This window comes from Cinclus cinclus, chromosome 2 (assembly GCF_963662255.1).
Source record: "Cinclus cinclus chromosome 2, bCinCin1.1, whole genome shotgun sequence".
In the NCBI taxonomy this organism is placed as follows: Eukaryota; Metazoa; Chordata; class Aves; order Passeriformes; family Cinclidae; genus Cinclus; species Cinclus cinclus.
In genome coordinates this window covers 39843684-39987126 of record NC_085047.1, presented here as the reverse complement: position 1 = coordinate 39987126, position 143443 = coordinate 39843684, and the positions used below count along the sequence as shown (strand labels likewise).

The following is a 143443-nucleotide window of genomic DNA, read 5'->3' as shown; positions in this document are numbered from 1 at the left end:
TATAAGCAGGAAATGCACAAAATACTGCCATTTAAAATGTGTGACATGGTCATTTCATCCCCTTGGATTCATCACTTGAACATCAATGCTTATAGTACAGAAAAGCCAAACCACAGTAGGAGCATTCTTCAGTGCCACATTTGTATGGCCAAAGGCTGTGCTTTAGATGGGGAAACAGTTTGGACAGACACTCAGTTGTGTCCATCAAGGCTGGAAATATGGGGAATATGTAAACTTCTTGAAGAAAAGGCTTAGTCAAAGTTTGTCTTTACAAACCATGTGTTTTGGGAGCCAAAACTGCACAGCAGGCCTGAGCACAGCCCACCTTCAAGTCACTGGTGGGGGCACAGCAAGAAGAGAAACAACATTTGAGTTCCACAGACTGGGACCAGAGCAAGACCTGGAGCATTTCCTCCATTTCCAGCCCATGTGTCAGTGGGTTTTATGTGTCCATCTGTTCCTATACTGCACAACATAGACGTCAGGGTTCATTTCCCAAAGCGTCTGTGACAGTGCCTGCTTCCTTACCTTGGTATCCAGATTAACAACAGAATGAATTCACCAAAAGCTTCAACATAATGTATTTTGTAATCCAATGTCTATATGTATCAAAAATATTCCTATGATGCAGTGAAACTTAATTTCTTAAGAACTGTTTGATATTTCATGTAAGCAGACCTCAAATAAGTTCTGTAAATGGAAAGGTGACCTTGAAAAGAAACCCAGAAGTCAAATGCTTGTGCCTGCAGAGTAACACGTGGTCTATTTATGCCCCACATCTCAGGGCACTAGTGGGACCTTTGCCCCTGGACATCAGAATGTGTATTTAAATGTCATCATTCCTGATGCTCTGCTACCCTAGGCACACAAAGTCCTCAGCTGTCCTAATTTAGAGAACAGATTATTCCTCATTTTAAATGTAAACCCAAATGTTTTCCTCTCGCTAATGAGAGGGGAAGTGAGAGATGTGGAACAAGACTTTATTAGTAGCCTTGAGATTCCAGTGAGATTTCAGAAAATCATTTTTACAGTATGAAGTTATTCACTTCACTGGGCAGAGAAGCCAGTCAGGCAGCTCCCGGCTTGGCTCCCTGTGGCTGCTCTATCTCCCTGCTCATAGGCATGGAGTGCTCACGGGCCAACCAGACCCTGTGAAAAAAGTATTTGAGAAAGTAAATGGTGATTTCTTATCTGCACCAGTGCTTCTTCTTTTTATTTTTTCCCTGTACGCAATGCTGCTATGGAATTACTTTCCCTATCACTGGCGGCCCATCCAGGATCACGTTCTGTATGTTCGGCCAGGGGCTCAATTTCACAATGAAAACTGTATTTTTTTGGACATGATATATATAGTTGGTGGAAGGAAAGCCAGCTTTTACTATTTTTGGATTAAACATGCCTAAAAGCTCTTTAAAACTCGGCTGAGGAGCCGGCATGACACCTTCAGGATTCCTCTTTCCACCAGCAATTGTTGGACGCTCTCTGAGGCTGCTGCTTCTTCATTCCTGAGCCCTTCCTTACCCCACCTAGGCTAGGCTGTGGTGGATCAGTCACCTGCACTGCCTGTGTCTGCCTCTGGAACAGCCCTGCCTTCCCCATCCACCTGCCCCCATCGGGCTCAAAGCAGAGCTGGCAGCAAAGCACCACCCTGTTGTGGTTCCTGCTGCAATGTCCTGATGAGATGCTGTGCAGACATGTCTACTGATCTGCCTGCTGAGATGAAAAAGTGGGATGCCTGCAGTGATACCTGCAGTGCCACTGGGGGGGGTGCCTGGTGGAGGGTCAGCTCTGATGCACATTGAGGCACCATGATGGGATGCCTTCTACATTTAGCCATCTTTCAAGACAAGTGAGACCAAGTGTCTAAATATTTGTAATTTTTTTTCCTTCACCACAGTGCGTAGAGTGTGTGCTTTGTGTAGATATGCAAAGGCATTTAAATTTTTGTGTTTACAGGCTCCATCTTGTTCTGGAAGGACCAGTCCCAAATGGCCCAGGCTCTACAGCCATGCACCCAGCCAACCCTACCCAGGGCTCCTAGTTTCCCCTGAACACGGGCAGAGAAAGAGGAGAAACTAGCTTAGATTCTCCCCTGCAGCTACCAGTGATGCTCTTCACAGTCAGCAGCCCTTCACAGGGATGCTAACAGCAGGTTCAGAGAACAGGCACATTCCACAGTTTTTCAGCAACTGCAGGCTTTCTGGGAAGGCTTTGCAGTGCCTGGCAATGTCCCCCTTTCCCATGCTCACTGCCAGCCTGGACAGAGCAGCCTGTCCCATAGCCCAGATGATTCACCACAATCACTGGGGTATTGGACACCTGAAAGGAGCTTCAGCACTGGTAGCACTGCTTGTGCCCACAGAACCTGTGCTGCAGGAGGTGGAGGAGCATTTTGTGCATAAGAGCATGAAATGCCTCAGGTGCAGAGGCTGCACTTGCAGTGGAGGGTCATAGTGTCACACACAGAGTGCCTCTGTCCCTGCTGCTGGCTCTGCATTAACCTCTGTGGCAGCCCTCTTGTTTATTTTCTAGGAAAGTCTTTCTTCTCCAGGATACCTCATTTTCTGATTTTGAATGTTATGCAATACCCAAACTCACACTTCCTCTATTCATGATTTCACAATATATTACCTGTTACAATTCCTATTTAATACAATTTCTCGGCCATTAAGGTTATTATTACACTTCACTCTAAAATTGTACTGGCAGCATTGCAGAAACTGCTGTGGGAAACTGTGGAATCAGATTTATATGGATCACTTAAAGATAAATTCTGCAGTTGTATTTTGCTCTTCCAGAAGGAACATGTACTAGGAATTACCTTTAAAACCTATGTCTGTGTGTGTGAAATTGTTGTATATGCAATTCATTCTATTTTTAAAGAGCTGTGATATCCTAAAGCAATAAGAAAAAAGTTAATATGGATTGTTATGCAACCTTTGCAATGCAACTAATGACTCTGTCAGCAAGTTCCATACTGGAATTTTAATTTATACCTGGAGTTTTAAAAATATGAGAATTTTTGTAAAACAGTATAGGCAAGGCAAGTTTTATTCGATGAAGAAATGCTAAAAATAGTCATGTGCAGCTTCATTTGGTTCAGGTTTATGGTCTGGTTTTGAATTCAATATTTTCTCGGAACGAGTGATGGCAAATACCCTCTGAGCTACGCATTCCCCTTTAGCTTGGCTCTCTGCACTGGGCCATATGCAGATGCCAAACATCTGCTCTGTGGGGTGTAAATGTGTCCTTGGCATTCAGGGTGCATGCAAAGAACCAAGGCATGGATTTGTCCCAGACCATGGCTGTGACAATTTGGGTCTTGAAACAGAAAACAAAGACCTCATACCCAGGCTCTTACGTATATGTATTTTCTAATTACAAGTGAATTTAAGCTCAGGTTTATCTCACATGCACTTGAAGCAGCCAAGTCCTAGGATTCTCTCCTGGCCTAGGATCCCTGTGGAACTACTGCATGTGCTTATCATCACCGAAGATGGGCTCAGCCCTTGTAAGGTCTGGTTTCCTCCCAGAAGCTTCCTGGCTTTCTTCACCGTCTAGCAGTGTAGCCTAAAGAAACCATACATTTTCATTGTGAATGCAGCATTTTGTTGGGCATGGAAGAAGAAAGACATCCCATGATATAAAACTAGGCAGTGTCTCTCTACATCCGATTTCCTTAGAGAAGAAAGAAACGGTAAGAGTTTAAAATTTTTGTTTATATGTTTTTTTAGAAAAAAACCCCAAACTCTCAAAGAGCAGGTAAGTGTTGAACCTGCTCAGGCTCCTAGGGTGTGAAAAAAACCTCAAGAAACCCCATGCATCCTGTGGTGATGTTTAGCAGTGGAGGAACTTCAACACCTATGGCCATCTCTGGCTGATTTTTCTGTCAGAATAAAGAATAGAATGGGTATATAAGGTATGTGAGTTTATCCACTGTTACTTATGCTGTTTAAGACATTCTCATCATTGAAGATGATGTCATGCTCTCAGTTTATCAGAAGCCCTGGGTGGCCTGGGGTGTCTGATTCCCAGTTAGGGCTGTATTTCTGCATCCCACAACTTCTAGATGAGTCATTTCTCGTGATTCTGTTTATCCATCCATGCTTCTCAATACCCATTCACACCTCAGCTGGCAGCACTCTGACAACTGTTAGCTGACTGTATTCATGCAATCACAGAACCACAGAATACTCTGAGCTGAAAGGGACCCACAAGGATCATCAAGTCCAACTCTGAAGTGAATGGGCCATACAGGGATTTAACCCACAACCTCGGCATTATTAGCACCATGCTCTGACCAAAGTAACAAGGATTTACAACCACTCAGTCACTGTCAAAGGTATTAGCACAGGCAGTTTAATATAAATCTGTGAAAGCTGAACAGAGTTTAGTGGCAAGATGCACTGTATTACTGTATTACTGTATTACTTACTGTCCGGGTGAAGCACACAAAGAATAATCAGTTCAAAATCAATCTAGAATGATCTACACAGGAATGCATTCTAGTAGTTGATGCAGGCCATGGTGTAGCAGTAATTTCTTCACCAATGTAAGATTCATTCCAAGGGGTTAGGCAGTTAACAGCTGGATTGTAAGAATTGGTGGATTCCAGAGGACCATCACACTAGGCAGATTAAAATGTACATACACTTTTCTTAAACAAACAAACAAAAAACCTCTTGAAAAATCATGCCTAGGGCTGAAAAGACCAGTGTTACCATGAGGAATTATACTCATTGTACTGCTGTTTCTCAGCATATGTTCTTATAATCAAACCATTACTTCATCCTTTTTTCTCATAAAAATGCTGGACAGTCAATTACTTAACATTGAAATGTCTTTAAAACTCTTGATGAAAACTACTCTAGAGTGGAGTACATCTTGAGTGCTGGATAAATATGCTGAGGACAAAGGATATGTATTTTCTGTTGTGAGCTCACATTATTTGAAATAAAGGTTAAGCCTCTGACTGTCAATTACTTGCAACACCGTCATGCTCACATGTGGCTTTCATCAAAAGTGCTTCACATTTTGTGAATTACAGAGAGATGAGTAATGAAATGCTGCATTTTAGTGAATCATTGTCTGTATCTGACAGTTGCAAAAAGCGAAGTATGACTGTCCATATGACCAAGACATGGGAACAAAGTGTAATTTAAGCTGCTTCTTGATGATGGAAGTATTTGCACTCTTACAACAACTCTAAGTATTTTGCTGAATACTTGTCCAAATGACGAAATAGATCATGTGGAAAGCTGTTTCGTGTCAGGTTCTTGAATGCAGCTCTGTGTGCCTTCCCTGGGCTTTACTAGACCAGGGAATGAGGCCAGCACTGCTGCTCAGGTTCATCCATTCAACTACCACAGCTTGCATCAGGAAGAGCAAGGGACTCACCTGAATGCACTTTCCTTTAAGGTGGATCATATCTGTCAAATAGATGTATTTGATTTAAATACAGCAGAGGACTGATCATAATCCATGGCAAAGCCTTTTCCAAAAATCAGAAATCTTAATAAAAATATTTATTAGTGATTATTATTGACCTCTCTCCTGAATCCATCTAACTTTGACTTCAGTCCACTGGATTTTGCTGTGATTTTATCTGATACACTGGAAACTCCACAATCTAATTTGCTCCTCAAATAAACAGTTACAGGGATCAAAGCTGACACTCAATCCTCACTTCATTAAGTTAAGTAGATGAGCTCATTAAGAGCCTCACAACAAAGGCACTTTTCCCAATACTTCATTAAATCTGTGACTCACTCCTAAACTGTCCCAGTGTTAGATGACACCACAACACTGCCAAATGAGAAGGTGCATTAGCTCATCTACTGGATATTTTCCTGCACATGTATATGCCTGCCCACATCTCCCTTGGTAGCACTGGGCTTTTCCATAATATAAGAGAAAAATCCAGGCTAAAAGGGACCTTGGGAGGTCAGCTCCAAGATCTGTCTCAGGTGCTCAGTGCTTCACTCAGGTCTTGACAGCCTCCAAGGAGGGAAGCTGCAGAGCCTTCCTGGGTGGTGGGATGGGTGTCCTCATAGAGACCTTTAAGGATTTCTCCTTATGCCCATCCAAACCTCTCATATTTTAGCTTTTGCCCATTGTCTCTCGTCCTTTTGCCTTGCACCTCCATGCCAAGCCTGATTTGGGCTTCTCTATGCCCTCCCTGCAGGCTCTGGAGGTGCCCTTGGCTCCCAAAACCACATGCTTTCAGGCAGGACCAATGCCCCAGGCTGTATAATCAGGCTGACCAGATGAGTCACTACCTTCTGCTATTCTGCAAAGATTTGGCTGTGGCTGGAGGTAATTTTGGCATCTGCAGGTTATGCTCCCTTTTCTTTTGCCCATTTCCTGAAGTTTGGGTCACCTGCAAGTGTTATAGTACGGGTTTTGCCATCTTGCAGTTCAGTAATGATATGATCTGTCTGGTGCAGTCCAAGGAGAAATTAAACCTCAGACTTCCCTAATAAGGAAGGCAGACACAGCAATAATAGCAGCAGTGTTAGCAAAACTTTACCTCACAGTGCTGGAATTAGGGTGGGTGACCAAGCCCATTACCCAGCCTCCTGCTCTGGTGGGATCTTTACTAGCATCCATCATTAGGAGTGATGTGAACTGTGAAATAACATATCTAAATTTGGAACTACTTAGTGATAAACTGATTTTGATGAGCTGCTAATGCGTTGTTACATTTTCTACATTATAATTTTTATAATGCATCATGCCACTTCCTGCACCTTATACAATCCATGAGTGCTGATAGAGGATCCAAAAGAAATAATTTGGTTTATGTCTGTAACTGAGGCAGGAATCTTGCCAGTAGTGGAATTGGCCCCTGACATCCCCATGCACAGAAGTCAAACCAAATAAGCAGATTCAATAATGAGGCAATACTCGTAGTGAGAGGTCACTTCAAATCAAAGTGTGTGACCCAATTATACTGGTGGTTGGACTTCTGCAGTGTTAACAAGTCTTTTTGAAATAATTAATATGGGGGAGGAAAACAGTAAAGAAAGACAATTTTCCTGCTAATGTGTTAACAACATAGGGGCAAACTTTTCCTATTACTAATAAACTGATAAAATGTAAAACATTGTCTAAATAATTGACTAATTGTATAACTAAACCACCTGATTACTTTTGAAGATCAAGAAACATTTTGATGTGGGCTTAATCCACCCTTAAATGACCAATTAGAAAAGGTGATAGAGTTAACTTCTGATCTATTGGTGAACAGAAAGAGCTAATTAGTAATAATTAATCATTTACAGTATTCTCTTGTGTCAGCTACTTCACATAGTCTGGCTGAAAGACCCCATACACACAGATGCCTGTGTGTTTATTATTTATTATAATTAAATCTTGATGTAAATTTCACAGAACCCATGGAGACATGGGTCCCCTCCCCAGGAGACATGGAGGTGGTGATGCAGGTCTCAGCTTCACACACCTCCCCATGGCAAGGTTTTCCCACTGTTTTAAACACATAGAGTTATTCTCATGAAATCAGAAGAATTTATCAATTCTGACTGATCTGGTTACCCCAAAAATTTCTCTTTCATACAAGTTGACAGCTGGAAAGTATGATACATGTAGCAGAGCTGAAGATATCTGCCCAAATGGACTTTGCTGAATAAACAGGTGACAGCTCCAGACCAAATCCTGTTAGGATCAAACAAGATGGAAGTACTGGAGGGGAGACCTCTGCAGTGGGAATGCTTCCAGAACATTTCCAGGGAGAAAATGCAGCATGCTCACTCTTACCCTTTTCTGGGGGGTGGAAATAAAGAAATGTAATGCATTAGAGGTGCAGCAGGATAGAGTGTCCCTCTAGCTGCTGACCCTGCACCTACTGAACTTCCATCCCTCTCCCTCCTCAGCCTCTTCACATCTATCCTAAAAAACAAAGAAATTACTGCCCTGTGCACAAATATGCTGTATACAGCTTTCTTAACAGCTACTTTAAAACCAGTCACAGCCCAGCCATGGGAGCAAACCTCCAGAGCAGGTTACAGGGCAGCACATAGCCCCTCTCCCTTGCAGTCATGCTGGTACCAGTATCCAAAATAACTGCTCTAAGTTTTCTGATCTCTGCACTGTCAACACTCTCTTCCCTCTCTGACTCTCCTCCCCAAGGGCCAGAAATCAGGCTGCATTTTCTTCAAGTGCAAAACATGCGGGTGTCTGAGTAAACAAAAGGCAGTAGCCCCAGCTGTGCCTCAGATTTAAGTGTTGCTGCCTTGCCCCAGGAATGCCACCCTGAGCTCAGGCACTTATAATCTGAACAAAACCATGTGCAGGAAACACATCCAGCTGTCCTCAAACTTTGCAAATACCAGTCTGTTGCTCATCTTCCAAGATGACGACCAATCACCAGTGTGCTACCACATATACCAAATATAATTCTCAGAAAACCTGTTTTGTGGTTGGGTTGTTTGGGGGTTTTCTTGTAAAATCTGGATTTCTGGGGTAACCAGTTCAATTGCTTCCAAAATGAGTCTATAACAGATGCTTACTAATACCTTCATGCTGTAGCATGCTCATCAGCAGCTTCTTCAGGTGGCAGCAGACACTTTGGGCCCTGTAACCCTGGAAAATGACTGCCTGCAGGCATGCATGCCTTGTTCAAACATGTATGTGACAAAATGAGCTCAGAGGAGAGAGCACCTCTGCTATAAGTACAGGCTGGAAGAGCCGGGGTTGTTCACTCTGGAGAAGATAATGCTCTGATGAGACATTACAGCATCTCCCAGTACCTTAAGGGATCTTACAGAAGAGCTGGAGAGGGACTTTTTGCAAGGATATGAAGTGATAGGACAAGGCAGAATGGCTTTAAACTGACAGTGTATGTTTAGATTAGACAATAGAAAGAATTTCTTTACTGTGAGGGCAGTGAGGCACCAGCACAGGCTCCCCAGAGAAGTGGTGGATGCCCCATTCCTAGAAGTCTACAAGGCCAGGCTGGGGGGGGATTTGAGTAATCTGGTCCAGTGGAAGGTGTCCCTCCCCATTGTAGGGGGGACTAGATGGTCTTTAACCTATCCATACCACTTGGTGATTCTGTGGTCCAAAGCAGTTACCCCAGGCAAGCCCAGCTCTAGCAGGAGCTTAACCTGTGAAACGTGCTGGGTAATGAACACCAGCAAAGCAGAGAGGTGCCAGCACAGCACCAACTGGTGCCACTCATTTGCCTCCCCACACTTCCACAATCAGCACAGTTTGTCTTCACAAACCAGCTCCTCCAGCAGCAGACTGTGCATTCCCGAGAGCTCCTGCACTCTGATAAAGAGGCAATCCAGTGTCATTCCTTACAGAGCAGCAGCTCAAGCAGCCCTTGCAGCCAAGGAACTTCTATTCATGGAAGCATACACCATGGATACAAACTGTAACACTTAATACCAATCCCCTACATTAAATCAAAGACCATCTTTATTTTTCGATGTGACTGAGACAAGGACATAGCTGTTCTTTCTCCAGTAGAAGGTTTTTCTCCCTGTGTTTTGAAAGCCCAGATGTGTTATTGTAAAGGATACTGGATGGGCAGTTCCAGACTGTAGAGACACACAGAAATAGACTATTTAAAGTGAAAGTTAGGTTTGTGAACTTACTCTCTGCTCTTCTGAGATTTGTCATCAGTGAGAGCTTGTTCACTCAAAATTGGCACACAGTCTGCAACATCAGACAATCCTCTGTTTCTGCAGAAGCATTTTATTTGATATAAAAGACAAGAACTTAAGGGCACACTAACATAATTGAGAAACAGCTATCAAATAAGCACGCTTTAGTTTTCAAAATATCTGATTGTATTTCACACAACTACTTGAGAAAAGCAACCAAGAATTGGCTGATTAGATTGGGTGGCAGCTGCCAGCATGATGTGACCCTTCCAAAGACCCACTTAGGACATTGCCTGTTCTATCAGCTGGTCCCTTCAGAGTGCAGATGGAGCAGCAGCAGGGAGATGAGAACCACAGTGCTCTAACCCCATCTAGGGGACTGAGCCACAGCTCAGCTCCTGTAGAAGCACATGCAGCTGCCAGCCCAGGACTAGCTGAGAAGGGCACTGCCTTTGAATAAAAAAGCACTGTTCCAGCCTCAGACCCCCACTTTCCCTGCCTTTTCCACATAATTTTTTTGTCACACAGCTCTTAAACCCTATTATACCTGCACTACATCACTCTCTTTTTGTTTTCAGTTTTCATTTAATTTTGCCACGTGTTGTGCTATTCTACTCTTCATTTTCCCTGCTTGTTGCCTCCAATAAGTACTGATTATATATAAACCTAAGTATGTGCTTTACAAAATCAAATACTCTAAGAGAGATTAGACTGCTTAAACACGATTGAAACAAATGTTATTTTAAAAAAGCCAGTAACCCCTGAATTTGCCACAATAAGAAAAAGCCAAATCAAATGTGACTTTGAAAATGAAACATTCAGTTTCTGTTCACATCAAGATTAGCACTGAGGAATACAGTGCATGTCCCTCTTCTTTCTGCTCATCCTAGACTTTACTGACTGCTTTTTCAGGAAAAGTCCTCAGTTTTAGATGCATGGGGACTGTGGGTCTCACTTTGTCTGAAAAAAAGGGTAGAATTATAGAATTTGTGTTGGAAGGGGCACTAAGGTCCAGCAAGTGTAATATTTAAAAGCACAAAGCAAGTAAGTAATTTTTTTTTCTCTTGCCATACACACATGCAAAATTGCATGCCTATTTATCTACCTCATCAGTGTTAAAGCTTCTAGGTTTTGTGACAACACCACCAGGTGCTCCTGCTTTCCTATGAAATTCTGTCAGGATGTAAAGCCAAGCAATTAGCAGGTACTCTGAAACTAGGTTTTAGTCCGTCATTATTTAGTATTGATACAATTGTGGCCTCCTTGGCCAACCTTACACTATAGAGGCTTGTTCTGCTTTCCTTTCAGTTCCACTACAGAAGTCAGTTTTAAATGAAAAAAATTGTTTTAAGACATTGTTGGTAGAACTAAATATCTTAGTTCTTATTGGTTCATTGGTAACAGTAACTTCCCTGGCGAAATGCAAGAAAATTTAAGAAGCCTGAAGTGAGAATAAAAAAGTTACCTTTCCACTATCAATATGTACTACCTTATGGAAATTATGAAGTCAGCAAAAGTAAGGGAAAAAATAATTGACTTTAAACCCACTATTAAATATAGACACTGAGCTAACATTCAGGGGTCTTCTGAAGGACTATGGAAGTAAGACTCAGAATCAAGAACCAACTGCACTGAAAGCAAACCCAAAGAGCCCTGCAAATCTCTGTCACAGAAAGCAGATACCTGTAAAACACTGATTTTCAACACTGTTAGAATATAACAGAGAAATGGGGCTGAACTGAAGAGCTCAGCACAGAACCCAAATTCCCACTGACAGGCATCATAACTAGAGCACGGATCTTTCGTAGCTTCCAGCATAATGGGTTTGCTGCAGCAGAGCAGTATTTTCCCAGTAAAAATACCACTTTGCATTTCAGCATCATCCCAGGGCAAATCTCTCACGTAGCAGCAGATTACATCCTCCAGTGCCCCTCAGGAAGCACAATGCCATAATCCCTTCAGCAGGGATTAGGAGAGGGGCCACACCATCCAAACAGCTCCTGCTGGAAAGTCAGCAACACAACACAGCCTGCCCAGCTCCCTTCCATGATCCCATTGCACCCCACTGTGATTCACAGCGGTATCTCCCTGCAAAGACCTAACCCAAAATGTCCTTCATGTAACTGCTGATTGGAGCAATGGGCCCTGCACTTTCCCTCTGCACCGTATCAGTGTGAAGAAAACCAACCACAGTCCTTCTAAAGATTGCCATATAATTTGAGCGGACTTAAAACCCATTATAAGAGACAAGCAAAAGGATGTTCATAGTGAACAGAACACAGCAAACATCTGTTTTTAAGGAGCAAAGAGGCTGCTAATGAGGTAACATATCAGGGTGCCTGATGAACTTGGGAGGTGCTTGGTGTTTGCCAGGGAGAGGTGGGTAGCACGCAGGGAATCAATCACCTTGATGCTGTGTGTCTGAGGAATCCTGGTATTTCATTCTGACTCTGAACAATGCTAGCAGACAGCCAAGATGACAAGCAGCTGTGAATGAATATTAAAAAAATTAAATTAAATTTGTATTTAATACCTGTATTTTAAAAAAGACAAATAATATTTGCACAAAAAAAGAAAGAAAGAAAGAAAGAAAGAAAGAAAGAAAGAAAGAAAGAAAGAAAGAAAGAAAGAAAGAAAGAAAGAAAGAAAGAAAGAAAAGCTTTCTCTGCTACTTTTTAAGCAGGATTTTGCCCTCACTGGACTTAATAAAACCTTGAGCCAAAAAAAAATTGCAGATGGTCCATACTACTCTCTTGTCAGGAAGGAGTTGAACCACGGAAAGAAAATTGGGTTGTCAAAAACCAGACACCTCAAAACACTCTCTTGGCAAAAGGAAACTCCTACGCATGTTCTGAGCAATCTCTCAGAGGTAATGACTACCTATAACCAGAGATGAGAACTTTGCACAAGAGTGCTCTTGTGTTTTCAAGAGCTGATTGAGTCACTTACAAGTCACTGACAGCAAAAAGTGCAAGGTTACCTATTTCCAGTGCTCAGCCACTATCCAAACCCCATCCCACAAATGCAGGGAAGGGCAATAAAAAAGTCTTTATTCTATCTGGTTTATGACCTCTGCCATCTGAGACTGTCTTCCTGGTATTTATTGCTCAATCCTGAACCTTACAGTGAGCCTTCCTCCCCCTGTCTGCCATTGGGAGAGACTCCTCCCCCCTGCAACATGGAAGAAGTACAGGGGAAAATGGAAATATGGAGAAAAACCTAAAATTACTGTTTTTAATGGGTCCAGTGGGATTGATGAAGTTTAGACACAGCTAGCATTGCTGTCTTCTGTTTCCCCTGGGTTTGCAAAATGAATAGCAAATCTGAAGTTTTGTTACAGTTAATTGTTTTTTATTTGCCTTAGCAGAGTACTCAGCACTGGAATGCAAAATTAATCTTACTAAACTTGTCCCAGTCAGTTTAATGACTAGTGTGGCATTAAAATACATTCATTCTTTTTTCAAAAATGCAAAAGACAAATTACTTTGCAAAACACTACATAGTTTTATGGAATAATAAACAATAATTTTTTTTATAAACAAAGGTAAATTATTTTACAAAACAGAAAGTATTTCATTTTTACACACATTGAAATTAATTAATTTATGGTACTCATTGCCTAAAGCTCATAAATACCAACATCTTTGGTCAGAAAATACTATGTTTCAGCAATCTGGTTAGATATTTTAAAACAGCATTATTATCTCTACTGTGACAATATAGGAAAAAAGGCAGAGAATGAGAGAGAGAACAAAAGAGATGCTCCCTGCCCTAATGAGCTTCTAAAGTTCTTTGCCATTCATTTGCTTAGGCAAAGCAGGGCAGCTGGTTGCACGTTCCCATTCCAGAGCCAGGTTTGATGCTCCCCTGTGGCCAGACCTGGTGGACTCTCTTTTCTCAGGCTGCAGGACCCGAGCAGTCACTGGTTCAGCATGTCTGTCAACCCATCTGTGAAAACACAAACAGCAGCTGGCCACATCTGTGCTGTGCCATGCCCACTGCACCACCCCAGAACACTGCTCCTCCAAGCCCTCCAAGCAACTCCAGCCTTACAGCACAGAGGTCTAAAACAAGCCAGAAGAAGAGAGCTTGAAAAACACTGTGTCTTCTGCAGGGGGTGGAAAGGCTTGTTGCTGGCAAGGAGATGGGCAGGGAGAGCCATGGTAGTGACACACCACCCACTGCACACAAGAGATGCCAAAGCACCCACCCCAGCAAGCCATGACTCTGGAGATATTTGTGGGGTTTACTTCATTGTCTGCACTTGTTTCATAACCTCCAGATTGAATTTTATTATATAAAATCAATTAATTCTGTGTTTAATTTTGGCGTAAGAGATCTGACGTCTGGTTTACAAACAGACTTCTCTATCCAAGCTGTGAAACTAAAGTAAGGAAGGGTAAACAAAAAATGGTTGCAAAAGACATCTGCATCTGAGGTGGTCATTTAAGACTCCTTTTATAGTCACTGGGCAGAAGCAGTCCATGATTCATCTCATCCTAAATATAACTGGCTAGAGAGGCATGGATAAATGATGTTAAAAGATGAGAAATAACCATTCCTCATATACATTTTTGATGCAGCACAGAAAAAACACAGCATACATTGTGAATTCAGAATAGTAATGTTTTCCAAGAGTTTCAAGAACAACAAGAGTTCCCTAAATTAATACAAGGGTTTTTTAATTTTTATTTTTATTTTCTTTTTTCTTTCTTTTTTTTTTTCCGGTTAGAGGAATGTAGAGTGGACATCAGTGTGAAAAGATAGAATTAATTAGGACTGTCATTTCTATGTATTTACACCATCCTAATTTGTGTTGCTCTTGCTTTATGTATCTCGATCTGGCTTCTGCTGTAACAGGGAGAAGTGGGGGAGCAGAGCTGGCTCTGCTGTCTCCTTCTGCCAGTACACATGAGCATGGATTCCAGCTCCCACCCAGACTCCCACACTCCAGTTAGAGATATGGGACACTAAAGAAGCAATGAACAAGGAAACCATCAAACCCCAGCTTAACCTTGCTCTTCACTGAAAACTACAATGCTCCAAAAGCAAGACAGTGTGAAAGCAGCATCATGACAGAGGCAAAGCAGATGTTCAATACACAAGGTTTCAGCTCAACCAGCAAGCTCCAAGAGGAGAAATCAATAGCAAGAGGAAAGAGGTTACAAACTCCTGTCCTGCCTGTCCTAAGCTGCATGCAGACATTAATTACTACTTGCAGGATGCCAACCTGCTGCACTCTGCCCCCTGCACTTGCAAAAGCCTGTTGAACCCAATGCCCTTATCCAGTCCTACCTACTCCTTGTACCCAGGAGAACACATGCTTCTCTATGAGAGGCAATTTCAGCACCCTGCTACCTCCAACCTGGTGACTCTCCCTCTACAGAGTACTATAGATACACCTGTAGGCACACAGGACACCAGGCTGGATCACAGGAATTTGTAGCATCATTGTGCTGCAGGATACCCCAGATCCCATACTCTGTACTGATGGCATGCAGATTAGGAGACGGAGTTTGAGCTGTTTTCCACTGAACCTGAAATACCTGAAATCTGAGATCTCTGAGGCATCTTGGAAGAGTTATGGCAGAGAACATGCTCTTGTAGCAGCTCTGGCAGGGGCTAGTGGAGTGGATTTTGCAATCTGATATTGGAAGTCAGTTCCTCACCTCTCAAAACCAAAATTACTCAAATCTTGTAATATCCAGAGCCTGCTGTCATGCTTGTCTCAGTTGCTGGGCTTTTAAGGACAGCTGAACAAGCTGAGCTACTTAATGAAATGCTGCTGTAATTAAGAATTTTTTTCTTATTTTAGGTTTCAGGAAGTCTGTTTGTTTTCCTGTTTGATAAATGCAATCTTTATGTTGTTAACAGAGGTCAAACAGAGGCAGTCCTAGAGGAATCCTTCATTCTTCTTATTACTCTTAATGCACACAGGTAGCAGAGGGCTTCAAAGCACAAGAAGTACAAAGCTTGTCCTGGTTTCATCTGGGATAGAATTAATTTTCTTCCTAGTAGCTGGTTTTGGATTTAGGATGAGAATGTTGAGAATAATGCTGATAACACACTGACATTTTATTTGTTGCTAAGTACTGATTACCCTATGTCAAGGACTTTCCAGCTGCTCTCTCTGCCCTGCTAGTGGGAGGAGGCTGCGGGTGTGCAAGAAAATGGGAGGAGATAGAGACAGGACTGCTGAGCCCAACTGGCCAAAGGGACATTCCATACCATACAGCATCATGCTGAATAATAAAACTGGGGAATTTGGCCAGGAGAGACAAATCTCTGCTCAAGGACTGGCTGGGCATAATTCAGTGAGTGATGAGCAACTGCAGCGTGCATCACTTGTTTTTCATATCATATATTAATATTGATATTGATATTGATATTGATATTGATATTGATATTGATATTGATATTGATATTGATATTGATATTGATATTGATATTAATATTAATATTAATGTTTTCCCTATCTCATTACACTATCTTTATCTCAACCCACCAGTTTCACCTTTTTTCCAAATGGCTGGGAGGTATTTAGCTACCTGCTCACGAAAATCATTGCACAGCTACGCTGCTAGAAAGCTGATAAGCAAGTGAAGTGCATTTATCAATGGACCCAGCAGAGAGAAGCCATATCTTTTGAGTTTTAACAGAGACCATTCTTTTTGCAAGAGCATGCACAGTCCAGCTGTCCTCACTGGTGACACTGGGACAGTGAGAAAACAAACAAAGGAAATGGATATTTCCGAGGATTTCTCCATGGACACACATTCTATTTAAACACACACGAAGTTAACTTCATGTATGGTTGTCTCCATTTAGCACTGTAATTATACCAAAATGTTCCTTGCTAGATAAACGACAATGAAGAGGCCCCAGGTGATAAACCTTTTGATCTCATTCTCTTTTCCTAAGGAAAACAGGTTGCCAGTTAACAGTGATCTGATTATTTGTTTCTTGTCTGATCAAGGAAGGGCAGTGGAACAAAGGATTCAGTGTTCCAGTGAGTCCTGGCTCTGGGTGAGAGCTGCCTTGGCAATGCCTCGGCAAGGACTGAGACAGTTTAACTATTTTCTGGAAAGGAACCAGAAGCAAGAGTGACAATTATATCCATGTACCCGACTGATGGGAATCAGCTGCCTCTTGTAATATAAGTACAGAACAAAACAGAAGCACTGTGGTAGCCCGACCTGCTCCTGGAGAAGAAGGAGTTCTCTTGTGTACCTGGGCATTTTTTTTCAACCAGGCCTTTTTCTATGTAGGCTTTGTCTCAGTTATCTCTGCTTATCTTACTTTAGGACTGGATCACAGCAACAGAAGGCTACAAAATTTCTCTCAGGCCATGGTATGAAAACCTGCTCAACTGAGATCCAGGGTGGCCTCCAAACTTTTCCCAAGGTGCCCCCATGGACCTGAATTTCACTTCTAGAATTTAATTACAGCTGTGTCTTTCACAGCTCTGTCCTAGGACACACTTCAAATCTCAGATAAAATCCAATACACTAATTTTTACTCAAAAGATCCCAGATGGTCTTTGGGACCTGGTGGGTTACCAAAGAGCCTGTGAGTCTTTTTGCTCAATGCAGTCTTATTTAAAATTGGCAGCAGCTTTTGAACTAGAAGTCCACCTTTGCTGTAAAAGGGCATTGCCTGCAGTGAGCTCCATTAGCTGGTATATGTATTACCCTTCAGGGCACTTTTATCTCCAAAGCTGGGCTGAGGATCAAGGAAAATTGTTCTTTACTTAGTAGATCATTTTTCTTCCGTTCACTTTAGCCCATTGTTTTGAGGTTCTGCACTGGATACCACACATGTAAGAGCAAACAAATTTTATATTAGCCTTTGAAGAGAATAGGGAACACCACCTTCAAAGATGAGGAAAATCAACTCATTTTACCCAAAATATGTAGAGTTGGTGCCTGCCACCCCCTCTGTTTTTGTTTGCTCCAAGAGGAAATGGCCCTTTGTTCTGATAGAGCACCTCCTCTTCCCCATGGCCCCCAAGATTGTACACACTTTGCTGTGTGCAGACACAAACACAGCCCCCATTGCCAGTGTGTGTCCTCAGGGGGGAAATGAAATGTAGCACATGATGGGTAGAGCATCAGGGTATTGAAAACCATGGTGTGTCTCCTGAAAATAAAAACACAAGATGTGACCATCTGACACATCTTCTTTCTATTAAAGAGGTGTATAGAAGTGGTGAAGAATAAAAAGCTCTCTTTTGCTCTGGGGCTATGGGCTTCTCCGGAACCTTGAAATGCAACCCATGAGGTCATGCTCACTGCAAACAAAGGCACACAATGCACTGTTGTTTCTTGCAGACCCAGTTCTCTTTGTGATGTAGGGTGTGAGATTGCAAAGATCAAAGAGATGCAAAACACCAGGGATATATAAACATATTACTATACTAATGCAATGCAAACAGTGAACATGGAACTAAGAGTTTTACCTTATTTCACTTTATTCTGCTTTCAGAATAAACATCACATCAGCATGGTCATTCTGGTTGGTGTTGGAGCAGTCCTTTTGTTGTGTCTCCTGTGATAATTTCTGTGGCCCTGTAGGCAAATGCAGCACTAGCATGTAGGGTGAAACACCGAGAAAGCCACTGGAGAGATTTCCCTTGTGCTTTGGTGGGACATGGGTGAACGTTTTTAACTGAACCAGGTCAAACTTTCAGGGAAGTGTTGACATGAAGGAGACATTCCCATCTCCATCATGTTTACAATGTTGCTCTCAAAGACAGTGTGCAGAGGATGGGGATGGGAGCGAGGTTACTCTGCATTCTCAGAGCAAAAGGACAACTCCTACTAGAGCCTAAGGTCAGCAAAGATGAAAGTAACTTATCCCATAAAGGTCACAGACCCAGGCTGTTTTAATACAGCAGCCTTCTCCTCTTATGGACTGCCATGCACTCCTTTAGTCTCTAGCATCAGCTCCTTCATACCACTGTGGTAGCTTTTTTGTTTATAGATCTCAAAGGACTTTATTAATGGAGGAAAACACCTCACAGTCCTTCTAGGAAATAAGTATAATATTAGCTGCATTTACCAAGAGAGGTGTTCTTTGCATACTGCAATCAAAGTGAGGGGGAAATGAAAACAAGGAATGTTTTGGGCAGGTCCTGTCTTACTCCACTGAGGTGTTCCTAGGGCAAAGAATCAGGCTGTCCCAAACATACCAGCATCCCACCACCATTAATTACTACCATCCCTGAGCTCAGGTAAGAACAGATCATGAGCTACATCTACCTATTTTGAGCACTGTTTTGTGTGAAGGACAGCTGTAAACACACACATGGACCTGAGATATTAGGCTGAATGGAGCCTCTCACTTCCACAACTCACACACTGGGTCACTGACTGAAGGAGGAGGTAAATGCTGGGGAATGTATCATCCTAGAAACCATCACTGTTATCTCCAAGGAAGTCAGGCTAAAATGACTTCCAATTAATTAGGAATATGCAAGACTTCTGTAAAGGATGAAATCTACTTGTGCCTCCTAGACTACCTCTTAGAGAAGACATTGAAAGACATATCTAGAATGCTGTCCTAAGAGCAAAGATCAGGAAAGATTCCATGTCCAGTCACAGGACTTAGGACCCCTCAGATACCTCTCTCTTGTTTTATATCAGACTTTATGGAGGCTGAAACAGATAAAAATTTGTGACATTTTCCACTAAAGTCAGACCTTCCTTTAGCTTAATTATAATGCTGATTTTTCATCATATAAACCAAGTAACCTGGGAGGTAAGTGAAATTATTTTCATTTAAAAGAATGGAGAAGTACCTGTAAAATCAGATGACTGGCAACCCTCTAGTAAAACCAGACAGATGAGATGTCACAGAAACAAATGGATACTTTCCCTTTAATGCAGAAGCAGCATTTCAGAAGGCTCAGTATAGAAGGCTTGAATGTGCTGTAAACATCATGAGAAACAAGAGGCACTATGTGGTCAGACCCTTCAGTGAGAACAGAGCTAGTGTTCCCTTGAAGTGGCATCTTTTTGCTCTCTTACACACTTGTCAGTCACCCACATTTCTGCAGCATTTACATGTGCACAGGGAAATCTCGACTGCAAGTCCAAGAGAGTACTTCAATATTCCTGAGAACACCCTGCTGAATGCAGCAGGGATGGACAGAAATATGATTCAAAGCAGATGCTTCCAACCTAAACATAGAATCCTGCAGATGTGCAAATCAGGTTTGATTTCAGTATCAAGTGAAATGCCGGAGTCCTTCTGGGTCCAAACCTTAATGGTAGAGCTGTCTGCTTTGCCTGCAGGATCTCTGATGGTGAAGCATCTTGCAACACACAAACATTTGTAGAATGTAAAAATTATATCCATGTTACTCTTTCATATCACACTTCAAACTGAAGTCTGTAGTTAAGCCATAAGGAATCCACACATGGATCAATATGACACATCAGACCTGAAAATAAATAAGCACTGGTTGGAATCTCTGGTTTCATCTGAAGAGCAGCAAAAATGAGCAAGTGATGAAATTTGTTGTCTACCTCTCATTTGTCTTCTGTCAAACCAATTCTGACTTTGTTATATGGGCTCTCATTCAGTCCTGAAGCTGAAAGGGTCAGATTCAGATTGCTGTGTGGAAGCAACAGTAGACTCACTCTAACACAAGACAACAGGTTCCTAGTCCCAAAGTTGCCTTTTATTTATGTAACTTTAGATAAACCATCTGAAATTACCCCCTGCATTCCTAAATTTTAACCTAAGGGTTAAAAAGTGACAGTTTCATCTCAACTCATGAAATCTATTCTATTTGTTTGCTCATTTGCACATATTTTTGTGGCAGCATTAAAGCTGCTAGACCATGCCAGATATGCAAAAGCAGCAGAGCATAATACACCAGTGCAGTAAGTGTACTGTCCCAGCATGATTTAAAACACGGGTCCCAATCTAGAGCAAGAGAGACAGTCATGACATACAGTAACTTATCTATTGTTTAAAGTCTTGCTCCAGCTGCTGGCTTCATAGCACATACTGTAGTCTAGACCAGTAAGAAGCAGAAATTTACATAAGAGCTGATGACACTTTATATATTCCAAAACCACTTGTGAAATCCACAGGATTCATGGATGTTGACATGACAATACAAGCAGCATGTGGCTGAACAATATCCCAAGCAACCAGAAATTTTTGGCTGCTGGCACATACTCCAGTAGTTGACATCAGGGGGGAAAAAAAAAGACAGACTACTTTCTATTTGGTCAGTATAACACTCTGACATTTAAAAATAGCATTTGCAAAATAAATGGAGTTATTAATGAGAAAAGACACAGGATATGGCCTAGATAACAGTCTTTCTGAAGTATCCAATGTCTCATAAAAGGTGTACCTTGAGATATCCAGGGTGCTTTGTGGGTTTGGCTTGTGGGCCTGATTGAGGATGTGGGGCCAAGATATGATCTGCTGTTGTCTCATGGCTCTTCTGTGCAGAGCCAGCATAATCACAAGTAACACTGCTCAATTATTAAGTCAAGTTACAAGGTGCAGGGGCATAGGGAGACATGAGAGGAGCTGAACAGTACAGTCAGGTCTGTCTCTGCATCCCCCAGGTAGATGTGAGCATGGGATCTGAGATGCCAGCACTCACACACTGAGCTCACTGCCCCCTCTGGGCCCTACACATCTGCCAGAGGAAAGCAGAGAGCCTCAAGGGCAGGTTAAAACGATCCGGATCCCCCTGCAGTTCAGTGGGATCAAGCAGGCAAACAAGCCCTGGGACAAGATGAGGGAGTGCTCTGAGGCAGTCAAGGATCAAATCTGAATATGCAGAGAAGCAGCTGTTCAGAAAATTAGAAATGAAGATTCCTCCATCTCCATTTCTACCATGGTCATGAGGAACATTACAGGGCAAATATAGAGAATTTCTTCAATCTGGCTTTTAGAGACACTTATCATTCTCTTGGCTATAACTATAATTATAATAATGGGTAAAGCAAGAAGATATATCATTCAGTTCTACATTTCACTTCCCTTCTCTGCCCAATCCCAGCCTGACTAACCACAATCCCAGAAGGCCACCAAAAGAGAAAATCCCAAACATACCTTTTGTTTCATGATGCTAGTTCGCTGTTGAGCATCAAAACCCACCAGACCAGGTTAACCTGCCCAAGCAGCTGAGCTGGCCAGCAGTCCATCGAGAGGGAAATGAGAGAAAGATGTGGAGGTTGATCCATAGCAGAAAAGTGACAGGTAGACACATCGACCACTAGAGCAAAATGAATAAATTAAGCATTTTAAAATGTAAAAAGCCTATTCAGATGCTAAACAGCATGTGTAGCTTCCCACAGCCAGCAGACACTGTTTAAAGAGTCCATAGCTCAGCCAGCTGGAGAGGTTGGACAGCTGTGAGAGCTTGTCAAGTTCTAAGACCATTGGTTATAAAAAGAGATTAGCTAAAACCACTTCTGCCCTTGAGGCAATGTTAGGAAAGAGATTTTTCCCACAGTATGTCACAGGTCATTAACCAGTGCAAGGAATGCAGCTTATGCCTCTGCCTCACACACCTACAAGAGCAGGAGTGAGATTCATCTTTCTTCTGAAACACTGGAGATGTACCTTAACTAGTTCCTTAGTGTCCCAATGGTCCTATTGGTGATACTCAACCCAGCTGAAAGGATCATGTATCTTGCTTCTGTGCTCAGGGTAAAATTATTCCCAGATGTGAAATCCAAGAGGAGCCCTCCCTTAGCCCCTGTCCTGGTCAGGCCACTGGGGACACCACTGAGGTGCCGCAAACTTTTCAACTAACACATTTCTTTTACAGCCTTGGAGATGCCCTTGATTTCTTCTGCTCTCTTGTGGCTGCTTATCTGGGAAAAAGCTTGTGGAGCCTTTCTGGCTTGTTTCTGCAGCTTTTAGCCATGTGAACATTTTCAGACTATGGCAAAGTCTATGCCTGTGACCAGAAGAGTCTCCTTTTGTGTTCTGTTGTGAAGTGCCTTGCATTTCTCAAACGCTTTAGGCACTGGGGTTCAAAGTACTTCAGTAACTCTAAAAAAACCCCACCATTTTGGTGACATTTCCTTGTCTTCTCCATCTCCCACAGTGGAGTCAGGCCCAAGTCTGCTACTCACTCATACTACCTGCAGTGCTGGTGCCTTTGGGCTGCTCCAGAATGCCTCTCTCCTTGACTCTGAGCAGGAGACCAGATTTCATGTCCTCCCCATAAAAAACTCTGCCAAAACCTCAGCAACTCCTGTGGAATAATTCTCACTTTATTAAATATCTCAGTAGTAGCAACAAAACTTACTCAACTGCAAAGACAGCATAGAAAGCATTCCTCACCACAGACACCCTAACAGACAGTGTGGTGAACCTGTTTTTTTTTACATTAAGGCTTCTCATTAATATGCTTTATCACAGCCTGAACTCAGGACAAATTCTGCTCTAATTAACCTGACATTTTTTTCACAGCACAGACTTACTATCTCTGTTCATAGTCCAGCTCTATGATTCTTTGATTATCATATAATACATCAGTGGGACTCTTTGGGGATACATGATACAATAATCTCCACTACTAAAGAGAAAACTCGCAGCATAAAGTCTCAGCCTTAAAAACTGATGATATGTTTTGGACCAGGCTGGGGTCTCCAACAAGATACTGCCCTAAAACATGCTTCTCTGTTTTGTATTCAGCTTGTACTGCTCACTTGCACTTACCCCAGAACTCTTGCAAAATACAACCAAAATTCCCAGCAAACATCCATATAGTAACCTATCTCAGCTCTCCTGCTCTAAAGTAACAAGACATTAAAGAAGACATCCTCAGGTCTATGCACATTTGAGGAGTAACATGTGCATGATAGAGAAAGGAAACCAACAATAAGTCAAGCAAAACATACACTTGGGACTGGAAGAGGAATAAAAATGTGCAGAGCTCTGCCTTCATTTCAAGAGGCCATTCCTGTTCAGAAGTACACGTAAGCATGAGCAGCAGCATGACTCTGAACCTATGTTTTCTGGTTTCAATTTGGGCTACAGTCAGCAGTTCTAAGAATATTCTCTGTTTGTTCCCATTTAACAATTCAAAATGTCTACTCGTGTTTTCCCACAATTGCATGCCTATTATTTTTTTTTTAATTTCAGTATCAATTTTTCATTTTGGATCCAACTTTGCCTCTAGGACAATTATTTTGCTGTATTTCATGTAGTCCTGTTGTGCTTGCTTCAAATAAATCAATCATCTTTATACTATACAAAGTTATTTGGCAGCATTACAAATGCACCGAAATACATTCACAATCCGATAATCTATGCTTTCTATTTGCAATCATCTTTCTGCCTTCTGCTTAAAAGCAAGATGGCCAATTTCTAGTCATAGGCATTCATGTGATCAGGATCTCAGAGCCATAGTAGGCCACAGCCTGGGCATTCCTAATGCTCTGTGTTTTCCTGAACTGAGCTTCTCATAATCCAAAATATCTACAGCGCCTTTTACATCAATGAGAAATTCAAGGATGCAAATGCAGAATTTTCTTCCATAATGCATGCAGCTAACCTATGGGTTGATTAACTTCAAAACATGCTTTGATAAATGGAGAAAAAATCAAGTTCCAAATTTGGGGGCATTTTTCATAGTTATTAAAAGATTATTAAAGTATTGAGCATTCCTGAAATAAAGTCCAGTTTTAAATCCATTGCAAAAACTAAATCCATGCAATTATAAGGATCTAAAAGCATTGAAGAAATTCAGAAAATTATGTACTCCTTTAGAGAAATTTTTTCAATTAAAAGGGAGTCATAGCTTCTCGATACTTCCTAAACACATTGGGCACCTTTAGTGCCAGCAGTGAGAAATCCCTGCAGCTCTCAAAGCACTCCTGAAAAGCAGGTTCGACTTTTTTATCTCAGATAATCTTTGGGGTGAGACTCTCAGGAACAGCTGCCATTGTGTCAAAATGAAGCTTAAGTATTTAGCTCAAGACCATAAAAAAAAAAAATCTGCAGAATGCAAAGGAGACATAGAAATTCTGGCCCGGGGTATTGCTTTTTAAATGAGCACACAGAAGAAAATATATAATTATGCAAATTGTTAGGCTGAGCTGGTTACAGGCAAGTTATTCAAATAATTACTTTTTTTTCTGATTAAAAACATGCTGTTAAACTTGGATCCTGAGTTATCTTTAGTTAAACACCACTTAAGACCACGTTAAGTCACTGTGTTCTCATCAACAGATTTTAGATTGAGTCAGCTCTGTGCACCCCACAAAGGGTTATTTACTCTCTTAAAACAAACACCATTTTATATGACTGTTGGATAGAGAGCTGTGTGAGTTTAATCGGGCATAACTCACTCAAGAGTCACCAAACAAGCTTGAACAAATGGTACCCAATATTTGTCAGAAAAATATTGACAACAGTTTCCCCAACCCAGAGTTCAGTGTCATCTGGAAAATGAGCAAAAATTTCCCTCAGGCAGGAGTAAGCAGGCAGTCAGTTTAAGTTCTACTGACAAAAGTTAAATGTGACAATGATACAACATCAATCACTTTAGGGAGGGAAAGCAGGGTCTGTAGCTCTGACCCCTTCCTGCTGGGCAGGAATTTTCAGAAATGCTTTCTCAATACAGTGCATCAAGCCATACAGAAGGTGAGTGAAGAGAGGGGTAAGCCATCACTTGTGCAGCAATCAGCATTAACTCAAGCTTAGGGAAAACAGCTTTTGGCCCTTGGTCTTCTGATGTTCAGTTGAAGACAACCATGCTCAGTTTCACAACTGTGAAAAGAGCTGTAGCTAAAAAGGCAGATATAGCACAACATGCTGAATACCAAAATAAACAGTCTCATTTTGAAATTTAAGGGGGGGGGCAAAAAGAATCCAACCACATTCAAATTCTCTGTAGGTCAAGGTATTTGATTCTGTTTGAAATGACATCTTTCCAACACCCAACTTCAATAAATGCACCTTTTCATATAGAAAATAACTCAGCACAGTCTCTCCTATGAAAATATTTTTCTCCTCGCAGAACCAGATTTCATGCCTAACCTCAGATGGTCTGACTACTTTGAGAACAATCAGCCACTTATTTATTACAAACACGAAGAGACATTCATTCTCCTTAAAAAGCAGTTTTCTTCAGCCTTCATAACACAGACAACAGAATTTAAAAAAGGGTTGTTTTGCTTCCTTTAATTTTATTGAGTGTCAATCTATATAATTAATATAAAGTTACTTCATTCTATAAAGATCAAGACACCTTAGAGTATAAAATTCCCTGAGATACAATATGCAATTTAAGGGATCACATAATTCTCCATTTCTTTTACATAATAATCAAAAAGTAACGGTAATTCTTCACCTTACAAAACCCAGAAGATAATGATCTTCCTTTCTCTCTCTCCACCCCAATATTTTAAGGCATGGAATAAAAACTTTTCCAAAATGTACTCAAGGAAACTTTCCTACTGAAAATAGAGAGTAGCTTTCCCCAATTTTCACAACTGGGTTGCATACATCATCTGCAATGCCTTGTGGAGTCTGGTACCCAATGCACAAACCAGTTCATTCAAGCAAACTTTGTATCTATCATTGAACTAGAGCTCTACAAAGTGCATTACAAAAGCTGGTCCTTTGCCTGTAACAGTACACTATTAGCTGATAGTGTGGATGACACCAAAAACCAGAGATTTATAGTAATTCTGCAACATTGACTTCAGCAGCTATAGGCCTGGGCTGAGTTTCCTCCCAAATGGAGAGCCACAAATTTGCAACATCCATGTAAGAATGATGAAATTAGAAAAGGTTTCTCTTCTCCCAACACAAGTGCTCTGCAGTAATTATTGCAAGTCTGCAGTTTTCACTGTAGAGTTCTTGAAAATCCTCAATGCACAATTTACAAATACTGTGCAATTCTGATCACTTTACAGAAAGGATGCTTTAATTGCTTTGTAGCTCTTTTCTGAATTTTACAAAAATATTTCCCCAAAGATTTCAACTCTTTTTTTTAAGAGAGGCTAAGAAAAAAAAAATAACGTTTGCGGTCTCTGGAAATTCCCATGCTCCTGTATCCTGATCTTCCGCATGTGGCATTACTAATGATTACACAGAAGAGCTATGTGCCTGGAAACTCATAAAATGCTAAAAAAGTTGGGAGGACTGAAAAAAATGCACAAGTTTCATAATGCTGATAAAAAGTAGTGAAATCTTAAATATTATTTTATCACTTTTAAGATTGGGTTTTTGCATACAGTTATGTGAACTCTGATAAAAACTGAACAGAAAAAAAATATTATAAATTCAAAGGAAAAGAGGGAACTTATCATCCTGACACTTAGGTATTACAGTTAATGCTATATATAAACTGGAGTTTTAAAAATATTAAACCCAATATTATGGGAGTAGTACCTACTTGATAGAGAAACAGATGACTATGCCATGAAGAACACTATTTTACTTTAAACAATCAGTTTATACCTCTTGAAGTGAAAGTGCAGCATTAGGAATAATCCCTACTATATCTATACATTGCACAGATTGTTTTCACTCCCTTCCCAATTAATATTCTACAGCAACTCTGGCACTGACAACAAAAAGGTTCATCAAGTATTTTCAGCCAACCCTCCTTGCACAAAAGCAGAAGGGAATAATTGCAGAAGCCTGCAAGATCTGAACTGGTAAAACTGTGCAAATTATTAATGAATTTCATTATTATTACTTTTTTCCAATTATCCTTGGCACCATGCTTGCCTAATCATAGGGAACATCTAACTAGAAATAAATTAGACTGCCAGCTCATACATCTTAAAAGCCCTCATCCAACAGCCCATACTGCTTAATCAAATCTAATCCTTTCCTAACCTAAATATGACTCACAAATGCCAGTGAGGTTGCCTGTTCTGATGCCCATCTTTTATTTGCAACTGAGTTTCTTCTTTTCCCACCTGTTCTGTGCCCATGGTTTTATTCTGAATGAAGTCTCTGAGTAACTCCACATATGAAAAAGCAGCAGAACAGGTACCTTATTCATTCGGGCAGGTCTCTTGTGGGTTGCCATTTTTTTGTCACCAAACTTCATAGCTGCAAAAGCCAGGGAGGCTGAGCTTGGCAAAGATGTGAAATTGTTACTGACATTTCTTCCTGGCTTTGGCTGAGCAATCACATGTAACCAAAAAGTAACCACACATCCACTACTAGGATGGCTCCAGCAAAATGTGGGAGTCTAAAAGGGAATAACTACTGTAAATGTTCCTGACAGGCACTGAGCAGAGGCAGTTCTACCTTAAGAACCCATTTATTGATTAACAAACTGAGCCAGAAAAAGACCTCCAAACCAAAGGAAGAGAAAATACCAAATCCTTCCCTTTTTATATTCTTTCCTCACAATCTGTATTTTACCCACAGCACAGATCTTATTCTCTACAGGAATTTTCTCCTTGAATGAAAGTGATTTGGGAGTTCGGAGACTTTTTTGTGATTATTACTTTAAAAATAACAAAACAGCATTCTGACTAGCCTGTCCCCCAGCAGAAATTTTTAAAAATGCATGCCATAAACCAAAAGAGTTGCTACACAACAGCACTGTCTACTGATAATTGAGAAAAAAGTTAGCCTTTCTGTATATATATATGTGATACAGTAATAAAACCCTTTCTGCATATATATTTGATACAGTAATAAAACCCCTGCCATTCTGAGCCTTTCCCTGCATTTTCCTGTATGGCAATTATTTTGCAGAGAAAAACACACAGATACCTGTAAACATTTTCTAATTCCTGAACAAAGGGAGGGTGGAAGTGTTCCAACTTTCTTCCCCACAGTCTGTTTCCCTGTACTTAAAGTTCTACTCTACTTTCATACAGGATAAACATGCCTATGGGTTTCAGCAGGTAGTAGGAGAAATACTTTACACCATCTGAGCTGTTTGTCCACTCAGATTCAGCCCCCTCCATTTGTTTTTTCCTAAGCAGAACAATTATTTGGTTCAATGCATTATTAGCGGGCTGATGGAATTTCAAGCATTGCTAAAAGGTGCTACTGTATCATAAGATTATTACATTCAACACTTGGGGCTCTGAATTTGTCTGTAAATAGCTTTCATAGCTTTCACACGCATAAAAAACAGTTTAAAACATTCATTTTTGTCTTAGTATTACAGAAAACCAGCACTGATCATGTATCCTCTGTGAGAAGAGGAAAGTTTCACTCTCCAGGAAGTTGTCATAGCCGTCAAATTGGTTTCAGCTGTACAGCTGAGGAATTTGGCATCAGATATTTATGTTGAGCTCTGAAGAACTTTGAAAGTCCTGTAACCGTACAACTTTTGGAAATTTAACTTTGCTTTTTAGGAATCATCTGGCATAATGTCTCTTCGTATCTTTATAATTTACTCTTTAATAAAAATCTTCCTTTTGTAGGTTTTTCACAGCTTGTTTTCCTGTACCAGTATGCTTCTCCAACTGATGCCAGTCTTCCGTGGCTAATGCCGACTACTTGGCCTAATGATCTCTGTGATGATGTGACTGACCCATCCTTCCCGACACCTCGGCGCTTGGCCCAGGCTGTCCAGGCATGCCTCACCCGCCAGGAACATCAGCTTTCGAACCAGCTGGCCAGATTTCGAACAGTCTTGATTTGATTCCCAGCTGCCCTGACAGCCTCGCAGACCTTGCAGAAATGCTCATCCCAGAACGAGGTGACGTGGACTTCGTACTTCTTCCTCCAGGCAAAGTACCGCCTGTAGTTGGGTTTGTTCTTATCGAGGAATTTCAGGTAGGTAGCCAGCAGCCGGGGGCTGGGGAAGTCGTCAACGTGGATGAAGGAATCGGGGGGGATGAAGCGCTCGTAGTTGGCCCTGCGGGGTCCGAGGACGACGGGCACGGCGCTGGCGGAGAAAGCGTTTCTCCAGAGCTTCTCGGTGATGTAGTCGGTGTGCTGGGAGTTCTCGAAGGCCAGGTAGAACTTGTAGGCTGAGACGGTCTCCACCAGGCCGCCCTCGGCCAGCGCCATCCCCCGCGCCCCGTACACGTCGATGGGCAGGTGCTCTTTCAGCTGGCGGTAGTAGCGCACACGGGCGTGCTCCTCGTTCCAGTTGCTGATGACCCAGGCCACCAGCCGCGTCTTGCGGGGCAGCACGAAGGGCCGGGGCGCCGGCGGGACGTAGAGGTACCCGTAGGGAACGAACACGTCGGAGTCGCGGCGGTAGGACATGGTCCAGTTGAAGAGACCGCCCAGCCCCCGCAGGCCGGGCGAGTGCGACGGCGACTCGAAGTTCATCCACACCCAGCGCTGGCGCGGGGGCCGCGGCGGGGACCCTCGGGGCAGCCCCTCGGCGCCGTGCCGCGCCAGGTCGCGGTGGTGGAACAGCACCGCCTGCGCCTCGCCGAACCGGCTGCGGTCGGCGCTGAGCCGGCAGCCGCTGATGTTGTAGCGCCGCCGGCAGTCGGGCAAGCGCCGCGGGCGGCCGAAAGGCTCCCACCACAGCAGCACGGTCACCGCCTCGCCGTCCGCCCGCGCCGGCTCGGGCAGCGCCGAGTACAGGGCGAGCGCGGCGGCGGCGCCCAGCAGCCCGGCCGCCAGCGCCCACCGCCGCCCGCGCAGCCGCCGCCGCCACCGCCGCCAGCAGCAGCGGCCGCGGCAGCGCCCTGGGGCCGCAGCCATCCCCGCCGCCCGCTGCCGCCGTTCTGCCCCGCGCAGGGCACCGGCGGCGCTGGGGCCGGGCAGCGCATCCTGGGGCTGGGGCTGCTGCCGCCGCCGCCGCTCTGCCCCCACCCCCGGCCCCGGCGGCGGGGAGGTGCCGCTGCTGCCGCCACCGCCCCTCCCGGCCATGCCCGCCCGTCCTCCGCCCGCCGCCTCCCGGCCCGGGGGCCGCCCCCCGCCCTGGGTGCCACCTTGCCCCGCCCGCCGTGGCCGCCGCCGCTCCGCCCTCGGGGAGAGCGGTGCTCGGGTCCCTGGAGGGATTTCGCGGCGTCGCCGCCAGCCCCGTCCGGCAGCACCGCCGCTGCAGCCGGGGATCTACGGCCCCGGGCCGCTCGGTTGTTCGTGCCCGACTCGTGGCCGCGGATGGAATTTGTGTCCCTGCACTCAGGAGGGATCCCCGGTGGAAGCCCAGGCCCCAGCACGCACGGGAGGGGTTGTAGGGACGCTCGCAAGGGGTCTCAGGGCGCCCGCACCCTGGCACCTCTGGTGGATTGACCCTGGCTTTGTGCCGGGTGTTTATCACAGCCGCTTTGTCACTGCCTGGTCTCTGGTCGACGTAAGGACACTTGGGAGAGATCACTCAGCAGTTATAGTCACCGGAAAAACAAAACCGATTTGGGGAAGTTAATTTATTGTCAATCAAATACGACTAGACTAATGGGAAATTAAAACGAAACTGTAAAACTCCCCACCCCTCCCTTCTTCCCTGGTTCAATGTCACTCACAATTTCTCTGCCTCCTCCCCAACAGTGGCACAGGAGGCTGGGGAATGGAGGCTGCAATCAGTTCATCACATGCTGTCTCTGCTGCTCCTTCCTCCTCAGGGGAAGAACTCCTCACACCCTTCCCCTGTTCCAGGGTGGATCGTCCCACGGGAGACAGTCCTTTGAACTTATCCAATGTAAATCTTTCTCAGGGTCTGCAGTTCTTCATGAACACTCCATCATGGAAAGATTTTCCTCCACGAAAATCATGAAGGACCAGCGTGGGTCCCTTCCATAGGGTGCAGTCCTTCAGGAATAGGCTGCTCCTGTGTGGGACCCCAGTGGGGTCACAAGTCCCACCAACAAGCCTGCCCCAGTATGGGCTTCCTTTCTCCACGGGGCCACAGATTCTGCCAGGAACCTGCTCAGGAGCAGAGCCTCCTATGGACATTCACCTGCACTGGCATGAGGTCCTCCAGGGGCTCCAGGGGAACATTATGCCTCGCCATGGACGCGGGCTGCAGGGGAATCTTTGCTCCAGCCCCTCCAACACTTCTGCCCCTTTCTTCTGCACCGACCTTGGTGTCTGCTCTCACATATTTTCATTCCTTTCTTCTCTGGATGTGATTTCTTCTGTGCAGTAACTTTTTTCCTTCTGAAATCCATTATCCCAAAGGTGTTATTGCTATCACTGATGGGGTCAGCCATGGCCAGCAGTGGGTCTGTCTTGGAGCTGGCTGGTGTTGGCTCCACTAGACATCAGGGGAAGTTTCTAGCACCTTCTCAGAGAGCCCATCCCTGTGACCCCATCACTACCAGAACTTTGCCATACACAAACCGCATACAAGAGCACATGTAGGAGCACAGGGCAGAGGGCCACAGAGGGGAGGAGAGCCCTGCTGTATACATCACGAAGACTGGCACAGTCTCAGGTCTCTCCTACCCTATTATTTAGGAAAACAAAAACAAACACAAAAAAAAAAAAAAGAGAGAGAAGAAAAAGCTGCAGCTGCCACAATAGCTTTGAATTTGTGTCAACTTAAATCCATTTTGAGCAACTCTAGGAGGAATAACAATTTGGAAAACTAAAGGAAAATAAATTTTTTAAGACGGCTCTTTTTGCTCCTTTACAGCTTTCTTAGAATCATGCATTTAAAAAAAAAAACTTTAAAATCTCATAATTACCTAAAAACTAAAAACTTCATGGTTACCAGAAAATTACTTTTTCCAGCTCTGCTTCACAGAGCTGCAGTCAAAAAGTACATTACATAAGCTCAAAACTTTTTTCCTAAGTAATTTGCTTCAGTGAACTGAGAGGTTGTTGACTCACACAGTTCAAACAGTGTTTGTACAGAACTGAACAAGTTTCCAGCTCTGACACTGGGCATGCTCATATCCAACAGCTGTAGATCCAAGGTCCTCTCATATATATCTACTGAAGGCAGCAGAGTTAAGGCAGGCATATATTCTCACTGACTGTTTGGGTTTCAGCACAGCTTTTACATGCCTCATACATCAAGGCCCTGTGACTTGACTCTATATTAGTAAGAAAACTGATTCAAGCCTGTTTACTCAAAAAAATAAAGCACAGATGTGTGTGAAGGTGGGGTTAGGTTAGAAACTAAGTCATGTACTTCCATAAATCTATTGTACATAATCATTCCACATTGTGTACATAGTGCTTCCATAGTCCATGCTGCAAGCACTCCTAAAATATAAGAAATGCCAACAGCTGTAGTTGGAGTTGCTATCTTGCTGCCTGCTTCAACATACAGAGTTGGTCAGAAGAGATCTCCAGGGAACACTAGTCCACCCTAGTGAATGAGGTAAATCATTGCCGGCACTAGCATCTGTCTCGATAAATAATTGATTTTAGTCACAAAATGGGAATATGGGAAAGTTACTTTGCTACTGTAGAAAACTGCAAAGAAATACAGAAATATAATGCTAAGGAAAAGTAGAATCCTGTGAAGCCTTAAGCTGTACGTAGATTCGATCCAGAGCCCACCTGGTACAATGAACACTACATAAAACAAACACAATCCCTAGTCTGCATTAATCAAGGATTCAAAGTGGTCCAAACCCACAGCTGTTTGTTATTTTGTTTATTCAGACAATTTTCCAGTAGTATGAGAAATCTGGGACTTGTGAAAGTGAGTGGGAGAGCTCAATTGACTTCTGTGGAATTCTGATTCACTCAATAAATTTGGTCGTATCAACTACAATGTCAGTTCTTATTTTCCTTCAGGAGCTTTCAGCATCAATACGTGACTTTGGAGGAGTCTTTATCTAGTCGTGTTTACATTTCCATTGCTTGAAGATTTGCTGCTAAGCATTCCAAATCCTGGTCAGTTATTGACGATGCAAGGCCTGATCCTGCCTGTGGTAAGTCAACAAAAATGTTGGCATTAATTCAGCATTTATTAAATGTTTCAGGACAATGTAATACGGAAATCTTTATAAGCCAAGTAGTGACAAATCTGAAAGACAAAACAAGCAAACAAAAAAACCCCTTCCTTTGTGAGGATTCATAGCAAGAGTTTTGCAGTCTCTCAGTGAAACCTCAGCGTGATTTTCATCTGCACTTCAGTGGCATCCATATTAAGACTACTGTTATACCAAGACAAATATGTTAAATTATTTAGCATGAAATCAAAACATGGTTTTCAGTATTCCTCAGCACAACATCAGCTAAAGCTCTACACTGCGTCTTATGAAAAGCTACTACTGATATCCACAGTAAGTTATGGTTGTACATGCAGCATCGATATCAAGAACTATAGTAGTATTTGGTTTATTATGGAAAATGGGAATTTAATCGTTTCAAGATGAGAGGACAGTAGCCTAAATCGTTTCTATGAGTAATATGGTCACCTTAAATTAATTCTCCTGTAACACCTGCCTCTGTGGAAACTGAATATATATTTACATTTACATGTTGCATGTAGTCCACTAGTTCAAAAATCTTTATAGAATTTATATCTAGAGCAAGATGAAATGTATTTGAGATATATTTTAGAATTTTTACAAATTACAGATCCAACAGTTTTGTTGCTGCTGTCTTCAAGCCCTTCCAATATGGGAAATAGCAGAAATACATTTTGATTGGAAATTCATCATAGTCACTACTGAAAGTAATGATAGATGTGCTTTCATCTGCAAGACTAGCAGACTCCTAGAAATTTGGTGTAGTAAATTTAACAGCCAGATGTGATGTGTTGCTGTAGATTGACGGATACAGGGAGTGACCTCACTGTCAGGACCAGGGTTGGAAGTCAGGTGTCCTCAGGTCTGTGTGTAGGTCAGATTTCCTTTTTAATGTCTCATTTGTTGTCTACAGAAATAAATACCAGCCTGGTAGTAACCCATGTCAGCTTCGGTTTGCCTCGTTTCTGCCCTAATACACAGCACATCCGTGGCACAATCACATCAGCTACTTTGTGCTGGCAGGGTTTTATCAAGCAGTTTTGTTCACTCTGACTCAGGAAAAACTCCATGGACATCACTGAGAAGCACAGTATGACGAGGGTTAAGTAGTGTTACCTGATGCCTGAAGACCTCCCACAGAGAACACATCTGGTTTTGTCTGCTTTGGAGATAAACCAGTCCAGCAGATATTCCCATGGACTGAGGACAACCCAGACTTCTTGGTACTATATATGCAGCTTGGGAGTGCTTTAACTGCTCCGTGAAAATCACAGCAAGTTCTCATGTTGCTGATAGTCAGGAATTTAAAATAATACTGTGTGTTAGTAATGAAGCTGTTGCAAAATAAAATATATTTTGCTTATTTGAAGGTTGAATATTTGCCATCGCTAACAGCAGTAAATATTTTCGCCTGGAACTTCCCAGCTGGCTTCCTCCTCTACTCTGACTCACTCTGTTTTGTCACACTTCAGAAATATTGAAGCCTAGAAAAGTCTTTGAAGCTATTTGTCAACTGTTTTACAAAGGCAGATTAAAAGATACTGTAAGACATGGTTGTGTTTTTAGCCACAGCTGTCAACCCAGACATTTTGTCAGCTGGGGAAACCTTGTGGAGTTCTTAATCATAAGAAAATGTGATCAGCTTCAAAGCTCAGGAGGATGCTGTCTGGTTCCAGAATGACACTAGAAATGACGTTGAAGTCTCTTCTTCCTAAATAGTCCCCATGGCTTCAATGCAAGTTTTGCCAAGTAAGAACCTAAAATATCTATGAAAAGGTGTGATAAAAGTTTTGTTCTGTATAAATAATACACTTTGTATTTCAGTGTGAAATTGAAATGCCTGTGATTTGATTACCTAGTGTTTCATATGTGGGATTATGATCTTTCTGCTTCGAAGTTTTAAATTCAGAAATACAATGAGAGATAGAAGATCCAGTTGAAAGTTGATGCCTGAACAGTTTCTGGACAGACAAACTGATGTTTCTACATATGCAACAAAGGCAATGTTAAGATATTCTGCCCAGCTACAGTTTAATTTGTGACTGTGAGCAATGTTGGATTAAAACCATGTGAAGGTGATATTTCCAGGTCAAGGCACAGACATAAACAAATGTGTCATTTCTGTGAATGAAGGATCCTGTTCAGGACACTCTTCAGTCTTCATTTGAAGCACACAGCTTTGTTGTTCACCAGTGTAGACCAGAGTGGAGATCAGAGCAGAAAATTTTCCTAGTAGTCCCACACGATCCTCAGATACTTTGACACATGTGTGAGTACCAGCAAGCCAGAATTTGGCTCTGTGGATATTTGTAAGCAATTATCAATAATTTCTATCTTCCTTGAGATTTTTGAGCACTGGACTTCATCTTATGCAGCCATAATGGCAAGATAGAGTGATGTGCAACAGCACTGATGTTCTCATTTTACACAGTGAGCATCTCCCAGGGCAGAGAGCAAGGATTTGTGGTAAAACTTCTCTTTGAACATCAGAGATCAGGGTCATATCTCAGTCCAGGAGACAAAACAGCCCTAATTTGAAGTAAATCTCCTAAACCACATATATTCTAGTTATGGGGTTCTCAATACCAACTGCTTTAATAATTTGGCCCCCTCCTGTTGTGCTTCATTACTTAATGATGTAGATGTAGGCTTGGAAAAATGTGTTTAATCACTGGTACTAATACAGGCAATTATGTAATGATATAACCAATGGTAACAACTGTCCTTCAAAACAGTAATATTGAGTTTGGCAATGAAATAATAGAATAAAAAAAAGAGAAAAGGAGAGCTAGGTTTAGGGCTATGGTTAGGGCAGTTAGACAGTAAAAAGTCGCTATGATAAAATGTGAGCACAGTTAATTAAAATTACCCCCTATTTAATGTAATATTATAAAGATATTATAACTATCACAGTAATAGTAATAGCATTATTATTATGCAATATTATATTTAAACAAATTGTTTTGCTTTATTCAAAAGCAAAAAGAGGAGACACATAAAAAGGTCATAAACACAAATATATCAAACTAGGTAAGAATTACCACAGCCTCATAATTGAGGTAATATATACAGTACAAAATATCTAACAGGGATTTAGATCTACAACCTCTGTTGTAGAAGGTCACACAAAAAGGAAGAGGGAGAAAATGAGCACCAAAAGTTGCACCAACGCTGAGTTAGTTCAGGAATCCAGGATAGAGTCAGAAAGTCTTCTCATTTGGAAAATTTTAAAACATGATTATGAAACAGAATGGGAAGGCAAGGAAAGAAGAGTAGGATAAAAATTAAACTAAGCAGAAGCAAGATGTAACAAGCATAATCAAAGTCTCTGTCTGAAAATCCAGTGCTTTTCAAATGTTATTAATGTGATTTATGATCAAATTTGCATCTAAAAAGTGAGAACAGTATTTTCAAAAGGAGCTACTTCTCTAGTGCCTCAGGTACAATATCCACTACAATAACCTTTTTCTTTAGAAGTCAGACAGAATCACTGAGAAGAACTGGCTTGAAGCCATCTGAGGGACTGTTTTGTTTTTTCTCTTTTTCCCTTCTCACTTATACAAAAATAAAATCAAACTTTTAATGTCAGAGAAGAGATCCAGAAAAATCAAAGAACAAACATTTGATTTCATTCACACATAACTGTAGAAAAAACTCCAAAGGAAATAAATGTCCAGTTTCACAGAGTTGTCACTGAGACTTCATCTTTAAAAATATTCAGTGTGTTATAGATACTTCCAGAGGAATTGAGAGCCCCAGAAACAAATCCCATCTCCACCTCTTAGGCTAGGTTTTGGCAGAGGGGCACTGACTACAAGCATGACTTCTGTGAGAAGTTTTAGAAGCTTCCCCTGTGTCCAGCAGTGCCAATACCAGCTGGCTCCAAGACAGACCTGCTGCTAACCAAGGCTGAGCCATTTAGCAATGGTGGTACAATAGCTCTGGGATAACAAATTTAAGATGGAAAAAGTTATTGCAGACAAGCAATTGCAGCCAGAGAAGAGAGGAATGTGTGAGAAAAACAGCCCTGCAGACCCCAAGGTCAGTGGAGGAGAGGCAGGAGGTGCTCCAGGAGCCAGAGCAGCCTGTGGGGAAGACCGTGGTGAGTCAGCTGTGCCCCTGCAGCACACAGAAGTCCATGGTGAAACAGCCTCTGGAGGACTCCATATCTTCTCTGGTTTTATAGAGTACGAAGGATCCACATTTGTTTTGTAAGCGGCATGATAATACAAAGCAAACTAATATTCATTTGGTGTTACCTCACTGTAATAATGGTTTAAGAGTGGGAGTGCAAGTTATTTCAGGTTTCATGCTGTCTCTGTGGTTCTTTGATGCTATGATAGTTCTTATATGAAGAGAAGCTTATTTATGTTACACTTTCACTAAATCAGGCTAGATACCAAATCACTTAAAAACTCTTGCCTTCTGAAATGCTCAGTTTAATGGAAGAACTCAGCCTAAAGCATTATGAGGCATTCTTCAATTACATTAAAATCATCTGCTGGAACTTAGAATCACTTTGAAAAAGAGAAAACTGAAAATGTTGACTTTCACAGTTGCACGTTTTTCAGCAAGAATATCTTGCAATCTTTGGATTGTGATGTTTTCATCACTGGTGGAAACATGGATCAGATTTGGCTACTTTCAACATCAGATTAAAAAGCAGTATGAGGATACGAATACAACAATAAAAAAGGAAATAGCTCCATATTCAAGTAAAACTTTATTCAAAATCCTATAAATAAACATCCACATTTCTAAAGGTAGCCAGTTATGCTGATGTTTGATTTGACACATCAAAGCAGGCTCAGGTCTTCACAGCACTGACATTCAGCAATCTGTAAAAAACACATCTGCTCTAAGGATGGATGAGACATCACATAGTGAACCCTCCAAACTACTGGTCACTTCTAGGGAAAGGCAGTAAAAGGAAGAAGCAAAATGCATGTACCTAAGTAAATTCAGCAATATGAATATATAGGTTTTTTATTTTTCTCCTATTTATATCTCCTGCATATTTTCCCTTCATTTGTTACAGTTTCTATCTCTGTGTTCCTGAACTGTATTCCTCTTTTCTGTTTCCTTCAGGAATTTCCAACCTTCTGTACATCTCCTCTTTCATTCCCCCTGTCAGTGCTTCTTCCTTTTCCTTCACTGGTTCCTCTCCCTCTGGCACTAAATACAGCAGGCTCCTCTCATCATCTCTTTCCCTTTTGTCCATTTCTGTAGCCTGTACCCACTCCATCTCCTCACTACTGTCTCCTTTCTTCCCAGATCCTTACACAGAAAAGAGTACATGGAGATGGTCTGGTGAATGTACAAGCTGAAGCCAGATTGCTCCCAGCTTTTCTCCCATTAGGTATCTTTTCTGCCACCTCTTTCTCTCACAATGCCTGCCTGCCCACTGCAAAGCAGGCAGCACAGCTAGTGAGGAGGGTACCACATGCCTCTAGCAGCAGAACCTGAGAAAGAAGGTACATCCAAATTCTCAAAGGAAAATCAACAGATTTTCAGCACCTACATCAATCTGAATAAACTGCTTTGTTTTAAAACTCTTCTTTCTTCGTGGTTCTGAACAGGAAATTGAGATCATGGTCTTTGAAAATTCTGCTTTGCCTTCACTGGAAGCCTGAGGTACATGAGCCTTAAAATGGTGCCAACATCTCAAAACTCTGAGTCATTCTGTAGTTTTTAGGTCTGCTCTGTAACTGAAGTGTTCCTACAAGTAAGAAACTCTAAAGTAAAGGCAGCATGGCAGAAGGCTGTACTGGTTAAACACTTCTTATAGTAGTAGTAGCTTAATCCATGCTGCTGTTGTTACTAAGATGCCTCTGTCTCCTGATCTCACAAGATCAAGATAGGAAGAAAGAGGTGCTAGTCATGCAGCTTCCTGTATTTTTAAACCACTATCCCTCAAGAATGTGGGAAGGAGCTTTGTCTAGTGGCAAAATATGCTGAGTTACATATTCTGCAAGCTCATGGCACTAAAAATATTCCCCTTAAAAAACAAACAAACTCTGTTTCCTTAGGGTTTAAAGAGAGTTAGGTTAGGAGAGAATGTGGGCACACACTAAGGTAAAATCTGTAAAGAACAGATCTGCTCCACAAAAGCCACACACTACAGACTGTAAAGAGAGAAACACATTTCCCAGAGCACCAGCTGACCACTGCAGGCAAATACTAAAATGCCTGAAAGGATATCTAGATGAAGCTCTTTTCAGGAGGTGTGCTGGAGGAGTGCTTTTCCAAACAATTGAATTTCCTAAGGTTGGATGCTAAAACAGTAAGGTTCATAATGAACATGAAACCAACACTCACCATCTATCAGTAGGAAGCAAGTGATTTTTCCACAAAATAGATGTGGAACCTCTACAAAAGGTTTCAGAATATGAAATAAGGTGACTCAACACAGCAGTCCTGAACAGCTTTCTTCTGCAAAGATTTCAAAGTCTGTTTCCTACTTACTAAAGGAAGAGATGGATTAGCTCTGCAGAAAGATGCCCTGCAACTTAAAAATGAGGTGCTACAGTGAAAGTTTCTTATTGTTGACTCTTACTTTTCATTCTTGTATGTCTTGAGTAGAATTGAGGCTGTAAAAGTAAATCGCTGCTGTTCTGTGACACTGGTTTCAGGCTTCTAATGGAGAAATTGTTCTTCATATTCCAAACTTCTTCCAGAGCCACTGTTAACAATTTGGCAAAACAATAGCTTTATAATTAATTACTTCAGCTTTTCCTAGAATTGATATAAAACTACACAATAATATTTTTCCATAGTTAATGAAAAGAGATCAACACCTTCAGAGAGAAATTCAGATTGCTGAAGGTACACAACACTCTCTACTGTTTATAGAAGCTCTTAGGACTACTCAGGCACCTAACTGAAGCAGGATACAGCTTGTCTATAATAAATAAAAAATAGCAAGAATAGCTTACTGATTCAGTAAGCATCCTGTTTTGGTCATACTGGAAGACCATATGCCCTCATAAAAATATGGAAAACAACAATACCCATCCCCCCAAAACCACAACCCAAACCAAAATCAAAAGCTAATTTATTTTGTGGAGAGGTTACAATTTACTGGCCATCTAAGTTATTATAAACAATACACTTTACTAGTCTAAGCTGTGTAAATCATTAACCATCCAACCTGACTATTGTCTATCAGAGCCCGGCCACATAGTAGGCATCTCTAATTGTCCACACAGCTGACAAAGGAATTCAGTACTCACTGAATAATCTGTACACCAGCATCCGTATTTATCATGTTTATCATTTATCATAGTTATGCTATGCCTATAACGTTATGCTATACATACCATTTCTGTACTCAGTTTGTTATAGATTCCTATTATACAGTCCTGTAACAAATATTTGTATAGTGTTTATTATCTTTAGTACTTTAAACCTCTACAACATATATATTTCTTTGGGACACTCCTCAAAAGTCATGAGAACATATAAGGTAGCATCCATTTATTCAACCAGACTTAAATATTCCAGACAATTTTGATCTGTTGGCACATGGATGCAGAAAAAAATAGCTCTGTTCAGCTCTTAGTAACATTAGGCACATGACTAGATTGAACAGACCAGTATTAACATTGCAATTCAGCTCTGTGTTCAGGACAGCTTTTCAGGCAACAGGAAAATAACAGGCACTTTTAGAGCATGACACATGCAATGACAGGTGTCTAAAACGAGTCAAGAAAATGTCCAAAGTGCCTTTTTTCCCTCTGCTTACTACACACAGAGGCTACCTAAGCTAGTCATTTGCAGGTGTGTGCTATAATTCCCTACAGAGCCTAATCACAGTAATAAAAATTAAAATTACAGGCTCAAATGGTCGTTATATCAACTAATTTAAGTACATTTTTGTCTGTGAATACAATTGTTTTAAATTCATTTTGAGTGAGTTCAGAAATGGGTCTCAATCCTGCACAAGAGAAACAGTATTCTAATAACTACAGCATTTATTTCAAAGACAATGGTAACAAAACCTCCCTACTGCTTAGCAATTGTTTCTGGTTTATTAAACTGATATATCATATGGAATTACCTGTGTTCTCTCTGGTTTCATAATTTCTGACCAAAAAAAGAGAAAGAAGTAATAAAGGCAATATACAATTCTGCTGTTTCTATATGTCCTGCACGCTATTATATAAATGTTCTGTAATTTTGTCACAGTTCCTCAAAACAATCATTTGTCCTGATGAACACTTGCCCTTTGCTGATAGAGAGGATTACCTGTAGCTGGATGTTTAACATTGTATTCTTCTTTCTGAAAATGAAAGTGCTCCTCCAGTATTTCTTTAACTCTCCTATGTGGCTCAACGTATACACATTTCTGCCCTGTTAGTAAAATATATTACAAAACAACTAGTTATTATAAATCCCCTGAGTGCTGATGTACTTTGCCGAAGGCAACTGTCAAGTTACACTACTCTGCATCCATCGTCAACACACTGTGAACCAAACCATTTACAAATACACGAGTGTCCTGCCAGGCCCTACTCCCCAAGGCTGAGCAATTCCTCAGGACAGGAGGCGGGTACAGGTGGGTACAGCCAGACAGGGGGTGCTGGTAGCCAAAGCCACCCCAGGGCCACTTGGGGACAGGGCCACTGTGCCTCCCCATGACAGACCTCCCGAAGGCAGGGCCGTAGATGGAGAGACATCCAAGATGTCCTCGCTGCAGGAAGCCTCCAAGGAGCTGAAAAGGGATGCGGACACCCCATGGCCCCAGGGCCAGCACCTGCCGCGGTGCGGGGGGACATCAGTGAGGAAAGGCTGAGCTCCCCAGGGGGCATCGCGGGTTGGGCCCGGGCTGGGGCAGGGGTGGCCGGGGACCGAGGACGGCCGTGCTCACGGGGCTGCTCGCCGCGAGTGTCGCTGCCCGGCTCCTCGGCAGCCGCCGGGGGCACCTGCCGGCCCGCCGCCCTCATGGCCGCCGCCGCGGGCGGTTGTGCCGGGCGCTGCCGCGGGGTTGCCAGGCTGCCCGGCGGGCGGGGCCGCCTCGGCTGCCCGCGGCTCCCCAGGCACGCAGGTGGCCCCCGAGGGACAGCAAGGCCCTGGGCGCTGCTTGGGGCGCGAGGCGGAGGACAGCTGTGGTGTCATTAGCAGCTGCTCCTTTGTTTCACGCTCCTTTGTGTCGCTCAGCGTGGCCACGGGAGCGGGGCGCGCACATGAAGGACTCGGTGCCACTGTGGGCTGTCACCACCGGGCTGCTCTCTACGGAAGGGTGCCGTGTCATCCTCGCCCGAGGCAATACCGGACTGAGGGGAAGAACGACAAAGTCCAGTTCAACTGATGCATATCGCTGATAAGTCAAAAGTACTAGTTTGGTCATAAAACGAGGCATCTTCAGACACTGCTTTTTGGACTGAAGTGGCCTTGTAATCCACCTCTCTACTGATGCGTTTCAAGGTATATTCATCTTCTTCCACAGATGTCCTGAAACCAAACTTTCAAAAATAATAAGCATTAAAATCATGTTATACCATGAAGAAGTTGTGGTCCCATTTTGCAACAGAAAGTGCTGAACATTACACGCTGCTTCTAGAAGGTGGGTGACCAAGACCCTCTCCACAGTAGCATGACCAGAGCACCAAATGTGGGCCAGCATCCCCCAACCCTGCTGCTACTGCTAGAATTGTGCTGCCTGTGTTAGTGGAAGGAGCTTGGGATCGCTCAGTAAGGCATCTGCATGAGACAGTGAAGCGTTCACGACACTACTTCAGCACTTGCATTCAATTTTCAGTTCAATTAGTTTAACAGAGAAGCGACTTTCTCTTCTAAATTACAGACTGTAAAGTTGAAAATCATACTGCATGCCCTTACCATGAGGAAATTTTAGTGTACTGACTCAAAAGTGGAAATAAAATACTAAATTACCTGTAACTAAATCAGACACAACAGTATAAACAGTATGTAAATATAACAGTATGTTTAGCCTCATGTGGTGGTGGCTCATTTTTTCCAACCAATGCCACTTTCTTAAGTCTTTATGCAACTTAATTGCAAAGGAAAAGGAAACAGGATCTTGATAGAAAGTCACTTTGTTAAAAAGCACCAGGGAAAAAATAAACCAAAACTACCTTCTTATCCTATGAATAATGTGTTTGATTTATGAACAGGCGATTGCATTGATAAATGGGCTTTGAGTTAAAAATATGACAAAATACCTTGGGTTAAATATTTTATTTTATCATAAGCCTTACATTAGGTTCATTAAACATTTTGTGTATCACCAAAATAAGTTACATTCATTCTGAGCTTTCATGCAGTTTTAAAAAGTTTAAATTTCTCAAAAAATAATTTTCAAGTGAGCAGTAAACTCTGCACAACCAAGCCAGAATTTTTTCACATCAAGTAAATATTCCGGTTTTCCTTCCTGCTTTGACACTACAGACAACTTACAGAAGCATCTCGAAATCTGCACTAATTAAATAGAAACTCACAAAAATTACTTAGACTTTCTGACTAGCCTGACTAACATCAGTAACACTTCAAAGTACGAGCGTGACCACTGAGCTGTGCTGCAGGAAGTGACATTTTGCCTGAGGAGAATACCGAAGTATCTTACATTAAAACCTCGCTGCAAAGAGACAGACCACCACCGATGGGCATGCAGAACACTTACAAGAAAGAGGCAGAAAACCTCACATTCACAAGCTTTTATGGGGACACAGCATTTATGCAGTCTTCTACTATTTCAAAAAGGTAGTGATATATATCAGTCCTCCTTGCAATGTCAAGGGCGGTTTCATCCAAGTTGTTTTTCAAGTCTGGCTTCACATAGCGGTTCATCAGCAGGAGCTCAAGGGTTTCCCTGCTGTTTTTGTTTCCCGCAGCAATGTGCAGGGGTGTCAGCAGACCGTTTGTCTGCGCGTTGATGTCTGCACCCTGCTGAAGCAGGAACGCGGCCACTCTGGTGTTGTTCCACTTGCAGGCGCTGTGCAGGGGCGTCCAGCCGTCCACGGTCTGCGCGTGAACATCGGCCCCTTGGGCCACCAACTCGTGTGCAACATCCAAGTGCCCGCTGTAGGCAGCTCGATGGAGAGGAGTGTATTGATCTTCATCACGAGCGTTCACTGGAGCCAGCTTTTCCGTCAGGAGCCTCTTCACTGTACTCAGCTGTTTAAAGAAAACAGGGAACTTCACGTGATTTTATGAAACAAGATGTATGGCTTTGATGGTCCTGAAAAACTTCAGGGAAAGCAATTTCTGTCAGTGTCAAAAGCACTTATAAAAATCTCAGCTACGTCCTTCTCCACCCCAGTTAAAAGGTTTATTTGCCATGAAGAGCCTAGCATGCTTTCAGTTCACAGAAGTTAAAGAAAAGTGCTGTTACTTGAACTTTGAACTGGAATCAAAATTTGTTCTAAAAGCCAGTGGATCCAGAGATGTTTTAGTATGTATGGGCTACAAAGGGGAATGTTTTACAAACAGCAGCTTGCAAAACCAGATCAAAACAGCTCAGAGAAAGAAAGAAAAGTATAAGTAAGTTTTTATTTGTGGATGAGACTACAAACGTGCTCAAAAAACATTCTTGTAAGTTATAAATGAACAGAACAAGTGCCTTACCCGATTGTTTTCAGCTGCCCAGAGCAGCAATTTCTCTGGATTTTTTTCCATTTTTTTTTCTTGCATTTCGTACCATTCCTCCGTTCTTTCTTGCTCATCATCGTCATCATCAGACTGTCCTGACCAACAGCTCTGAGTTCCTACAGGAATCAAATGCCTGTGCGTCTCCAGCAGTTCAAGTTGGTTAAAATGCTCCGTGAAGTCTTCAAACAGCTCGCTGTCATCATCATCTTCATCAGTTTTCTTGTCTTTATTCATTTTTAGTCAACATCTGTGAGCAGCAGATGTACAACAATATTTATACTAACTGTAACTATTATCAGTGCACTGTCAGTAAAACTATCTGATGGATGATGAGGGTGTCAACAAACAGCAAAACTCAAGGGAATACTCAGTGATCTTCCACCAACACGGGCTTTGCCAGCTCTGCCAGAACTCACAGGTAACATCCACGCTGGAAAAGCACCGTGTTACCCCGATCCCTGAACGGTGCCACCTTCAGAACTGCAGTGCAGCACTGCGCAGGGGTTTGCCGAGTGCACTCGAAACGCTGCTCACTTTGCTAACAAAGGGTCTGGACGGCAGCCCGGATTTTGGGGCAGAGTCTCTGCTCCGGCCCGGCCCGCAGCACTGTCCCCGCTCCCCTCCGCGGGGCCCACATCACCCCGGGCAGGCCCCACCGCCCCGCAAGAGACCGAGGGACCCGGCCCGGCCCGGCCCGCTCCGCTACCTGAGGCCGCAGTGCCGCCGGTGCTCCGGGAGAGGCGGGCGGGGCCCGGCGAGCGCTTCCGGGCCGCGCGGCCGCCGGACGTGACGGAACGGGCCGGGCCGGGCCGGGCCGGGCCGGGGGCGGTGCTGGCCCGAGCAGCGGCGGGAGCGGGAGATGGAGTGGGCTCAGTGATCGTTCGGTGTCATCGCACCTCCCTGTGCCCCCTGCCCTTGCCCTGCGCTTGGTTTGGTCTGTGAAGACAGAAGCTGACTCCCTGAGCTGGCTGCGCTGTGCCAGAGCCTTCCCGTAGGAACCTCGGCTCGAGGATGAGCACCATCAACTCACAGTAAGCTCCCGTTGTCTGCAGCTCCCTGCGGTCCTGACACATCCGGCAGCAAGTGTTTTGTGTGTCCGGGACGAGTTAAGAAGAGCTGTGATCATCGGTTGTGTTTTCCCTCAGGTCCTTATGATCACCATGCTTGCCTTCACGCCCGTGCAGATTACCAGTGCAAAGAGAGAATTAGACTGATCAACAAGAAACACGCAAAGGGTTCTTTAGTTCTTAACGAGATACTTCAGAGGGGTGCTTGCAACCCTTTACTGGAGCAGAGTGGCTAGGATAAACAATTCTTCCAGCTGTCTGGTTTGGCGATGTGCTGTTTGCAATACAAGTAGTGAAGTATTTTGATACTTACGGGAGTGATATTTGGTAGAGTTTTATGGCAAATCTCCGTGTTTCATTACTTTGCACAGATAAGCTTACCTTAGTAAAGGATGTGTAGAAATTCCCTGAATGTATTGCTCTCTGACACAAGTTTTCCTGTCTTGTTCAGGGATGATGAAAATACCTTTAAAATACTCGTTGCTACTGATATTCATCTTGGCTATTTGGAGAAGGATCCAGTGCGTGGAAACGATACGTTTGTAACTTTTAATGAAATACTGGACCATGCTCGGAAAAATGAAGTAAGTGCTACTTTTTGGAGAGGGAAGGACTTGAGGCTGTTGAAAATATGGTCCAATCTGCCAGAAGCTGTAAAGCTTACTGCTGGTACAGTCTCTAATAATACCAAATCAAATGGTTGAACTATTTGTTACATTCAGTTTCGTTTCTGATTTGGTAAAAGGAATGCCTGTTTCTTTGTGAGAGCATTCTTGCTGAATCATGACTTTGGTTGCATTAGCTGTCGTTTTGGATTGCCTGCACAAGTTTCAGTGGTATCTAGAGAGAGTTCGTCACTGCAAGGAGGAACAACAATTGAGGAGAGTGAGAGTAGTGACATACAGTCTTCTAAGAAATCAGTGGAGATTTGTTTGGAGCTTTTCAGGTGTTGTGCAGTGCTGAGTCACTGAAGTGAACAGTTCTGGCACCGAGCAACACCGGTGCCTGCACAGTCAGCAGCAGAATCCTGCGATGGGGTGGACAGAGGGGCTTCCTGAACTCAGGCAGTGTCGGGGGAGCCAAGAGCCGCCAGGAGCCTGCAGCTGATGGGACCTAGGTGGGGTCAGGACCAGTAGTAGCCAAGAACCCTCACACACCTGTAAAATAAGCTCCTGGGGAGTGGCAGGAAGCAGGAGCCCCTCCAACACGGCAAACAGACTTGCCGTGGTGTGGCTTTTTGTGCAGGAACATCACTTGAGCCCTGCCAGCTCTACCAGGGAGCAGTGGTATCTATCTGGTAGAAAGCCGTGGCCTTTCTCTGCATCCACCATAGCTGACAGAGCTGCCCAGAGAGAACTCCTGTCCAGACACAGCTCTGACTGAGGAATATCAGGGAGTGTATAAGAGAGAGAGAGAGAGAGAGAGAGACTACTGGAATCACACCCTAATTTCCTTGGGGCAGGCCTAAGAGGCAGACAGGGCACATAACCCAGGGGATTCCCTATCCTCACTCCCTTTGAATGAACCCACTGAATTAAGGGACAAGGGACAATGGCAACAAGTTCCTCCCTGCCCAGCAGGTTCATCTCCTCCATGACTGCCCCACATGCCCTGACATAACAGATATGAGGCTCTGCAAGTGGAATTGAACCAAGATAGCAGTTCATCTAGCATAGAGGTGTTGCTGAGGTTGTTTCCTGTGCCGAATATAAAAACTCCTTCCATGAAGAAAAAAGATGGGTTGTTATAGGAGACCCCCTTCTGATGGGAACAGAAAGCCCGATATGCAGACTGGCTCCACTTCTTAGGGAAGCCTGCTCCATCCCTGGGGCCTGTTGATTGACAGCAGCTGAACATGATCCAGTGTGTGACCAAGTGGCCAAGAAGGCCAATGGCATCCTGGCCTGGGTCAGCAATAGTGTGGCCAGCAGGACCAGGGCAGGGATTAGCCCCTTGTACTGGGCACTGGTGAGGCTGAACCTTGAGTGCTGTGTTCAGTTCTGGGCCCTAACTGTAAGAAAGACAGCTAAATATACGCAATATATGCAGAAACTGCACCTTGTTCCTTCTCAAAATAATGTGGTGATAGCTACTGGTTTCTTTGCACTAGGTAGTGTAGCAGTGGGAAAATAATGTCACTGCATTTTGTGCTTCTCAAAAAATGTGCAGGAAACCAATTTGGAGACCCTTATTACAATAGTAGACTAATCCTTTTTTTATCACTATCAGTTGTTTTCTCGTATGGCTCTTTATAAATGGGTCTTTTTGGGTTTGATTTTGTTTTAATTAACAATTTGATTACTTTTCATAAGGAAGTTAAATATTGTTTCTGTTACTACTAACTCCTTTTACATCCTCATATTTGAAGAAGCATGTGGAACTCTCTAGAAGAAATAATTTAAACAATTTGCTTAGAAGTCTTTCAGGATAATACCAAATGTTGTATTAAAATAATAAAGTTTTTTGTTACATACAGGTGGACTTTATTTTATTAGGTGGGGACCTTTTCCATGACAACAAGCCCTCCAGAAAAACAGTACACTCTTGTTTGGAGTCACTAAGAAAATACTGCATGGGTGATCGTCCTGTTCAGTTTGAAATTTTGAGTGATCAGGCAGTTAATTTTCATTACAGCAAGTAAGTGTGTTACTATAAATTATCATGTAAGGCTTGGTGTGTGTATTAGGTGATTTGTGTTGTGATTTTTATTTTATATCCTCCATGACTGGAACCTGGAATTTTTAGGCCTGTGTGTGTGAGACAGTTTACAGGATAACTTCACCTGTCATCTAGTCTGTAAAGTTATGCATACAATATTTTGAGAAACTTCTGAATGTGCTGTGACTCTTGATATATTAATGTAATGTATACTTTCCATTTTGCAAGTACAGTACAAGTAAACCAATTCACATGAGTTGTTTTGGTAAAATCAGCAGAGTTCCTTCTGTGTAATCAAACGTTGAACAGCCTAATTCACTACTACTACTACACGATTTTTTCTACAACTGTTTTCATAGCTTGCTCTAAAAAAATAGAGCTACCCTATTCCCTATGGAAAGTGCCATTCCAGACCATGAGAAAGAATCTTCTTATGCTTAATCTTAACCTTAGGCTTATTCATAATGACTTCATTCTGATTTGCACCACATCTATTTGTTATGAGTTTAAAGATAATGTTGAGAATCATACACAAATTTGCAGCTATAGTGTAACTTCTTTTCCTCTTTTTGTTCAGGTTTCCTTGGGTGAATTATCAGGATGAAAATCTCAACATTTCTATTCCAGTTTTTAGTATTCATGGCAATCATGATGATCCCACAGGGGTAATTATTGTGATAATTGTACTGTTGCATGACAAAGACAGAGGAATATAAACTTGTATAGAAATGCAGTTCTGGGACATCATGCTAGTGTTAGTTGGTTGCTCCACTCTTTGTGTAAACATTTTGTGTATCTTTAGGAAAAATGAAATAAGTTGAGATCCATATGAGTTTTGTTTAATTTCTTAATTTATGTAGGTTTCTGTCATTGAGAATAAAATCACTTTTCATGCTAAGAAGTGGCAGTCTTTCAGAATGTTTCTAAAACATTCCATCTGTAGAGACTGAAAGCTTTTTTCTTAAAGAAGGAGAATTTTTATACTTTGACTGCATATGTAATTGATATGCATCATGCATTTGCAAGGAGGATAATGTAATAATAGTGAAATGGTAGCTTAAAAACAAGCTGCTAGAAGTAAGCAGGAAAAGCATGTTTAGAAAGCATTAAAATGCATGTGTTGAATTAATAATTTTGCATTTTATATCAAATAGCAGTGTAGGACGGAAATGAGTGTTTTAGCAGCAGTTTCACTTTGAATTACCTTAGCCAGATAATTTTTGTAATAGTTTAGAGACTGGCTGATTTGAATGTTTTTTTTTGTGATTTTTGTTTTTCTGAATGATTTAATATTTAATTTTGTATTGTTCAAATGAGGTATATTTGTAAGGAAAAGGGATTTGCTTCTGTACTCTAGAGTACTAGCAAAACCCCTAATATATGTCATAGGGCTTTTCTACTGCAGAAGTTGCTTAAGGAAAGATATTCTCTTACTTTTGAGACTTTCATTTAGACATGAAACACTTAATATTCTATTCAAAGTTTTCTATTTGTTTCTTATTATTTGTTGTAGGCAGATGCACTGTGTGCATTGGATATTTTAAGCTGTGCAGGACTGCTGAATCATTTTGGACGTTCAACTTCCGTGGAGAAAATAGATATTAGTCCCATTTTATTGCGTAAAGGTAGAACAAAAATTGCTCTATATGGCTTGGGTAAGTATTTGTCTGCCAGACTGTGACTAGACTGTTCATGTGTTACTGAATTTTAGTAGGTTTAAATAAAGTTGGAACAAATATATAAGGCTGCAACAAACATGAAGGTCTATGTGATTCTAAATTAAAGCATATAAATTCTGTGGCAGTGTCAGATTTTTCCTCCTGCTTTGTGTCACTGGCTGACAGGGTTATTTACTCGTTTAGCTAAATCTTCCTAAACTTGATTTTTGTACTTTTATTAGTGTTAAATGAACCCTGCTTAAGTTAACTATAATCCCAGTGTATCAAGTCAGAGCAATCATATTCTTAAATTCTCTCTGTTGTGTGTTAAGCTTATTTTTTCCTTCTTAGACAAAAGCTAAACACCCTATGTTGGTGTTACCTTGTAAGAGGCTGGAAATGAAGGAGAGACTTTTTCCTGGGGTTTACTTGCTTCAAATGTGATTCATGGAGAGAACTGAATTCTCCAATTAGTTTCTCAGCCTGTAACAACTAAACCATCCTCCAATTGGTCCCATCAATTCACAGATGAAGTTCTCATGGAGGTGCCTTCAAGGCATAGCCAGCTCAGTTCATGTGCCATTTTGGTTATATTTAAAAACATAAGCCGTCTGAGAAGAAATCTAATGTCTTACATGTCTGTCTGAAGTGGTTCATAAGTAACATTGGCCATGGTTTCTTTCTTTAAAGAAACTTGGGAGTTTCATACTTTAAAGTGGTTCTATGATAGGCTTGTTCCTTTGTATTTTCTCCACTGAATTTCCCTCTACCCTCACTTCTTAAATAGAATGGCTGTTTTTGACTGCTCTCTGTCTAGGGAAGTTAACTACTGAGATCTTATTTTTTCACCCTCATTTTTTGTCCAGTCATTAGTCCTTAAACACTTAATTCCAAGCAACTTTTATAGTTCTAAATTAAGTCCTTGTTGGCCATGTTCTTGCATATTTAATGAGATACTTTGAAAATTTGCTAGATGTTTGAAAGGTTAGTAGTTAGTGGAATGTTCTAATATCAAAATATAAAAGTTTTCTATACCAAAGTTGTTACTGGGAAGTGCAACAACTTTTTAGAGTACCAGTGTTGATGCATGAAGATGTTCATGATATGTTTCTTTGTGTTTGTGCCAGAATTATTTATACCTTTTTGACTTTCTCTGATTCAGAGAGAATTTGTTCTTATACAAAATATGGACGTTCCATATGGGATTTATTGATATCTATCATGAGCCCAGCTAAGGATAGTTTGGGGGTTTTTTTCCTAGTTAAAAACATCAAGGAAATAATCAGTGACTTCCTGGGGTGGGACATGCACAACTTTCTTGGGCAAGCTGTTCCAGTGCCTCACTACCCTTACAGTGAAGAACTTCATCATAATATCCAACCTTAATCTGTCCTCTTTCAGTTTCAAGCCATTCCCCTGTCCTGTCCCTGCTTTCCCTTCTGAAAAGTCCCTCTCCAGCTTTCTTATAAGCCCACTTTGGGTACAGGAAGGCTGCTATGTTTTTGTTCATCATATTTTTTTTAATAGAGTTGCTAGTGAAAATGCTGTGAAGTACAGACTTGTTTACCAGACAATTTATTTTTTTTTCATTTGTCCACTTCAGGAGCTATTCCAGATGAGAGGTTGTATCGTATGTTTGTCAATAAGCAAGTAACCATGCTGAGACCAAAGGAAGATGAAGACAGTTGGTTTAACTTGTTTGTGATTCATCAGAATAGGTAACTATACTGAATGAATTACAGTAATTCACTGTGTTAGTTCATGCTTCTTGTGAGTAGCTGGTTTCTTAAAATTTTTACAAGGCAAAACATTGTTTTACATTGTTTCACAGCTCTTTTTGGAGAAGAATTGCAAAGGAAAAGGTTTAAAATAAATGAGTTTGGGTAGATCTCTTCCCAAACTTTTGTATTCAGAGGCAGTGGAGGGTTTGTAGTGTAATATGCATATAATTAAGTCCTTTCTGCTTGTTAGAGCTGGGAGAACACCAAACTTTATAGTGCATTTTCTATTCTTGTTTGAACCATATTCAAGAAGTGCCCTATTTTCCCTTGCACTGCTGTGCTTTACAGATAGGTGTCATGTTTTGTCTGCCTACAGGCTTCTCCTAGCAGTGGTAGTAGGAACAGGCAGAGTTCTTTTCCAAATACTTTCTTCTGCTTTTTCCTGTAGAAGAGGGCAATCCTCATGCTCAAATAATGGTGAAGCAAATGTAAACAAATATAGCTCATATTACCCTGTGTACTGATTTCTGTCCTGTAGTCTGAAGGAACTCATTCCCCCATCTCCCTTGTCTTCCAGAAAGGGAATGGGGATGGTGTATCCCGTGTCTGTTTAATTTAGTGGGTTTTACCCCGCCACTTAAAAATAAAAACTAACCAAATCTGATTACCATGGAACGCTATAAAAGCATTCATATGGAAAAAACCCAAAAGTCTTACAAGCCAAGTAAGAGAAAAAGGGAGATTCAGATAAAAGGAGGGGAGCAGGCAAAAGTGAGCTATGTAAAATTGAGCTATGTAAGTTGCCCTTTTGTTTAACCAAACACTATATATAAACAGCTGTCTAAGGAATAAATGTGAAGCAGGTGTATGATATGTATGTCTGATATCATTGCTAGAGTTCCTGTATAATTTTAAATCACACTGATATTTTTCTCCTCCTCCACTCTTCCCTTGCCTATCTATTATTATTCTCTTCTCTTGAACAGGAGCAAACATGGAGCTACCAACTACATTCCAGAGCAGTTTTTAGATGATTTTATTGATCTTGTTGTGTGGGGACATGAACATGAGTGCAAAATAGCTCCATTCCAAAATGAACAGCAACGTTTCTACATTTCTCAGCCAGGAAGTTCAGTGGTGACATCTCTGTCCCCTGGAGAAGCTGTGAAGAAGTGCGTGGGCTTTTCTTTTTGTTCTTGTTTATCCTTTGTCTTATGTGTCTCAGGTGTTCTCTTGAGAACAGAAAAATACTTGTATACAGTACAAAAAGGCTTGTATTACTGTGTGAATTAGCTTCAGAGTGTGACATAATAAGCAGATGGAATGAGTACTTGGTATAATTTTTGCTTTGCTTACAATTTAATCGAACATCTGAAGCAAATGGAACTTAGCTAAGAGGAGTTACATACTGATAAATTGGAATACAAGGAACTGGGTGCAGGTGCTTGTATATGGAACAAGCACAATCTAAATATAATAAAATGTAAGTTTTAGAAGGCCAACCCTGAAGTACAGATCTTCCTATAGCTTTCGAAATTTTGTCCCTGGAAAGTAAATGAATTTGAAAACAAATCTTTATACTGTGCTTCTCTTAAGTTTATCTTTTAGTAAGCTACTTTTCTCCTTCTAGACACATTGGTTTGCTGCATGTTAAAGGGAAAAAAATGAAAATGGAGAAGATTGCTCTGGAGACAGTGCGAACTTTCCATATGGAGGATATTGTTCTAGCTGATCATCCAGATCTTTTTAATCCTGACAATCCTAATGTTACTCAGGCAATACAGGCATTCTGCATGGAAAAGGTAACTTGTGATGCTAACAGTTTATAGATAACAGTATATGGACAGGGGATGGGATCTCTGACTGGTTTTGAGACTGGAAGATGAGAAATCTCGTATCTTGCCCCATATTAAAATAAACTTAGTGTTTCCATAGGAAGCTAATTCCATGACATTCACTCTGCAGCCTTGGCTTCCAGGTTTCTTGATTGGGATGTCCTATTAAAGTAGGCTGGAACCACTTTTTGGGTGTCTATATCATCTTTGTACAAAAGCTTGCACCTAAGAGTGAGACAGTATTGGATGTACACTTTGGAACCAGCATAAATGCATTGGCCTAAGCCCTGAGAGCTCAACCATGCATACTGAAGTGATAGAATTAACTAAGCAAGTTGATTAATTGCTTAGTTCTTAAGTTTATATGGCTCATTCTGCTTTTCCCTGGAACTAGAAATTTAGCAAAGCATAGTGACTATAAAATATGAGAGATCAGTGGTGCAGATACTACTGGACTACATCTGTATCTGAAGGATAAGCCTTTCATTGTCATGTTTTTCTCAGTCATTCTTAATGGCTTTTGGCTGCATACTGGTACATATGTGTTCAGCAATGACAGCAGATTTGATTTATTCTGATATCTCCCCTTGCAATTGGATGTATTTTAAGTTATACTTGAAATGTTCAGGCATCTGTAAGAGAACAAAGTAGAACTGAATTTATAATTCTCTTTCACAGGTGGAATTGATGCTGGACACTGCAGAAAGAGAATGCTTGGGAAATCCCCGCCAGCCAGAGAAGCCTATCATAAGATTAAGAGTAAGAAATGGTTCAGCTTGGATTGCTTTGTTTTTAAAGGCCACTGTGAAAAGTTTCAGAGCACAGTCATGCTTTTTGTGTAAACACATAATATATATATTTTTTTTGCTGTGTACAGGCAAATATAAATCACTACAGATATATATATAGTATATATACCATACTTCTGTTTACCTGTGTAGCTAGTACTCTAAGGTAAAGGATGAGATTGGTCATAAATGTACTTCACTGATGTTCTGAGTAAGGGCATCAAAAGTGGCTATTTACTGTGAAGTTCTTTTAAGTCATACTATCCTCTGTGCATTCCTAGCCCAATCAGAAACTGTTGTGAAGGCCAGTAAATGAAACAAATTCGGAACAAGTTATAAATATGAGCTGCTATTAGCTATTCTGTTAATGTTATTATTAGCTGTAATTAGCCATTAACTATTCTGCATAGTAAGGCATTGATTTTAGGTTTACTTATTTCTTACTACTAATTTTTTCCTTTGAAGCATAACAAATTTGTTTTGAATTGTGTGGCTTCTCCGCTTCTGTTTCATATTTAAATTTGTCCTTTCCTCACTTAGGTTGATTATGCAGGTGGCTTTGAACCATTCAGTGTCCATCGTTTCAGCCAGAAGTACATGCATAGGGTGGCTAACCCAAAAGACATCATACACTTTTTCAGGCGTCGTGAACAAAAAGAGAAAAAAGGTGATTAAGAAAGAAGGAATCATTGGCTTGCCTTTGTTTTCATTTGTCTGTCTGTATTTTGTTGCCCAGCACTTGCAAAGGCTTGGTGCCTACCATCTAATTGGTTATAGGAAGAGTGAAGATGCATTGTCATATTTAAGTGTCTATATTGCACAATTGTTTCTTTTCTAATTCCGGGTTTGTCAAAAATTCTGATAATCAGCACTGCATCTTCTGACAGTTATTCATAACCAGTTTCATTTTCCTTTGGCCTCAACCTAAGGTAAAACATGTAGCCCCATGCCAGACTGAGTTACTCTATGGTTCTGTGATAATTACCATGAAAGGCATTAAGTGGCTTACTTCTGAGATGTCTTAGAATAAGATGATTGGGTTTGAACACTCTGTAGGAAAAGAGATGGGTATAGTGTTTCTTCCCTTTATGTTTTAATTTTATTTTGTAGTAGTTCATTTGTTTGTACCTAAAATAGTAATGAAGGGTATGGGCTAAAGACATGTTCATATATTTTTTTAAATGGTCCAAATGTAGGATATAATTTTGTTTGCTCTAATTAGTTGTGTGTATGAGGTGCTCTTGGCTTGTCTCTTCCAGGTATATTTCTATCGAAATACTTGTGGAAAACCAATAATAGCTGTTCCTATTGCAGCATTTCTCACTGTTGCCTAGAATTTTTTATAAACGGTTAATAGATGTTGTCTAATTACTGGATTTGTAATAGCTGCTAATAAAGATTCAGCTTGTACAGGAACATAATGTGCTTAAAAAGTCTTACTAGTTTGCATTAGTGCATTGTAAATGCATTGTCCAGTTCCAGTGACATGAATATGACTACTGTGAATACGAATCTGAATACTATCAGTTCTATAAAGTTCAAAACATCATTTCTTGAATAAAAACTGCTTTTAATGAGGTGTTTTTAAAATTATACTGTATTCATCTTGGTTTATTTTGCTTTTATTTCCATTTTTATAGTTATGTAATCTCATTAGCATTTTCAGAATACACAGTAGCTACCACATCTGCCACCATGCTTCACTTACTTACTTTTACTGCATAATGGGCATGTCAGCTCCAGGAAGGGAATATAAAAGTACTGCCATGGCTTTTGCATTGCTTTTTTAGACAGTCTCTAATACAAGGGAAGTGGCTAATGGAGCATTCAATATTTTTATTACATGTGTACACTGTGGTTCAGTACAGGTGGTGTTAAGATTTCAGGAATTCAGTCTGTAGTCCAAAGCAGTCTATAGTCATTTTATGTTACTTGTGTGGTATGTGCTAATCTAAGATTATTATCCCTCCCATCATTCTGCCATTCCTACCTTGCTGCCTGAGAAAGGGGGATAAGCTATGAGCATTTTCTTCTGAAAATCAGTCAGCGTGGCATGGAGGAAAATCTCTTTTCTAGTAAAAGGGTTACTTATGAAAAACTTTTGTGCTTTGACAGCTCCTGTGATTTTCTTCCATTTGTGATCTTCTGGAGTTCAATTATAAACTTCAGAACTCAGTGTTCAATGTATAATTGCTGACATGTGTTAGTTAGAGCTCTTTATGTTTGCTAGAGGTGGAGTTGTCTGCATAATTATGATGTTCCTCCGTGCTTCCAATGAATAGACTCCAAAAAGAGCAGAAAGCATTACATATAAAGGACCACAATTCTTAGGAGGCCAGCATTAAGCTTTTCTCCTGCTAGTGTCAATGGGGTGGTAATAATTATATGCTGTAAATGTTTGTGATGCCACTATACTTTTCTGTTCTAGACATTGACCTTAATTTTGGAAAATTGGTTAGCAGACCTGCTGAAGGAACGACACTCAGGGTGGAAGACCTTGTAAAGCAGTATTTCCAGACAGCAGAGAAGGTACTTTTCTATCTTCTGTAGTTTCCCTTTTTAATGTCATATGATTTTTTTTTTTTTTGCTTTCTTTATGGAAGTAGTGTGCCCTGAAAAGACTGTGACATTCACCAAGTGAATTTATTTCCCATAAAACTGTCTGAGAATTACCTCATGAAGTGTATGTTGTAGATTAGCAAGTAACTGTTGTGTATAGGTTGTGTAGGTATGTGAGCACACACTGGTTAGCTCTTTGTGTGAACTTGCAGTGTGTGCCCTGTGCCAAGTGATGTGTAAGGTACCCAAGTACAGGAGGAAAATGTGAGGCAGCATGAGGGAAGAGCTACCTTAAATTATCCTAGGGCCATTATGAGGCTGTAGCATTTACTATTACCAGATTAATCACTTGTTACTTTGCAGTATATTTGTGTCTTCAGATGTAGTGCACTTCCATGTTTTATTTAAAGCAGAGCAGGGAGAAGGAAGAGAGAACCCTGATAATCTGCTTTCTTCCCACCCTGTTGTTAAATCTAGTATATTTCCCATTCTCAACAACAGCATAGTAACATCTAAGAGATAAAAAAATGAATCAGTGAGCCATGTGCACAAATGCTTGATCAAGCTATTTCAGTTGTAAAAAGTCCTTAGACGAAGAATTCTTGAGGTTAAGATCCTTCAAATTACATCATCCTGCCTAGCCTTAGACACCTGCTAGGTGTCAGTATTAGGACAGCATAAATCATGTTCCTTTGTTCTACGTGTTTATTTAAACATTTGGTTTTATAATGGCTAGAAAGTTTATTCCTTTGGGCATTATTTCCTGGAAGTTTTTATTTTAGATATTACTAGCATTATAGTTTCTTTACTATTCATAAAGCCTTTTGCTTTGACTAGTTTGAGAACTACTCTGTAAAGTTGGTGTGATGTGGTAGTAGCAAGAGAGTTGTAACTGGTTTGTGACTAGTAACATTTGCTTATTGCTGTGCTTTTCTCTGATTCAAATATTAAATGCACATTACTGGTTTTGCAACCAACTTAATGTAATATTTGTCTGAAACAGCTGGAATACTGCTTGCTTTCTCTAATGGCAGATGCTTCTTAACAAATTATTTTCCCCAATTCTAAAGAAAGTACAGCTTTCACTTCTAACTGAAAGAGGAATGGGAGAAGCAGTGCAAGAGTTTGTAGACAAAGAGGAAAAAGATGCCATAGAAGAGCTGGTGAAATTTCAACTAGAAAAAACGCAGAGGTTTCTCAAGGAGCGTCGCACTGATGCAGTGGAAGAAAAAATAGATGAGGAGGTAATGTTCTGTTAATGTTGATTCCCCAGGAGAGGCAAATCAGTGCTCAAACGTGGTTGAATAGATTTGCTGGTGTGTGGAGCATCTGCAACAATTGCTTCTAGTCATTTTCTGCAATTAATAAATGAATAATTCATGGTGAAGTTTCAAATACATGATTTCAAAACTTGTACTGAAAATGGGGTTTAGGTTGTACACATGTTCATAGAAAACATCTGTCTAATACATGCAGAACTACATATTTACCACTATTGTGAGAAAAATGGTAGGTATAATCTCTTTGTAGCTTTTGGTATTGGCTTAGGGAAGAGTACAAGAACAGGACAAGCATAAAGGAAATTAATCCTTGAGGTGCTCTACTTGCTTCTAACTGCTTGCAGCTCAGGGTATCTCAGAGACTGCCCTTGTTTATGTGTATTGAGCAACCCTTGAAAGACATTTTTGTCAACTTGTTGAACTTCCACATGAGACCATGTATTCAGCTGTAATATTCAACATTGTAGAAGGCTGCATCTGTCTGTTTTCTTACTAATTGCTTTAATTCCTGACAGGTTGAAAGAGACCATAAACAAGCAGTGCCTGCAGGCTTTCTGTGACACTTTTGGGGTGTTTTATTGTTATTGTTTGTCTTTAGAGCTGTCTTCTTCCTGCCATGCTCCTTATCTTTTTCCGTATTTGTCAAGCTGAGCTTCCTTAGTTGTACATGTACTGCAACATTGTCTCTTTTCATAATAGTTATTTTTGGTCTTGCTTCTTCATCTCTACCTCTTTTTCCAGTTATTCATATTTCAATGTCCCCTATTGTCAAAATTACTGTCCTCTTAAACACAGTATCTCCTTCATCATGTTGCAAGCTTTCTTCCTCTCCAGTGATGTAGCTCCAGTTATTAACAGAATGTGAGATTCTTAAACCATAGGACAGCATGAAAGGGCCCTAAACAAACTGCTCTGTTATTCTTGGACTCTTCACTTCTCACAGGAACTTGACTTAATGATTCAGTGATTACAACTTCACACTTACTGTATTTTCATTATTGTATGACATGAACTGTTATTTTGACTGGAACTGGTTTTTATTTTTTTTTCAGGTGCGAAAATTCAGGGAGAGTAGAAAAAAGAATACTGAAGAAGAGGATAAGGAAGTCCGTGAGGTAATTGCTCTGGATTTTGAACATAGGCTGAAAAATGGAGTGGTGATTTTTGCATATAAATGCAGTCATTTAGCAATGCTTCAGCAATACTTCAGCATTCTCCTTGCCAAAAAGTGCCTGTCTGCCTTTAAAGCTTAGTAAGTCTGTTTTAAATCTTTGTTGGGATAATATATACCTGAGCTACTGCTCAGTTTTTCTTTTGAGGCCTCTTTTCTTTCTCTTCTCAAATTTGTGAACCTGAATATTCATTATTTCTTGCTTTTAACTGAGGTTAGATTAAGCAGGTGACTTTCAAAGATCTTTCATCTTAAGTTCTTTGTGATCTCATCACCAGTGGACATGTGGATGGACTATATTGCGTGGTATTACTGGAACAAATGGGGAGTATTGGTAAACCTTTAGGTACTGCGTCCTTATCAACAATCTTAGATCTCCCGCATACTCATACTTCAACTGCATTGTATTTCCAAAGAAAATTGCCAGCTACTAATAGTATGGATTCTCCTTTGTCTTCGCAAGTTATGTGGGACTGGAATGAAATTTTGAGATTGTCTAGTTGTCTTAAGCAGCCACTGTCATCAATGAAGTTCAAGTCAGGGAGGCCCTTAGGGTGCTTCCTCTGAGCAGACACATGTAGGTGACAGAGGATGACCTGAGCTGTTCACCAGACTTTACCAGCAGTGTGTCACATTAATGAGCTTAATTCTGTTCTCAGATCCTAGCTAACTACTTCATATGTACACATCTAATTAAATAAACTAAGTATTTTCACGGATGTCCCCACCTTCCATAACACTGGGTTTATGTCTTCTAAGCCTCACTGGTTTAGAATTACACATTTTTATTTATAGTTATATATTTATTGTACATAACTAGGATTTAACAGTGGTGTGTTTCATGATTTAAGATTCTTTTTCCTGTAATTATTGTTCCATTTCAGGCAATGATGAGGGCCAGAGCCCACCGATCTGAGGATGAAGTTCTGGTCTCAGCCTCCAGTGATGAAGATTCCATGGATATGGAGGTGATAGGCATTAGTAATCCAAGTGATGGCCTTTCTTCAACACTGAGCCGAGGAAGGGGTCGGGCAAGAGGCAGGGCAAGAGGCACAAGAGGACAAAATTCAACAGCAAGAGGTTCGTCTCGAAGAGGAAGAGGTAAGAAAATCTTTGCAGTCTTTGTACTGCAATTTCTGACTTTTGTTTCTTTAGAAGGTGACTCTCTTCTGATGCTTCCATCAAGTGGAAATTTGCTGCTTAAGAATTCCTGCTGGGAAAAAAGCTCTTCTCAAATACGTGTGGTATCCTATTGCATACAATTGACTGCCTTACAAGGCTTAAGTTGTGACTCTTCCACTGTGATTAAAAGAAAAATATCATGCTTCCCAGCTGTGGAAACAGTATACTTCCAAAAGATATGATATTGGGAAGGTCTGTACTATGAAGTGCACGGATAGACCTTTGTCACTGCTAAAGGTAAAGCGTTTGATCAGTGTAAAGAGGAGGTGCAAATTGTCTCTATCCTAATGTAATTTACAAGAGACTTTACTGTTTCTAGTGACTGAGAAAATTGGGAGTGTTTCTTAACCAAAAGGAGTTAGATTACTCCTGGACTGAGTGTGGTTGTACACTTTGCAGTGGTACTTCCATTATAGATGTACTTTCACTTTTATATATATATATATATATATATATATATATATATATATATATATATATATATATATATATAACTCCTTTGAATTGTCTCAGTAATATGTCCAAATGTCTGAGAGCAGGTTGGCTTGAAACAAAGACTGTCATCTTAGGTCTGATTTGGTTAATGCTTTTAAACTAGTTCTGAGAGCCTGAGTGCTCCAACGCTGTTGTGGTCCCATCAGAGTAGAGCCTTGTGTTAAAAGGTTGTGTCTGTGGATCTTTGAGTTCTTGACCCAGGGCAGCTCTTCTGCCTGTAAGAAGGGCTTTAATTCAGGGAGACAGTGAGGAGTAAAGAGGATTGTAGATTTTTTTGAAGTGACTTCCCACTTAGTTATGATAGACTAAAGAGGAAAAAAAAAACAAACTGCTGAACGGATTTGCATTTTGTTTGTTGTCTCTACAGGAGCCACTAGCCAAGAGTCAGCTTCTGGCAGCAGATCCTACAAATCTGTATCTGTGCCTGGCAAGACACCATCTATCCTGGATGGTAGGCCTGTGATCTGTCTGTTGCTCTAATCTGCTCTCTCAGTTGCTCTAATCTGCTCTCTCAAATTGTAGTGAAGGTGTTTGTTTAATGATTGTTTTAATTGCATTTTATTGTGTTAGTCCATTTCAGCTGTGAGAGATTCTTTCAGCATTAGTGAAATAGAATAACTAACAGTGATGAGAGAAAGAAAAAAGAAAAGGGAAAAGAATTGTGATACTCTTCTGTCACAGGGTAAAATGGAATGTATTAGGAACTTCTGGCTAGAACTGCAAGCAGGAAACATGTTACATAATGCAGTTTCTTAAGGAATAAGCGTAGAAAAAATGTGACTTAACATTTTAGGCAGAATATTCCTTTGGGGATACAAAGTTAAATTTGACCGATGTTTGCAAGTTAGTAAGCTTTAATGCAAATCCATTTAGCCTTACATTGTAGTGAGTTTTGGAAATAGAAATGCCAGTTTTTACTAGGGAAGAAAACCTTATCTTTAAGCTGCCTACATATGTGAGAGTAGCTGTTCCTTACTGTAGAGGGAAGGCACTGAGGAAACAGCATAGAGAATCTAAGAATTAAAGAAAAAAATATTGCTCACTAATCTACACATAAACCCCCCATAAAATACCCCAAGGTAGGCTGAATTTTAAAGTAATCAGCAAATTACCTTAATTTTAAAATGGTCAGCAAATGACCTGAAATATTGCAGAGGAATTAATTTTAGCAGCTATGTTCATATTTAACCTGTTGGATATACAGGAATTTCAGTTACAGCAGTATTTTTCATGTCCTCTTAACCAACATTACTGATAGTTTTTAATCCAGACTGGGAAGCACCTGCAGCTTCACAGAGGGTTATATCCCTCTGTGGGGGGTTGATAGATTTATCTTATATTTTGGATTGGTTTGTTTGTTTGTTTCTTTTACAGGCTGATTTGCCATGGAAATGCATGCTAGACAGATCGTAAAAAAAAACAAAACAAAAAGAAAAAAACAAAAAAAACCCTGCATAATGTTGTTTGCATGCAATTGTGTGAGCATTTATTTTAAAAGTATTACGTATGGTTTTTTTCCAGCCTTTAGGTCTTCAAAAACAGACCGCTCTTCAAATTCATTCCAGTCTTATTCTGAGGTAAGCATCTTGTTGTATGAGTGAAGCTGTGCTATTTCTTACTGTTGATTTGAAAAATAAATACACAGTCAAAACATTAGCCTAAATTAGCAGAGATTTCCAAGCTATCAGTTCCAGCATTAAGTTTCTATATGTTAACCTGTAGACCTTTTGTATCCTGTTTTGTTATGGTGTTTGTCTGAGAAAAGCCATGTTTTATTTGTTACCATAGTCTAAGATACCAGGTGTATATACCTGAGTGTTTTGCTGGGTTCTGCAAGGTCAAAGATGTGAAGAATAAACTTGTGCTGTATTTGCAAATTTGTGCAGTTCTAGCCTGGAGCCCTCTCAAATGTATATTACTCTAACTAAATAGGTGTCTAGTTGGAAAAAGAGGTTCTGTGCTATAGTACTGACACATTATGCACTCACTGTGTAAGGATAAGTTCTGTGGAAAATCTTCATACATTTTTTTTCAGGATATTATAGATGTTGATTCTGATCTAGAAGATACTTCTTTCGTCCCTCCTTCTTCCAAAGTAAATCAAAGGTCAGTATGTTTGCTTCATAAATGCAATGTGTGCCTTATTTCTGACTGGCAGTCAGCAGAGTCCAAGGGTCTGACTGGCTACCAGATTTTTAGGGAAATCATAACACTGCTTAGAGAATTTATATTAATTTTTACTTGTTGATGTGGGTTGTCTTTCTATAACAGAAAAAATTAGTTCACTAATTGAGGTAGACTCGATCAGAATTTTAGTATTAATATGTTAAGAATTTGTATTGTTCTACTTACTTTATGTCCGTTTATTTTGCCTTTGTGTGTTGGTGGTCCAGCTCTAAATTAAAGGAGAAGTTATTGGAATGTCTGGTGACTGAGAACATGCTGATGCCATTTTTTTCTCTTTGTATGTTTCAAGGTTTCCAACTCTATCTTCACTTAGTAAAAGAGGTTCACAAAGCCAAACATCTAAAGGAGTTGATTTTGAGTCAGATGAGGTATGGTACCTAGTACTATTTTTTAGTTTTATTTTATGTAACTTTCTATAGCTCACTGTTTTACAGCTGTTTGAGTAAAGCATTTCAGAGTGAAATTGAATTTATTCTTTTTTTCACTAACAGGGCTAGATTATTGCAACCAACTTTGATTAGACTACCTGCATAATTATCAAAAATAAGGCTAGAAGGGACCTCAGAAAAATATCCAATCCTTTTTCCCTTCAATTTTTAATCAGTGAATTGTCATTACTGAAATGTGGACCTGGAATTGCCTGGGAGATAAAGTAATTATAATCTTTTCTAGTGCTTAGCTATATCCTTTCATTTAGTTATATTTTATTCTTGTAAAAATGAAGATTTTTTTTTTTTTTGCGTTTAGAAATGGCTCTTTTCCAGGGCATTTTTTTTTTGTTGAAAATTATCTTAGTGCACTTCTTAAAAAATTTAAAACACTCTCTTCAAGTCTAATATGTCTGTTCTTGTGGTATATTTTGAACTGATAGGAAATGGTTGCTTCCACAAGTGGAACTTTTTGCACAGTTTTGCACTGACTAGAAGACACTATTCTGTCAAGCACTGTGCAATGTTTCCAGTCTGTCATGCATGGTTAGAATCCATTCCTTTACAGTGTCAGATGATAGCCACTTCAGAGAAAGCGCTATGTTCTTGTTCCTTCTCCCCACTGTGCTATCTCTCTTTCTTGTACTTGAAATAAAAACCTACATGTTTGCTTGAGTATGCAAAAAGAAACAGTATTTTTGATTCAAACAAATATCAGTAAATTATGGTGTGTATCCAGACATAATTTTACTGAGGTATGTGCTGCTTATTTACAAGTGAAATACAGATTGTTCCTTATTTCAACGTATCTGTTCTGGTCATATTGACATAAACTTATGTTCTCTACACATACATCACATTGATTTGTAAGTCAATAAATGACCTCTTTCATATCAAAACCAACAAAAATTGGTCTGTCAGAAAGCATGGCCAGGCTTTCTAGTTTATTCTAAAGGTCACTTTGCTTTTTTATGACTTGGAATGCCTGCTAGTTTTAGTAATGTGTATCTCTGTGCAAATTTCAGGACGATCCATTCATGAGCCCTGCAACGTCAAGAAGAACTAAGTGATTTCTGGCTCACTATGCAAGAGAGACTATGGAAGTTTGTGAAGAAAGTGGAAAGCAGTTTGCAAGACTTTGTGATATTTCTCTGTAAATGATGACTTGCCTTCTGTTTTCACTTCTGTGAAATGGTTTGGTTTGGGTTTGTTGTTTTTTTTTTTCAATGGCACCAAATTTGGTATAATGTCTGTTACGTTGCTTGATGCGCTAGGCTAGGAGGTCTCATATTCTGAAGTACTGCCTGAAAGTGCAAGTTCTTTCTAAAAATCTGAAACTCTGTTTTATTTTTGGGATGATAATAAAAATGGTAGTTATATCTTTTATAGAAAACTCCATCTCTTTGGTTTGAATTTTGCAGATTAAAATAAATTTATAATAGTCTGCAGGTATGACTATGGATGAAGTCTCAGCACAGTGGAACTTGTACTTGCAATTTGCTGTGAATACGGTTGAAAACTCTGAATTCGGAGTCAAAGTGGAACACAAGAATACAGTTTTCAGTATTGAAGCTGTAAAATGTCTTAATGATTTCAGTTCTACCAAGAGAACTTAAACCCACTGTTGCACTGTTATTAAACATCATAGTATGTGGGAATGAATTCAGGTCTGTAATTCAAGAAGTACTAAAGGGGGTTCTGTGTTTTGATGTTACAAAGCTTGTAGGAAAAGATTTTAGCTGAGTGCATATTAATCATAGGAATCATATCAAAGGCTCTTCCTCCTTTTTCACAATTTTTTTTTTCAGTCAGCTGTGAAATTCACAGTGGCTTTGTGTTTTATCTATGGAAGATAAACACAGCAGCCTTCACTTCAGGAGAAAACGTGTAACTGATGTGTAGAGAAAGACTGTACTGTAAAGAGAAGCTTGTCCTGAACGTTGGTGTGATTGGTTATAGAGGGGGGTAGGATGCTCTGAAAATCAACATTTCTCAGAGGTCACACTGGATAGTTTTTGAAAAAATCACTTCTCACCCATGTAACTTCAATTCCCCTGCCCCAGAAAAGCTCAAAAATTCAGCAAAGCTCAAAAATTCATTAAAGCCATGGTAGTGAAAAATTGTTTCCAGGAGCAGGGAGAAAAGCACACTGTGCTGTAGATTTAAAAAGGGAAAAAAGGCATTATTCCTCTTTTTGAATGCTTCCCGACTTTTTGGCGTGTCTAGCTGACTTTTTTATATCCTTGTTACAATCTTTTATTCCCACCAGGCCTGTTTTCTAATTTGTTATAATCTTGTTAAGAGTACTCTCGCACAGGTATTTTTGATGACTTTTTTATTACCTGAATTCATGGTCCATCCATATAGCTTAATTTCAAACATTATTTTTCACTTTAAAAATTGCATCATTTCACAGGTACCTTTTATAAAACCCACATTCAGCATGCCAAATCCTGACATTCCTGTGCAGATGCTTATTTTACTGTTGGAGTGCTGGAGATTGTTGAACAAGGGTGAAGATGGCAGGAGCGTGTACCAAGCTGCCAAATCTGCTATAGCCTGTTCTCTAGTAACAACCAAACGTAGGTGAGCTGCTTAAACAGCTCATACTGGAGCATGTTTTAAATACAAATTAAATTGTACAAATACAAATTAAATACAAATTAAATTGGGAAGCAGAGAAAGACACACCAGCAACATGGGAGTCACCTGTCACGCAGAGCTTCCACTGGACTTTTCCATGACCCTTTGTGGGTATTTTGGGTGTGCCTGCCCAGTGTGTGGTTGAACCAGCTCCTCTGGATCACAAGACACAGAATGCAGCTCAGAGGAGGGTGGGCTTGAGCTGAGTGGGGACAAGATTCCCATCGTACCAGCAGTGTGGCTTAGGAAGTGAGAAGATACCCTGCTCTCCTGGATGTCCCTGTTTTTCAAAGGCAATGGCAGCTCTAGCTACATATGCAAGGGTACACTACTAGAAATTAAGAATTAGATCAAGGAGCATAAATAAACAAAGCTGATAATTTTTGCTGAAATACAGATTATTGTACAGGAGAACTGGATGTAATAGATAGGAAACAGTAAGACCTGGTGTTTGAGTGGTGGCAAACAGAATGCCCTTACACAGTGGCCAGCTGTGCTGGAAAGGAGGTGGTCTTGGGAGCTGCTGGAACAGCTTAGCAAGGAGGGGGGGCATATGCCACTCACCCTCTTGTTCTCATCACAAACCTATAAGAATGCTGCTCTGTCCTACTTTCTATTATTTTGGGCCTTTATTTGAGACTTGTTTCCTGACAGCGCTTCTGAGTGGGACATGTTTCTTCTCTCTGAATAGTTAGATGTGACTACCTCCTCAGCAGCTCCAGCAGGTTCACTGGAAAGCTTTCTCTGAGACAGGTGAATTGCCTAAAGAGCTCAAATTGGACAATTTTGTGGAAGACTGGCATCAGTGTGCAGAGTAGCACTGTGGGATGTCCATTCTGCTTGTCCTACTGTGTCCAGCAGCTGAGGAGTGGTGAAGAGAAGGCAGCCTGAGCAGTTCACTGAGGCAGTCACAAACATCTTTTGTATGGAAGAGTTTTCCCCAGTGAGTGACCATCTTATAATACAAGCTTTTCAGATAATGGTCATTTAATTAATGGTTAAATAAAGCCTTTTATATATAAAACCAGCTAGGGTTAGTTAACACCACCCAAGAAGATCTGTCCTCAGCAGAAGTGCAGCACTGTACATATGCACTTGGGAAGTGGTACATCTTTTGGTGTAAGATTTGTGGGTGTTGATTTCCTAGTCCTGATTTTCTATTTCCTGCTGTGTTTTGTGGGCAAGGCAGAGGGAACACACATGCTGCCATCTCATCAGTGCTTGGGACCAGCATATAGCTGCCTTTTGCTTTGGATACTGGACTCACTGGGCTGAGACAGTTCCTGTTCTCTATAATCACCTGTTTTCTCTATAATATCCTATAATTCTCTATAATCTCCTGTCCTGTATAATCACATCTTTGTAACTACCTCTATTTCTACAAACCCTAGAAGGCAGTTTCACATCAGACTTTTATTCCTTTGGCTGAGAGAAAAATAACTGCCGGGGGAAATCTTGAGTATTCCAGGTCTCTCTGAGAGAAAAAAGGTCTTTTGAAAAATACTGAGTACAGTAAGGCAGCTTGTTATTTACAGTCTATTCTATTCTATTCTATTCTATTCTATTCTATTCTATTCTATTCTATTCATGCTAAGAAATAGGTTGAAACTTGCCTGCCAGACCTGTAGAACATCTCAGATTTGACCTGTCCTAGGAGAGAGCAGAGCTGGCACACACACTGCTGGTGTATAAACAGCACGGAGTTTGCTTGAGCTGGGCTGCTGGTAGAGAAAACGGACTCTGACATCTGAAGAGAACGATTTTGCCTTTCCCACCGATGTGCTTACCTCGGAGTAGCACCCGGGAGCGCAACTGCGTGGAAAAGCAGCACGTCAGAGCACAAATTATGTCATGCAGCCCAATGACTGCAGAAGATCCCGGCTCGGAGCTCGGCTGGGGATATAAAGCTGGCTGAAGGAGCAAAAGTAGCGGCGAGCTGAGCGGGAGAGAAGCACATTGCGGGAGGCAGGAGCATCTCCCCGCTCCGGCTGCTCGGTGCCGTGTTTGCAGCCCCCGAGCGCGGCGAGGCTGAGCGCACGGAGCGAGTTCTGCTCTGGCAAATGAATGAGCTCTTCCAGAACTGGAGGGGCAGAGCAGCGTTCCAGAGATGCTATCCTGCTTTGTCTGGCTCGCCCTCCCCTATTTAGTTAACGCCTTTGTGACCCCAGGAAAGTTGCCCCTCAATGGGAGCCTGGAGGAGACTTTTGCAGTCCCGAACGTGTCGGGTTTCTTTTCCTGGGATAACGACAGCCTGGCCGACTGGCAGAGCTTTGTGGACAGGAGCCGGTATGGAGCGGAGTCGCAGAGCACCACGGTGAAAGCCCTGCTCATCGCGGCGTACTCCTTCATCATCGTCTTCTCCCTCTTCGGCAATGTCCTGGTGTGTCACGTTGTCATCAAGACGAAGCGGGTGCACTCTGCCACCAGCTTGTTCATCGTGAACCTGGCCGTGGCCGATATCATGATCACGCTCCTCAACACGCCTTTCACGCTGGTAAGAGCGGGCTGAGACGCCTGGGACTCTTCATCCGGAGGAAAGGGAAGGGAAGCACCTCGGCAGCCTGGGAGGGAGGGGATGCATCACCACAATCCACCCCACGACTAAAGTCAATTCCTCTGGGCCTCTACAGTGCCATAAAGGTGCTTTGGTGGCTTTTCCTGCTTTACACTACTATAGGCAGCGTGTGGATGTTCTGCAGGTAGCTGTCCACTCCAAATTACAGCCATTGGAAAACTCCACGTGCATTTTTCTTCTCTGATTCCTGTTACCTAGTTGAAGATTGGAAATTACCCATTTGTTAAATGTGGCCCTGATAGTACTTGAGCAATAATAATCTTTCAGTGATTGCTTGCTACTCCATGGTATCTCATCTTTTTTTCCCCTTCTCTTTTCTAAAGTACTTTGACAGCAATGCTATAAGCCTCTTGAAAAAAAATTAATGCTCAGCATCGTTTAACAAGCTGTTTTGAAAAGCTGTAGTTTGCTTGAAGTGAGATAAGATGTGCAGGTCAGCTCTATTCCATAAGGAGAGATTAAAAGGAAGAGCAAATGTATTTACTCAAATAGTGAGGCTGCAAAAGGACACACTCTAAATAAAACAGAATAAACATCCTTGGTGCTGTGCTGATGTACTGTTCTGCAGGATATTGCCAGGCCACTGAGCAGCAGCAATCTACCTCTTCAGGTTTCAGAAGCCAGAAAATTTCACAATTATACAAAGAACCTGCTATCTTGTAAGCGTCTTTTACACAGCACAAGGAATCATGTACTGGAGGTGTACCTATAAGCAGTTTTGAGGTGCACAAAACCAATGGTCTTCTTTTTTAGGCTCGTTTTGTGAACAGTACCTGGATCTTTGGGAAGGGGATGTGCCATGTCAGTAGGTTTGCACAGTACTGCTCCCTCCACGTCTCTGCCTTGACCCTTACAGCCATTGCCGTGGACAGGCACCAGGTGAGACCTCTCTGAAGCAGGGAGATGGAAAGCTTGGGAGGGCTTAAGTAAGCTGAGAAAGGATGAGCCCATGTCCTTTCCCTTTCAGCTCCCAGAATATCATAAGATTAATGAGGAGTTTGCAGGGTAGGGGGGCAGTTCTTGTCAGAATTATTTCAAACCTACAGCAAGGTAGGAGGCATCCATCTCCTTGCTATCTCTTCCATATCTCTTTCATATCTCTTACAGCTGAGCTAAAGGGAGCTTTTATTCAGTTCTCAAACAAGGAGAAAGATCAAGGTCCTGATAGAAATTCATGTGGACAGCTCTCCTGGGTGGCTTGTCCAGCACCAGGGTTGTTAAATCCTAGTTACCTTTCTCAGCTCAGTCTCCAGATGCTCTGAGGTGTCCCACCTCCTGCTACCCTGAATACTGGAGATCTGACTGGTGTTTGTCACAAGCAGAGCTGTGGTTTGCTGTTGATAATGGGCTCCAAATGGGGACATTTGGGTATTATCAGCTTGGAGTCACCCAACAACCACACAAAATTGTTTACCATTGGAATTTTCTTCTAGAAAGGCAAGAAAGATTTTTTTCCAGAAAATGCACTGACTAACAAAAGCATTCCCACGGAGGTCTGGTGAAAACCCTTTTGTTCCTTGGGTCACTCAAAGTGAAGAGTTTGAGACTTTTTTCTCCTTCTTCTTCTTTTTTTTTTTTTCTGTTTAGGAAATTGAACCTAGTGATGAACATGTGTTAACACCTCCTGGCATGCAGTTTTTCTCATCTAGATGAAAGTACTGAAATATAAGGGCAGGACTATAATCTGACTTGAACCATATTTCATGATGCTAAAATTCAGGTTTTCATATGCAGCTTAGAGTCATTGGGAGCTGGGTGAAGACTGTACTGCTTGCATGCTAAATTACCTCATTAAATAATAGATTTAAGGCTGGAAGACTGTATGAAAAAAAAGTATAATTTTTTCCAGAAACGTAATAAGCCTAGATTTTGGTTTATTTTGCACAGGTTATAATGCACCCCCTGAAACCTCGCATATCTACGGGAAAAGGTGTTATCTACATCTCTGTAATCTGGATCATGGCAACTTGTTTTTCCCTACCACATGCTATCTACCAAAAGCTCTTTACCTTTGAATACAGGTAAGGATGTGATTTGCTTTCCTCCACAGTCTCCCTGGAGGCCAAACTCTGAGCAGTCATACTTTGGTATATTCTACTGAAAGCCTTGAGCATATGTCAAGGTCTGCCAAATACGGACTGGAACTACAGTTTTCATCCGATTCCTTTTGCTGTATCTGATGTCTTGTCCTTTTTATTTTTAAATATTTTATCTTTATTCTGTCCCACTAGTCACACAAAACAGGCCAAGAAGTTAGAGGATCTGGCTTTACCCTTTACTTCTATACACTGGCATTTTATGCCATATACCAATCTGACCTGTTTTGGCAGACCAGAAGGGGGAAACAAAAAATCACAACCAACCAAACAAAAACACACTAAAGCCCAACAGGTTTTAATCTACTCTTTAGCTCTAGGAAAGTAGATAAATCTGCCTCATCTGTCAAGAGCCTTTGCATTTGGAAAATGCTTTAATGAGGGAAAGGTCCTTGGTATGTGCAGAGACTGTACCTATTTGCCAAAGGACAGAGAATAAAAACCTGCTAATGTGCAGCTGGAAATTTTGTAAATGGTGAAATTCATAAGATTATCATAAGGTCATGAATGCCCATAAGAAATCATCACCACGTTGCTCACTGGCAGCTCCATGGCTCAGATCCTTGAAGAGCAGAGCTCTGCTCAGCTGTGACATTTGTGAGATTAACACAATGTTTGCTTTCAGGCCCTATGGCAGGAGCCCTCTCCCAGCTGCCTCCTTGTTTCTGATGTACTTATCCCGCCCTGCCAGGCCATATGTGCCTCTCATCCTGTCCCATCTCTCCATTTGCAGTGAGGATGTTACCCGGTGCCTGTGTCTGCCAGATTTCCCTGAGCCTGCTGACCTCTTTTGGAAGTACCTTGATTTAACAACCTTCATTTTGCTCTATGTCCTGCCCCTTCTGATCATCTCCGCTGCCTACATGACGGTGGCAAAGAAGCTCTGGCTGCGCAACGTCATCGGGGATGTGACCACTGAGCAGTACTTTGTCCTTCGCAAAAAGAATAAGAAGACCATCAAGATGCTGATGCTCGTTGTCATCCTCTTCGCAGTTTGCTGGTTCCCCTTGAATTGCTACGTTGTCCTCCTCTCCAGCCAGACCATCCACACCAACAATGCCCTGTACTTTGCCTTCCACTGGTTTGCAATGAGCAGCACCTGCTACAACCCCTTCATCTACTGCTGGCTCAATGACAGCTTCCGATCGGAACTAAAGGCTTTGCTCAACATGTGCAGAAAACCCCCCAGGCCCACGGAGCAGAGGCTTCCCTCCACAGCCCCATCCTACCGACTGGCTTGGCCAGAAAACGGCAACTTCAAGAGGTTGCAGGCCTCCCATGTCCTTCCACCATCCTCCACCATCCAGTCAGGAAAGACAGACATCTCTGCAGTTGAGCCAATAGTAGCTGTGAGCTGAATGGTGACCTTGGACTGCACATAGATTTAGCAAAAGCTAAAATAGTGGGAAGATGTGGAGCCCTGGCCACACAACAGGTGATAAAACCAAGAAGGAGGTTCTGCAGAAGGCAATATGAAAGATTGCATGTTTGATGCAGGCTGATGACAGTGGTGTGGAGATCCTAGAGGGGAGAAAGTAAACTCTTCCCAGGAAGGAGCTTCTGTCTTTGTCGAGGAGACATTGGACTGGCTTGAAAGATGGGATTCTCTGCATGTTTGTTGCTGTTACCTGCATGCTAAACCATTTTAGAACTAGTACTGTGGGTGTGTTTTCCTGGTATTTAAACAACAGCGTCATTGCATCAGATGTCCCTTCCCCTTTTCTGAGTCTCCTTGTGGCAACATGGAAATGGTTGAGATGTAGACCTTTAGGTTGCTATCTGAGATCCAGTGCAGCTCGTTAGGAAAGGATCTGTTCTGAACTGGGGTCTGAAAAGTCAAGACCTGTCCAGAGTGAATGAAAAGATCTATTCCATAAATCCTTTTTTGAGACAGATTTGGAGAAAAGTGGATGCCTATCCTTAAAGTAAGTTGACGGTTTTTCTTCAAATAGATAACTAAACCCAAAAACATACAAAGAGTTGGACATGTCATTCACAGTTGGAGAATGGATAATTAAGTGCTACTGTGGGTTTGGACTAGAACCTTTTATCAGAGCATCTTCGCATCATTGTCAAGTTGCAGCTAAAGGATCACACAGTTTGACTTTTTAACTTGCCTTTGAATATTGCTCTCTTACCCTGTAAAGCACCTGTGTACTTGTCACTTCAGACATTTGGGACATTTCATTCTAACTAAGAAGTTAGCTCTCTGGAATGAGTTCATAAATGAACTGCTTTGAGAGAAGAGATGATATCTCTGACAGCAAGTAATAAAAGTGGAACATTTGACACCAAGTTATCCTCTGGTGGTGACAAAATTTTGGTGCATTTAAGGATAGCTGAGATGTGTCCTATTTGGAGTGGCTAAGAAAATTCACGATTGCAAGTGTCTGAAGTAGATTTCAGAACTTAATGTTCTTAGCAGAAGAAAATACGGGTTTGAACAACAAAAAAATGGTGTTCCAAAAACTGTACCTTACATGGCACAGAAAAACTATACCTCCTCATGCTGTGGAAATTAGCTTGAACATCACACCAGGGTGCCCCATTCCACATTTAACTTGCAGTATTCAGCAGTGAAGTGAGAAAATCTTATTATAAATGGGGAGGAAAAAACGGTGAAGCTGTTTATCTCAGTGTCCTGTAATAAACTTACAGTTCTGAAATAATTTTAAGCCTTGTGCAGGGTTCTCACACTCCAATATTTAAAGAGACTGAAATATCTACCACTCCTTGCAGCTAACCTGCCCTTGCACAAGCAGTTATCCATCTCTCACTATGAATTCAGTGCTATTTTACTGCCCTTTATCAATGCGCCCGGAGCCAAAATATTTTGTGATCTGCAGAATCAAATTTTTCTTCCTGCTTTCTTTGACCCCTTACACCAAGTCCCATTTCCTCCCTCAACACTTGCAGCACATCAGCCCTGAATTGTTCAAGGAGTTGAACTGGATGATCATTGGAGGTCCCTTCCAAATGAACTATTCTATTCTATTCTATTCTATTCTATTCTATTCTATTCTATTCTATTCTATTCTATTCTATTCTATTCTATTCTATTCTATTCATTTCCATTCCATTCCATTCCATTCCATTCCATTCCATTCCATTCCATTCCATTCCATTCCATTCCATTCCACTTCATTTCCCAATTGTGCAGAGCTTGTGAACCATGCTCCCCATTCCAGTGGCAGCAGAATCCAGCACTTTATTAGCAAATAAATTTCTGCAAATGCTGAGTACTTCAGTAAGATGTTCTTTCTGAAGTTGAAGGAAACATCTTAAGATTCACCATTTTCGAGTGCTATTGTCATCCTGCTATATATGAGGAGTGTTGCTGTAACTCCAGTAGACAAAATCCTCAAATGCCCACTCAGATGCTGCTAGGGTCGGAGCAGGGCTCCTGCAGTTGCAGCTCTGGATCCTGCACCCCAGCACTGGGTGGCAAACGTTTCTCCTCCAGGCTCTGCTCAATCCTGAATCTGGGCACAAGGGGGGGGATGCAAGCAGTTAAAGCTGTTTGATTTAATTCAGAGGAACAGGATGAATGGACTGGATAAAAGGAAAAGAGACAGATTGGACAATGGATTTCAGAAGCCTGTCCAGGAATGAACAGGTGGCTGGTGGCTACCAGAGGTACAAGTCTCAGAGAGACTTGGAGAGTGTGCAAGAGGGGGACATAGTTAAAACCAGAGAAATTATGTCCTTGGAAACTGTGTATCATACACTGTGTGCTACAATGTGCTTAACGTGGTACAGAGAAATTTCTAATAATTAGCTATTTTTAATTTTCTTCATGTCTGATTTGGGATTCTGGACAGACATTTGGCATTCACCAGAGCTGCTGAAATTAGTGTCGGGGGCGGGGGGGGGGGGGGGGGAGGGTTTGTGCTCTGCATACACAAAGTTCAGTATGATGCAAAGTACTCCAAAATATTACGCTCTGGGCAATTTAACTTGGGCATCCAGGCTTCATGGGTATTTTTTTCATTTTACCCCATATCTCTTGCAGACCAGAGGGTTCTTCTAAAATTCTAATACAGCCATTGGTGCATAAACTGCATTTAGATGTCATCTTGGTAGGTGTGAAGGGAGGATCTGAGTGTTGTTAAAATGAGACACAACGTGTACGGGGAGGAGATTGTCTTTAATTTTTCATTTGGTGTGTGTTTTCCTGCTGTAGCTGGAGTTTTTGATATCTTTTGAATCTGGGAGGTGTTGCACAAGGCACTGAACAGCTGTTCATTGCAGGAGGTCTGTATAGCCCAAGATGTTTTGTGGGAAAATGAACTGCATTTAGGGCATACAATATCTGGCATGTGAATAAAATAACTCAATTAGGGTTACAAAGGTAAAGTTAATGCTGGAATCTTCAAAACTTTGAGTGGTTGGCTCTAATACATCTGTGGTTTAGTGCATTTTGGGTTTTTCTACTCAAAAGTGAATTGTTCTTTGTATTGACAGTACAGTGTTTTCTTATTTTTCTATTTCCTAGAAAAATATTGTAACAGGCCTAAGAAAATAAACTTGCAAGTTCTAGGAATTAATGAATATTAATTTTAAGTTTCTAACAACATTCTTAGTGTTTTATTATTTTTCTCTATGTAGAAAGATGCAGAGACCTTGCAAGGGAGCAAAGACAGTGTCATGATGCAGCTTGTGCTATTCTGAATAGTGCTCAGGGGAAAACAAATCCTTGAAACCACCTATTGCTTTTACACATAAAAGGAGGACAATCCTTCAAGGCATACTGAGATCACTCAAGGAAAATATGACAAATTTGTCCTGCACAAAAGAAAGGAACCTCAGCTTAGGTTGGTGCTGTTTCTGACTGCAAGGCAGTCTCCCACCTCTTCTCCTGTTTGTGTGGGATGAATTTCTCCTCTCAGCTGATGAAAGATGGAGATGAAAAGACAGCTGCTTAAAATATAGCAATGTCCTGTAACTTCAGGGAGAGTAATTCCATTGTCTCTCTGGCATTTTCAAAGGATATCAGACACCATCTCTAAGCTATCTTTGTTTACTTCCACCCTTCTTATAGAAAAAGTGCTGGGAGATTCCAAAGACTTCAAAATCACAGTTTTCTGAGAAGCATAAACTTCTAATTTCTTTAATGAATATATAAACTAGCCACCATTAGCTGTTACAATCATGGTTTTTATCTCTGGCAGGCTATGATCCCTTCTTTCTGGTGAGCAGTGACAGGACACAAGGAAATGGCATGAAGCTGAATTTGGTATAGTTAAACTGGATATCAGGAGAAGGTTCTGCACCCACGGCATAGCTGGGCACTGGAACAGGCTCCTCAGGGAAATGGTCTCAGCACCAAGCCTGACAGAGTTCAAGGAGTATTTGGACAACATACTCAGCCACAGGGTGTGATTCTTGGAGTGTCCTGTGCAGGGCCAGAATGATCCTGATTGGTCCCCTTCAACTCAGGATATCTTATTAGTATTTTATTATGGGGAGTCTTAAATATTTGCATATTGCATGTGAAACTTCAAGATCTATTTTGATGCATTTTGGGTAGATCGTGATTAGAACAGTCTGGCTATGAGCTGCATAGAAGTGATTAATGGATCGTTCTACAAGACCACAATATTATTGCCAGCAACAGACTTGTGTGCTTGTTCCAAATTTCAGGCTACAATTGTTCACTGAAGCTACTGAGTAGGGACCATATGCTGGGCCTAGCAAAGGCTGGATGAAGCTATACAATTCTAGGATGTGAACAGATACATCTGCACGGCACTGAGCTGTGACCCGTGTGTGCACTTAGTTGTTTCAAGAGCTCTTTCAAGAGCTAAGTAGACTGACCTAGAAATGGATGTCGACACAGACAGATTTAGACTAGCAGTTTCCCAGGAGACTAACTATTATTCACATCTGCCTTATTCATTAAGCCCTTGAGTGCTGGTGAGAGTGCAGCCAGGTCCCCGTTTACACAGTCTGCCAGCCTTGTGTTGAGGCCATGGGGCTGTGAACACCCTGCACCCACAAAAGCACCTACACCACCTAACAGCTCCTGGAGGCTTGGCTGGGAGTGCCGTGCCTTCCCACAGCCTCAGTATCCAGTGCTGGTGGCTGGTGGCTTTCTCTCTTATTCCTCATCATCCTTGTGCCACTGAAGGGGAATGAGGATGGGATCCTCCTCTGCTCTCCCCATCCTGCACAACTCAACAGGAGGACAGACCCTGCTCCTTCCTGGGGGTAGCACAGTGGGTTTGGGAGAAGGTTTAGACTGGCATTAAAGAAACAGCGAAATTCTTTGGTCCATCCTCCTTTTTCTTCTGGGTACGATGTCTCCCATAGCCTATTTTTTGTCTTGCAAGTTTGAAGGGATTTCTGAGTCATGGTGCGATGAAACTTCCACCTCTTGCCTTAGGCTCAAAGCCATTTAATGATAGAGAGGCAGAGGTGAATCCAGGCATCATCACAGTGTCCTGACCAGGAAAAAAACTGCCTTTATCTACAAAACAAATCAGTGTCTCATGGCCAACTGCCACAACTTATAAACTCAGTGTGGATTACCCCTTTGGCCACTTTGGGTTAGCTGTTCAGGACATGTCTCCTGCCAGCTTCTTGTGCACCTGCTCTTTGGTAGAGCTTGGGAAGCTGAAAACTTTTCAGTGCTTAGGGTAAGCACTGACCAGCAACAACTGAAACATCAGTGTGTTATCAATATTATTTTCACACTGAGTCCAAAACATTGTTCCAGCTACTAAGAAAAAGGTAACTGTATTCCAGATGAAACATGGGCACCAATTAAATAACTGAAGGTCTAACAAATGATTCCTGGCTCTGAGGTGTCAGCTCACCTATTTCCACAGCATGTAGGTTTAGGTCCATCTAGAGCAGACCAGATATGTGGTGGTTCTCTCTCTTAACCCCTAAGGTCACATGGATATAAGGATTTTAAGACATAATTTCATTTTTATAGGCTTTATTCCAGTTAAAAACACTATGAGGTGACAGGTCTGTCAGAGTTCACCAGTTTTTAATAATATGAAGTTAAGGACATGTATCAGATGTTCTAAAAGCACATTATCAGCCTCTGAAGGTACAAAACTGAAGGTGGGATATGTTGGAGGGACATGTAGGATGGTGATATCCAAATTGTTATGGTCTCATCCCTAGTGATTTTTGGAAGTTGCTCTGGAAGTGAACTATTTGCCTAGAATTTGTCTTGAAGCAGTCCTGAGACAGGGCTGGGAAATGATCTGACACTTGGACAAGGAGGACAGCAAGGACCAAACCCTTGAGCTTTGTCCCCGGGGCTCCTGTTCAGCAGTGCAAACACATTCCAAGACAAGCAGACAGTAGCTTTAGGCTCTGTTTCTCATCCTGCAGCTCAGATTCCCAGCACAGAAGCCTTGTTCTGAGCTGTGCAGCAGCACGTATTTCTCTCATCCCACCTGAGCTCAGATAAGAGGGGAAAAGCAAACAAAGCCCCCAATTCTTTTGTTGCTGGTTGGGAGATTTCACTGCAGTTGGTTTAGGTACATGAAGTCTGCAAGTGTGCAAGACCTGAAGCAATTCAAAGGTAGCACAAACAGCATGGGCCCAGGCTGTTTTCATCCCCGGACTTCTTACCATTCAAATGCTTTCAAAGGCACCTAGCACTTTCCCTAGACTTTATGGGGAAGCAAGAATCTGACTTGAGGGGACTAACTCAGCAGCCCCTGAGTTGGGTGGGAGTTCATTTGTAGGCCAGGAATGTTGCTTTCAGGAATGGTGTTTGGTTAATCTCAATGATTATAAAAAGTTTGAGATGACTCACATCAAAGAATCTGAAGAAACAAGAGAGAAGATGCAAATTTTACTACCTAAAAAGATTAAATAGTGTTATAGTGCAAGTTCTTTGTTGCAGTCCTTCGGGGAGGGTAGATAACATGACATGAACCAAATAGATGTTTGAATATTTAATGATATAAAGCCATAGTATTTTCATTGTGTCACTCCAGAAATACACTTTTTAAATGTTTAATAGGAGTAATTACTTTTTAGCACTACACTAGTAATTTAATATATTAAGTCAAATATTCCATTATGAGGAAAGCAGTCTTCTGGAGCTTCTGGCCATACAACCTACATGACAGAAACACACCAACTGCCCTGAACCTAGAGCTAGGCTTTCATTTGTGCCGCTGACACGTGGTCTGTGCAAAGTGATGCTCAAAGAAAAGATTTCTATAAGTTTATTGCCATGACACAGCTCTGATTCTTCCCTGCTTCCATGACTCACCTGCACCTGTACTGGGAGTTAAAGCCCTCTTACCACCTCCATCTTCAGAAAACCACTCACAACCTGATTTCTGTCTTTCTGTTCACAAAGCGCAGTCAGGACATCTCTTCTTAATGGGGTTCTAGGCTTAGGCACTAAACTAGGCATCAAAGCTGCTATTAAAACATCCACTGTTCCAAATAAGGAAAAAAAAAAAAGGGACATAAAATACGTCTTTATTCTCAAAGTGACTGACAACATCCAGAGGCGGAAAAACAGCAGGGTACAGCTGCTTTTAGAGGCACACTGTCTGCTAATGGAATAAACATTTTTACTTGCTCTCTTTAGTTTAAATCACAAGTTTTAAATCTCAAAAGAGCCACTGTAAGGCAAAGCCTGTGCAGAAGAACTAGTTGCAACTTGCCTGCATTTAGAGCATTATTAATACCCAAGTGATGGAGAGAGAAGGGGCAGGAGGGAATGGTATGGCCCAAACCTGAACCTTGACATTACCATTTTACTTTCTGGAATATTTAAAACAGGACAGATCTAGCTGTTTCTAGAAAGAGCGCAGTGATGAAGTGGCTGAAAATGGACTCTTTTTCATAAGGCCTAAATTGGAATTCAGCCCATTTTTGAAAATGGCAAAACACAGCAGGAGCAGTGCCACTAAAACATAAGTAGAACTGAGCTGGAAAGTTCAGAAACACATCTTAAAACAGGAAGATACAGCTGAAAAATGTGCCGAGATCGTGGCAAATTTGCAGATTGTAAATTACATCGTGGATATGTTATTTATCATGTGCTGACATTTTCTGAACAGTTGTTCAAGGTTAAACAGATTTTGAACCAATTCATGTTGCTCTGACAATTTTATGAGAACAAAAATTTAAAGAGCAGAGTTATAACCACTGTCCAAAATGTCTTCTCAGGGTTTAGCATCAGACCACATGTATTTGCACTACGGCAACACATGACTGTTCCTGGAACCTTCAGACATTTATGCTGTTGTAGTTCACAAAATTGAATTTGTTTTAATAACCAAGGAGGATTGATAAGCATTTTATTAAACACTTTAGAAGACAACAACAGATTTACTGCAGCAACTCATATTTTAAAATACAAAAGGGGAATTAGTAAAAAGTTAGGTACATATCCAACATGAAACATGAACATGTGGCTTTCAGGAGCTTTGAATTTTAGACATTAAGAACTCTACTTACATCAAACAGTTCAAACACATCCACATCACAAAATCTTAGTATTGCACTACAGCTCCTTGTCCAAGACACACAATGCACCTGCACTGCCTACACATAAAGGACCATCAGCAACACATCAGCACAGCCAGATAGAATCTAGGAAAGGCCAAAGGGATCACAGTCTTGGTGGCACAAGTATGGCAGTAAAATTCAGCAGTGTGGACCACCAGTGTCCAACATAAGCCCTGTTTTGTGCTGGTAATGCTAGAGACATTAGGATTGCAGCTGTGCTGCTGTCCTGTGCAGAGGTAGCATAAAACTGTGTCTTTAAAGACTTATTTTAAAATAAGGCTTGTCTTAGTTGAAAGTCATAAGAAAACTGAAGAGTTCTTGTAATGCTAGCCATTAAGTGTAGCAGCAGCACTCTCAGATCCACTTGTTCAACAGTGGCTTCCAGATTTAAGATTTCTCTGAAATCTGCTGCAGCACATAAAGAGTCCTGTGCAAAAATGGTAAGTAATACAAATTACTCCTGTTTGCCCCTCATCCGCAACCATATGGAGAATGCTAGCAGACAAGAGCACAAAAGTGGGTGACACTAAGGAACTGGAAGTCCTACCTAGCTATAAAAGAAGTCCTCCTTTGATTAAAAAGCCAACTTGAAAGAGGTGACAGGTAAGTCATTTCACTTACATGGACAATACAGAAAAATAAGACAGTATATCACATTTGTGAAAGATATACGCTGCCACTGTGGTGCTTCATCCCCCACCCACCTCACCTTGCATCTAATATTTCAAGACAAAGGTCATTTTAATACTCAATGAAGGTTGAGGTCTTGGGCAGAGGGGACAACATTAAAGATGAATTCTACTCTCCCCAAACAGTCCGATAACAAATCAGTGTAAAAACACTACCCCCCCCCCCTTATTTTGTCTGTTCCAACACACTTAAGCATCTTTAATTAAAATACAGTCACAATGTGTGGGGGGAGAACAACCTTTCATAGTATTTAGATCTACCTTACCTTGGCTGTTGGGTGCTTAGCCCTGCCAAAGCATTTGGGTACACTTTAACATAAGTTAGTTTGTCTTCTACAGTGTGGTTTGGAAAACAGAACAACTAATATTGCATTTGATACTACAAACATGTTGAGAAAAATTCTACTCATAAAAACATTACAACATGAAAACAACTTCAACAAACCATTACAAAAATAGAACCAACTTCACTGATCTTCAGTCTAGAACTCCAAGGTGGATTTGTTAGACACTAAGATTGAAACAACTGAGGGATAGAAATTAAACCAACACTTAGCTTACACATCATTACATTTTGTAAAAAAAGTGTTATGACATTATTAATTTATTAATACATAAAAAATTCAAAATCCCTAATATTTACAGTACCTTTTGAACACTAGAACTGTTTGTAGTTTCTTTTCCACCAATGTCAAGTACTTAATCCCAGACATGAAAGTTGGGACTAACCAAAACATCTCAGGCTGAACAGAGTAACCTCTATTTTTCCCATGAGGACACAGCCAGTATTATCCAGGACAGATTAACGAGATTTATTATAAAACCCCACCCCCAGCCCCTCTTTTCCAGGTCAAAGACCCCAAAGTTACCTTACTTAAACCCCAGAACTGAGATGGCCACAGCTGCAGAGCAACACTTCAGAATGGAATGTGACCATATATTTTTGGTACCTGCAGGGTTATATCCCTGTCCAGCATGGAGCGAGCTCTGTCCAGCTGGCAGCTTCAACTGCATTCAATGCACATCATTTGTTACTCACGACAAAATTGTTTTGTTCTTGCTCCTCCTTGTGTGTGATCGGATTTTTTTAATAAATAACGGAAGTTATTATTATCACATGCTTTTTCAGGCACATGACTCCTGATCATTATATAACAAATAGTCTGTAAACCAGTTTGGCCTCTGGGGAACTGTCAGGAGATTGAGAACGTCGCATGTGAAGAGCAGCACCTTGCGCTGAGCGCAGCGGAGGCAGAGGAGGAGCCTTCCCACAGAACGGGCTCCTGGCTCCTGCAGCTGGGAAGCATCAGCAGGAAGAATCTATAAGTCTCTGGCGAAGCCTCTTGTCTTCTCTCGTGTTCACACTGCCACTTGCATCACGGTCTGTCAGAACTGAGGAGAAGGTAAAGTTTTAGAAGAGGAAAGGCCATCAAACCACTCGACACTTTCTGGCACACAAAGGAGCTGCCACCATGCCCGTGCTGCACTGCCAGCTGTCCCCATGCCCAGCACTAGGGTGCCCTGCACATCGCTCTCCCAGAGCCAGCACCCACCACTGGTTTGCTAACACAGCCCCCAATGAAAACATGCTGACACCACAAAGGATAGAGAAGATGATGAGCTGTGGGCGAAGCTGTGCTGATGGGTAGCAGAGCCTGCAGCTGTCCCCAGGCAGAAGGAGAGGGGCTGCACCAGCCCGAGCTCAGCAGCTTCTTTCTGCAATTCATTTCAACAGAGCTTCAAGCATGAGTTTGTTCTGATATGGACAAAAAGAAATCTTTGAAGTGTTTTCCTGAGATGAAAAACATCTCAAAAATTCTGCTTTCAGATAAAAAGGAGTCAGCTTTTCTATTAACTTTTTCAGCTCCCTGAGCCCAGATCTCCACCTTAGGCTCTTACATTTTACTTCCAAACCCACCTATTATTTAAAAAATTGACAGATTTGAAAGGAAAACTATATGCTGTCAGAATTAATCCAAGTTGCTGCACAAGAGCTGGCTGCCAAAAGGGCTTCTTCTGGTTCAAAAGTAATTCTGCTTGATTGTTCTGAATTATCCTGTTGTATAAGATGACTTCTACAAATCTCAGCCTACCACAACTGCTTGACCCAAGTACAGAGGAACAGCTAACCCCTGGCTATTGATGCTTCTTTTTTATTAATTACAGGGCATAGCTTTCTGAAGAGAAAACATTTATTCTTCTCCTACCTTTGAAACAGCTCTTTAACTTTCCCTCAGCATTGTGCTCACGTACTCAGGCAAGCTTCTTAATGTTTTAAAGCATCATCACTTTTGGTTTATACCTCTTCCTGGATATTTGGCTTCTCTAATTCTGCACTTGAGGAAGAAACTGGTTTCACAATTAAGATATGTCACATTTTTAGGACAGAATCCTAGACTGTATCTCATATGAGTGATTGCTCAAGGTGGCCATGGGACTGATAGGATATCCACTGTTGCACCAATCCAGACTGACTTGAACCATTTTATAAAAATCTCTTTACAGTCAATCGTCCTTGCTCTCTATCAAAGCAGGAACAGGAGCATGTTTACTGACCCCAGTCCCATTTCCCTTTATTTTTCATTATCTGTTCCTCTGCCAGCAGCATTTCTGAGCATCAGATGTATTTTTATATTCACCCAAGACTTCTGCCAAAGCCTGAATAGAAGCAGAAGCAGCAGTTACTACCTTTTGGAGCTAACATCTGAAGAAAAGTCCTGAAACCACCAGCTTTCTCACCGGAGCTGCTTCAAGCACAACCTACCCTAGAGCTTTCCTACTGTGTAGGGGGTCTTAAACAGTTCAAACAGCTAAAGCCTCTTAGTGCCAGAGCAGAGTTATCAGCAATGACCACCAACCTAACAAAACTTCAGCGTTTAGCTGTGCCACAGACCTACACCACCAGAGTCTTCTGCGGTTACAGCACTTACACAGCCAGCAACACAGCAAGGACTAAGCAGGTCCATTATATTATAGAATATATTAGCAAGTTTTTGGTAGGAATACACATCTAGATCAGCTTACCTTGTAACTCTGTTGCCTCTTTTTCCAGCCCTTCTGTAGTTGTTTCTTCAGGCTTCTCCAACTCGGCCGTCCCTGGCTTCCCATCTATGGTATCAGTCTTAATAGTACCAAGGTTTACCAAAAGCTGCATGACATCAAACTTCTCAGAAACTGCAATGTTCTCCAGCACTTTGAGGCATTTAAATGATTTAAGTTCACTCACGTTTTCCTCAAGAAAGAGGAGGTAAAGGCTTAAGTCATCAAAATTCTTTGACTTAAGCTTCAGAACATCAAAAGTTGGCAAGATTTCATACACTTTGAGAATACCTGAATTCCATCTCCATGGAACAAACATTGCATACACTACCAGGGGCATCACCAGCAGATAGACTATCAGGTTAATATAGCTGAGTACCTTGAAGACACCAACAGCAATAAGCTTGCACTGAACCACCTCTGGAACAGTTGTGTCATTCTTTAGGATCCCAGTTTTGATAGTGCAGAGAAACTCATCACTCAAAGAGGAGAGACTAATGTAGTAGACAAGATAGAGGCATGCAATGAAAATAATTACTAGTGTGAGCAAACGGCAGGTAATGTACTTAATTATTAAGCACTTAGAATTCTTTTTTGTCTTCAGGTACTGCTCCACAATTGGGTATTTAAAGTAGCTTTCAGATATTTCCCATAAACTGAAAAAGAGGAAAAAAAAAAACACATCAAATCATATAGATCAGATGCTGCAGCATTCACCTACCTCAAGTACCAACAAAACCTAGCACTCTAAAAGAGACAAAAGATTGGAAAACTTCTTAAAATCATAGAACCTCAGTATAGTTTACATTAGAAGGATTCTTTAAACATCATCTATTTCCAACAAATCCCCCTCCTCTGACAGGGACACCTTCCATTAGACCAAGTTGCTCAAAGCCCCACCTAACATGGCCCTGAGGACATTGAGAGATGGGGCATCCACAACTTCTCTGGACAACCTGTGCCAGCCTCACCACCCTCACAGGGACGAATATTTTCCTAATGCCCAATCTAAACTTACTTTCTTTCAGTTTAAAGCCTCCTTCCTCCTTGTCCTGTCACTACAAGCCCCTCTAAAAATGCCCCTTCCAGTTTTTTTTTTGTATATCCCTTTTAGGTACTGAAAGGTGCTTTAATGTCTCCCTGGACCCTTCTCTTCTTCAGGCTGAAGAACTCCAGCTTTCCCAGCCTGTATCTGTAAGAGAGGTGTTCCATCCCTCTAATCATCTTGGTAATCCTCCTCCGAACCTAATCCAACAAGTTCACATTCTCTTCTTGAGGTAAATCAAAGGTAGTTCTATTGAAGCCAATAGAAAACCAATCGAACAGCAGATAAATGAAAGGTATCAACACTAATACAGAAAAGTTGCAAACTTTTTCACTTTCTTAACTCTGTTAAGAAACAAAGAGTTCAAACACTGGAAAACTGAATAAATTGTATAGCCCTCATGGCAAAAAATTATTTTTTGTTTAAGTACAAAACAGGAGCAGCAGGCAAATCCATGTGGAAAAGCAGACTCTCCAAGCACTTGTTCAATAATAGAACATTAGAAAGCTTTTTACTTGTCGAGACCTAACTCCACATTTGAAAGAAGAAACCCAAGTCCCCACTCCACTACCTCTACCCCCAGATACAGAAAGAAACAGGTACCCTGACCTAGAAGAAGGCAGGAACTGGATCTGGTTGGAACAGTGCACCAACCTGATCAGAAGGGGAGGGGGTTGCTTTTGTGGGTTTTTGATGTTTGTGGTTTTTTGTTTGTTTGTTTGTTTGTTTTGACCAGAAGCTTTGCAGACCTAGATCTCAAAGAACAGGAGATGACAAGTAACTTGACAGAGTGCAAGTGACTGTCAACAACACTGAGAACTGAGGACTGAAGTATCTCTTTTCTTACACTGTGGTGAGCCAAACTATTTAACACCTACTACAACTAAAGAAGTCAGAACATCTCAGGTAATAAGCAATCTGAAGAGCTCATTATATGTTTTCTTTGAAAAAAGAAAATAAGTTCCAGCTCCATGTGCCAAAGTAATCATTTCAGATATCTTTTTTTTAGCCAAACTTAAAATTGTGTCAGGTCACCGTTCAAACTTCTGCAATAAATTTTTAAGGGAGTACAGATGTCACATCTTTTACCAACTTGAAGAAAAGACCAGAGAAAGCCAAGCTCCAACATCTTACCTCTGTGTCAAGTTCTCACTAGTAGCTGGAATCAAGTCAGTAGGATCCCTGGGGTCTCCACTTCGAATACTATTAGCAGCTTTGATTGCCCTGTTATAGGCTTTGTCAAGTTCTTCCATAATAAATTTCAGGTCTGAGGAAAGGTGAGGTGCTGCAGTGAAGCGCCAGAACAAACATGGTAGATACAGCAGGATAGCAACAAGCAGAAGGATGTATGGGAAGAACTGCAAGGAGAAAACCACCCTGATTAGGCTTCACCTGCATAAGTCAGCTAATCACCACCATTCCCTGTAAGTATTAGGTTTCCTAGAGATCTATTAAATCCCTATAATTTTATTTAAATCCTTCTACAAAAACCCAATTTTGTGATTATTTGGGATATGCAGAGAAAGCAAAATCTCTTTTCAGACAGCTCCAGTAATTTTGCTGCTGCTTAGAGCTTCCCCCCATTGAAGGAAAAAAAGCACACAGAATAAAGGTGCCATCATCCTGATAACATTTTCAATCCTCTGCATATTCAGAACTGCTGGAGATGACATTGAGAAAAACAGCATTAACCTGGGGAAAAACAAATAGCAAAGCAAAGCAACTATCAGAGGGGCTGACTGAAAGAAGACAGCATCACCAAACTCTCCCTCCTCGATGTGTCACCAGTGCTCATAGCAACTAGAACACTTCAAACACCAGCAAAATCTTTCCTTGAAAGATTTCCATTAGCTGTCAGGAGGTTAATGGATAGACCTGCTACAGCTCTGCCTCTGCCTGCAAACACACATCTGTTCAGAGTGCATGACATCCAAGGACTGCAAAGGATGTGAGCGTGGCTTTAATACTTCAGAGTATTTAAATATTTTCAGATAGCACCTAAATGGAAACCAACACACAGCATCAGAATGGTCTGGTGTTAGTGCAGCAGTGAGAAGTCAGCCCTTATATGGTCACAACTGCTTAGGGAAAGGGCTGAACCAGGTGTAAAATGCAAGTTTGAAGTTTTTCCATCTTTCTTCTATTTATCAACAAGTAGTTTTTGTCATGCAATTTTAACTCTAATTCCTTCCAGCGGCAGGAAAGATGGTGTTTTCTACATACTCAGACATTATATTTGAAGTATAAAATCATACACAGCATTACCCTTACAGAGACATGATGTAAGACCTGGTTAGACAAGCAGTTTGTTGATAAAATATATTGCAAATTTGGCCAACCTCTAATTCATTACATTCAGCTTTTGATAGCAAGCCCACCTAACTCAAATCCAGCATCAGTTCATAAGGAACTTTAAATTAGTTGAACAAATATGAAACATATTTGTAAGACATCATGAGTGTTACAGACATGTGCCCATGCACATTCATTGGCAAAGCCAGTGGAGATTTTTAGAGGAAGCTTGAACTGAAATCATTAATCACTGCAAGTAGAAAAGCTACACGTACATTTGCAGGTATATAACAAGATGAAAATCTGGACCTAATATAACTATGTTAACTTGTATTTGCATTAATCAAGAGAGATTAAAGTTTTGCATGCACAAAGTAAGTAATTTGATGTTATGGAACATTTTATTCAGGAAAATTACTTCTAATATCACCTACCATTAAAGCAAACTCCTGTGTTATTACTGACAGCAGGAATGCATATGATGTATTAGACCTTAAATGACTGACTTCCCTTACCCACAGCAACCCATAATAACTGTGCAGAGCTCTGCCCTCACTACTGCCTCTCCCTCCTCTTTACACAACAGATCATCCTCCTTCTCCCAGACCTAGCCTTCCCAACTGAGATGTAAAGCTCTGGCATGTCCAACATATTTGGGACATCTCATCAGCAGCACAAGAATTTGTTCTTCTTATTTATCACTGTGGACAATGCCACCAGGTCTGAATCCTGATGCTTTGGTTTACCCAAAACTTAATGGTTTCATGCCCAGGCTCTATCAGTCCTCTGAATTCTGAATTATGTAGAAATAGAAATTATCTGTCTTTGAACCCATCTTATACTTACCTAAGCTCCTCTAAGCTGCTGCAACCCATTTTCCATAGGTTTTAACAAATGCTTATATAGCTGCAAAGCCTGTTTGACTTCACTTAGACCTGTGTCATACACCTCTGAGCCACCCTCCACTGGTGCCAGGTGGGGAAAGAAACAAAGATACATCTGATTCTGGAAGAAGCAGTCAAAATGCCTTACACTGGTTTACACTGCTTGGCTTCAGTGTTCACTCATTTCACATTTTGCATAAGAAGATTCATTAATTCTCTTCCTGACTCTCAAAACTGCAAACACCATCAGTAGTGTCCCATATAATCCTAGAGATCTCTTTATCTCAAGTTCTACAAGATATGTGCTAAGAGGCAAGATAGCCCCAAACCGCCATTGTTCCAGTCTCCACTTCTTACTTTATAACTTAAAAGAATTCTGCACTTGTGTAGCACATTGGCATCAGCCCTCTTGCTCTGTCCCAGATGTCCTCCAATGTCCCACTCTAGCCTGCCCCTCATTAGTCCCTGCCATCTTGCCTTGCACATCCTCCTCTCCCCAATTCCTTCACCACTGCCTCCTCACCTAGAAGCATCCCACTGCTGGGGAAAAGGCACTTTTGCTGGGCTTCCTCTCACCAGGCTCTCAACACTCCAAAAGCTGCAGCTTATGGCAGCCTCAGTAAACTCTATGCAACTCTTTCCAGAATAGTCTCAAAACCAGAGCAGCAACGTGATCATTAGTGCAGCTCTTTTTGTTTGCAAATGTATTTGCCATTTCTTCCACAGCACTTGATGCACAACTCCATCCTTCTCAGGTCCTGGCTTTTTTAAAAATGAAAGATACACTTGTTCTGTTTGTTAACAGTAGGCGTAGATAACCAGCAAATTGTTTTGAATCATTAAAATTTAAGGTCTTGAATGACAGGCAGAAGTGAAACTGCAAAGTCATCTGGCATGAGTCCTAGGTTTCAGAGCAATAGACTTGGGTTGTCCAGCTCATCCGATTACATTTGACAGTCAAACATGACTACCCATTTTAAGAAGAGGACTCTGTGGTATTTGTGCACAGACAACTACATGGCATTTACCTTTCTTTTATGGTTTATGGTTTTATGGCTTATTTGCTCCCAAGGTGCTGAATACACAAGGAAGAAATGCCGCTCCAGCCTTGGGTAGCTTGTATCATCGAAGTAGAAGGAAGCATTGCTGATCCCAAGAACTGTATGGTCAAAAGTATGCCAGAGAAAGATACTGGCCCAGAAGTAAAACTCATTTTTTCCTTTCCTGTATAGTTATCAAGTTTCTTTTCGACATATTCAGTACAAGACTGACAAAACAAGCAGTGTGTGCAGCAGGGACTCAAACTGCAGTGCCCTGTATATTTTCTGCTATGTACTGCTGAGCTCCTGAAAGCTAAGGATGATGGAAGCAGGTTCTCCTGCCTTGCTTGGCCCTTAGTCTGATGGCACACTGAGGGGGACAGCAGGCTCCCAAGGAAGCAGAGCACTTGGAAGCCAAGAGGCTGCCCCTGTACTGCTGCAGGCCATGTCACCTGACAAGTCTTTGAGCCCTGTGCACATTCCAGGCTGTTTAAGTAAATTTGCTAGAATTCAACTACTGTTCAGCAAGAACATGTGCATGGGTAGAGAAGAAGAGGCATTTAAGCAATCCATCTGCAGAAGCAGGTAAGGTGCTGGAATCACAAAACTGTCTCTCAAAGATGCATAAGCAACACGCTCTCCCAAAGGTAGAAATAAAAATCATACCAAAGCACAAAATAGTCTGCCATCACCAGCTTCAACTCTGCTAAGATGAAGTAAATACACAGCAAAAAAAGTTAAAAGGGCATTTAAAATATCCACTTTATAACCTCAAATATGCTTTTATCATGCAAAAAAATTAGCTGGAATTGGTGGAGTGACGCAAAAGTTATTTTCAAGGGCCTAATCTACAGAAAACTTGCCAGAGTCTGGATGAAAATGGCTGGAAGAAGATGAAAGTAACTTTAATGATATTTAGAAAACAGCTTTCTAATTTTACTGCATCTTGCAACTTCAGTCCCTGTTTCCCCTGAGCAAACACTATACAAGTGACTGAAAGCATTCTGACTTCCATCTACATGACTATGGTCAAAGAGTAACTTTAAATAGCACAAAACTTCAGCTGCACAGGTCTGGGTAACAGCCTTGAGAAAATTAATTGGCAGACAATTAAAAGAATGGAGCACTGATGTGCCTTCATTCACTTGACATTAAAATACATGAACACAGTGAGATGTCTCCCCCTTCAGTTCCAATTTTGGAAAGAACCCAAGCAAAGACACTAGTCCCCAAACAGGATAATGACAGCAATTACACATTTCCAGAAGCGAAGACATTAAACTCCCTCTGGATATGACCCTATTTTTGTTTGCAGCAATGGGAGGTATCTCAACGGTGTTCAGCAAAAACAGCTATAAATGACTGATCATTTTAAATGAGATCCTATCCTGTCTCCAAACCCACAAGTGAATCTCAAACCCTACATAACCTTTATCCCGCCTGTTTTGATATAGCCTCAAAACTGCATTTTTCCAGTTTCAGTTAACTCCAGCCATGATCACCAGTGGAGGCTGTGATGCCATATCCAGCTTATTCTGGACTTTGGGGAACAGATGGCAATGTGTTAGTCAAGGGCTGCCTAGAACTGTGACCCAGACCTCTTGCTGGTATACACAAGTCAATCACCACACTCCCTAAGCAGCAGGCAGCCAGCCCAGGGCCTGTTAACCTTTCCTGCATGGCCACAGACTGCATGCCAGGTTCTCCCCTTAAGCAGGGATACCTCTCAAGGTTAGTCCTCAAGGCTGAGAAATTCCTTGCTGTAACACACTGTCTCTAGGTGATTAATAGCATGCCTGAAATCTTCTCTAAGTGATATCAAGGATTGATAGTGCACATATAATCATTCAGATACAAATTGTTGAGAAGTCTGGGACTAAGTTTGAACCTAGACACACTTGAACTCCCCTCTGAGAAGTTTAGATTACAAAGGAGTCCTTTCTGAACCTCATGACTCAACAGGAGGGTCTCCCTAACAATTCTCATTTTATCCACCATGCACTAAATAATGAAGTGTATCTTCCCACCAAATCTTAATGAACCACTGTCACATTTACCATTGAACTGTATTAACTCACTCTTTTATATCAACACATTGTTGCTTCTCTCTTGTGAGTGAAGTGGATGACTCCATCTGCAAGAGACTGAAGTAGCTCTAGCACTACACTTCTAGATTCATTTATAAACGTATCTGCATATGGGTTTCCTTGCTCTGACAGCCCTTAATCTCTCTGGGAAGGGTTTACAGGTGAAACACAACAAGCCCTCAGTCAACTAAGAAATTGTACAAACATTGACTAACTAGAACCAAGTAAAAATAACGACTATAACTGTACCATCAAGACAATGAATAACCCCAAGGTTTGTTTTGGTGTATTCACAGACAAGTGACTCGAAGAACAACTCAAGGGTCCATGGTAAATCTTACTTCTATTACAAAAGTGAGGGTTTTCACATAATTTTACATCATGCATATACAAAGACCACAAAACAACTCTCTGTATGCAATGCTTTCAGCAGATCCCAAAGCACCTGTCTTGCACTTGGAAAGATCTGAGTCAGACAACTGACCTCTCCTGGCTGTGCCACATGTGAAGACCTCTTCTTTCAGTCAAATGAATTGTTTGCCTGCATTTCATATGAGTACAAATCTTCTTCTGAACAACCCTTTACCTCTTCTTTGTTCACTTTTATCTTCTTTGCTTCTCACTAATTAATAACAGCCTAGAAAATACAGTAATTTAAAAAAATCTGGAAGACTCTTGATCATAGGCAGCTCCATCCTAGCAATACAAATTTCAGGACTATAAAGTGGTCACCACTCAGTATTCAACCACCCCTCAACTTGCTTGGTTACTATCCAGAGTCAGTAAGATGATGCTCACTGTCCCCCTGCTTGAGTTTTTATAAATTTCTCTGTGCCAGATGGATTTAAAAGGCTTCACAGTGCAGTCTCCTCCTCTTCCCCTTCACTAGACTGTGAGGAGTACCCACACAAAATGGCCAAAAGCTTCTCTTCTCCTTCTAGTTAAGAATCAAGACATATTTTACCAAAATAACTTGTCAGGTAGAACATTCATCTTTAGAGACAACAAGCAAACTACCTGCATAGGGCAGGCAAATGCAAAACTCCTCCATCCCTCATCACCACTGACTGTCAGTCTTTACTACTCATCTCTAGAAACCAACATCTCTGTTCTGACACTTCAGACAGATACATGAAACCTCTTAAGGGAATTAAACCTGAATGGAAAATCCCATAAGAAAACAGAGGCAACAAAATAGTGAAGCCTGACCAGAGTAAGTTTCATCAATGACAAACCTAAAGAGGACTTTTGTCAGAGGACTCAACCATATAATCATTTTGACAGCTCTTCCACTGATGAAGAGGAGGAAATCTTAGCATTAAACTAAGAATGCAGGCAGGACCTACCACAGTCCCTTCTTTACATTTATCTATCTGCACATTTATTATACTTTTATCTATTTGTTCACTGAATTGTGCATTTTAGTACACAACTCATTTTGCTTCCTGATAAGGGTTATCCAGTGTGAAGAGTTCCCAGGATCACTGGAAATTTCAGAACTCCTGTTCTCCATGAAGAGAGGTCCTGGGCACCCACTAAGAGCTCACTGACCACTAGACAGTCAAGGAACCCAAAAGTCTGCAGTATGCTCCTTTTCAGTTTCCAAACTGATATATTCAACCCCTGGGAGAGACCTCCTAGAGCAGAAAGGACAACCAGTAAAGGTGCCAAACTCTGGGGAGTGCCCAGAACTGAAACTTACATTTTACTGCTCAAAAAAACAAAAATCCCAGAGCAAACTTGAACTCTGAAATAGGAGGGAGATGGCAAGGTTCCAGTTTTTCTGTAATGCAACCTGGGCTTGATAATTCTCCAGAGCAACCAGATGCTGAGAACAAAAGCAGTGCAGGTTACTACAAGTTGGCTTTTTCACCAAAGAGCTACCTGCTCCTGCTTCCTCTCTGTATACACTGAGCACTGCCCAGGAGGCTGTATTTCTGACAGAGCACAGAGAACACACCATTAGGAAACCCATCCATTTTAATCAGTAATGGGGCCTACAATCTCATTCACCCCAAACCTTTATATAGTGCCTCCTTAAGTAGTTTTTATGGAGCCTTCCAGCATGCCAATACAGTGAGATACTGAGTGAGTCAGAGTTTTGGAAAGAACCTGAGATGCCCTGCAAATAAAAGCTCTGCTTCCCAGAAAGCAGGAAAAAAAGTTTTTAAGTGTTTTTTTAAGAAGAATTGGGCCTAATGACCCCGTTGTCCCTCTGTGTGCATCCTCTGCATCCTTGCAGAGTCAGATCACCACTGACCTGAGAACAGAAGTCTCCCTTTTCTCCTTAACATCACTGTGCTCCCAAAGGCTCTGTTCCAGCCATTTTTAAAATTATTATCTAGCCAAAAGCTGCAGAGCAATGAGCTTGTGCATACTTTGCAGTACAAGGCTGGGGTAAGAACCCAAGTCATCCTGCAGAAGTGATCCCAAGCCACTCAACAGCTGTTGGCCTTGGATGCAAAGATCAGCTTTCAGATACCAGAGTGGGAACCAAAGTTCACTGTTAAACAGCTGTAATGCCACTCCTTCCCTGTAAGCTTGTAAAGCATGGAGGCTGGTGAACAACCAGAAATATATTAGTTAATACTGAGCTCCAAAGAGCATCTGCAGCTCCCAGTGTCTGGGTCAGAAGGGTGGGTGGTTAATCATGGATCTAGGAAGATGAGTCACCAGCCTGTTACAGCCCCTGGCTCAGCTGTGCAGATGCACTTCCTGCAAACAGTCTACAGGATATTTACAAGGAAATATCATATACCATACACATCATGGAGGAGCTGCAGCAATTTCTGATACAGCACTAGTCAGCAAATTAACATGGGTTGCATCATAAAAGTATGAGTGCTTAACCTATTCTTGGCTGGCAAACAAGCAGACAGTGCTATCAGCAGGTGACTACCACATGAAATTCAACAAAGAGTTTGGGTAACAACAGCTCATTCCCTCAAGAGAAAGGGGCAGCAAAATATCCAGATTTGCAGGTGGAGTTTCCAGTGCTGCGAGATGCTCCAGTAGCTTTGTTTGGCCTCTGTAGAAGGTCTGGATGAAGTGGAGTCCTCACTGTGCAAGGAAGAGCTCAGGCTAGACACCAGCAAGCTTGTTTGAATATTCATGAAACACATGCCTATTGGTCAAGGTTATCAGTGGGGCTATTTGGAGAAGACAACAGTAAATTCTCAATTAATTATTTGAGTTGGCAAACAAATCAGAGACAGCCTTCAATAGTCTGTCAGTAATTATACCACCAGATGACTGTATAACAAAATCTGAGGCTCAGGATACAGAAGCAAAAGCCAGAAATGCAGGCACTGCAGGTCTCATACCTGAGCTCCCTCTAGCAGAGAACCTCAGGTTCTCCTCTGCTCCCAGGGGTTTATTTGCTGGGACAAGTAATAAAAGGGCTGAGGAAGGCAGAACACAGATATGCAGAGCCAAACGAGCATTTCTTACTTTGGCATCAGCACTGCTCAAGCAGGCTGAAGCTGCCTCTCGAGTTGAGTCAGCTCCAGGCATGCTCCAGGCATGGCATTAACTCAGTGTGTAACTCTTGCCAAAACTCAGCTAACTACTTTGAGCCAGCTCAAGTATCTTAAAATCCACTGCACTTTTAACGCATAAAATACATCTCTTCTGTGCTTTATATGATGCTGCTTTACCTGAAGCACTGAAAGTCAGCTCATGGTTTGCATGTGGACATGCAGAATAGCCTGCTGAAAACAGGGGTTAAACCTGTTGGTACCAGTGATTAATTTCATCTCTCCCAAATGTCTATCTGCCACAAGTCCATGCACAAGAGTAACACAACAAAAATATAAAATGTTTTTATTACCCTGTTTTTCTAAAATAAGCTTTTGATACAAGCATTAAGGCAGTTGCTGTGTTCTGTATTCCAGTTTTAAAATAGTTCCTGACTAAAGCCAGGTGAAGCACTCACTCCAGGGCAATACAGCAACATTAACATTACTCTTGTATCAGATAACCGGTGGCCCTTTATTTAAAAGTAGAAAATACCTTCTCTAGTACTACCATCTTTGGAAGTAAGGGAAAGAAAACATCCTAAAAACAGAGTCAAGTCAAAGGCAAGGACTAGAGCAGGGCAGATAAACAAGAAAAGCGAGGCAAAGGTAGGTTTCAATGTGGGAATAATTTTGCCAGGAGATGGAGATCTATACATACTTTATGCAGCCACAGGGGTATGTTTTCTAAGTTGTTGTGGGATGGTTGCTTCTGCTGCACAGCTGCCCAGCAATAGGAGTCCACATAAGCAGCTTGTCGCCAGGAGAAAGAGCTGGGTGCAAAACAGCTTATCTGAGCACCTGGGAAAACAAAGCAAAAGTTATTGCATTCTCAAAAGATTAAAAAAAAAAAAAGAAGAAGGAAACAAGTTTAGGAAGAAAAGTGCATATTTAAGATGTTAAGGTATTCAAAGTTATCAGGTTAAGTGAGCAGACAATGCACAGCAGTTCTACAGGGCAGAAGGTCCTGAGCTCCCACTGCACCCAAAGGCTGTCACTCCCACAGGGATCCATCTAAAGAGGACTCCTAAGGGCTGAAACAGCATATTAGAACACCTATCTTTTAGGCCCATTTCTGTAAGTTTTGTGGGAATGTGACCTTAAAGACGTTTCTCACTTGCACTTAACTCAGTTTAGCCAAAGAGGAACCAACAGATACAAAGTGTGACCAGATCAGGCCACAGGCAACAAATGCCATCGTGTCCTAACTTCCCATAAGCACAACCTACAGCTCACACATCTGTTCTAACAAGACCTCTAACACCATTCTTGCAGCCCAGCAGTCAATGCAATGATGGAAGGGCAGGTTTTCCCAGGGTGCTGCCACTTCTGCCTCCGAGACTGCAAATTATTTGGAGAGATTCAATTTATAGCTATAAAAACAAGGACTTCCTCCTGCAATTTTTGGCAGAGAAATTGTGGCCCCAGACATCTCCAAAGGGTGCCAGGCCTCTCCTCATCAGTGCAGTGACGTGCTGTCCAAGATTACACATAACACTGTCATTCCCATTTATTGCCAGGACCTCTCCAGCTGCTCAGGAGCTCCAAATTAAGATCAAGGCCCTAACTGACAGCAAGGGCAGCTATTTGCCAGCCTTAGGGTCAAATTCTGCTCTGGCCAGTCACAGGCACCAGGTGACTGCTCCCACAGCATACCTCAGACAGGAAGAGTGGTTATGGGACATCGGGTATCAGTGGCTCCTCAGGTAATGCCAGTAAAACAGGATGAAGGGGCAAAACTTCCTTTCTGAAGCTTTGAAAGTGAAAGCAATGTCCCCAAAATGCATACATTTCCACCAGACTTTCATAAATGTTACAACAGGACAGTCATTTCATCAAATAATTACACAGAGTGGACACAGCTCTTCTATGAACATTTCCTCTGAGAGCAACACTTCCAACACTTTAGCCAGTATCAAAGGACCAAAGGGGAGAAATATTGCTATATTTGTTTCCCCTTAACATATTCATCTAAGTTATGCTAATGGCATTGCTGTGTGCTTTATGGGAGTAAGTATGTAATATAAGACTCATTTGTTGTGCCTTTTTGCTAGTTTAGTTTCAGAGAATAAGAACTTCTTTAGGAAAAGGAGCCAACTGCATTTGCCTTGTAACTTGTACAGACTCTTTACAATGTAGCATAGTCAAGGAGCTTCATGAATAAAAGCCTTTCCATATGAGTCACTGTTATAATTATTTCTAGGGCTATAGCATCATAAGGACATGGTTTGATCATCATGATTTGACCTGTCACAAGTCTCCCTTATGGAAAACAAGTTACTGTTTATCAGAGCAGAGCTCAGAGCTCATGTGATTTAGCAAAGTTGGCACCAGACAAGCACTTGCACTCCCCCAAAGCCTTGGGAGTTTTTGTTTTCCAGATGATTTCCATTAGTTGCAGAAACCCAAGAAATAATAAAGTACAGGGGAAAAGAAAAGGGGGGGGGGGGGGGGGAGGAGGGTGGGAGAAAGAAAGCAAAGAGAAAAGCATGCATTTAATGTCCACTGGATAGGGACCATTCATGCCCTGCACTCATCACTTAACCAATCTCCTGCTGGTGGCTGTGCTCAGTGTGGAGCAGCAAACAAGTGACCCTTTCAAAAGAAGAGCAATGGAGTGTTCAGAAAGATGCTTTGTCTTATTCATGTTTGTGTATCCACAAAAAGAAACACATTCCATGTGTTCATTCTCATCAACGCGTGGAACACCACTTAAAGTGATGGAGTGTTTAAAAGGCAAGAGAAGTGAGGAAATAGGCAGGCAGGCCCCTTCTCCAAAACCAGTGACAAAAAAAGGCAGCCAGCCTCCAAAACGCCATGTGCACAACATCATACCAGAACAGCTACAGCAGTGCCAGTGCTGCAGCAGAGCAGTGACCATCGCTCACAATTCCCAGTGCTTCAGCAGGGCCACTGGAGATCTGACTTGGGAGCCAAGCAGAGAGATCTCAGCCTCAAGCAGGGGGACACTCCAGTTGTTGTGCTTGTTTTTAATTAACTGACCGCAGTCTTGTTTGTCAACATTTGTTAATTCAAATTACAACTTTGCAGTAACGGTAGTAATGTTAGGATTTAGACAGGGAAGATGTTTTTGTGCATCATCCATACAAAACACAGACCATTACATGCCTCAGAAAATGGTCACCATTTTCCATCTTCTTTGCCTTCCCTCCTCCAATGGAGTAACAGCAGTATATAGATAGAGATAATTTAATAAGTAATAATTTAATAATTTAAGTAATAATTCAATAATTTATGTTGGACTGTTCTGGAAGAAGTTGAAAAGAAAATCTGTAGAAATTTGGCACAGGGCTACATGCTTTCCACAGACCCACTGTGCACACAGCTATACACAGGGCTAGTTTATGAGAGCCTATCACAGGAACAGCCTCCTGGCTTGCTGACATGAAGCTATTCCTGTCCTTTGCTCCCACAAGTAATAGCCTGGGAAAGAGAAAAGCAGCAAACAAGCCTGTAACAACAGGGAGATAAAATACACAGCAAGAAGGATAACAAATAACAAATGACTGCATTTGTTAAATAGTTATCCCAACAGTCTTTGGCTAATTTATCATTACACTTGGTAATGCACCTTTTTCATAACCACTTCCTGATACTAAATTAGCTTTGGAGAGGGAGCAATAGGGATTTGACTTTTACTTTTGCAAACAAATGAGGATAAAAAAATGCTGTTTACAATGGCTGTCCTAAAGACAGATCACCCAAAAGAGCAGCAGAAAACTAAGGCAGAAATGGGTGTGCAGCCATGTATGATGAAACAACACTTCTCCAAGAGTGCTAAGATTACCAAATGGAGCTGGTTGTTGGCAGCAGGAATTACTTGCAGGCACGCAACTGAGTGCAGAGTACAAGCCTGAGTCACTGCAGCCAGTGCACAGCATGGAGGAGCTGTCACCCCAAGCAGTTGTGGCATGGTGGTTCTTCATGGTGCTTTGCCAACAAACTTCCAGCTATTGCCCCCATGACTTGTCTCTACCAGGAATACCTTTTTTTCCCTGCAAATGGCTCTTCTGCAGCTCCTACACAAGAAATCAGTGTATGAGAAGAAACTCTCAGAACCCCAAGGAAATCTCAGATTGCAAGGAGAATCCTTATTCAGTACTGGACTGCTTTGCTGGGTCCAAGGCAGGATGAGCTGAGGGATCAGCACCCTCTGGCTGCATTCTTTACAAAAGAGAGGATAAAGCCAGCAAACCAGACTGGTTTCCTCCTTCAGTGGCTCAAAACCTCTCTGCTGACTTACAGAATTAATTAAGAAACTGCAAATAACAGACAGGACTTTCAAGAATCAATGCTAATCATAGGCTTAGCTATTTTTCTTGAACCAAATGATTGCAGTTGACAGAATTAAACATTCAGTAAGTAATTATTTGGATTCTAATACACTGCAGTTACTGCAAAAACATTTGCATAGACCTGGAGGAAAACCTGGCCATTAATTATTACTATAATTTCCCACCAGACAAAATGAACTTGCCATGATACTGAAACATCTGATTTCATCTAGCAAGAATTACGCTGTTTAGTAGCCACTAAAGAAAAACCTAAACAAGAAAATCAAGACACACACAGACAATGTACAGACTGCCAGGCACCATCCAACACACATCCTCCCCACCAATATTAAAAAAAAAATTAAAGGAATTTCAATGCATCCCAAAGAAGAAACAAACGTACATGTGGGTGTACAGGTGTACACACATGCATTAAGAGCAGACCTGAAGGAATGACCAAAGTGGAAGGTTGGGTGAAACACAATCTGTTGAAGAAGGAAGTATGGAGCAGATGGGTGCACTGGAGAAAAGAACCTCTTCCCAGAGGTACTTAGGCAATGGAGTACCAGCAGAATGTGAGGCTCAGGTGATACAATGTTTAAATGAAGGGGGTCAGAGGAATTATCAGGTATATTTCTCTCTCTAGGGGGCTGCAAGTTGCCCCTCAGAGAAGTCTCAAAGTCATGCAGCTGGGTATTCATCAAGAACAGCCTTCAGAGTGAGAAGTTTTTTGATTCATGGGGAAAATGAATTCTGAATTTAATTTCCACCACTAAAGCAGCCTACCATCATTTCCACAGGAAATGTAAAGCTGGCTCTATAGGAATTAAAAAGAAAAAATATTACTAACAGCTGAAGATGCTCACCCAGTGACAACTTACGACTTGATGTTAAAGCAAATGTTTCTGCAAGTTTGTCCTGGCTGCCCAGGTAGGAACTGCCTGATGCTGGAACTGCTGCTCTTTCCGGAGCACTCCTTTACATGCCAAAGAGCAGCAGAGGGTATCCTGCTGGGATCTGCACTTCTGCTGACAGAAGTCCTCAGCCTGTCTGGCTGCTCTGGGCTGAGGCTACTCACACACTTGTCTCAGTTCTTCATTAACGCCCTGGGTTTCACAGCACCCTGCTAAATTAAATACAAGGTGTGCAAATGTCAACTGTTAGCACACAGCCTGCTTCAGCAGCACTGGGAGGGGTTTTTCCAGCTCTCAGCAGCAAGAAAGGAGCCCAGTTCAAGAGTAAAGACTGGGTTTTTTTCAGTATAGTTGCAGTGATTCAGTCTCACAATTGGGTGTTTTATTTTTCCATTTTCTATGCATTTTATTCTCATGACTGCTTCAGACACAAGATCAACTTATATAGAGAGATGCAGGCCCAGCTGGATGTGCAGTAAGGGGTACTGAAGCTATCCTGGCTCCTACAGAAGCTTCTGGGATGCAGCACCCAGAGTTCCCCACTAACATCTTCCACTGTGCTCCCTGTCTGCCAAAGCCCCTCAAGTCCCACAGGCAGCCAACTGCAAGGATGGAAACTAAAGAAACAAACTGGGTGGGAAAAGTACCCATAAATGCAGTGGAAAATGAGCAGGACATGCAAGGATTATCACCACTGGGCAAGTCCAAAGTGGTCAATGGGGACATTAACCCCATGGTGTGCATAGCATAAGGCAAGGCTCCACCTTCCCACCCCTGAGCACTCCCTCCAGAATGGTAAGACGCACCAGAGAGCACCAGTGGGAAATAAGATTGTTTTAGAGCAGCAAATCTCCATTTTGACAGATTCATGCAGAGGCTGTGGGTTGGCCCATGGTCTGATATTTCCTAGCCCAGTAACCTGCCACAAATGATAAGGCAGCAGCACTAACCAAGCCTTAATTATGATTATAACTAAGTTTCTCAACTGTCTTTATTCAACATGTGATGGTTTCTGTGTCCTGGAATGGTTCACAAGGTGTTTTCTTATATGATAAAACAGAGATGCTAAAATATGTGGTTTACTTCATCCCAGCTACATATGAGCCATGCACAACCAACACCCAAACCAAACATGTAGTAAGGGCTGCTGCGGCCACCACAAAATTCCATTCTTCTCCACTCTCTCCCTCCCTTCTTGTGTCCCTTCCCAGCCATCACCTCCCACAGAAGCCAGTGCAGGCTGCTGCTGGGCCCATTGCACAGCTGTGCCTGAAAGCTATTGTATGCAGCAGATCAAACATCATTTGGTGACAAGCATGGATGAGCAGTACACAGTTGCCCTCCTAAAAAAATGGATGAAAATATTTGATGTTGAGTGGACAGCTCTCACACCTACTTTTCTTTCAAGCTGCAACCCGAGACAGCCATTGATATTTTTCCAGAACTAAGGTGAAATTCGGTAGAGGCCAAAATGAAGCAGTTTGTTTCAATTTCTTCTCTACTCATCTGACTGTACCTGCTCAGGGCTGCAGAATTCTATTCCAACCAGTGCCTTGGGAATAAATATCTCTGTTTTCAGCCAAGCTGTTTACAGCAAAAAAGCACATCTTGTAACACACATAGTCTGGGTTCAGAAACTGGAATCTCAATCCTGACTCAGAGCTGTTCTTACCAAAAATGACACAGATAAAATTCTATCCATTTCTGGTTCATACATGCTGAGGGTGCTCCATCTTTCAAATTTAGTGGGGTTTTTTTTCCCTTTATAAGAAGAATTACTGATTTAGCTATATTTAGATGGTTTCTGTCACCACACTACCTGACCGCCTCTAGCATAATCTACCTATGAACTGCAAAATAGTGTAAGGGAATAACATCAAGCCACAACATAAGGAATATACATGTACAACACAATTCTCACAGTCCTACTGTTATTTCCATTTCCCCATTCCCAGTATATATATAACTGCATAAAGTTATGTAAAATTGTGTAAAACAAGGTCAAGCTGCAAAGAGGTAACAGGTGCAGGATTTCAAGCAGCAAAGATACCCAGGGATAGCAGACAACAGCTCAATCACTGCTTAACTACTACCAGAACCAGGTTAAAATCCCCACAAAACCACAACTGACACTGGGTTTCTAAAGTATAGCCAAAAGTAAACTCAGGCTAGTTTTCCTCCTGTCCCTGAAGAATGCCAAAGTGGGATGCAAGCACTAACCCCAGAGTTTCAGCACTGCTCACTGGCTGGGTGCTACAGCTGGGTTTTCCACACCTCCAGCAGAGAAATCCTCTGTGATTCAGCTGGAATCTCATTTATTTCCTGAAACTCACATCAAAGCTAGAAGTTACTTGGTGGCTTCAGAAAACTTCCACAGCCTTTGTAAACAGTTTAATAACTTAGCACAATTAAGAGCAGCCACGTGTAGGAGGAAAATTGCAGGTGTCTGACACCACACTGCAAGGGAACAGGAAAGCAGAGCAGGAAGGGCAGGTGACAGGATGAGCTGCCAAGAGAACGTGAGGTGGGAAGAATGCAATTATCCCAATAGAAATAGGAGCTGAGCATTCATTTTTGGAAAGGGTGTTCTGTTTTTGTACTCTGAGGCAGGTATTTCCACCAAACACTTTCACATCCACCTCTGAGTTGGTCTTTTTCAGACCTAAAAATGGACCCTGACATTTCCCCTCAGTTTAGCACTCTTGAGCTTTTTTCAGAGCAGGATTACACCACAAAGTGTTTGAAAACAAACCTTGCTGTCTATTTTATCACTGGCTGAACACCACAACACAAACACTCCCAGCCCCTAAAATCCTCAGCATTCCCCCAAATGCCTTAATGGAAGCAGTTTCTGGGCTGTCCCATAAGCAGCCAGCCTACTGAGCTGCAAGGACTCTGTGGGAAATAGGTGACAGCTGTCACCTAAAGCAGCATGGCTGATTTACTATCACTTTCTGTATGAACACCACGTGGTGCAGTTTCACACACGCCCGGAAATAACAACAATAAGTACTTCTCATACTTACTTGAATATTTATTTTTCAAATAAAACGCTCAGTTTTCAACACAATGTTTTCTTCTAACAGGTTCTCAGGATCATAAACAAAAAAGACACACTAGCAAGATGCAGCCCATGTTTCCATTCTCACTTGATCAATCTACTGCACACACAAGTTCAATTCAAAATAGTTTTAATATTGAAATAATTGAAAGACAAGAACTTGGTTCATCTGAAAGAAAGGCACACTTTAGCAAACTCTGCAGTTCAACTGTGCGCTTGATCTTTGTGTAAGGGAGGAAAATGAAAGAAATAAAAGAAACATTGATACACAGGCACTATTTCAAACTCCAGCACTTCTAGAGTAGAAGTAGAAAGAAGAACTGAGGGGCCCATATACAAGCTATTGTATGGAAATGCAAACCCTTTTTTGTCATTGCTTTAAGAGTAAGAAATGTGCATATATCAGTAGCAGATCTAAAACTAAAAGAAGGTTAGAGTACAGAAATACAGATGTATCCATCAAGATTCTGGATGAACAGAGCTGCCACTGAGCTGACCTGGTCTCAGCATTCCCAGTCTGGCTGTCCTTCTCTCCCCAGCACTGTTATTGCAGGCCACAGTGATCTGGTGCACATCTTGTGCAATAGGTACGTAGCTTTTTGTAAATACAGCAATCTGGGGCATCTTATCTCTTAATCTGGTATCTGACTAATGCTATTCATGATGGCTTTGCACAGATTCACCACTCATTCAAAGTCTCATTCCAATTCTGTGCTCCTGATACTCACTTGACTCAGTCCTGTAGATGATGGAGATTAGGTATATAACGCTGAATGCCAATAAACAGGTACATGAAGTAAATGGATCTATCTCTTTGAAAGGCTGTGATTCACCCTGTCTCAAAATGGATAGCATTGCTTATTCACCTTTGAAATCTTTATTCATACAGTGTTATTCTTAGCAATTCATAGAAAGGCTTGGGTTGGAGGAGACCTTAAAGATCATTTAGTTCCACTCCTCACGCCAAGGGCTCCTGCATGACAACTTTTGTAACTTGGGGAGGTGGGTAAATAAAAAGATAGTAAAATAATTGGGGAACTTGACCTTTTACCTATAAGGCATCGTTCCATCTATCGAGTCACAGCAGAAATTGAAAACTGAACTGGAACAGCTGCAGAAGGGCAGAGGAGCAGCGGAAAGCTTTAGAGAGCTCTCCCACTGCCCGTCCTGCGGGTGACCCCACCGAGCCGCCTGCAGCATAAAGGCAGAGCTCTGACAGCCCTTCCTTCTCCTGGCCCTGGCAGCTGTGAGCGACACCGAGATCCTACTGCCAAACACCCCAGGTGCCGGGGGCAGCTCCCGGGGCACATCCTGGCTGGCTGCTCCAGCCTGGACTGCGCTGGGAAACAAAGGGAGCCACGGCTTCAGCGCTCCCCATCGCTCCTAGGGGAGAGGATGCGTCTGCCGCGCTAACAAGGCTCCTGCTCGGGAGGTGCTGGGAGAACGGGGTGCGGCAGCCGGGGAACGCCCAGCGAGGAGGAGGGCTCGGGTAAGCGCGGGGAGGGCCGGCCGGGAATCTCAGCACACCTGGCCGAGCCTGCTGCCAGGGATGCTCTCCGGGACGGCTGTTTTCGGGAAGGCAGCCTTCCGTCCCGCGGCCCAAAGGCGCCCTCTGCCCTGCACCGAACGGGATCCCTCCCGGCAGCCGAGCCCCGCCGAGCGCTGCGTTCCCGCCCCGCCGAGCCCTTTGTCTGCCCTGAACCGGGAAAGGGGGGAGAGGGGAGCCGGAGTTACCGATGGAGACCTCCTGGGCGAAGGCCAGGGAGATGAGAAGCAGCGGCAGCCCCACGGCGATGCAGGTGACGATCTTGTCGAGCGCCAGCTCCAGCCGCAGCCCCTTGTAGCGCGTCTCCGGCGGCTCTTTGAGCAGGAAATCGGAGAAGACGTACTCGGTGGCGATGTGCGCGATGGCCATGGCGGGCACGGCTGAGCCGGGCTGGCCTGTGCTATGCTGTGCCGTGCCGGGTTAAACCGAGCCGGGCCCCGCCCGGGAACGCCCCCACAGCCCCGCCCGGCCCGGCCCGGCCCCGCCGTGAGGGCCGAGGAGCGGCGTCCTGCAGGACGGGAGAGGGATTGCGGGCACGGGGAATGGCTCGGCTTGGGAGGGACTGTAAAGGTCATCTTGTTCCAGCCCCCCTGCTCTGGACAGGGACACCTTCCGCTAGAACAGATTCAGCCTGGCTTGAACGCCGCCGGGGATGGGCCATCCGCAGCTTCTCTGGGCAACGTGTGCCGCCTGTGCCACCATCCTCACAATAAAGAATTTCTTCACAAAATCTATTCTAAACCCACCCTCGTTCAGTTTACAGCCATTCCCCTTTCTCCCATCACTGCATATCCTTGTAAAGTGACATTCTCCCTTTTTTTTTTTTTTTTACAAGCCCCCTTTGGTACTAGAAGGCCACAGTGAGGTCTGTCTAGAGCCTTGTCTTCTGTGGGCTGAACAGTCACAGCTCTCTCAGGCTGTCTTCTAGGAGAGCTGCTCCAGCCCCCGCACAGAGCATCTTTGTGGCCTCCTCTGGATGTGCTGTAGCATGTCCATGTCTTTCCTGTGCCGGGGGCCCCAGAGCTGGACACAGCGCTCCAGGTGGGGTGTCAAGAGAGCAAAGTGGAGGGGCAGAATCACTTCACTTGGCCTGCTGGCCACACTCTGATGCAGCTCATGATGAGATTAGCTTTCTGCACTCTGAGCAGTTTGTTCATGTCCAGCTTTTCATCCACAAGGACCCCCAACGAGGGGGGCTCTCAATGGGTTCTTCCAGTCTGTACCCATGTCTGTGGTTGCCTCAGTCCAGGTACAGTGTTTGAATGGAGGCTTCTTGTGTCAAGTTTGTGCCCATCAGCTCAGGTCATCTTGCCAGGTACTGCCAAGAACAACCTGGCTCTGTCCATGCTAGTTTTCCATCAGCTATTTGCACAAACGATGGAGAGACCCTGAGGCCCTTTCTCCAGGCTCATGAGGTCCAGCTGTCTCAGCACTCATCTCCCCACCACAGTCTGAGAGATGCTCCAAGCCCCTAACCTACCTAGCATCATGTACTGTGGCATTTTCCCCACCCAAAATGTTTGATCACTGCTTTTCAGGTTAGTTTTTTGAGGAAATCACTGGAGTGCCTGCACCTTTAATAACCTTTAATTTATTTGCCCCTCTGTACTTTTCTTGTTGGCTTCTGGACCTCTGTGAGCTTGGAGTATCCTCAGCCCAGGAGTCACAAGAAGAAGTCATGTGTCCACCCCATGAAGACCCACCTCCTGTGCTGTGTTTTCATGTAACACTCCCCCAGTTCATTGCTTTCTATAAAAAGGACAAATTATTCCCTTCTCCATTCAATTTCCTGTTTATAAAACTGCTATCCTATCTGCTTTCAATTGTCCTTCCTATTTTTTCCAAGCCATAAGCCAAGGAAATCATTCCTCATATGGAAACTGTTCTACAATACTGATTCCCTTTCTTTTTCTTTATGTGCTGGTCTTGTGCTGCTTTGTTGGATGAGGCCAGTAGATTTGATTCATGCAGTATACAAGATACAGGTGCCCCAGACATGTGTAATGGCACTAAGTGGTTTTCTATTTTGTTCTATTCCTAATTTGTACTGATTCATTATATTTAATTGCCTTTCTGCCCACTAAACAACACCAGAGCTAATGTTGTCATTAAAGTATCAAAATAAGATCCCATTTCGGAGATGCTTAGACAGTATGATAACCTAACATAAGGTTAGGATTGCTTTTTTCTACATGTAGTACTGTAAATGTAGCAGTAATACATTTTCTCCCTTTTTACACTCATTTTCATGCTACGTGTCCTTAAGATTGTCACTCAACTTGTCCACTCTTTTTCACAACACCTAGATAAAATAGTGAAGAGCAAGGACAAGTACATCCCACAAGTCGTGTAGCCCCATTAATGACTTTCAACATGAAATCTGACCATTTTTCACTGTCTTTTAACCAGTTATTTAACTTCCACGGACTCCTTATCCCATGGTGATTTCATTTCCTTAAGAAGCTTTAACTGAAGACCTTCTTAAAGGTCTTACGGAAATGTAAGCAGGTTATATTCATCCACATAATTTCTTACCTATGCACTGAGTCACTCAAAAGCCTTCCTAAGGCACAATTTTCTTTGGGGGGATAAAAAAGTACAAATTTTTCCATGTTCTCTTCTGTCTCTTTGGATACTTTCCTGGTTTTGTTTTTAGAACAGTTTCAGCTAGATCCTGTAGTGCAGCTGACAGAGCTGTTCAGTCCTCTGGAAAGTTTTTAAAGGTTGACCTTGTATTAGTCACCTTTCAAGATTTTGGATTTAGGACAGTTCCCAACTGCTAGCCCAGTTAATAATCCAGACTTTTCATACTTGAGGGCCTGTAGCACTCAGTGGAGAACATCCCTGCCTTGGTGACTTGATCTTCTGTTCATTTTGTTGCTTAACTTTGTCCCTGCCAATGCTTCAGCCCAACAGATGCTGTCCTTCAACACAGGTGTCAAGGCACAGCTGGCACAGGGCTGCCTGCACAAGGCAGGCAATGGTAAATTCATTGCTTTACACTTTTTGTGATGTTACATGATCCCTGTGGCAGGCTGTGGCAGCAGTGGTGTCCTGGGGTCCTTTGGAGCCTTTGTTCTGGTTTCACAGCCACTGTCCAGCTGAGGAGTGGGACAGGACCTAGGAAATGAACTGTGCCAGAAGTTTCATACAAATAGCTGATTTTTTTATTATTATCAATGTAATCACTTTGGCAAACTAGTTTATACAGTCAAAAGATACTTATGAGACTGTTTCTAAAACATCAGGCACATTAGCTACCCTAGAATTGAAATACCAAATAATTTCCTTTCTTAATAGTGCATTTTAAGTGAAAGGCTTTAATTTTATATGTACACAGAGAGCAAAAGTTCCGCACAGACAGTATTTTTGCACAGAACAAGAGACCCCAATTTCAATGTTTACAGGACAGGAAGATGAAAGGGTTTAGAGCATCTGGTTTTGGCAGCTCAAATGGGAGATTTTGAGAAGGAGATTTTGTTTGTTGATATAATGTAAGTTCTGTAAAGGCTTGGTCCTGCATTTCTACTTCATGTGTGTGTTTTCAAATGACTGAGGAAAACAAAGAAATTACTGAGAAACATCCAAGAACCTTTAACATATTGTCTGACTGGACATCAATGCAGGACACATTTAAGCTACAGTAAGAGTGTCGCACAGTAAAATTTCCTACCTTTCTGTACTTTAAAGTGCAGAAGTGGAAAAAATATAACTTAAAAAAAAAAAACCAGCAACTTGAATTTACATTCAAAATCAAATTTGTGTAAACAGTTTTACAATGGTGTTTGTTCTGGAATTCCTCTGCAGGAGCTATAGCAGGTATGAGCAGGCAAGAACGAACACAGCCTAACAAAAAATTAGCTATAAACATTCAAGTATCACTAATGTCCTGATTCTGTCTGTCTGCCTCGCAGAGCACAGAGGCATCATCCTGATAACTCTGTCATCCTCCTGATGGCTTCATTACAGGTAGGGAGAGAAATGTTGCTCAGCGCAAAGAAGAGGTACAGAATCAGGACCATAAAAAGCAGCATTTACAAAGTCAATTAATCTCTTAGAGGTTGTTCCGGGCTAGATTTTTAGAGATAGAAAAAGCTGTTAGAAACTAACAGCAGGGACACTGCTAAACCCATCAGGTGCTAAAAATTATTTGTAGGTCTTCAGAAATCTGTCCCGGGCGCACAGTTTCCTCATTTAACAGGGAGAAAAAAAGGGATGATCACTTGACTGGTGGTGAATTCATTGAGCCAAAATTTGGGAAACTGCAGGGACTTGGAGATTAGCCCCTGCTCCTTCAAAAGCTGACAACTTAAGCCAGTCCCTGGTGGTGTTTATTCCCTTGTGTGGACCCCGTGTTTCTGCACAGAGCACATGGATGCCATTCTGCCTGCTCCTTACTCCTGTGAAAACCCTATGGATGCCAAGAGGTGTGCTGTTCTGCTCAGCTGCTGGATTGGACCTTGGTCAGAACTCATCTGAGTTCCAGAGGAGTGGAAATGGTGATGGCTCTTAGACCTGAGCCCTACAGCTCATGTTCACTCTTGTGAGCACTGGCCATGGGGTAGGACTGTCAGCATATTCCCTGCTCCGGTTTTATTAGCAGTATGTTGCCTGACAGTATTAGGTTAATGGTTGGACTCAATGATCTTAGAGGTGTTTTCCAACCTTAATGGTTTTATGGTTCTGTGTCGTAAAATCCAGTGAGTCCCTGTGAATGATATTAAAAGTGGGGATTTACAGGGAATCTGCCAGAAATGCACTTTTGTCATGCAGAGCTGTGTAATGGATTCTATTTCCTTGCTGGGTGATGAAGCAGAAGGAAACTAATGCTGTTGACAGTAGAACAAGTCCGATGCAAAAAAAAGCTGCAAGTATCAGGCTGGCTTCTCCAGGACTCAAAGTTTTGCCAAAAAAATTGCCCACTTTGTTGTCATAATCTGTTAAAAGAGAGTTGTTAATGAGAAATCTGTACATGAATCTAAAGAGTTTTAAATGAATTTTAAAAATTCCTTACCCTTTGCAGTGGTTCCATTTGTTGCAGTAGTTGTATTGTATGCTCCAGTTGTGTGTCCTCCTTCTGAAGGAACTTCCCACTCTCTTCTCTCTTCTCAGAGAGAAAAAGAAGCATAGTTAAGTTGTAAACGTTAATAATTTTTTTTTTCTCTTTTGAAAAAGTAGAGTTGACTTTACTTCATTATTTCTACCTCGTTGATCTGAACACAAATTGTGATTAGATCATCACAGCTGTTCCTCTGGGCAGCTCCACAGGCAACATTCCCCTTCTCTGGAAGCATCTCTGTTACTTCACTACTTACGGTAGTGACAGTTCAAGGAATGATTTTTAAAGTGAAAGAGGGTAGATTTAGATTGGCTCTAAGGAACACATTTTTTTATGATGAGGGTGGTGGGGCATTGGCACAGGTTGCCTAGAGAAGGGATGAATGCCCCATCCTTGGCTGTGTTCAAGGCCAAGCTTTGAACAGGATGGGGCCTTGAAAAGTTTGCTCTAGTGGAAGGTGTCCCTGCACATGGAACTAAATTATGTTTAAGGTCCCTTACAATCCAAACCATTCCATGATTCAGTTCTGTGTTTGCTTGTCTGTTTGAAATCTCACAGCCCACATGAATTCCATTTATTTGATTCCACATGTGGAGTCAAATAAATTCCTCATATCCAAGGAAGGAGTATTTTGGCTACATTTGGCATCTGCATTTGTTGTTGTGCTTCTACAGGGTTATAGGTATGAGGTGTGCCTACAGCCACTGTTTAAACTCTTGTAGAGGAGTGCAGCCAGCACAGTGGGGACTGAGGCAGGAGATGCTGGATCCAGATGTTTAGTGAAGTTATGTGATGTGGAGAGGCTCACAAAATGCTTTTGGCTTAACTCACGTGTTGGAAGAGACAAGCACCACTCAAAAAGTTTGCCAGTTTTTCTTAGCCAAGAGATCACCTGTTTCTTGGACAAGACGAACAACCATTTTCTGGAGCTCCTTTTATCCCAGCTGGTGTCTGCCTGTGCAGGGAGGAGCCCAAACAGCTCTGCAAATCATCAGGGGTCACAGGAAGGAACCAGCACCATGCCAGACTGTAGGGCTTCCTGCACAGTGTGGCAAAAAAAGCTGAAAAACAGCTCTGCAGATGTTTTCTGCACCACCTTTAAATGACAAATGGTCCCTAGGCTGCCACTGTCTCAGAAGGGCATTTATGAAGCACCAACCACTTTCAAGTTGCAGCAAAGTACACCAAAGATTTCTCTCTTTGCCATGTCATTATGGGTGTTTGTCCTTTCTCTTATCACTGCTAACTGGCCATGGCAGTGCAGGTGCTTCCCACCAGTGCACGGGTGAGCTCTTTTCCTTTCTTCCCTGCCTTCCATCCAATCGTGCTGCAATACCACCTCTGTGTCCTAGTATCTTTGATACTGCACCTGATTTATTGATGGTGTAGGTTGTCTCCATGCCAGCATGGATGTGATCAGCCACATGACAGTGCAGAAGCCATGTTCCAGGGTTTTCTGCTACAAGTTCAACTGTCTGGAAAGTCCCAGGGAAAAGGTCATATACATCTCCTCTGTGGTCCTTATCTGTCTGTGGCAAAGCAAAACCAGAACTGTGAGAGTCATGCCTCAAAGTCATACTCCCCCATGGACACTGAAATATTCCAGTTAGACTGCCAGGTCTTTAAGGTAAATCAAACACTTCTTGTACTTTTCTAGTGAGCATCATCCAGAGAAACTGAAGTCTGTGGACACCTCTCATTTAATCCATTATATAACAACAGCAGACCTCTCCTGATGACTCCAACTGTTGGTTGAGCAAAGGTGCTTCTTTGAAAGATAGATTTTTCAGGTAGTCCTTCCAGGGGCAAACTGTCACAGCATAAAACTACTTAACCCAGCATAACTATAATTTCCTCCCTGTATCTTCCCTTGTACCTATGGGTAATCACATATTTTAGCCCACCTAAGCATGTCCTCTACTAGAGTAATAGAAGTTTTGCAAGGATCTCATTAATTTTGTATTTGCTTCAAATGCAGAACTCCCATCAGCCTCAGCATCAGCCCAGGGCTTTGTGCCTAAGTGACAAAACCAGGCTGGAAATATAGATTTTTTTTTTGTTTGTTTGTTTGTTTGTTATTCTCATAAATTTCCCATCACACTATAAAAGTTTTATTTTGATTTCTTTTACCAACCTTGAAGATGAAGGTCTGTGCATGGAAGTGAACTGTGTGGATATCCACTTCATTGCCCATTCCTATCAAATACCAGTTTGTCCTATCACCTTCATTCATTGTTAGACCCAAGAGACTGTTGTAAATCTTCCCATTGATTGCTGGAAGAATGTCAAAATAGGAATGATTAATAACTGGTCATGGTGTGGGTGATTATAACCTCTGCTTCAGGCACCCTTTGCACTGTCAGGGGAGAAGGAATGCTCAGAGAGAGGACAGGCATGTGTGGTCAGGACAAGTGCTGTCCACAGTGACCACTGCCACTGCAGAGAGGGTCATGCTTTTGTTTCAGTTTTCAAATCGTGTAAGTATACATCAGCAAACATTTTTCTGTCTTACGAGCATCAAACTGTTTTCTTACTGGTTGAAATTGAACTCCTGAGCAAACTGGATTTATGCTGAGAAGCTACATGGAAAAAGAGGGAATAGACTTGTTGCCTAAAATGGGTACCAGCTGTAGAAAGACGAGTTTGCTTTGCCAGGGCTGCGTGTCACCATCCAGTCTATTCTGCCTTTCTCCTGGACTGGCTGCAAATACAGTCACAGTTTTAAAATATCATCCTTATGCTCCTAAAAAACAAGACTTGGAGGAACATGGCTCCCAAATGACAAGGGAATTCTGGCAGGGCAGCCTCTTCCCAAAAGACTATCCTGTAAACTGTCTTGTTAGAAAAATATCTTGGCTGGGCCTCGTGAAATCTTTTTGTATCCAGCACTGCAGTTTATGAAGTTGTCACGTGGTTGGTTAACTGCAGCCTAAGTCCAATGTCTTCCTAAAAGAGCTGTGAAAAATGAACCTCTTTCCTCTTGGCTCCTGCTGCTGAGTCCTACATACCATGCATGCTGTTGCCTTCTACAAAGTTCTCAGTGGAATTAAAATCGTCAGGATTCTTATGAAGGTATGTTTCAATATTGTCTTTCAAATACCAGGATTCATTTTCATCAAACACCATAAACAGAAGAGTAAATTCACGATCAATGTCTTTCCTTAGACCTCTTTCATCTAAAGTTCCTTTTCTGCAAACTACAAGAGGCCCAATCAGACCACTGTATGTGTCCTGAAACAAAATAAACATATGTGTTACAGATTTTCAGTTCATCCAGTTATGAAATAAATACAGATTAATTGAAGATAAATTGCTTTTTCCTAGCAGATGAGAAAAATTCAGTCTGATTAAAAACTTCTTTTTCTGTGTGCCTCTCTGGTAATTTACCAAAGCAATGACCTCCAGTGGCCCCTTTCAACCTTACTCATTCTGTGATTCTGTGATTTTGTGTAATGTTTTATCTTTACCCCAAATCCCTTCAACTGTTCTTTTAAGATGAAGTCGCATTACTGTGGTGCATTGGGGTTTCCGTAGATTAAATTACCCAAGCATGTGCAACTGTTAGTAAACAGGGCAAAACATCTAGCTCTGTAAATGGTTTCTTTAGCCTCTGGGAGAGCTGGGTCCTCTCCCAGCTGAGAAGCAGAATCCTTTCAGATACAGTACACAAGGCATGCAAAGCAGTGCAAGCTTTCATGGCCATTTCTTGGTTACCTTAACAAAATTTGATGTTGAATAATAAACCCAAGTGATACAATTCGGATCTGTTTTGCCAGGACCAGATCGTTCTGGGACATTCCACCTGTAGGTGTTTATTTCCCCTGAAACAGAGAGAGAACAATTTTACGTTGAGCAGCTAAGTATTAGGGGCTTTAACAGTATCTAACTCAGACCTCCTACCCTCCTCATCAAAAAACTATCTGCATCAAAGCTACCTGTGGAAGCATGCAGCAAAGGGATAGGGATATGAATCTGCCTTCCAGGAGGTCAGTGAAGTTCCAGTGGTATAAATGAAGGCAGATTGCTCTGGAAAACAAGATCTGCAAATGATATTGACAAAAGTGGCATCCCACAGAAGGAAGTTTACAGACAGGACTCTTCGTCTTTCCCCTTGTCAAAACCTGTAGTAATTCAGTGATTTTGGCTGCTGATGCTTAAGATCAGTTGAGGCATTGGGAGCCAAGCCCAGAACTGTTTCTTGGGCTTTCTCTATTGAAAAGGGCAAAAAGAAGTGGCAGCTGCCACTGGGATTTTGCAGAGGGTGCTGCAGAAGTGTGTCAGCTGAGGGCCCAGATAGGAGAGATGAATATGTACCAACCTGCTGTCTGACAGCAGCAGGGGGATTCTTTCCTCTTCCTGATAATCCCCTGCTTCACAACAATTACCAGAGAACTTCTATCCCTTCCTAAATGTCATCATCGCTGCTACATCCTCCCTAAGCAGAAATTCCCTGACCTCTGATTTAAAAAAAAACCCTTAACAAATGGGTGAGGAAATGATCTATTTGAGCAAGGATCATTTCTCTACACTGAACACAAACATCTGTGTTCAGATGAACTGTGTTTCCCTGTTTGTTGTTGTTGTTGTTTCTATTTTTTATTTGTTTTTGTTTTGTTTTTTGCTGGTACTGCAGGAAAGGGTAGGAGACCAAAATGCAATCAACACCTTATCCTTTTAAGTGGTGGAGAAATGTTGAACCAAGCAATCTCTGTCCCAAAAGTCTTTCAGGGTGACAACAAACAGCCAAGAGCACTCTGGGACATGCTGTGAGTCAGGTGAAAACCAGGAAATCACAGAACCACGGTTTTAGTACAGCTACAACCCAACAGCTGCCAATAGCTGTGGGCATCTAGGCAAGGAGAGTTCTCAAGCTTAAAGGTTTGGGAAGTGACTGAGCCTAGTTTTGTGTCACTGAGCCATGACACTGTTCATGTACCATGCAACAGTGGGTTTTATTGTACAGCGGTAACTACAAGAACAAAGAAATGGTGTCTCCCAACTCTCATACACTATGAGATGGGCCTCGTGCAAGTATTGCAATATCATTTACTCTTACAGGATAAGCACCATGTCATGGAGACAATAAGCACCATGTCATGGAGACATAGGCCAGGGAAGTGTTTCTCATCCACCTGTATCTAACCTACATGTCATCACCTCTTTTAGAGAGCATAAACTGAGAAGGGAGGCTGATCATGGGCCTCCACCATGTCCTTGCTTTTTCCTCCTCACCTCAGGATGTTTGGAGGCTGTAGATGGAAAAAAAATCTCCACCTTACTGACAAGCTGACAGTTTGTCAGAAGGCATTGAACACTCATCTTTGAAGTGCAAATAAGGAATAATCCCTGAAAAGAGCAATAAACATGAGGAAAATTGATGTTTTATCCCCTTTTTTCCTCTGAGTAAATGGAAAAATGGACAGGGAGAGAACAAAGCTGTGGCAGATGAGAGCTGATTTAGCATAGGCTTCTGCTCTCTGCATCTATTTACTATGCCCCCACAGTTTCTTTAAGATCTGGAAGTGCTCTCAAGAGTGTAGTTTGTCAGGATGCAAACAAATCTGTCTGATGACTGATTTAGGATTTAGTAGAATTAGACAGTCTTTGGCAAGTTCTGTGTGAGCAGTCCAGCCTGGCCTAGAAAGACAGACAGTGAGGATTTCTAGATGATTTTGGTGGGGACTGAGGTGCCCAAAAATTTTTCTTATTTTCAGGGACTTCATTTCTATTTTAACCCCTCTTTCTAAACTCCTAAGGAAAAGTCAGTCCTTAGATCTTGCTGAAGAAGACTTTTGGCTTACTCTCAAACACAGACACCTTCCCTCATCTAACTCATCCCAAGCCTGCTCCCATGTGGACACAGGAGACATGACAGTAATGTTCCCGTTTATTACACCTCAATGCCAGCCTAACTGCATCAACAACGTCATGGAGCAAATAACAAAACAAGGGAATTGTCCACAAATCACTTCCTCTTTATTCCCCTCCCCCCTGTATTATACCTCAGGTACACATTCATCAGATTCCAGGAAGGCAAACATTGGCTCATATTTGGACATGGATTCTGTGTATTTGTACTGTACCAACACAACTGCTCACAGGAAAGAATTTTCAGCTTGCAAAGAGCTCTATTACATCAAAATTCCTTTTCATTTAGCTTCAGACTGAAGTTCACAAATACCGTGAAAAAAGATTGCATGGGTGTTAGAAAAGCAAAGGTGTGTACGTTTTGGATTGACTACAATGCCTGGGTTTGACTTCCTACTAGAACGTAAAACCAATAAAAAAATTGAAGTGCAAAAAGTTTAACTGGGATCTGTCTATATGAAAATATATTTTCCACTGTTTTCCTCACAAGAAACTGAGACATATTTGGTATGCTTTTCCAAAGACTGTTAATTCTCACAACAGCTACATTTTGCATTTTATGCATGACTCTGAATGCAAATGCCAATTCTGTGTAGCTTGAAAAAGGCAGGGTTAATATTAACATCTGCAATTCTTACCTCTGAGTCTGAAAATGTTTAAAATATTGTTAGAGTGTCAGTCTGGAGACAAATGCAGCACTAATTCACATTTCTCTTGTCATGATTATGGGCCTGCTTGTCTCTCTTTTGGAAGCTGTCCAGTGATATTACATGGCTGTTTCTACCCCTGATAGGAATGAAGGTTCATCCTCTGCCCAAAAATGCTCTCTTGGTCAAGAACCTACATGTACAGCAACTCAGTACTGTAGATGAATAAGTGTTGAGTATATTGTGCCTGGGAGAATATACAGATATGGGCAAGTTTGAAAGAGAGATTATCATTAATGTGCTAAAATGCCTTTATATATATCCTTTGTAGCTCAAAGAAAAGAAGGGGGAAAAAAAACCAAAAGGGAGCCTTACCAGGGAGAGTAATTGGTGTCTCAGGCTGTTCTTCACAGCCCGCTTCTTCTATACCATGTGCACTTATCGAATAAGGCCTGCTGGCTTTGTTCTTAAATACAATCAGTACAGAGTCACCAACCTCAGCATGGAGTAATGGCCCTAAATTGAGATAGAAGATGCCAGTGATTAATGCTGCTTTTCTGAATTCTACAAACTTTCAATAGCTTGGCCTAGGAGTGGAGCCAGGGTCTCTATCAAAATCCTTCAGCTTTTCTTCCAGGAAAGCCATTAAAATTGGTTTATCTCAGCTGATAAAAAGCTCCATATATATAAATAATCCCTTTTCAGTCAATGAAGAGAATTTTCTCTCTGAAGACAGGTCTTTGGACAGCTGGTTTTTAAGGAAAATTCCTGAGGATGGTTTTTGAATATTTCAAAATTTCATTTCTTAAGCTGGCAATCACCACCTTCTTTTAAACTTTTTTTTTTTTCCACTCCTGTCCTTCAGGAAAGAAAATAGTGGATATATTCATAGAGAAGGTTATACCGAGGGAACAGCATGAAACTGCATCAGGGGTGGCTTAGTTTCAATATAAGCAAAAGGTTCTTCACTCAGAGGATGGTTGGGCACTGGAACAGTCCCCTGCAGGGAAGTGGTCACAGCCCCAAGCCTGACAGAGTTCAGGAAGTGTTTACTCTCAGGAACATGGAGTGATCTTGTGCAGGGGCAGAAGTTGGACTTAAATGTTCTTCCAACTCAAAATATTTTATGATTCTATGACTATTTTATGACCAGTTGTTGCCTGCTTTTGAGCCCGTAAAAAACATGAGCTGATGGTTATTTTATGATGGGTAAAATTCTGTCTTGCCCAATTGCAAATACAAACCCATCCCCTTAATATTGTTTTAATCTGTTTATAAGAGTTTCCCCCATGTTACAAGCTCTGAAGCTAAGGTGCATCCTGGAACTGCCATTATAGCACTCCTTAGGATACTCCTTATACATGTTCAAGAATGAATTCTTTAATTTGGAAAGAATCTTTACACTCAGCAGTTACATAAATAGCATGTGAAATCACTGATACCTGGAACAGGTACGCACCAGCGTTCCTTATTTTCCATCTTAAAAAAGCTAGAAAACATCTTAATTTTTGGAAAGCAATCCTCTTGCTGACCACAGGCTTGGTCTGTGAGACATGAGAGCTACTTGCCCAGGATTTCCAAGTGTTCCTCCTCTTCTGTCCTCACTTTGTGCTGTGTGAAGTTGCCACTTGTGTACTCCCTGTAAACCACCTTCTTGTATTTTGAGCCGATCAGGTCCTCTGCTTGGCTCAGAAAAACATGCCCATAGCTGCAAAATACAAAGACAATAAAAGCACTAAAGTGTATATATGTGAAAGCTAGTAGCTGTTGTGTTAGTCAGAATAGTTTCAATGAGAATTTACAGCTTGATCCAATGTGCTGGTGGATGTGAAAGCCCTGAGAAGTTTTAAATAGCAAGAGTGATAATCCTCACTGAATGCACACCCTCTTCAAACAGGTAAAGCTGATGATAAGTCGCACTCTCCGAAAATTTTGGGAGCACAGATCCTTCACTGGAGCTGTCAGAGCAGAGGTAAAGCGTGAGATGAGAGTGGTTTCAGCTGCCATCTCCAGCTGCATCCTTCACTCCAATAAAAGATACTGCCTGTCCCTGGAGACCTGAATGCTCTTACCATGATGGCTGCTTTTGCTATCCTGGCTATTAGTCAGCCAGTGGGAAGATGATAAACAAAGCTTGACCTTTGAAAACAAATGTCATCATCTGAGATAAGAGGGAGCTGCTTTACCCTTCCCTCTTGCTGCTGTGTGCTGCACAGGTTGGATGCTTTCCCAGCATGATGATAAAACAGATGAGATGGTTTCCCAGCATGATACTTTCCGTTCTTCACCTGGAAGAGGATGCTTTCCAGGTTTACCCTTAGTTTGTTGCTGCCCCCATGGGATCCCAGAGGGCTGACTCGCCGGCAGAGGACACTCACAACCCGCTGTGCAGCTGAGAGTTCATCCTTTTCTGGGAGCAGCTCTCTCCTGGCAGCTCATCTCCAAGGTGCCCCGGGCAGGGGAATTGCAAAGTTGGCTCACAATATACTAAATAAAACCAAAAAACTGCCCCAGGGATACTGCTTACTGTGTAGTGAGCTATGTGTGCAACAACAGCATTTGACAGTACTGGAGTTCATGTTTTCTTTAAACTCACATCATCACCTGTGACTCTTTAGGTGTATTTTTTAGTCTTCTCTTCCTCTGCACAAGGAACAATTTCGCAGATGTTTTTCTAAGGTTTATATTTATTTTATTTTTATATGTTCCTTTTTACTTTCATGAAAGTGTCCTCAGAGGCCAGTCTATGCAATATGATCTGGAATATGTATTTTTTTCACAAGTTTTTTATTCCTTAACACAGTAAAGTGATTCACTTGCAGGGTTACTTATATTCTGATCTTTTCAGGGGATCTAGGGGCTACCATGTTGCAGGAAAGCAGGCTCAGCACCCCTTTCATGCATCTGCATTGCCTACAGGAACTCACATCTGGAACAGGTGACTGACTTTCTCCTCTATGAAAACCAGAACTCTGGGATGGCAAGGCTGGGGCGAGTAAGGGAAAGGAGGGCATTGGGAGGAAATCATTGTAAGGTTGAGCCAGGGCTGGAACACAAATTGGAAACCTTCTTGAATTCAACAGCATTACAAGACACTCTGAAATGAAAGCATTTGAAACTGGTGCCTGTGAACTAGTATAGTCTGAGAGGCCGTGACTTTGTAAGTACATTTTCTCATGTTATGTTTGGTGAAAAATTCCTCCTAAAAAATACAAGGCTGGCATCATGAAATGGTGCTTCAAAGTTTCCCCTCCATTCTGTGTCCTGTGCCCACAGCTGTTTTTTGGGTTGGGTACCTTTCCTCGTAGCTGCTGATGTTGTAAGTCTTTGGTGCCGAGCTCTTATTTGAGGCATAGTCCCACTCAACTTCCTCTGCAGCAATGTAGTAGAGCCTCATGGCTCCACGCTGCTGTTGGGCTCCGGTGGTGTTGTGGCAGCTGCTGACCTCGTAGAGATGTTTCATCCCACCAACAAAGTGATCAAAAGTCCTGCAAACCACTTTGAATGTGCCTGGAAAGAAAAGCACATGACATTTAAGCAATTAAAAGAACCTAACAAGCAGCTGGGCAAATCCTAATCTGTGGTGCTGTGTGGAAAGTTAAGCAAGGGGAGGTTTAAATAGAATGATAGCATATTCTAGGCTGGAAAAGACCTCCAAGATTATCAAGCCAGCCATTAACCCAGCACTGCAGGAATGGTGACTCCACCACTTCCTGGGCAGCCTTTTTCAATGAACTAAAATTCTGTGATGCAACCTGAGGTTATTTCCTCTTTTTCTTTCACTTTTTACTACTTGGGAGAGGAGACTAACACCCAGGCAGTTACAGAGAGTGACAACATCCCCTCTGAGCCTCCTTTTCTCCAGCACTCCCTCAGCCACTCCCCATCACCCTTCTGTTCCAGACCCTTCCCCAGCTCCATTGCCCTTCCCTGGACTCACTCCAGCCCCTCAATGTCTTTCCTGTAATGAGGGGCCCAGAACTGAACACAGGATTGGAGCTGTGGCCTCAGCAGTGCCCAGCACTGGGGGACGGTCACTGCCCTGCTCCTGCTGGCCACACCACTGCTGATCCAGGCCAAGATAACAATGGCCTTCTTGGACACCTGGGCACACCCTGGATCATGTTCAGCCACTGTTGACCAGCACCTCCAGGTCCTCTTCTGATGAGAAGTTTTCCAGACACTCTGCCCCTAGCCTTTGGCATTGCATGGGGTTATTGTGAACCAAGTGCAGGACCCAGCAGGTCTTGACCTTGTTTTGCTCCGTAGAAAAAACTAGCCTGCTCCATCTTTGCTCAGAAATCACCATAAATTACTTCTAACTATTTGAGTTAGATCAGCTTGGCCAAGGAAGCTCTGAGAAGCCCTTAGATGTCTGGCAGCAAGAATAAGCTTGCCAGTAAGCCTTTGCTGCCAGCAAGTCCATGCTGCAGACATGCCCATGAGGAACACAGGAAGACACAGGAGGAAGTATTCATTGCAAAATTCAGTAAAGGCATGGAGAAACAAGGGGTGTGTTTCAGAGATGCTGGTTCCTTTTCCCTGAGCACAGAGCCACTGGAGCAGCCTTCAGTGCAAGGGACTCTCCACTAAGCCCCTGCAGTTTCTCTGCTGTAATCAGGCTAATTGAAGGGCTCTGCAATACAGACACAGACCCTCTATACAGGAATGCCTTCTTATGACTGTTTATCTATATGCACAGTTGAGGTAAACTGTAACTTTCTGACCCTCCATGGAAGGCCAAGCCACCATGGGCCTTTTTGTTTTCATAGCTCTTGTGGTCAAAGACAGTAGTGATTGTGAGAGCATATTTTGACATGTTCATGGGCAGATTTTAATATCCATACTCTCTTTCTCCCCATTTACAGGCATCTGCAACAGAGGTCTAACCTGGCACATACACAACTCCAATGCATATTTCTATCAGATGCCCTGGCCATGGATGGCCCTTGGAATAGCCTTGTCCAGCCCTGATGACTCTATTAATTTAAACAGCGTTACACCAATGTAAAGCAAAGTAATCTTGTACTCTGTATTATGAAGATTATTTGGTGTCTCCAGCAAACAACTCATACTCTCCTAGTTTGAAGTATGAATCACTGGATTACCCATGAGATTTAAAAGTACCTTTAATGTATAAGCTTCTGAAGAAACTCCTAAAGACTGACTATTATTGAAAAGCTTTTGTTGAAGTTCTAAAATACCTTAAGTGATGCTGACTGTCCCCATGACAGTGAATTTGCTTTTCTAAAAAGTCTGTTTGAATTATAAAAGAGAATTATAAAATTCTGTGAGCATCCTGTTCGCTATCTCTCTGCCTGCTGCTCTCCCCATCCCCACGTCATTAAAGCCTCTGGTCTTTGGTGCACATGCATGTTTAATTTGGACACCTTCCCAGAAAAGTAATCCAGCCTGAATTCTCAGCTATGCTGTGTCCCCGGGGTCTCTCTCCATGCTTTCAGCCTGCTTGTGCAGAGCAGAGCAGAGCATCTCACTGTCTGTTATTTTGGCTGACTGGTATCTACAAGTGCCACACAACCTAAATCAGTTCATGAACATACCCACACGGTCTGGTTGCATTAGTGCTGTCCCTGATAAATGAGGAAACAAGGCCAGCCCATCCCTTGTCGTTCCTCTCAAGTCGATGGTGTTTCCTTGGAAATGAACCCCGTGCATATCGTAGTGACTGCCCAGCCCAATGAGGTGCCAGGAGACTTTGTCATCCTTGCACATGGCCAGGCCTGGCAGGTTGCCATACAAGTAGCCATTGACAGCTGGAGGAGAAGGAAAAATACTGATTAGCAGCAGGTCCACAGAAAAGCATTACAGAGCTTCCTATCACCTACCTGGCCAGAGGCTCATGACTCAGCAAGTCACTAAAGGGGCATTTTGTAAAGCAAAGGTAGCATTGGAGGACACCAAATTAACATCAAGTGCTATTCCTATAAACTCAGAACTTCTACCTCTCTGGTTTTAGCCTGTAAAATCTTGTAATAGCCCTTTGCAGTGATGTAGCACTTCTTCTCTGACCTTTTCACTGTACCTCCCATACAGCAGCCAAGTGTACAAATTTGGTACCTCCTTTCAGCATGGAGAGTGTATAACCAGGTCATTAAGGCTATGGAGAGGACCATAAAGAGTTTGAGTTACAAATTCAATTCTCATGGAGCCTTTTTATGTGATTTTTACCTTTGATTTTCACCTTTACTTCCTAAATGTACATCTTTATTTTACAAGGGTGTTATGAGGCTGAACTCCCTCATGTTCTCTGTGATCAATGTATGAAAGATGCTATAAAAGAACAAAACTTCAGGATGAGATCCATCTCATAGCAGAAGAATAAAAGAGATGGGTCCAGAAACCCCCAGAGTTCCCTAAAAATATATATCTAAAGCAAAGATAGGTTATGTGATTTCCTCAAGTCTGTCATCCCAGGTATACCTTGGGGGAGATCCATGCTGAAATCAGATACTTGCATCCAGAAATCATGCTGTAAAAGACTTTTGGCCATTTCACTAGTCTTTGGGTCTCCTCTTCAGAGGGGATCACTGTCCAAATGGATGGGAGATGGCAGAGCAGGGCAGGTAGAGTTTACTGCATGAGCCAGTGACAAGCCCAGCAGTGAAATTTAAAACACTAGTGAACATTGGCTTCTTCTGCAGCTGATGCCTGTCTCTGGCATTGTGCCTTTTTATAGAACTAAGTGCTGTATCTAAAAACCAATGCTCTGTTCCCTTTTCCCAGATATAGTTGGTAGATGGATGCATTTATTGCCATTGTGACTGGGGTTTCAACAACAGGCACTCCAAGGGCATCAGGAGCTGGCCATAACCTGACTGACAGCTTTCCAGCTCACTCTCCAGTGCAGTGCAGAGAGCTATGAATGGTGTTAAAACCTGCCAACTCATCTTCCCAATATGATTGAATAAAAGGTATCATTAACAGATATTAGATATTTTATACCATGCATTTTGTTGGATTCCATGAAATCAGCATCTTTTTCATCTACTTTTGAAGGGTCTCCAGTAAACACTTCAATATTCTTGTTCAGATACCAGCTGTCATTTTCATCAAAGATTGAAAAGAGGAGGTAAAATTCTCTGTCTATTCCTTTCTGTAGACAAGAAGGAAGACAAGACATTTAAAAAAAAAAAGTCTATTCAATAAAAATGAATAGGTTTTTATAACAAAGCTTTCTTTCCCCTGAAGCCACCTTCTTACTAAGTCTGCAAAGAGATAGGAATTGGCACCTTTTCATCAGCCAGGATAAATAAAGTGTCCATTACATAGTGTGAAAAGAGTTATTATTTGCATGGAAAAGACAAAAAAGCTAGGGAAGAGCAAGGATATTAGGGAATGAAAATTTTGTTTTCTTAAACATCCTCTTAGATCAGCTTTTACCCTGAGGAGTGACATTTATGTAATCTCCATAAACTGAGATGGGAACTGGGCAAATTGCCTGTATGGGAACCCCCAGTGCAGCACCCTGCTCTTAGGGACAAGCAGATATTCATGTTGGGCACCTGTGTCCCGTCGTGATTCAGGGTGTTCTTCCGACAGACCAGCAAAGGTCCCACAAGGCCAGAGTTGGTGTCCTTGACAGCATCGGTGGCTGAATAGTACAGGTAGGTCAGGCACGGGGGGTCACTCTCTGTTGGACCTCCATTCTCAGGCACTCTCCATTTGTAGGTGAAGGTTTCACCTGGCTTAACGTGGGCTCCTGGCTTTGGGTAGCCTGTAGAGAGAAAGCTGAGATGCATCAAGATTACAGGAAGGCTTTGTCTTCCTGATGAGGAGAGATAGATGGAAGTATAGCTACTGTGGAAATCCTCATGGCAGTTATGCCATGAGAATATCTCACCTGAGTCCCATGCCATGGGGACAACCAAGCCCATTCCCCACAGAACAAGCTTAGTTGCTCCACCCAGACACCTTCTGATGCTACGCTGGATTATCTGGATTCAATCACACAAGACAGGCAGAGCTCATCCTAGTGCTTAAATGGCTTGCTCTAATGTTTGTAGCTTATCTGCCCTAACATGGAATTTATCTGTGACACAAACTCAGACTCAGCTTTTCATTAAGCACCAAAAAATCAATTAGATTAGTGAGTGCAGCTGGAGCTGTGGCTCTTTAGAAATTCAAAACAAATCTGATCCTGGTAATTGTTTCTTTTTGATTTTGTAGTGATGCACAGGAGCCTTTGTCAGCATTTCCAGAGAGTGGATGATCTTGCTTTTTGTTGGAGGCTACTTAGAAAGGATTTGGGCCATTATCTGCTGCTGTGCAAAGGGTAGATTTATATTTTCTTTGACACTTAAGCATCCATCATCTATATTTTCTCAGCACAGTCAGTCCCTACTACTCCAAGAAAATCTTAGAATCTTAGACACAAGTGAAAACAGCAGTATTACATCTGAGCACAGCTATTTGCTGCAAACTGCAGCAGAAAGCAGAGTGTAGCTTCCACAGTATCCAATACTACTGGATTCATCCTGCAACAGTGGTCAATGAGGCAAACATTGACTAGGAGTCAAAAGCCCTCTGAGACTTTCTGAGACAAGTGTCAAATGCAACATGCAAGGGTATTTCCTGAGAGCACTGAAAAAGACATATTATCTGCAGACATCTCTAGATGTGAGTATTTTTATTTCCAGTATTTTCACAAGAGTAAACTGCACTTAGACAATGCACAATCTCTGAAACGTTATTTACCCTCAGCATAAACCTACAATCTCTGCACGTATACCTACAGGATTTCTGCATATATACACTTGTAGATAGATGTAATGGAAATCCACAGCACAAAAGTTAAAAGGAGAGAAGGGGCAGAAAGATTATTGATGAATCTGGAGTCAGGTTTCTCTCCAAAGACCCAGAGGTGTGCCAGCTCACTCACGGCTGCTGAACTGTAGGTTTTGGGTTGATTTTGCTACACACTAACGGTTGTGCAGTGCTCAAGGTCACTATTACCAGAGACTGTTAAATGAAAACCCAACAGATCTGCAAGAAGGAAGCTTCACTTCCATTGGAGAACCATCTCTGACATGGGTGGCATTAGGATCTGTGCAGGTAACTTCAAGGCTGAACTCACTGCAAGTTGTTTTTTTGATGTTTTGCCTCCTGGCAAATTTGTTGAGTTGCAAGCTCAGTAACAAGAGACAACAATTTAATAAAGCCTTTTGCATTGATTTTATTGTATGATGAGTTTTACATGTTGACCTAATTCTCTCCCAGCACAATTTTCAAAGGAGGGATTATGTCCCATGAGTTTCTTTTGATGTGTTGTAGTGAAAACAAAGCAATTTACGCAACAAGAAAACTACATTTCTTTTCAGTGCTGAAAATGCAGCAAAAACTTTTTCAGAGACCACAGCATTATCTCTGCAGATGCTATGAATGTGATTGATCTCACTTTAACTGGACCATCTCAAGATTAGTCCCTAACTCAAACTCTTGACTTCTGTGATTGGTGGAGACAGAATCACATCTCCAGAGGGTCTTCTTGTCACTGACTGTAAAATGTGCCTATCAATTAAATGTGACATGTAACATTCAATAGTTAAACTTAGACAATAAGGTCCTGTTCTCACACAAAATGATAGGAAGAATTTCATAAATGCTCCATTTCAACATTTATGTATTTATGAAAATTAATGAGGATTATCACTGCTTCATGTCCAAGGGCAATTGGATAAAAGCTGCCTTTGAAACTGACTATCCTGATAGTAAAGAGAGGGCAATGCCCAGCCTGGATTAGAGAACTGGGAGTGATGCAGCTGAGACCATATGGATAGTTATAGCTAGACTCAGCAGGGACATCATGCCAGATCTGAAGAGTCATAAATCTGGAGCGTGTCCAGAGGAGATCTACTCCTTGCAATGGAGCAATATTAGATTTGAACTAATAGAAATTGGATTGTGCTTGTGACTTTTGTTTAACACAGACCCCAGCTAGTTTTAGATATCTTGTCTGGCACATATCTGAGGAGAACCATCACATTTGCAGATCTGCGGAGTCCCATTGATTGTGACATGAAGGGTAGATACAAATTAATCAAGTAATCCATTCTGTGCCTTAGCATCCACAAAAGGGCAAACTGCAGAGCTCAGCAGCAGATTTTTGGACTCAAGTATTCTGGATATAACAATACAGTAGTGCAGTCAAAACTTACCATCTAAGTAGGGAGCACCTTCTGACAGCTTGCTGAAGCTTACACCATGGGCCATAATGCTATAGCTTCTTCTGGCTTTATTGGCAAAAGTAACCAGCAATGTATCTCCCACTTCAGCTTTTATAACAGGGCCTTAAAAATCAGAGTGAGGGAAGGTATTAAAAGGGCTGCTCTTCAGCATATTTCCACCAAAAGAAGAGAGAGCTACGTGCACTAAATTCCTCTCTCAGTCCAGATGGTTCTACATTCAAACCTGATGTAATGACACTAGGGGAAAATATTCACTGTACCAAGTATTCCCAGGTGCTTCATGTCCTCTGACCAAGTCTTCTTACTGAACGTTGCATCAGTATATCCCACATAGTGAACTTTCCAGTATTGCCCTCCTATTCTGTCAGTCCCTTGGGTGAAATATGTTGCCGATTCACTGTGGAATTAACAAATCGGACTGGTTAAAAAATTGAAGGTTCAAGCAGAACCCTTCATTTCAGATAATGTTATTACTCCAGATGCAGGAGAAATGACCCCCCCAAGTTACTAATCTGCATGCAATTTTCTAGTACACAGAGAAAGATATTACTGGTTTGAATTAGCCAACAAACGAGCATTCGTTGAGCATAAGACTTTTATGCTTAACCCTGATTTACTTAGGGAGACCTCTATATCAGCTTATCTTAGGGCAAGAACTGTGCACAATGTGTGTCTAATCCTTGCTGGCTTTTCTGGGAAACACTATAATGCATCTTGTCCTCATCAGTAATATCAAGGGGGGAAATTCTGCCACCGTGGCACGTCTGAACTGCACTAATTATAAGTGTGAAAGCTGCCTGAAGATTCTCGATGAAGGGTCATTAACTGTGTTGAACTTGGCGTGCCTCACTTTCCCCATGGATTTATTGGAGTAAGATAAGTGATTCCAGAAGGCACCTTGAAGCATCGTAGTTATGCATCTTGCTTCCTGACAAGGGTGCTTAAATCCATTGCTCCCTGCCCCTTACAATTAAAATTAATGACAGTGCAGGACCTAGCCCATGTGAATCACTGGGGCAGTGTCACACAGACTCCTGAAAATAAAGCACAACAGGAGTTGACAAGAAACCTTACCTGCCAGTGGCGTTCAAACCCTGCCCAGTGAATTTATCATAACCGTCAGGTCCATAATTCCAGAGCACTTCTTCAGCAGCGATGTAATATCTTCTCATATGACTGGTTGATGAAGAGTGAGACAGGTTTTTTTGGCAGATCTGAACATCATATAGTGCCTCCATGCCACCTAGGAGGAGAAAGAGTCTGGAGACAGTCCTTGACCAGCTGCAGTGAGCAATCTCATGGACACAAATGCACATTCAAAACTCTCTGGGAGCTACATGGATTGGAAACAATTACTACAGTAAATTTCTATTTCAAAATACATTCTCTACCTACAATGGGCCAGATACCAACACCCTTCCCTTGCGAAGTGATACATTTATGCAACAGGTGAAACCCACAGATATCAATTACACTGTTTAGTGGATTTATTTACTCAATTTCTTAATCTGCATAAGGATGGTGGAATGATTTTGGAGGTCAGAGTGCCTCCAGTAACCTGCAAAACATCATATCTTCCCCTGACTTCCACTGAAATACAGACTGGTGTTTTCTGCTGAAGGTATTTGCTGCTTGCCAGAATTGAGTCTGTTTTGCCTGATGCAAATCCCACAGGAATAAATACGTAAAATTTTCCTAACTATGATAATTATACATTGCCTGCTCCCATGACACCTAGTTTATGATATATGCTTTTGGGGTCTTGCACAACACAAATATCACAACATCACCACCAAATTCCTTCACATAATAGCTTCTGAAAACACTGCCAAGTTTTGCCTGATTTCCATAAAGCAAAAAGCTATTAAGTGTTCTGCTGGAATTATTTTTTTTTTTTCTGTGTACGTACTTATCTACAACAAAAAAGCTGTGTTGAACAAATGGTCTTTAAATCTCCCCTCACTGCTCATCAAAATCTCAGCTTTAGCTAGGAAGCATGGTGACAGGGCTGGGTCTAGCAAGTCTTCTCACATGAGTTACATGGCCAAGTCATTCATACTGGCTGAAGATTTGGCCCAGTATGTATCATTTCTGGAGACTGAACTCATAATCATGACGCTTAGCTGTTGAAAGAGTTGCAAATATTTCCAAAGCCAAAAAAAAAAAAAAAAAATGCCAAATCTTGCTTTCCCTGAAAAACATCTCCCACTTTTCTCCTCCGGACATACCAGAGGCTGTGTGAGGGAGATCTACAGCAGCGTACCTCGTAGGTGCTCATTGACCTGGCAGGTTATCAGCCACCTCCCGGGGCTGCCGGGAGTCATCTCCGCCGTGATGAAAGTCGCTGGGAAGAGACCGATGACATCCGCTCTCTGGTCTCTGCTAGTGAATGTGTGGCCATAGAAATAGGCAGCGTGGATGTCTATCTCGCTTCCCATGCCAAACAAATGCCAGGACACGGAAGCGTCAGCACACATCTCCAAGCCGGGGAGGTTGCCATATATGTAACCATTAATAGCTAAAAACAGAAGTAGGAGACTTTATGAGAGGTGGAAGAAAAGTGCCACTGATGCCATTTCTAAGGATGATGCTCTCCTGGCCCAGATAAGAACATACCTGAATGTTCACTCTCAATAAGGCCCTCAGAGGCTCCTTGATGAAGAGTAACATTTTGAACATATGTGTTACTTCTCTGAATAATCAAATGCCTCAAATTTTCTGTCAGTGTCTGTGAAAAACATCCTGGGTAATATCAAGATGTTGCAAAGGCCAGGTCATCACCAAAAAGGCCTGATAATGAAGTTAACTTGTTCTGCAGCTATTTAGCATGGCTGGAATCTATTTCCTCTTGTCCTAAGTCATAAATATACCATTATATGCCAGGCTCAAGCAATTTAGATTTGAAAATTATATCAGCCAAATCAGTGAAGTCCGCTCTGTCTTCCTCAGCTTCCACATCTGATAATGTACTAGGACACTAGGAGAATGAGACTCATATTTTGCAAAATATTTTATTTCCTAGGCTCACTGGAACAAACAAAATATACAGATATCTGGAATTAACTTTTTACACCAAATGTCCAAATAACACAAAGTACTATAGGCCAATATATCTCTGAAGGGCAGGAGTGGTTATACCAGCCAGCCCATCATCTACAAGCCTTTTGAGAATTTTTTCAATACACGTCTCAAATTGCTCTGCAGCTTTCTCTACCCTTTCCACAGCTGGACCAAAAAAAAAAAAAAAAAAAAGAAAAGAAAAAAAGGCTTAAATCTGTTGCCTAAGATAAAATGCTAAACAAATGTCAGAGCTGGGCATGAAAGCCAAATCTCCTTTTTGCAAGTGTCCTGCTGTTTTTAGGGAGAGGTTTTTTTTATCAGCACAGTACTTCAACATTCTGACCCATTCCTTGCTGATACAGATAAAGGAGAGACATCACAGGGGACAGAAAGTCCTTCTGAATTGAAAAGAGCCTGGTCACTGCTGTAGGTCACCGCTGTAAGTCACCATTTACCCAAAAGTCCTTCTTACCATGCATTCGGTTGCTGGTCTGGAAACCTTCATCTTCTTTGTTAACTGTGTCTGGTTCTAAGCAGAAGGTGTTTATATTCTCATCAAGGTACCAGCTGAAGTTTTCATCTACAATGCTAAACATCAGGGCAAAAGCATTAGCAGCACCAGTCCCTTCTATTGTGGTCTCATCTGCAGTTCCTAAATTGCAAACGAAAAGGAAAGTGATAAAAAAAGCCTGGGACAGGATTGAATTTAAAAATGACAGTAACCTTGATGCACTCGAGGAAATACAGTTCTTTGCCTGTAGTCTGCAGGGCAGGATGAATTTCACCTAATTTTGCTCTTCTAAAGCATTTTGATCCCACTCCAACTTTGAACAGATGAGTCCCTCCAGAAGGCAAGGCTAAACTATGTCAAGCTGATATTTCAGTATTTCTTTGGTCCGATATGAGCACAAGCACCTGCCAGTATCTGTGGTCCCATTTCCCCACTCTTTGACCCGTTGCACCCAGCCCTGTCTCTTAGTCAGTGTTAGCATCTGTGTTCCTGCACAGTGAGCCAGGTCATCAGCTGGGTCTATCCAGAAGCCAGTGACTCTTGTTTTTTTGACAAGGAATTAAGGAGTCATGAGTGGTAGCCTGCACTTCTGTTGCACTGAAGTGGATGCTGAACCATACCCCCAGTGTTCCTCTAAATGTGACTCACTCTCCACAGACCAACAAGGAATCCATGAGAGTTATCCAGGACTAGATACCTAAATTTAAAAAGGCTGAAGACAGGATGAACATAATTTATTCCAGCTAAATTCAATATCTTTATCCCATTATCTATTTGGGGAGCAACCTGAAACTATAGGGCTGGTGATACTGAGTAGTCTGTTATTATCCACTGGTGGGTGTAGACTTCATTCCAATCAGTCTATCTCTGATCCCATGAAAACTTTCACTCCCTCTGCCTTCTGCAGAAGAAAGCTCCGAGTCTTGCTCTCAGTCCTGCATCCACCACCAGCAGTTGGAGCACTAGAGCAGTAACATCATGTAGATGTCCACCTTCATGAATTCAAGGCCAACATGCAGATAATCTGCCCTTTCAGGCTAGGGTTGTTTGGGATTTGCTGTCTCCTAGCTTCATGTGTTGTCTTGTAGTTATCAGCTCAGCTCACATACTCAGTTCTGTGGATTTCAAAGGCTCTCGATGAGAATGTAAGTCTGAGACACTTTAATTGTGTGAGATAACCTGGAAACCAGGCCTGTCTTTTCCACATTAAAGTCTTTCTCTTCCTCACATATAGAACCTACTTCACTTAGAATTACTGTGTATGAACTCAGGGCTGATTTTATACTCTGGGAGTTACTGAAAAGAGGTGGCAGAGTTACTTGTGCCCAGGGGAAGAGGTGGCAATGACTCAGCTGATAAAGAGGAGAGTTCTGGTTCATGATGGCTTCAACACAACATTAGCAGACTATAAAATACATAGGAAGCTGTCCAGTGCACATCCCCAGATGGTTGTGAGATATAACTTGTAAACAAAAATAAATACATACTCTCTACGTGAAAAGAATTACGAAGATTTGACTTCCAAATATGTAAACACTAATGCCAAATTCATCCATCCAGCTCTAACTCGATTTCCTGAGCAATGAGTCCTTTGTTCATCCTGAAACTTCCCCAGTTTGGGAATGCTCATTTTTGGTCTCGGCCACGATGGGATGGTCACAGAGCATTCTGCAGTCCCTCCACCACCCGAGGCAAATCTATCGTGAAGCCAAGGGGGAGCAGGAAAGGGGTTATCCCAGAGCTACAATACCTACCCTGGGATGCTCCTGGAATGGCCCATCTATTCCTTGCCCCTTTTTATGGGCTATGTAGGGATAGACTCTAGACCATCATGTTAAAACCTGTAAGCAAAAATGACTGTTAAGATGCCAAGCTTGGCAGAGGGGCTTGCTCTATCAGCGTTTCCAGCTCAGTACCTTTTTTACACACCAGCAGAGGCCCAATTAAACCAGATGCAATATCTCTTGGTGTGTCAATGTGAGAATGGTAAATCCAAGTCAAGCAGTTTGAGTCTGCCAAAGTTGGGGAATAATCTTTCCTTACTGGCCATGTGTATGTGTAATTTCCACCGGGAACAACAAAGTCGTCCTCTTTGCTTTTACCACCAGTTCCATCAGGGTAAAGTGCTCCTAACACATGAAAAGGAAAAAGGAAGACTTTAGCCACACTTTAGTTGTTTTTGTTAAATAAATGTGTAGTTTATTCTGTTTTAACTTGTACTTATAAAATGATAACAGCACGTACAAATACAGAATCACGGAGAAATTATGAAAAAACTCAGAATTTCTGACAATCTCATCACAAATATATTGGGAGTTAAAATCCATTTTTTATTGGTTGATAAAGCTTTAAAAATGCATTAACAGGCTCTATTTTTTCCTAGTCTCTTCACTCTTATAAGTCATCTAGAATTTTGTCATCTAACAGTGTGCATTTTTTCACAGAAAACTGATGAGACTACTGGCTGTAGGCACATTCACACAACCCTCGAACAAAAATATGCATGCACAGGTCTGGGATTCTGAAAATTAGATCATGTCTGTTATAGGCCAAAAGAGAGGAAAACATTTAGTTGCAAGAACTCCATCTATTCAAATAGACTAGAGGTAGAAGGAAGGAGGGAAGATGCTTCAGTGCCTTATGATTCAGAAAAATAATTCAGCCAAAAAAGACCCATCTAACCTGTTTCATTACTGGATTTATCCCAGGTGTTGAAAGTTTATGGCAAAAAGTTTTGAGATGAGGCTGTCCCTGGTTTTAGTCATCAGCTACAATTACTGATGAGTTTATGAGAGGGTGATCTAAAGTGCTCTGATGTCAACGTCAATAACAATAAATACTTGGACAGACTTGTAGTCATGATATTAGTTACTCCAGGGAAAAAGAGAGGAAAAGGCAGGCCAGATTTTACCTTCAGAATCCTTGTCATAGAAGACCCCATGTGGGTGCACAGAGTACGGACGGGAAGCAAAGTTTTTCAGATGGATGATAAAGACATCCTCTTCTTCTCCCTTCAGGACTGGACCAAGGAACCCCAGCCATACTGCTTTGGGGACCTCCTGGGAATAAGTGTCGTCTGTGAACTGCCTAAAAATAGCCTTTTTGTACACACGTCCTATCCGGTTGGCTCCTCTTGTTGCATACACACTTGCAAACCTAGTATAGAGAAGGGAAAATTTGAGAGACAATAAACCTATCTTAAGAACTGATCAAATAACTGGTGCTTGCAGGGCAGACAAACAGTTCCCAGGGACACATCCCATGGCTGGTGGAATTAAAGCTCAGGAATACGTCAGGACAGGACTAGCAGGGCCCAAGCCCCATTCTGTACAGTAACAAGCATCCCACTCGCACGTCCAGTCTTCAGCACAGTTGCTCCAAGCCTTCATTGAGGACCAGCCTCTCAAGCCTCAAACTGCTCAGTTTTATTGGCTTCTCCCTCTTTTGAAGGTTCAAAACCTCACTTCTAAAAGCATGACTGTTCAGAATGAAAATAAAACCAAATTAAGATTTTTCAAAAGCCAATAAGAGAGATTCTAATCAACCAGCTCGACTCCCTGGAAGAGTAGCACTAAATGTGTTCTGCATGAAATGCATAACTTCCACATTCCAGAGTCTATGTTTATAGCAACTCCAAGTGATGGAGAACCCACCATATGGTCAGTGGTTAAAATATTATAACTTTTAAATACCTGCTCCCTTCAAAGCTTAATTTGCATTTGCAGTCTAATATCATCCTGTTCCACACTACAACCACTAGTTCCAGTCCAATTCTCTCTCAGATCAAAGGAGCCACATGCAATCAAAAACTTCTTTTCTATGCAGACAATTGCACAAGTTTTAATTAATTGACTAAGTTGCCTCCTACCCTTCTTCTGGACAAACCAAGCACAGTGACACTCTTTATACCACAAGTCTTATACAAAGCTCTCCTTTGAAAGCAAATATTTCTCTATCTCTGTTGAAATCTGAACACACGAACTCACAGAATAGGCAAGTAATATTCCAGCTAGGGCCAGAGATGCTCCCAGTCAATATTTCTTACATAACTGGGAATTAGTTTTGCCCTTTTAACAGTAACATCATACCAGTGACCCACGTTCATCCTATGTGTGATGATATAAAATCCATTTTTTAATTCTCTCTGTGTTACAGCTGGTAAATATGATATACAATCTTCGTCCCTAATTATAACACTCAATGAAGGAAGAAATTAATCCCTTTGCTACACACCAAGCAGGGGATTATATGACCAATTTCACCATAACTGACCATGAGCTTTTCCATCCCCTGAAGATTGTTTGAGCTTTCATGCTTTCTTAAAAACTCATTTAAAAGTTTAACTAAATTTTCCTGAATAAAACAACTTCATATTTATTGTGAGGTTTTTGACCGGTCAGTTTGCTTGCTTAACCAATTTTGTTTAGATTCTTCTGTGAATGCAAGCAACTGAAGTGGCAGATGTCACATAAATTGGAAGGCATGATTTGCTTTAAGTTCTCCACCACAACATTCACTTCTCCCTCTACTCAAACATTTCCATGAACCTGTGACTTCTATGACACCATAAAACACAACATCCCACACCTGTGGTCATAACATCTCCACAACCACTGTCTAAAACAGATCCCTAAAGTGATCCAGATATAAAAGCCTCCAAAAAGTACACATTTTCATTTGAAACGTGCACTTCATAAGAAAGCCAAAGGGTTTGGCAGTAAATAAAACATTGCCAATGATATTGCTGGGGCAGAAACTGTAGGGTAGGATGGGGGGGAAGGGATAGAAGCTTCTCATTCTGCTTCTTCACAGAATAATGTATGCTGGAAAAATACACCCCAAAAGCAGGGTTAAGGAATGAGTTATCAAGAAATCTGGACTTTCAGTGAATTATCAGGTCTGTAGTCTGTGCACATAGCAAGACCTGGCAAGTCACACCACATTCACCAAGGAGAAGATACCTTCTATTGCCTGGGGGAAGAGCTGCTACCAGTGTTTACCACAGAGTGGGAGGTGGTGTCAGTAGAAGTGCAGTGTAAATGCACATGCTTCCTTACCTCATGGCAATGTATTCACATGGCTATGCTCTAATTCTAATTATGAATTGATTTTTTAAATGGTTTTTAAGATATTTTCTCTAGAAAAACAACAAATTTATTTTTTCAGAAAGTCCCTGTTTTCAGGAGATATTTTTCATCAGGTTTTTTCCCCAATTTCACCAGCCGCCAAATATTTTGGTGCAGCGGTGCCATGCTTTTGCCATGGTGACAGTGTCATTATGTCCAGACAACACTGCACACTCTCTCATAACACCCCTGGGATACACTGTCACTTCTGAAGAAGAAGAATTGTACCCCAGAAAAATACACTTCTTAGTCAGGTTTTGTTAAAGGCTCCACATGAGCCTAGCTCCTTTAAATGCATAGATTGTGATCCCAAAATCCAGTTAGATAGTTAGTTAGTTCAACAAATCGAAGTTCAAGACATTACCTTGAGATAACCCTCTAGGCTTAGGCATGGAGAAAGTCTCATTGCCTAAAGCTGTACTATAATACCTGGGTCTGTGCTTGCCTCCTAGTTAAAGCCATCTAAAAGTCAGGAAAAGAAGTCTTTTATAATGGCAGCTTTCTGAAAGGAAGACGGTTCAAATGGGTGCCATGGGTATCAGCTGGAGCCAGTCACAGTATAGGTGATGCTCTGTGTGTACAAAGATGTGTTTTCAGCACACCCTTTGGTTTCCCTCAGTACCCAAAAAAAGAGCACTCTGGTTGTTGTGAGTCCCATTCTAGGTGCCCAGGCTGCCCCATTTCATCCAGGAGGATTTTGGGGGCCCACCTCAGCCTTACCAAGTAGCTGGTAGCTCCGTGCCTTTTTACATGTGTTGCTGTGGTTCGAATTACAGTGCTTAAATTCCTTTTGCATATGGGATATCCACACTGGACCTAATGCCAGAATGATTCCTATCTGTCATTCTTCTCTTGTCACAAGAACACAAAGTTTCTCCCTGCCTCTTCACACTCCCCTGCTTGTTTCAAACTCCTTCATCCTCCTGGCAGCTTTGTGATGCTGCTGTCTGAACCTCTTCCATCTTTCTGATCTTCTGAAGCTGTAAGTGCTGCTCCTCTAAATTTTAGCTATTTCCTTCCAACTCAGTTGTCAGCCTGCACTTCATGTGCATGAAGTCATGATGCTCTGACAGCCTATCTTCTAAAGGCTCTGGGACTCCATCCTCTGGGGCAGTACCCATGCAAACTTCCTAAATTCCTTCCTTCATCTCCTGCAGATCAGAGGTTACACACAGAGATAAGCAGGTTTGCAAATCAGCATTAAAAAATCTCCTTCCAACTAAGAAAGCTATGCAAATCCTGCCTTCATTTCTGTGTCTGATATAATTTCGGGGCTTGACCCCTCTCAGCACTTACAAAACTTACAAAAGAAAAGCTGGAAATGCACCTGAGTGGAACAGGGAATTATTAACAGGGAATTAACTCTAGTTCTTTGAAATAAGTGTAAGCATAATTATAGATATCCAGTTCCCTGCAATGACAAGCAATACAACTCTTCCACAGAGAAAAAGAGTAAAACAGGAGTGTCATGTGGATTCTACTCCAAATCAAGACTAGACATGCAGACAATCTGCTGTTTCCAGGTAGGTCCATGTGTGAAGTGCAACTTCTACACCCATTTCTTTTAATTTCTTTTAAAAACAGAAGTGTTTTGCCATAATTTTTACTGTGTTTATGTTACCTTTGATCTCAAGGCTACAGCCTAACAGAGGTTATGTTTTCCAAGAGATGCTTACATGAACAGTATGTGTAACAGTGAGCAGTAAGAAATAGGAATACACCTTGTGCATGACCAAGCAAACAGCTCTTCAGTGGCCTGGAGACAGATCCTCGCAAATACAATTTCAAAGCCTCCTGAGTTTGTTTGCTGCTGTAATCACCACTGAGTGCCAAAAACCAGCACTCAGAATAACTACTAGATATGAAGTCATAAATTTTCTCCTGTAGTTAACATTCCCAATAGCTACTGCACACTCCTGCATGCAAATGAAAATTTTCTTTTTATTGTCATTATTTCATGCAAATCCCACACACTTTACACTCCTAACCTTTTAAACAACCATCTTTATGGGTTTATTCCCTAAAATCTGTAGATGGTGAAACCTTCCTTACTCTCCACCCTCTTTACATATTCTGAGTTTGGGTTCATAACCATTTTCTTTATTCAAAGTCCCTGATTTTTCCTGTGGCTGAAGTAAGCCAGGACAGAGCTCCAGACCACCATAACTGTTTTAATCCCTGTATCGTGTAACCTGCTCAAGGTAACCCTCCAAGGAAACATGGCTCCTGTGCCCAGGCCAGTGCAATGTCTGTGCTTGAGTGATGGCCAGGGAAGGGGGAACAGTGGTGCCAGCTCACCTTTCTAGATGGCACTCGGACCACAAAGTGTCAAACGACAAAGATGAGTCTGTTCTCAAAAGACAGAGACACAAAGTCCTCAAAGGATGCTTTTAGGCTTTTTCTGACCCACAGAGGTCAATAAAATCCATAAAAATCTTAGATGAGGCTCTGTGGTGTCACTGGTCTGGTATGATGCCTTCCCTCCTACAATAAACTTGCCCCTGAAGTCAGTAACAAAGCTCCTCTCAGGCTTCATTAGAGCCAGGATTTCACCTCAAATACTCTTTTGATGTTGACCCTACCCACAATGATCATCTCTGCTGTTGCAATTGGGTTATTTGGCCTCATAGTGACTCAGCCATTAGTGTAGCATCTGTGACGACAGTTTCACTGTCATTTCTCTGGGTGGGATCTCCTCATAGGCAAATTGCAAAAACTGTGTTTGATGCTGTGGTTAACAAAAAACACCAGTTAGTGTCAGTGGGTGCAAGACTTGGCCCAGATAAATGTAGGATTGGTGGCCTAAAGAGAAGGGATGAGCTGCTACATCAGGCAAAACTTGCTAACATCTACCACCAGCAGAGCAAGATGTAAGCATCCATCACACAAACTAGTATCAAGTTAATTTCAAGGGATTATCAACTACACTTTAATCCTGAGGGCTGAGCTACTGTGGGGAAAGAAAGACTGGTGGATGTCAAACCACAACACCTAGGTATATTTTCCTCTTGAAAGGCCATTTGATCATTAAAGAAAGCAGAAAACATCCAAGCTCACCCTCCTGCAGCAGCAATACCCACACCCTAACTCACAAAATCTCGCTGGGATCTGCAGCACATCCAGCAGCATTGACAGCACCTTGCACCCTGTGTGTCTAGCCCAGCATGGTTTAATTATGCCAGCTCTTCCACCAGTTATGTCAGGTGGGAAGGGACAGTGCCCACCTTCACAGCTCACCTATGCTCAGTGGCCATAATCTGGACCTGCAATTTCCAAAGACCTGTGTGCTCCAGAAAATGTAAGTTTAATTTCAGAAGGGAGAACAGAGAGTGAAATGTCTTGGTTTTACACACAGCACTCCAAATTATGAGAATTAGTAGAACATCTTGAGGCCTCAAGCTTTGACAAGACAAAGGGCAGAGATGAAAGTCCCATTAGTCTTTTTACTTTAAAAGTACTGATGCCAAGCAAGATACTTATTGTGTGCAAGCAGCAGGCTGGCTCTGGAGTACTGCAGTAAGACAAAGCATAATAAAAATTATCATCCAAGCAGAATAGTTCTGCTAAGACAGGGCTCATTTGGGCTAATCAGCTCTGATGAGAGGCAGTCTTTTCAGCTCACACCCAGGCAGGTTCTGATGCAGCACTAGGATTCCTGGCTCCAGAGGCAGCTCACTCAGCACCAGCACAGAAGGAACTGAGCAGCATAGTCGTGTCTGGTGCCAGGATGGGCTCACCTGATTTCTAGCCCCACGCTTCAGCTACCAGAGCCTCCTTTGTCCTCTTTACTACTAAAAAGTTAAGGTTGAGGATGATATTATTGACTTTGGCAAGTAACATTGAAAATCATCTCTTAAATGTCACTATCTGATTCAGGTAATGTAACACTTTCCACTGCACACTTGCTAATTCAGGATTTTCATTAAGTACTGAAGAATAAGTGGGTTTGATTATATCTCTGTGGGCTAGTTGGAATCAAAGGGAACATTCCTTTTAGTGTATGCACCAATTCTTTTAAAAATAATCAGCTTGTCTGCAACCTCTTTATCTTCACTTCGCTCTCAATAAAACTGATGGGATAGTGCCCCATCAGATGGGTGCTGTGAGGATGCTTCACAAGGCAAGAAGTGCTTGGCTCAGCAAGCCTAGGTGTTGCTGCCTGCAGAACAGAACTGGCTCAAAAGACATTCCCTACTTGGAAACTGGTCCTTGAACTTTGCTTATGGAACTACTTTTTTGTAATATCCATAGGAACCAATTAATAAGCTGAAAAGTAGCCCATTATTATACTGCTTTAAATTTAAATTAGAGATTATCCTAAAGAGCTGAATAGCCAGAATAGCTGTTTCTGGTTCACTATTTAACCCATATGTTTATGCAGACACACTATTATTCCAGAATACAGCACTTTATCCTGGCTCAACTCAATACAGTTTAAAAATGGAGAAAAATAACAAAAATCACTTAATTATTCTGCACATAGAGTTCATAGCAAACATTTCCCCAGCTTTGAATGTGTAGCCTAGACTGAAATCCTCTGTGGGTAAACCTTTTGCAATTAGCATTCAGTAATTATTATATTGCCATGATGACTGAAGGCATAAGGTATCTTCCATCCCTGTGTTGCCATTTAGTAAAAAAAATTGCATTTATTTCACAGACTTATAAGTAAATGTGCCATTTGATGTTCAAGGACCACCAAGTGCAGACAGCCTCAGAAGTACAATTTACAGAACAGATTCCAATCTCTCTATGGTATCCCTCTATTGAAGACCTCTCAACTGAAATGGATTTATAAGTACCTGCTCTTCAGTTCAAAGCTGCTCTTCTCTCAAAGCTGAACTACTCTATAGTGAGAGATCTTCTAGTTTAGTGAGACGAGAAAGTTATCCTCTGCTATAAAGACTAGGAAAGTGAGAAATTCAGGTATTTAATACAAATTAAGGACAATTTTGCCAGTAAAGCTTGTTTTCATGGGTTGGGAACAAACTCTGACCCTTAGTTCTACCTATAAATGTAATGCCTATTGACTTGGATGCCATCTGGGACCTCTAGCTATTAAAAGTTTAAGCATAAATTTGTGTTGACAAATAAAATTCTTTCTCATCTCATTCTTGTGACAAAATAGTTTATTTTATGAAATTCATCTGAAAGTGATTCTGAAATTACTTACCACTAGAGACATGTCCAGACTTGCTTGGGATTTCCTGAAAAGTCAGAAAGTACATTTCCATTTCTAGCTTCTGGGATGCAGTATCAAGCTCCCAGTGAGCCTCCAAACCTGGTACAGAGACCAGGACCTTGTCACTTACTCACAGCTCCCACTCCGATCCCAAGCCTAGACACTGAGGAAGGATCCCCAAAACACCTCTAGTATGTTGAACATATTAATGAAATGTTAAAAATATTCCCACACGTTTGAATCCAATGATGTAAGAGCAATTCTTTTAAACAAAAATAGAATCAATTCAGACGTAAGAAAAAAAAAATTAGCAATCAAGGTGGTAAAACACCAGCACACATTGCCCAGAGAGGTGGTGGAAGCCCCATCCATGGAAGCTGAATGCAAATTCAGTTTGGATGTGCCTCTTTACAACCTGGCCTGGTTGAAGATGACCCTGAACATGGCAAGGGAGGTGAACGAGGACCTTTAAAGTTCCTTTCCAACCCAAATAATTCTTTAGACAGGCACCAGGGATCAGAGCCATCTCCATCCAACATCCAGGCCAGCTCTCCTGCTGTGGGAGGAACACACAGCCAGCCCCAGCCGTGTGGACATGAGAACAGACACCTGTTCATCACTGTGCTCACCTATGTTCTCCAGTTTCAGACATCACCAGGAATTCTGTCTGACCATTCACTGTTGTGCATCTAAGCTCTTATCTAAACACATTTCCAAAATGGAGGCCCCCACAGTTGCACAGATTGCATGGATATAGGGACTTGTATCGCATTTGTAGGTACTATACACGTCTGAATTTCATATCTTATCAAGTTCCCCAAATTTTATCAGGGAGAATACTTAAAATGACATCATATGCCAGTAAACAGGGTTTTGTGTTTTATTGCAAAGAGTGTCCTTGATTATAACAAAGTCACAGTTTGCTTTCTGATATCAAGTCCCAGGGTTACCTGCATCTCTATGAAATACATACGATTTTGAGCCCATACCTGATGCTTTTTTGACAAATATCAGTTCATTAACATCCTCTTCAAATACATATTATCATCACCTTGCTTAATCAACCACAATGGAAGAGAAATCAAAGCCTACTTTTGCCTTGAAGCTGAATTCCCACCTACTACGACAACATCATCAGAACAAAAACAAGGAAAAGGCCATCTCAGGACATTTGCAGCAAAATAACCACATTAACTGGTTTTGGTTTGGAGTTGTTGGCATATCAAAGCCCCCAGTCACTTACTTGTCCTCTAAGAGGCTTTGCCCCGTGATCAGATTTTTCCCAGACGGTGCGTAGTCCCAGTTCTCTTCCACAATCCCGAGGTAGTAAGTTCTGTTCCTTGCTTCCACCAGTGCCCAGAGCCAGAGGAAGCCCAGGGCGCGGAGGTGACCACCGCGCTGCGCGGGAGGCATTTGTGGTGCTGGCTGCGAGGCTGGCACCTGGCACCTGGCACCTGGCACGGGCAGGCAGCAGCAGGAGGCACCACAGGGAGCTCACCCCTCCCTCCCTCCCAGCTCTCAACAAGTTATAAATAAGGAAGGGACAGAGCAAAGCTCCTCCTTTCCAGCAGGTTAGAACTGGGATAGGTAGAGAGCCAGGCTATGCAGAGCAGGGAGAAGGCTGCTGTCATGGCAGGACCTTTGCCAATCTTTTGGTTAGTGAGTAAATTACTTGCTTACCTGTCCAGGCTAGAGCCAGTTGGTGGTTTTTAGAAGTTTGGATGCTTTTTAGTCCTCCTTTTTCCCAACTAGTTTATATGGCATACCGGGGCAGAAGAGGAGTTAATGTTTTTGACATCCCTGTAAAAACCCTTAAAAAAAAATATTTTAACTTCTTTATTATGTCTGAGATATCCAAAAATAGCATCTTGTCACCTTCATTGTTTATTTTTAAAGACATAGCACTAAGGTATAATCCCGCATTATCAGAGTGAGCAAAAGAATTGGCCAGCACTTATCAGCATTTTCTGATCTATTTATTAAGACTGCAATTGATTTAATTATATTCAGTTTTAGAATGCCCAAAATGAGGTACCTTTTTACAAGCATCCCTGGAAATTAGAGTCTTTATAAAAGTCTTTCCATTTGGACACCTAAGAATTGAAGCACACAAAGATCGACCTTTTATTAACCTTGGTAATTACCATGCCCACGTAGCTCTCTAGAAAAGCACTCCCTTACTTTATAGCATAACCTCTTCTAAGAGGATATCTGTGTTACCATCTTGGCAAAGCCCAGTGTAAACATATACTTGATAGGATAGAATATTTTAAACCACTTATGAAACATTCCAAATAATATCATCAAGGTGACAAGACATTTTTCAAAATCATACTGCTCTGTTACTAATTTTTAAGTGACTACAGGTATAAAAAACGTTGCAGATCTGGGATACAGTTCTTGAGACTCATTGCAAGTTTTAACAGTTGTGAAATTCCCCTTTCAGGTCCAGAACCTTCTGACCTCTTCCTGTGGAAGCTAATGGTTA

At 41.8% G+C, this 143443-nt stretch overlaps 6 protein-coding genes across 9 annotated transcripts; 2 read left to right on the top strand and 4 right to left on the bottom strand.

The window, feature by feature from the left end:
• Window positions 1-29201: 29201 nt before the first annotated feature.
• FUT4 (fucosyltransferase 4) lies at window positions 29202-30437 on the bottom strand. The gene has a single exon (XM_062514379.1). It carries the CDS (start codon window positions 30435-30437, stop codon window positions 29202-29204), a length of 1236 nt encoding a protein of 411 aa, XP_062370363.1.
• Window positions 30438-43630: 13193 nt separating this feature from the next.
• On the bottom strand, window positions 43631-45794 carry ANKRD49 (ankyrin repeat domain 49). Of its 2 annotated transcripts, none has more exons than XM_062487559.1 (3): window positions 45756-45794; window positions 45026-45296; window positions 43631-44575 (listed from the first exon to the last, which is right to left on the bottom strand). In XM_062487559.1, the coding sequence occupies exons 2-3, from the start codon at window positions 45281-45283 to the stop codon at window positions 44117-44119; spliced, it is 717 nt and encodes a 238-aa protein (XP_062343543.1). In that variant the 5' UTR covers window positions 45284-45296; window positions 45756-45794; the 3' UTR covers window positions 43631-44116. The 2 variants fall into 2 exon arrangements, with proteins under 2 accessions (XP_062343543.1, XP_062343544.1); XM_062487560.1 differs by lacking the exon at window positions 45756-45794 and adding an exon at window positions 45466-45678.
• A 115-nt stretch (window positions 45795-45909) lies between these two features.
• On the top strand, window positions 45910-65751 carry MRE11 (MRE11 homolog, double strand break repair nuclease). Of its 3 annotated transcripts, none has more exons than XM_062487556.1 (19): window positions 45910-46080; window positions 46568-46700; window positions 48593-48753; window positions 49352-49439; window positions 50288-50429; window positions 52036-52150; window positions 53140-53325; window positions 53784-53955; window positions 54667-54747; window positions 55317-55443; window positions 57205-57305; window positions 58406-58579; window positions 59668-59730; window positions 60671-60887; window positions 61834-61914; window positions 62985-63040; window positions 63499-63569; window positions 63940-64018; window positions 65104-65751. In XM_062487556.1, the coding sequence occupies exons 1-19, from the start codon at window positions 46061-46063 to the stop codon at window positions 65146-65148; spliced, it is 2112 nt and encodes a 703-aa protein (XP_062343540.1). In that variant the 5' UTR covers window positions 45910-46060; the 3' UTR covers window positions 65149-65751. The 3 variants fall into 3 exon arrangements, with proteins under 3 accessions (XP_062343540.1, XP_062343539.1, XP_062343542.1); XM_062487555.1 differs by having other exon boundaries at window positions 61831-61914; XM_062487558.1 differs by lacking the exon at window positions 61834-61914.
• A 3077-nt stretch (window positions 65752-68828) lies between these two features.
• GPR83 (G protein-coupled receptor 83) lies at window positions 68829-72750 on the top strand. The gene is made up of 4 exons (XM_062514369.1): window positions 68829-69215; window positions 70050-70175; window positions 71184-71317; window positions 72126-72750. The coding sequence occupies exons 1-4, from the start codon at window positions 68829-68831 to the stop codon at window positions 72748-72750; spliced, it is 1272 nt and encodes a 423-aa protein (XP_062370353.1).
• Window positions 72751-82885: 10135 nt separating this feature from the next.
• Window positions 82886-105936, bottom strand: PANX1 (pannexin 1). Its single transcript, XM_062514359.1, has 5 exons — window positions 105486-105936; window positions 96143-96282; window positions 86798-87021; window positions 84604-85274; window positions 82886-82971 (listed from the first exon to the last, which is right to left on the bottom strand). Exons 1-5 carry the CDS (start codon window positions 105664-105666, stop codon window positions 82886-82888), a joined length of 1302 nt encoding a protein of 433 aa, XP_062370343.1. The 5' UTR covers window positions 105667-105936.
• Window positions 105937-110031: 4095 nt separating this feature from the next.
• On the bottom strand, window positions 110032-142368 carry HEPHL1 (hephaestin like 1). The gene is made up of 20 exons (XM_062514347.1): window positions 142199-142368; window positions 133559-133803; window positions 132564-132776; window positions 130609-130788; window positions 129340-129594; window positions 128151-128319; window positions 127337-127473; window positions 127047-127178; window positions 124395-124606; window positions 123835-123985; window positions 122433-122645; window positions 120168-120381; window positions 118440-118579; window positions 117247-117387; window positions 114071-114177; window positions 113365-113587; window positions 112491-112630; window positions 111726-111885; window positions 110312-110392; window positions 110032-110234 (listed from the first exon to the last, which is right to left on the bottom strand). Exons 1-20 carry the CDS (start codon window positions 142366-142368, stop codon window positions 110032-110034), a joined length of 3486 nt encoding a protein of 1161 aa, XP_062370331.1.
• Between the last annotated feature and the right edge of the window lie 1075 nt (window positions 142369-143443).

Coding starts and splice junctions, on each gene's coding strand:
- ANKRD49 (XM_062487559.1), bottom strand. CDS start 45,283: ATGAATAAAGACAAGAAAACTGATGAAGATGATGATGACAGCGAGCTG. Junction 44,576..45,025: donor GGGCAGCTGAAAACAATCGG/GTAAGGCACTTG, acceptor TTCTTTAAACAG/CTGAGTACAGTGAAGAGGCT.
- FUT4 (XM_062514379.1), bottom strand. CDS start 30,437: ATGGCCGGGAGGGGCGGTGGCGGCAGCAGCGGCACCTCCCCGCCGCCG.
- PANX1 (XM_062514359.1), bottom strand. CDS start 105,666: ATGGCCATCGCGCACATCGCCACCGAGTACGTCTTCTCCGATTTCCTG. Junction 96,283..105,485: donor CGCCCAGGAGGTCTCCATCG/GTAACTCCGGCT, acceptor TTGTTTTCCCAG/GTGCTCAGATAAGCTGTTTT. Junction 85,275..86,797: donor AGTGAGAACTTGACACAGAG/GTAAGATGTTGG, acceptor CCTCTTTTTCAG/TTTATGGGAAATATCTGAAA.
- MRE11 (XM_062487555.1), top strand. CDS start 46,061: ATGAGCACCATCAACTCACA. Junction 54,748..55,316: donor AGCCTATCATAAGATTAAGA/GTAAGAAATGGT, acceptor TTCCTCACTTAG/GTTGATTATGCAGGTGGCTT. Junction 58,580..59,667: donor AAGAAAAAATAGATGAGGAG/GTAATGTTCTGT, acceptor TTTTTTTTTCAG/GTGCGAAAATTCAGGGAGAG.
- HEPHL1 (XM_062514347.1), bottom strand. CDS start 142,368: ATGCCTCCCGCGCAGCGCGGTGGTCACCTCCGCGCCCTGGGCTTCCTC. Junction 120,382..122,432: donor AATGCAACCAGACCGTGTGG/GTATGTTCATGA, acceptor TTTTCTTTCCAG/GCACATTCAAAGTGGTTTGC. Junction 117,388..118,439: donor GGAACACTTGGAAATCCTGG/GCAAGTAGCTCT, acceptor ATCTCAATTTAG/GGCCATTACTCCATGCTGAG.
- GPR83 (XM_062514369.1), top strand. CDS start 68,829: ATGCTATCCTGCTTTGTCTGGCTCGCCCTCCCCTATTTAGTTAACGCC. Junction 70,176..71,183: donor TTGCCGTGGACAGGCACCAG/GTGAGACCTCTC, acceptor TATTTTGCACAG/GTTATAATGCACCCCCTGAA. Junction 71,318..72,125: donor CTCTTTACCTTTGAATACAG/GTAAGGATGTGA, acceptor CTCCATTTGCAG/TGAGGATGTTACCCGGTGCC.